General features: G+C 41.6%; 4 protein-coding genes and 1 long non-coding RNA gene across 10 annotated transcripts in view; 1 reads left to right on the forward strand and 4 right to left on the reverse strand.

Moving 5' to 3' along the window:
• The window catches only part of galnt7 (UDP-N-acetyl-alpha-D-galactosamine: polypeptide N-acetylgalactosaminyltransferase 7), a 114,214-nt gene extending 111,797 nt beyond the window's left edge, over window positions 1-2,417 (reverse strand). Inside the window, exon 1 of one of the 4 annotated variants that reach the window (XM_077570322.1) lies at window positions 1,941-2,417. In XM_077570322.1, coding sequence (XP_077426448.1) covers window positions 1,941-2,060 — 120 coding nt within the window. In that variant the 5' untranslated portion in view covers window positions 2,061-2,417. The remainder of the gene's footprint in view (window positions 1-1,940) is intronic. The other 3 variants (XM_077570323.1, XM_077570320.1, XM_077570321.1) reach the window with 3 other exon arrangements.
• Window positions 2,418-4,210: 1,793 nt separating this feature from the next.
• On the reverse strand, window positions 4,211-40,625 carry LOC144055731 (uncharacterized). The gene is made up of 3 exons (XR_013294927.1): window positions 40,570-40,625; window positions 36,469-36,560; window positions 4,211-4,383 (listed from the first exon to the last, which is right to left on the reverse strand). It is a non-coding gene; the product is annotated as an uncharacterized LOC144055731 (long non-coding RNA).
• On the forward strand, window positions 28,089-93,765 carry LOC144055725 (syntaxin-3-like). 3 transcript variants are annotated; one of them, XR_013294923.1, is made up of 12 exons: window positions 28,089-28,425; window positions 29,026-29,100; window positions 29,196-29,295; window positions 33,236-33,310; window positions 33,870-33,940; window positions 39,361-39,469; window positions 40,874-40,947; window positions 59,323-59,457; window positions 59,928-60,038; window positions 80,192-91,925; window positions 92,011-92,082; window positions 92,168-93,765. XR_013294923.1 is itself a non-coding variant. In XM_077571979.1 (10 exons), exons 1-10 carry the CDS (start codon window positions 28,396-28,398, stop codon window positions 80,255-80,257), a joined length of 846 nt encoding a protein of 281 aa, XP_077428105.1. In that variant the 5' UTR covers window positions 28,089-28,395; the 3' UTR covers window positions 80,258-91,948. The 3 variants fall into 3 exon arrangements, 2 of the variants coding, with proteins under 2 accessions (XP_077428105.1, XP_077428103.1); XM_077571979.1 differs by lacking the exons at window positions 92,011-92,082; window positions 92,168-93,765 and having other exon boundaries at window positions 80,192-91,948; XM_077571977.1 differs by lacking the exons at window positions 80,192-91,925; window positions 92,011-92,082; window positions 92,168-93,765 and adding an exon at window positions 69,291-71,475.
• Window positions 93,766-111,297: 17,532 nt separating this feature from the next.
• LOC144054850 (general transcription factor II-I repeat domain-containing protein 2-like) lies at window positions 111,298-112,856 on the reverse strand. Its single transcript, XM_077570206.1, has 2 exons — window positions 112,186-112,856; window positions 111,298-112,093 (listed from the first exon to the last, which is right to left on the reverse strand). The coding sequence occupies exons 1-2, from the start codon at window positions 112,854-112,856 to the stop codon at window positions 111,463-111,465; spliced, it is 1,302 nt and encodes a 433-aa protein (XP_077426332.1). The 3' UTR covers window positions 111,298-111,462.
• Window positions 112,857-116,765: 3,909 nt separating this feature from the next.
• Window positions 116,766-144,179, reverse strand: part of spcs3 (signal peptidase complex subunit 3) — a 55,836-nt gene continuing 28,422 nt past the window's right edge. The window contains exons 4-5 of the mRNA XM_077570777.1: window positions 143,980-144,095; window positions 116,766-117,025 (exon numbers count right to left, since the gene is read on the reverse strand). Coding sequence (XP_077426903.1) covers window positions 116,893-117,025; window positions 143,980-144,095 — 249 coding nt within the window. The 3' untranslated portion in view covers window positions 116,766-116,892. The remainder of the gene's footprint in view (window positions 117,026-143,979; window positions 144,096-144,179) is intronic.

Raw genomic sequence — 144,179 nt, forward strand, 5'->3', positions numbered from 1 at the left:
AAGGCACACCTGACTTTAAGGCGTGCTGGCTAAATTTGGGGAATACTCGAGTTTGTTACACCTATAAACTGCACCAGACTAAGCCAGACTAAGACTGCTACTTTTTTTTCATAATGAAGGTGCAAATTGTCTCGCTCTCGTTCTGTCTCTTCTACTGTATTTGGGTCATGTGGAAATGTGTTGGTATGACAAGAAAAAAAGTCCTTGGATATTTGTATCCTTGAATTTCATAATAATATTAACAGTTATTATCATTATTATTATTATTATTATCAACAAAAATATTTTTTATAAAGCACTTTTCAAACTAACTCAAAGACGCTTTACAGTTTAAAAGTCAGCAGATAGAATGAAAAGACAAACATACATAAATCAAACAATGCAAGGATATAGAGAAAGGTGTAAGCTTAGATGGGTGTGAGAGGTCACAGTGTTATGGTGCTGACCATTGAGGGTTGTTGCCTCCATTTCCATTCATGAAGATTATTACGGATTGAAAGCAGTGCGGAACAGGTGTGATTTTAATTTCATTTTGAAAACGGAAGGGGTCAATGATATTGTGGATGTTGTTTAGGAGTCAATTCCAAAAGGTGGGGCTACAGAGACTGGTCTGCTCTGAAACAACCCCCCCTCCCCCTCTGTACAGTAGAATATCGTCAAAATATCGTTATTGCGTTTTTTGAAAAAATATAAAGACATTTTATTTTGGCCCATATCGCCCGCCCCTACCCACTACCATGTTTAGCTGTAGAAAAAATATCTTAAAACTACAGTTTTCCAACTTGAAACTTTGACTTTTCCTAAATGGGCACCATCATCAGAAAAAGTAACACTGTTTTTGTTTATCTTTTCATGTGGGCAGTAACGGTACAAAGATTGTCTTATGGGACATTTCCCCACAAACTCACTCTAACACACACACACTTACATACATATCAAAGAATATGGACTGTTGTACAAATTGAAGTTGCCTTTTTCCTCCAACCTAACCCCTCCAAAGCTCCCAAAAAACATTCTCAGAATTGATAAGAACAAATTCAGTCAGTATAGAGGATAATGGCTATAACCCGTAGGACAAGAGCAGTAAACTGAATGTTAAGACTGCACAATGGTTAAGGGTGTATGAGGTATTGGTCCCAACAGCAGCTATTTACAAGCCAAGTGCTGGTTCTGTCAGGGCCACCACATTTGGCTCCCCAAAAAGGCTCAACGTAAAACTCTGTGGGAACACTATGCAGCTCTTGGTATCAGTCCAGATTTGTTCAAAACAGATAAATAAGACGTCCTTTTCACCCACTATTCCTCAGTAATCTGTCCGATATATGTGGAGCATACACCCCTGAAATAAATATTCTTATATTTTAGGGATGAATTTATATATAATAACAGAATTCTCAGTATTTCTTACAAAGACTAACAACGCAACAAAATGCACCTATTATTATCGTTGTTAACAATTGTCCTTCGGTATTGAGTGGACGGCTCTAATAAATGCCCAATAATTCAGGGATTCTAGCCGTTTTTATTTCGACTTTTCAGATTGTGTTATTATGCTGTGGGTTATTTTATTTACTATTCATCATTCATTGGAGGTGCACTTCAATTTCGTTGTTTTATTGTAAAGACGATAAAGACATTAATTCATTCATTCATTCATTGTTTGATCATTTGTGACGCGTTCTCCACAGGCTCCAGACGTCAAATAAGGATGTTAGCAAACTTCCGCAGTTACTGTGACGCATTTAAACAATTATAGCCCTTCAACTCCTCGCTTTAAAGCGACACTTTTTATTGGGAAATGCATCAAGTTCAATCTGTATAGACATAAATATATAAGGCTCTAATCAAGTTAAGATTCAAGGGTTTCGACCTGAAATTTTGTTATCACTGAGGGGTGTAGTTCCTGTTGAAGGGATTTGAGTGCCAATTCATTTACTCACCCGTGCTCCAAAGTGATTCCCGGCGCTCAATTTGTTTAATGCAGACCACAACACCGCTAATAGTAGAAACGTAACAATGATAAGTATACCCCGTAAAATAAATCCCACTTTAAATCTCATTTTGGAAGACCTTCCTATAGAGCCAAAAAGATAACACCTTATCACAACACTTTACGTTAGTAATGTCTGCAGGTAATTCCTGGCCCAGTCTCATTTCTTTACTTATTTGGTTCTACTTCCTTGATCCTCACCCTCCTGCTTACATGTTAGCCCCTCCCACTAGAAATACCGTCAAAGAAACGAAGAGAACGCCAGAGGAGACAATGGGTACATTCTCCTCGCGCCTTTGTCACATGCTGGCAACTTTCACCAGAAATTAAATCGAGGAGAGAGGAGGTTAAAATGTTTTGGGGTAATTTGACGATTGCTCCTCGATGTAGTCATTTGATGGAGTCGTCTCTTTAAGATGACGTCACACCATTGGCATATATCAGAAAAGCTGTGTATCTGTTATTGTGAGATCGTTGTGTATAATGACATGTAAATTAACTGTGCTGGTTAATGTTTGCCAATTTTTTGGCTTTTGATTTCAATTTGTTAAATAAAAGAATTAAAAATAAAATTTAAAAAAATCACCGGCTGTGTCTGAATGTCCACCCTTGTCTCCTAATTAATCCCTCATTCACCATAGCCCCGCACTATATAGTAGCCTAATATAGCGTGCCTTCTTTCTGTTTGGTGATTCGGACAGCCAGCTCACTACTTATTTTTTTATTATATTTTTTATATCCGCTTTTTAGTACAAATAAATACAAATATCAAATGAGATTCAAAAAATAAATTTAAAAATAAATGTTGAAATAAAAAAAAATATAGAAATTAATTAATGAATTAAATATCAGTCAATAAATAAAAACGCTCTGCACTCACATTTATTTATTTCATGCTCCAGACGTTCTGCCAGGACGAAATGTTATTCAAATGAAGGGGTGGTCCTAAGCGTGTCTTGGGTTGGACTCCGCTGTTGCAACCTGCCTTTCATTGGTCGAGTGAGCGGCCCCGGTGAACAAGGAAGTCTCGCTGCCTTGCATTGGAGAGCTCCAGCAATGGACGACTACACCCTTAAAAATACTGTAATAAATTTGTAACTCAACTTTTGGGTCAACGCTGTTGGGTCAACGCTGTTGGGTCATCTTTTTAGCCAGTTTGATTAAATATTGGGTTAAAATTTGACTAAATTATTAAACCATCTGCTGGCTCAGAGATATATTTGCATAATTGTCCTCAATTTAACTGTACTCTAGATTGCACTAATGTATTCTTGTCGATCACAAAATCAGATTTAACTGCAGAGCAAGAGTGCCACCAAAAAATATCCAATCTTTACCTAAAACTTCAAGCATGGTGAGTTTATATATTACGGAATATGTTTGAAGAAGTAAATTAATACTTTTAAAAAAAATGATTCCTTACATGTTTTTTTTTTCCAAATATATTTTTTATTTTTGTCTAATGCAGCAGATTTCTTAGGAATTCTGTGTTACATAATCCTGACTATACTGCAAAATTACCTCAAAACTGGAACAAATATTTGTCTGTGAAGATCAACAGATGACCAAGGAGAAAATGGGCAACCTCCTTGCCCACATGAATTTGCTCTCAGCAGGTATGCACATGATATATATCCCTGGAAGTGTTTTTAAACATATAAGCTCTGTATCAGGCCATTATCTTTGGCAATTGTGTTCAAACTTTTAAACATCTGGATGCTGATACTGGGGTGGAAAACTTTGACTTATGATGTCACTTTTAATAATAAGTGCCAATATTCAACAAACAAATCAATCACAAATATTTGTGGTGTTCCCTTGCTATAATTGTTGGTTCAACGGACTCGCTGTTACGCGGACTTTCATCTGTAACTGTAACAGATTTTAAATTGTAACCATAACTTTATGTATTGCAGGTTTACCTTATTTTGTGGGTTTTCTTACTATTCTTCTTCCTACTTAGTCGGACTACTAAAAAAAATATAAATATATATATATATATATATATATATATATATATATATATATATATATATATCGAGTTAGATAAGATAAAATTGTATAGTCAAAACTAAATTAAAAAGAGTTTTTGGTCAATTAATGTAGGTGCAAAAGTAAGTGATCCCTAAGATGCATTGCTTAAAACAAGCAGTCAAGTAGGATCAGGTAGGACAAATTGGAAACTAAACTAACCACTGAAATGGACCGATGAAATGAGAGGTTTAGCGAAGAAATTGTGCATCACTGACTGAAACAGAGACAAAACCACATCACTTTAGTCTTACCCAGGTGAACCCATACAGGTCAGTCATGCTGAGAGGAAGAGAAATCTCAGAGGACTTCAGGAAGTGGGTAGTGACAGCACATCTGTCTGGGGAAGTCTATGAAGTCATCTAAAAAAAAAAAGAGCTTTATCATTCCTCTGTGAATCAGATCATCTGCAACTAGAGAACACTGAAAATTACTACAATCCTGCCTAGAAGTGTACGACTTTCTAAAATATCAAAAAGAACCACAAGAAAATGATAATTCAGGTAAAAAGCCAACTCGAACATCACATCAAGGGATTTGTAGACCTCTTTTGCTTACTATACTTACTTACTATACTATACTTACTATAAACGAGCTGTACAGTGCTCTAGATAGTATGCCTAATGGCAGAGCACCTGGCCCGGATGGTTATCCAGCTATATTTTTTAAGCACTTTTGGTCAATGCTTGGTCCATTATTCTTAAGTGTAGTAACATAGATTAAAACTAATGGTTACATACGCCCACACATGAATATAGCAGCAATTAAACTTTTATTAAATCTAGAAAAAGACCCCACCCTTCCATCAAGTTACCGTCCGATTTCACTAATTAACACTGATATTAAAATTATCGCTAAGGCTTTCGCATCTCGACTAGAAACAGTAATCTCGACAATCATTCATAGCGACCAAACAGGCTTTATTAAAGGTCGTCACTCTAATAATAATATTAGGAGACTCTTTAACCTTATTAGCATGTCACAGCGGCATGATAAAAAGGCAAAGACAAAGTTAACTGGTCCTTCCTCTTTGCTGTTTTAAATAAATTTGGCTTTGGGAAGTCATTTATTCACTGGGTGTCAGTATTATATGATTCTCCTAAAGCTACAGTTACTACTAATGGGATTATATCTCAGAGTTTTACTCGACAGAGAGGCACAGGACAGGGATGCCCACTGTCCCCTTTATTATTTGCAATATTTATTGAGCCGCTTGCATTAGCTATACGCCAGGAAAGAAGGATTCAAGGAATTCACTCTGGGGTAACAGAACACAAAATTAATCTATATGCCGATGATATTTTACTTTATTTAAAAAAAAACTGCTATTTCATTAGGAGAAGTATTTAACTTAATAACTAAATTCTCACATTTATCAGATTATTCTATTAACTGGAAAAAATCAACACTTCTACCTATTACAGAAAATTCATGGAACCATACAAGCCAGGACCCACACTACTCATTTCCTATAGGTAATTTAAAATACTTAGGCATAAAAATCTCACCTAAATTAACTGATTTAATTCATTTAAACTTTACTCCACTTCTGGATAGCATTTATAGTGACTGGGAGCGCTGGAATAATCTTCCTATTTCTCTAATAGGAGGAATAGCCACCACTAAAATGAAAGTTTTACCCAAAATAAACTATTTTTTCTCAATGATTCCATATAAACCTACGTCTAACTGGTTCCAGTTGTTGGACTCGGCCGTTACAAAATTTTACTGAAATAAAAAAAAAGCAAAGATTAGTCTATCTACTCTTCAGAAAAGTAAATCCAGAAGAGGTCTGGAGGCACCAAATTTTATGCACTACTATATAGCTAACCAGCTACAATATATCATTCTATGGGCACAACCCAACAGAGATACTAACTGCTGGCTGGAACTAGAACAGAAGGATTGTTATAACCTCAGACTTTTAGATTTACTCTTTATTACAACATCGATTAAGCGACATAATTGTTTTAAAAACCCAATGATTTCCGCCACCCTGACTGCCTGGTGGAAGGCACTAGAAATTACAAAAGCCCAAGTGTAGCCCTGCAGGCTTTCTCCCCTATGGCATAACCCCGACTTTCAACTTAACATCCAATCATTTTATTTAGGTGTGTGAGCAGAAAGGAATTACACATCTCCACCATCTTTTCTCAGATAATATGTTTATATCATATGCATCCTTGCTCCAAAAATACAAAATAAAAAACTGATTTTTTTTTACATTATCTGCAAGTTAAAAGTATGATATAGAAAAAAATCCCAAGCTCCAACTGCCTGTTTTAGCTAAAGATATTACCAAGCTTTCTCCAACAACAACAAAAAAACTCTCAAAAATATATATGTTACTTTCGTATACTGATAAAATGTCTTTACCCATCTCGAAATGGGAGACAGACTTGTCTATAGCTCCGGAATCTGACTTTTGGATTCAAGTTTGTGAAAACGTATTTAAAATGACAAAACACACAAATGTACAACTTATCCAATATGAAATTATTCATAGAACATACATTACTCAATATATGATGAAGAAAATGAGACTCTCAGACTCCGACATTTGTCTCCAGTGTTTACAAAACACTACAGACACTTATTTTCATGCTTTATGGTTATGCACTCCGGTTATGTATTTCTGGACTAAAGTCTTAGAAAAACTTTCCGCTATCTTGGACTGTAGGATACCTTTATCTCCAAACTTGTGTTTGCTAGGTGACCTAACAACAACTGACTTACCACGTAAACAATTTCAATCTACACTTGAAGGGTGGAGGCACCGTCTTCGTCCTACAACTCCCCTCCAATTTTAATGCACCCCACAACTGGGGGGCGGGGGGGTCGTAGTGGGGTGACATCGGTTTGGGCAGACCGCAGTATTAAGCAGTCCTGCGGTCCCCCATCCGTATCCACGCCTCGCCACCACGCCCCCATCCCCCCATGCACCACATACACTCACTGTTGGTGGGAGGGTGCTGGGGGTTTGGGGACCTGGGGGCAGCTGGGGCTGGATTGTGGTGGATGGGGGCGGGGGGACGGGGGCTGTGGGCCAGTGGGGTGCCTGGCGGGCCTGCCGTGCCCCGTTTTGCTGCGTTGGGGGCGCGGGCTGTGTTGGGGTGGGGGGGCGCTCGTGGCTCCTAGGTTTGCTCTCCGGCCGGTGAACCCTGCAGGGCCCGGGGGTTGTGCCTTGGCGCTGCGGTGAGCTGGGAGGCCCTGGGGGGGTTGTGCTTGCTCCCTCCTGGCCAGGGTCGACGGCTCCCCTCAGTAGTGGAGGTTTTAATGCATGCCAGATCCACCACACCAGCATCTATCGAAATTCAAACACAATCTGCTTCTTCCTCTGGTCGTTGAATCGGTGGAAGCTGATGTCTGTGGATCTCACTCTGCTTCATCTATCCTTCCGTCCTTTCCTTGGTTTCTTGAGGTCTCCCTAATTTGTTGTAATTTAGATTTTTCTGGGGTTGGTGAAAGACTCTGGTTGGTAACCCGGTGGGTAGTAGGTGATGTCTGGTTGGTGCTGGATTTCACATTCCTTTCTTTTCTTTGATCCTTGCTCGGGCCCCCTGACAACCTCACTACTCTAGCTGGATTCTGAAGTAATCGGTTTAGGTGAACGGTATGGGATTCTTAATAGATTTTAGGTGAATTAATGAGCACACACCCACACGCACGCACGCACACATGCACAAACAGATACACACGCACATGCACACGCTCACGCACATACAAAATAAAAATAAAAGAGAGAGCAATGATGATGACATGTCAAATCGGTAAAATTACTGAATGAACAATACTGAGCTCTCTCCCAAAAAAAGAAAAAAAAGTAGACCTATATGCTGCATGGGACACATGTGCATGCTTCAACAATCAGAAGAAAAGTCAATCGACAAGGCTTTCATGGAAGGCTTGTTAGGTATAAAACTCTGCTCACAAAAAAAGATCAAAGCTGCCCATTTCATTTTTGCCAAAGAGTACCTGGACAAACCTGTAGCTTTTTGGAAGTCCCTTTTGTGGACAGATGAGTCAAAATTTTAACTTTTTGTTCACAACTAAAACAGTCATGTCAACACTGCATACCAGCAAATAACCTTCTAAACCTTCTCCCTACAGTAAAGGAGGGTGGTGAGAATGTTAAGTTCTGGGCTGACTTATCAACCTCAGGACCTATGAATGAATTCAGAGGAATATTGTGAAATCCTGGAACAGAACCTGAAGCCGTTACAGCCTGGTAGAAGATGTATCGTGCAACATGACAATAATCCAAAGCATTCCAGCAATAAAAGCAAAGAGTGTCTGAAGAACAACAAGATTCATGTTCTGGATGCGCCCAGTTAAAATCCTGACTTCAATTCTTTCAAAATTCTGTGGCGGGACCTGAAGCGGGCAGGGCAAGGAAGAGTGGAGTCTCACCTTACAAGAGGCTGACATATTTCACCACCATCTTCCTGCTATGGCTGCCCAAAAGACAACTCTTTTTTTTTTAGAGAGAGAACGCTCAGTATTGTTCATTGGGTAACCTTATCGATTCGACATGTCATCATCATTGCTCTCTCTCTCTCTTTTTTTTCTTCCTTTTTTTTGTATGTGCGTGAGTATGTGCATGTGCAGGTGCATATGTGCGTGTGTGTGAGTGTTTGCTCATTAATTCACCTAAAATGTATTAAAAATTCCATACCGTTCACCTAAATCAAATACTTCAGAATCCCGCTAGAGTTGTATAGTTGTCAGGAGACCCAAGGAAGGATCAAATAAAAGAAAGGAAAGTGAAATCCAGCACCGACCAGACTTCACCTACTACCCACCGGGTTACCAACCAGAATCCAAATTCCAACACATTAGGGAGACCTTAACTCTTTTACTGCCAAAGACGTTAAATGACGTTCTGCAAAAACCTACGGAGGAGCGCCAAAGACGTTAAAAGACGTCCTCCCATTTTTTTTTTTTTTTGAAACGGGTGCTGTGAAGGCTTGCGGAGCTCTCCTGAAAGTTTCAAGCAGGTTTCTTGAGCCTAATGACTATTTTTGGCCCCTAGAGGGCAGCGATGACTCTCTTTTGACAAGATCGGGTGGGCGTCAGTAGTGTAAAAGGCAAGGCGGGGCGAGAGCGTCGAGGAGGAGATGAGAATTGAGGAGAAACAAAAAATGGCGACCGATGGTAAGAAGCAGCTCACGCTTGATCGTTTTTTTCAAAAAGGAGAAGCATCAACCAGTGCTAAAGTGCACGTTTGTGACGATGGGGATGATGATGGTGACAACAAGGTTGACGCCGAAGCTGCAGCGTTGACGCGGCGGCAGCTTCGATCACGTCCTAAGGCCTCAGAGGCTAGCGGTGCTAGCGCCGGAAAACGTCGTGCACGACCGAGCACTTCTGCACGCGAGGACGTTATATCGGACGACGATGATGATGATGGTGACAACGAGGTTGATGCCGAAGTTGCAGCGTACACGCGGCGGCAGCTTCGACCACGTTTTAAGGCCTCAGAGGCTAGCGGTGCTAGCGCCGGAAAACGTGGTGCACGACCGAGCACTTCTCCGCACGAGGACGTTGATTCGGACGACGACGAAGAGTATCCTGAGTCCGATGGATATTCTTCGGAGGAGTGGGTACAATCTGACCACGGAGAAAGTGATACGGACAGTCTTTTATCCGCAGAAGAGATGCGAAGGTAAGCACAAACTTGCTATGAGATACTTTTCCGGCACGCTGTTAGCACCTCGTGTAACGTGAATGTGCATTCATAGATCGCGGATCGTGCTCACAACGACGTCCCTCTGCAAAGACGACAAAGAGAGGTATAAAAAAAAGTGTTTTCAATACACCGTAGCAACAAAAGAAAACGGTCTTTCGATATTATTGTAATTGTATATATTTCTTTCAGCTGCAGCTCAGAGTGAGCAAAATAAAGGTCCAAGGACCAGTGGATCCCAGAAAAAAGGTAAACACATATATAGCATCACACTGATCTAAAATGAATATTATATGATATTGAAATGTATATTTGCAGATCCCAAAAATTCTGGCTGGCATGAAGCAGGCTGGCAGCCAAACTCATTCCCCTTTACTGCGGAGCCAGGACCGAGAGGTGCCGCAGCAGAGCTGAATTCGACCCGGCCAGTTGACTTCCTGCAACTCTTCATCACGGACGAGCTTCTGCAGCACATTGCTGATCAGACAAACTTATATGCACGCCAGTCTATGCAAAAACGGGCTGAAAGTCTGCCACACTGCAGGAGTCATGCTTGGAAGCCAGTGTCTGTGTCCGAACTCAAAACTTTTTTTGCACTGCAATTTCTTACTGGTTATATAAACAAGCCCAGTATAGAAATGTATTGGACTCAGAATGAAATAGAGACGACACCATTTTTCAGTCGCGCGATGCCTCGAAACCGCTTCCAGCTCATCTGGAGTTTCCTGCATTTCAACGACAACGAGACACACAGTTCAGACGACAAACTATTTAAAATCCGTCCTGTGTTCAATCACGTTGTAAGCAAATTCACAACACAAATGTTTTGATTGTGGCATGGCAGGACAAACGTTTGTTGAGGATGGTGACAACGTTTCATGAAGATGAAATGCGGACAGTGGAGGTGTGGCGGAAGGCACAAAAAAAAAGTGCCTTTCCAAAAACCCATTTGTGTTGTGGACTACAATTCCAAGATGAATGGAGTGGACAAGATGGATCAAAACATCTCATACCACCCATTCACACGTAAAACTTTGAAGTGGCACAAAAAGTTTGTTGCATATATGTTCCAGATATGCATGTTCAATGCATACATATTGCACAAAGAAAAAAATCCTGGGAAGTGTCAACATTTTTTGGAGTTCATCCAGCAGGTGGTGAGAGGGTGGCTGTTGCCACAAGACCAGGAGGAAGTTGGGATGGAAGGACATGAAGCCAGACAAAACACCAGGTCACCACATAATGATCCTGAAAGCCGACTTGATGGCAACATGGCCAAACACACGCTGCAACACATTCCTGCTACTTCCCGGAAAAAAAAGCCAGCAAGAAAGTGTAGGGTCTGCACACGAAAGGGCATTTGCAGTGAAACAAACCTGTGGTGCAAATCCTGCTGTATCCCCTTGCACCCAGGGGAGTGTTTCACTGTATACCACACAAAAAGAAAAATTGTGTAGTTCAAACTCCACACAATTGTAAATAGTCACACATGCACACCTTTGTAAATACTTTGTCAAATTGTTACGCTGTTCTGTAAATAAACTGTTACGCTGTTCTGTAAATAAACTGTTACGCTTTTCTGTAAATAAACTGTTATTTTGCAAACTAAAAACACTTTTTCATTGTTGGTGGTGGTGTATTACAGAAGTAAAGCACTATTTAGGTGTTTGTGGCATCATTTATGGACAAAAACAAGTGTAGAATTCACTGGAGTGCATGAAATAACATCGTTTCACAAAAAGCTCTTTTTCTCCGCTTTTTGTTTCAAAACAGAGCATTTCGGTGAAACTAACCTATTTTCTATTGTTGATTGCTGAAGAACGGAATAAGGTAGAAACAAACTTTTTTTTCTGATGAAAGATGAGAGTCCAATCTTTCATTTGGTAGTATGTGTGTTTCCATAGTCCAAACACAACATTTTCTGTGGACCTTGAAAGATCAGTCAAAATGCTTAAATCGGCTGGCACTGGGGACAACCCGTTTTTGAAAACGTCTGGCAGTCAAAGAGTTAAGAGACTTAAGGAAAGACTGAGGAAAGGAAGGAAGGATAGATGAAGCAGAGTGAGATGCACAGACATCAGCCTCCACCGATTCAACGACCAGAGGAAGAAGCAGATTGTGTTTGAATTTCGGTAGATGCTGGTGTGGTGGATCTGGCATGCATGAAAACCTCCACCAAAGAGGGTAGCCGTCAATCCCGGCTTGTAAAAAGCAAGTACAACCCCCCAGGCCGCAGCAGCGCCAAGGCACAATCCCCGGGCTACGCAGGGGCCACCGGCCGGAGAGCAAACCCAGCAGCCCGGAGCGCCACCCCACCCCAACACGGCCCGCGCCCCAAACCCAACGCAGCAGAACGGGGCACGGCAGGCAACAGCCCCCGCTCCCCCCACAACACCCAGCACCCCTCCCACACCCGCCACCCACTACAACCCAGCCCCCGCTGCCCCCTGGCCCCCAAATTCCCAGACACCCCCCAGGGATGGGAGCACCGGGAGACGGGCGACACCCCCGAACCCCAGACCCGGCGGGGAAACGTCCCGGTCGTCACGACTCTACCCCTACACCGTGGATGTAACCCTACCCAGAGTATATACAAGTGTGTGTGTGTGTGTGTGGTGCATTAAATTTGGGAGCAGGTGAAATGGAGCAGAGGGAAATGATATCCCCCCGCTCTGATCCACCTGCTTCCCAGACGTGTTGGTTAGTGTATGTGGTGCATTAAAAAAAAATAGGGGGGGGGGCTGTTTGTGTGGCAGGGATACAGATGGGGGAGCGCAGCACTGCTTAATACTGCGGTCTTCCCCACCCGGTGTCTCCCCACCCCGACACACCCACCCGACACACAGTCGGTGTCTTCACCCTACCCCACCCCCCAAAGTGTGTGTCATGTGTCCTATGTGTCTATTAACAAAGTATATTGTGCAAAACTTGTGTAGTGAGTTAAGAGGAGCGACCAGCGGGGCCTCTCCCAACCCCGGTGGGCAAATGGAGACAGCACGGTGGGGCTATAGGGCTTGCCCCCTGGATACTGGGGCCCAAAGGACAACTCAGTGAACGTAGTTAGCCTTGTTCACGGTGTTGGACCCAATAGATTGACCGCCACTTACCATCCACATCTGGGGCTTGCTGTTGGTCACTGCTGAGTCCCGTGATTGGGGCTCTTGCCGCTTGTCACTCACTGTTTTGCTCTCAAAAGCTTTTTCTAGCGTCTTGAATTGATGTGACTTGATCAGCCGCTCTTGTTAGCCGCTCGATCCAGCCTATGTCTCAGCTAATTCCCACTAGCCGCTCTTGTTAGCTGATCCGGCTAGCACCGGTTTTTCGGCATCGCTTGCCGCGGTTTTCCACGGTTGCCAAGTTGCTGTCGCTCGCCGGGATGCTCTCTCACTCACGCCAAATAATAATATTGGTGATCGGCTTGCAAGGATTGGTCTCCTTGAATCACCATAGTTTGGATGCTTCAAAATGCATGTGCTTCGGCTGTATTGTATTTTTTGGCGTCATCTAATGATCAACTATTACACACTGTAATTAAGCATTGCTTCCTTTCTGGCAAAGCAAATATTAAACGCAACATTTGATGCTGTCATATAGTATTTCGAAAACTCAAGATTTTTTTCCCAGTTGTCCCAGGTCTTGAAATAGTACAGCCCAAGATTGAAGTCAACCGGATGAAACATGTAGGAGAAATGGGCAAACGTATGTGGCCTGTAAATGTGCAAAAATGGGCTAAAATTGGACATTCAAAAATTCTCAGGGTGCTACACGTGCCTGCGAATTTTTGTAGCCTTAGGTCAAATGTGACAAAATTGTTTTTTGTTTTTCTATTGTTGGGGGAGCTACAGAGCCATTTTGTTGGGATATTTTATGTGGGGTATTGTTACTACTGTGATCGCTAAGCGGCACTGTTGTATTGTGGTTGACAAAGTCGTATATAGAGAGAGTCTGACCAACTGAAAACAAGGACGCCATGTTGTTACCCTCGGCGACAGGGCAGGGCTTGCACTCAAGCGAGTAGCGCATGATTATGCCTATCTTTTTGTACGCAAAATAACTTTCTTTCTTTCTAATATTGGGGTCATTTTTTTCCATTTTAAATTATGCAAGTAATTAACTGATTAGAAAAAGAGGAGGATGAGCGTGTGTAGTGGATCAAAAAATGTTGAAGATGTCCTCATAACATTAAATGTAAAAACAAATTAACACAACCTGGTGCTCTTCAAATTTGGCGGGGAAAAAATGTTGATAAAAAAAAACTTTTTTGTTAAGCGATTAATCGTGACTAATCAAAATTCCAAAATGTGATTAATCTGATTTAAAAAAATAATCGTTTGACAACTCTATACATAACACATAATATGTTCAAATTTTCATTTCGCAATGGGGTGGTTTGGGGTTTTTTGTCTTGTCATTTCCGGTTTTATTTTGAAAGTTTAACTCTTCTCTCGTTACAGATCACTTGCCCTTCCTCATGTGGTGTCTGTGTCCGCCCCATTCCTTGATTGTGGTCACCTGTTCCCAATCACCCTCCTGTGTTAAATAGTCTGTGTCTCCCTTGTCTTGTTGCCAAAGTGTCACGTTCTGTGCATGAAAGCGGTCCCATAGCAAATATCCACAGCCATTGCCTTGTCTAGTCTTGCTCCTGTGTTTTGTTTGTGTATCAAGTTTTTACCTCCTGTTTGGAGCGCAACGGGTATCAAAGGGTTACCCTTTTTGAGTGCCTTGTTTTTTCCTCCAGTTTGGAGCGTCAATTGTTCAGTAGTTTTTCCCTCCGTCCAGAGGTGATTTGTGTTAATTAAACTGCAGCCATTGAGGCTAACCAAATCCCTGCGCCTGAGCCCTCCCTGCCTTGCCTTGTCAGTACACTTCGGCCAGCAGGCAAATGGGAAGCCATGCTGCGGAACCAAGAGGAGCGCCTGTCACTTCAAGAGGAGTTCCAGCACGCCATTGCCACCCAGCTAGGCGATATCCCCGGACACATCCAGGAGCTGGTGAGCCATCTGCGTAGCTCCGTCGCACCTCCCGTACGGCCGGAACCACTGGCTGGACTGCCCGCCCCGACCCCATCTTTTGCCAGGCTGGGCATGAAACTGGCCGCACCTGAAAGCTACTCGGGAGATTCTGGACACTGTAATCATCTCACACCTGACTGGAAGGGCCAGAGCCTGGGCCACCGCTGAATGGGCACGGGATTCCCCAACCTGCCATGCCCTATCCTGGTTCCTGGCTGCCCTCCTCCTAGTTTTTGATCCTGTCAGCACCGACCGTGAAAAAGCCAGAGAGCTAAGTAACCTCAAGCAAGGCAAGGAGTCTGTAAGCGATTATGCTATACGCTTTCGTACGTTGTCGGCTGAGAGTGGCTGGAATGCATTTTTTGAAGGGACTGGCCATGCAGATTCAAGACCTCTTGGTGCCCATAGGCTTCCTCCCCGATCTGGACTCTCTCATCACTCTTGCCATCCGCACCGACCATCGGAGGTGGGAGCTCGTCCCGGCTGGTGGGCCCCAGAGAAGACCAGTGCCGGGGATTCTCCTACGACCGCAATCTACGGGAGCGCCACAGTCTCCTCCTTCTCTGGCACTGAACTTGCATGCATTTCAAGGACGGGAGGACGAACCAATGCAGCGGGGCAGAGCCCGACTTTCTCCTGAGGAACGACAGCGCCGCCGCCAGAAAGGCCGGTGCTACTACTGCGGCGAACCCGGACATCTCGTTGTCGCATGCCCTGCTAAGCAAGCTACCCCGGTGAGTCCACGCTCTGCTTCGGGAACCGAGGCATGCAAACTCAAACCTGTTATCATCAACCACAACGCCACCACCACTGCATTGCAGGCACTCATAGACTCAGGGGCTGATAAAAGCCTTATGGACTGGGGAGTCGTGAGACATTTAAAGGCACAAACCAGACCTCTGAACACACCCATCAAAGCCAGGGCACTCAATGGCAGGGAACTGTTTGTTGTATCTTGTGGCACGGAACCACTCGAAATGTGAACAGGGGGACATAAAGAATACCTTCGATTCTACGTGTTCCAGTCCCCATCTCACACCCTGGTTTTGGGTCATCTCTGGTTGTGCATGCACAACCCACATGTAGACTGGCGCTTTGGAGAGGTTATGGACTGGGAAAGGGACTGCATTGACCATGCGGTGGGCAAGCCGGCCGACGATGAACTCTGCTGCTGTTAACCTCGTGTCCATCCAACCCTCTACAGACAATGAATACCTGGACTTGAACTTGGTTCCATTATGCTATCATCACCTCCGCGAGGTCTTCAACAAAACCAAAGCCCTGTCTCTTCCACCACATCGGGACTATGATTGTGCCATTGACTTAATCCCAGGGTCCACTATTCCCAAAGGTCGATTGTACTCTGTTTCGGAGCCTGAACGCAAAGCTTTGAATGACTATATAGACACATCCTTGAAGGCCGGACTTATTCGGCCCTCCTCGTCTCCGACTGCGGCTGGATTTTTCTTTGTTTACAAGAATAATGGATCGCTAAGACCCTTCGGTCTCACCAATGCACCTGTGGTTTTTCAGGCCATCATTAACAATGTGCTTAAAGACTTTATTGACAATTTTGTGTATGTATATTTAGATGACATCTTGATATACTCACCTGACCTAGCCACTCACCAAAATCATGTCACTCAAGTACTCCAACGGCTGCTAGACCACAAACTGTATGTCAAGGCCAAAAAGAGTCTTTTTCACGTTAAAACCATCTCCTTCCTGGGGTTCGTGGTGGCTCCAGGAAGGGTACAAATGGAGGCCAACAAGGTTAGTGCAGCAAGGATTAGCCTACCCCTGAGTCCTGTAAAAAGGTCCAGCAGTTTCTGGGCTTTGCCAATTTTTACAGGCCGTTCATTGCCGTGCCGTTGCATGCCTTGACCTCTCCCCAGGTACGGTTCCATTGGTCTCCCGAGGCTGAGATGGCGTTCAATTCGCTCAAGCAATGTTTCACAGTGGCTCCAATCCTGAGAGTCACGGACCCCAAGCGGCAGTTCTTGGTGGAGGTGGATGCCGTTTTGTCACAGCGATCCCCTGAGGATGGTAAGGTCCATCCTTGTGCATTCCTGTCCCGGCGGCTTTCCAAATAAGAACAGAACTAAAGCATCAGTGACAGGGAACTTCTGGCTGTGAAGGTGGCCTTGGAGGAGTGGAGACACTGGCTCGAGGGAGCGGAGCAACCCTTTGTGGTCTGGACTCATCATCGAAATCTGGAATACCTACGCAAAGCTAAAAGACTCAAATCACGACAGGCCAGATGGTCGCTGTTTTTCAACCGCTTTTCCTTTACTCTCACCTATAGGCTGGGGTGCCGTAACACCAAGTTGGACGCCCTATCTCGTCTCCACGACCCAGAGCCTGCAAAGAAGGAGACGGAGCCCATTCTGCCACAGAACTGTGTGGTGGGAGCGGTAAGATGGCAGATCGAGGATGATGTTAAAAAGGCCAACAAAGACTCTTCTCCAGATGAGTGCCCACCTTGTCGCCTCTATGTTCCTGAGTCTCTGCGCCCTCAGGTGATCCATTGGGCACACTCCTCATGTCTCTCCTATCACACCAGGGTTCGCAGAACCAAGTTCGCCATTGCTCGGGGGTTCTGGTGGCCTGCCATAGAGTCTGCAATACGAGAGTACGTCGAGGCCTGCACAGTCTGCGCCCGGAACAAGACCTTCACCCGACCACGAATGGGTCTCCTCCAACCTCTCCCAATTCCATCCAGACTATGGACAGAAATTTCCTTGAACTTTGTTACCGGTCTCACAATGTAAAACCACGATACTTACCGTTGTTGACTGATTCTCAAAAATGGCAAAATTCATAGCACTGTCAAAGTTACCCTCAGCCAGAAAGACCGAAATCATGATCAACCACGTTTTTCGTGTCCATGGGTTCCCCCGTAACATTGTGAAGGGCCGAGGCCCTCAGTTCATCTCCCGGTTTTGGAGGGAGTTTTGTAATATGTTAGGAGCCATGGCCAGCATGACATCAGGCTACCATCCTGAGGCCAACGGTCAAGGCTCAACCAGCAACTGGAGATGCATGGTGTCACAGAACCCCTCATCATGAAGCAAACATATGGTATGGGTCGAATTTGCACATAACTCTTTGCCCCACATTTGCAACAGGATTCCGGCGTTTATGGCTACGATCCTCCTTTTTTACGTCCCATCCGTCCATGCTATGATCCGCCGATGTCGCCGGATATGGTCAGCAGCTCGACATGTCGCAATGCGGTGGTTTTGTTTTTTTTGTCTTGTCATTTCCGGTTTTATTTTGAAGGTCTAACTCTCCTCTCGTTTCAGGTCACTTGCCTTTACTTCCGTCCACCCCATTCATTGATTGTGTCCACCTGTTCCCAATCACCCTCATGTGTTAAATAGTCTGCGTCTCCCTTGTCTTGTTGCCAAAGTGCCACGTCCTGTGCATGGAAGTGTTCCCACAGCTAATATCCACAGCCCTTGTCTAGTCTTGCTCTCGTGTTCTTTTGTATCCAGTTTTTACCTCCTGTTTGGAGCGCCCTTTGTTACCCTTTTTGAGTGCCTTGTTTTTTCCTCCAGTTTGGCGCATCTTTTGTTCAGTGGTTTTTCCCTCAGTCCAGAGGTGATTTGTGTTAATTAAACTCCAGCCGTTGAGTCTAACCAAATCCCTGCGCCTGAGTCCTCACAAATAAGAGATCTGATTACATGTTTTTGCTATCTCCTGTCTTTGGCTTAATATTTTTCATGGTACCAATGAATGTATTATAACGTGTTTCTCTGTAATTTGTTTGTCATAATGAAGAAATATATGGTCCTAAATTAAAATTTAAACATGATTTCAGTGTAACTGACGAACAAATGTCATATTTTAAAAAATTTTTTATCAATGGCTTTTCAATTGCATGTGCATGTACAATATTTTGAACTTTTATCTACAACACAAAATCCACAATAACTCATTTCCATATTATGGGCTCTGTTTAATCAAGAGTTAAAATCGATAATTTTATTTTAAGTCAATTTACTTTGTACAGATTTATAATTAAAATCAATTCTATTTTATTTTTAATTCTAAGTCTTGATAAAAGGGCGAAGGTTGCATTGTGCAGTCTCACCTACTTCAAATTTTCAAATTTTACTTAACTTTGCACAGCAATTAAGTGTTATTTGCTTTCCAGTCCTCTCATTTGACTTTCACTTCCCACAATTTCCTTCTCTGTGGGCCTCCAGTGAACACGTGCATCATAATACCGCTGCCTGGTCGTTGTGAGCAACAAGGCATGATTGGAACATGAAAGTGGAAACACCTATTGCAAAACACTATGAAATCGTAGCAGCATGGTAAGAACATGGTGTCCATATGCCAATCCTTATTTTTTCCTTTTTGGTTCTCTCATAACATTCTTTTGGTTGGTCAATTGTTTAAATTGAATGGCTTGTTTTTGACCCACCAGGAATTTGTTTTGAAGTATGATGCCATTTCTGTTTCTGATTTTAAAACCACCATTGTTAATGCAATTCCTCTTGGTATCGTGTTATGTTATTTAGAGGTTTAGTTGGCTACAACTTGAGCCTGAATTTATTACCGACAGAACCTGAAATTGGTACGATTGTTTATCTCCTAAACATAACAACTGCAATTTATGAAAATTGTTTCAGAGAGATGTTGCCTCTATATCTTATGTTTTTTTTTTTATTGGAACAATAATCAATAACCTTGACAGGAACAAAATCTGGCTTTTGCCTGCCAAATACTTAATAACAAAGTAAAAGAAGTGGCATTCAAAATATTTCATAGATTTTATCCATTCAAAGTTTTTCTACAGCAAAAAGACATTAACATAGATTGTTCTCTTTGTGAAGGATCTCTTGAGGATTTGTTTTATTTGTTTTGGGACTGACCGTTCTCTGAAAAATTTGGGAAAGACAGTTATTACAGAACCACACTTTTCCCTTTGTTTTGAAAATATACTGTTGGGCTTCAATAATTATTCATCTGGAAGTGCAAAAGGCATCTTATAATATTGGCTAAGCGGCATTTACACATATGTCAATGTATTAATCCGAGTCCTAATTTATTTATGTTTGAACATGATGTCAAACAATATATTAAAACAATTGGACACTCCATCAGTAAGAAAGCCAATAAAACTAAATTTGTGTGAGCTTTATAATATATTAGGACAAGTTTCCCCTTTGTTTGTCTCCCCCTGGCTGTTGTACTGTTATATTGTTCTCTGTTCAATAAAGCAATTTAAAAAATAAAGTGAGTCAAAGCAATACATCAACTATATACTACAGAAATAATTACTTCGCTTTAGTTTAAATATATACAACAAAGGAAATAAAATACAGTTTTGAAACACTTTTATTCACAATAAATAGTCGGTGATGTATTCGCTGATGCTCATGACAAGTATTCAAAATAAAAATAAAAACACATTTAAATTGAATCCCCCAAAAATAAATATAAATGGAAATAAAAACAAATATTTATATATATATATATATATATATATATATATATAATTATATATATATACACACACACACACACAGTGCTGCTGTGTTGTGAACTCTGCAGGCATGGTCAGATTTTTTGTATAAAATATTAAAATAATCTTATTAAATGTTTAGTCATAATCCCAATCTACAATGCTGACATTGAAAATAATGGACTTAAACAAAAAGAATGATAATAATTGTCATTCATTATTGAGCAAAAGTTGTTGATTTAAGAAGAACTCATTTCATGGGTGCAAAAGTACAGTATGTGACCCTCTCACTTAATCAGACATTGCACCTCATTTTGCAATGATAACTTCATCCAAACACTTCCGTTAGTGACTTATCAGTCTTTCACATCTACTTTGTTTGTTTTTTGGCCACTCTTCCTTGCAAAATGCAGCCAATTAAGAGAGGATGGATGGGCGTCTAGCATAAACTGCCCGCTTCGGGTCCCGCCACAGTATTTTGAAAGTATTAAGGTCAGGATTTTAACTGGGCACATCCAGAACATGAATCTTGTTGTTCTTCAGACATTCCTTTGTTGTATTGCTGGAATGCTTTGGATTATTGTCATGTTGCATGATCCATCGTCTACCAGGCTGTAACTTCACAAAGGACGGCTTCAGGTTATGTTCCAGGATTTCACAATATTCTTCTGAATTCATGATTCCCTGGACTATGTGGAGAACTTAACATTCTGACCACCCTGCTTCACTGTAGGGAGAAGTTTATTTTGCTGGTATGCAGTGTTGACTTTTCACCTAACATAACTGTTTTAGTTGTGAACAAACAGTTCAATTTTGGACTCATCTGTCCACAAAGGGGACTTCCAAAAAGTTTCAGGTTTGTCCAGGTACCCTCTGGCAAAGTTGAGATGGGCAGCTTTGATCTTTTTTTGTGAACAGCGTCTTCTACCTAGCAAGCCTTCCATGAAAGCCTTGTCGATTGACTTTTCTTCTGATTGTTGAAGCATGCACATGTGTCCCAGATACAGCAAAAGAGACGTGATGTTCCAATTTATCTTTTTACCTGAATTATCATTTTTCTTGCGGTTCCTTGCTTATACTTTAGAAGGCCGTCCACTTCTAGGCAGGATTGTAGTAATTTTCTGTGTTATCTAGTTGCAAATGATCTGCTTCACAGTGGAATGATGAAGCTTTTTTTTTTTAGATGACTTAATAGCTTTCCCCAGACAGATGTGCTGTCACTACCTGCTTCCTGAGGTCCCCTGAGATTTCTCTTCCTCTCAGCACGACTGATCTGTATGGGTTCACCTGGGTAAGACTAAAGTGACGTGGTTTTGTCTCTGTTTCAGTCAGTGATGCACAATTTCTTTGCTAAACCTCTGTTTTCATTGGTTTATTTCAGTGGTTAGTTTAGCTACCAATTTGTCCTAGTGGTTCACTTACTTTTGCACCTACATGAATTGACCAAAAACTCTTTTTGATTAGGTTTTGATTACACAATTGATTTAATAAAAAAAAACACACACAATGCATTTGAATTGATAAAATTGATAAACACCTGTTATTTCATATAAAATGTACAACAACAAAATCAGGTTGAAACAATTGGAAAGTGCAAATTGCTCTCCCTCTCTCTTTCTCTCTCTCTCTCTCTCTATATATACATACATACATACATAAATACTATTACTAGTACTACTATACTATACTACTATGTATATGTATACATATATATATATATATATTATAACGAATATTGCCCGTCACCCTCAATTATTCAATTTTATTTGCCTTTTTAAACATTTCCCCCTGGGGAATGTGTGTGCGTGTCTTAACTCTGTGTTTTCAGTTCAAAAGGACTCTTTGAGTTTCCCTCTAGCAGGGACTGGATTTTGTTTTTACAACCCCCAGGAAACGCATACCACAACTCCTACAGACCGTGAAAACCTGAAGCAAGCAAACTGCTTATCAGTCCCCAGACCATCTTTTATGGTCTGGTCTTTCCACAGGAATTAGCCATGTGTTTTTTTGGATACAATGCCCCTGGGAAGTTATATAGTACAACAGTGCCCTCTAGCGGTCACTATCGGTTATCCTCAAGAATCCTGCCGCTCGTAATTAATTAATAATTAATTAAGTCTACATAATTGGGGACATACACGGACTCTATGTACTTGACTGACATCAAGTAACTCCTGTTGTTTATCTTTGTACACAACCTGTATGTCTATCTCAAATGAATGTGTGTAATTTCTGTAGCCACCTAAATTTAGCTAATTAGTAAGCTTAGCGGATTCAATAACTTTATGATTGTGGTAATGTTTGAAATGCGTTCAGAATGATAAATGAAGCATCTGATTAAAAAATGATCAAATACTATCCCAAAAGCTTGGTCTCAGTCGACCAAGTCTGCTTCATACGCACGGAAGGGGCAGGACTACGGCCCGGCCCCCGCGACTGCGGCCCGGCCCCCTGGGGACACAGTTTTAAAAGCTAGCGCGCGAAGGAACTTTTTTCTCTTTTCCTGCAACTCTCTTACCCTCTCCTTCGCCCTATTAACTGCTCAAGGTTTCTCCCGTTCATGCAACTCTTCCACCCTCTCTCCACCTCACCTTTGGCCCCATGAACTTTTCCTGATCATCACGAGAAACGTGGACGCTGAGGGTGAGCATGCGGCTTCTTCCTTTGAGCCACAGCGCGCGCTCCAAAGCACGCATCAAGCAAGGACTTGCAAACACCCTGCGAATCCCCCAAGGCGTGCGTGTCTGTTCCAGCCGTGAGTCCGAGGCGCCCCCGCAGTGCCCACACAAGGACCTGCCGCGACCGCATCACCGACCAGCAGCCAGAGACTCCCGGGCAGCATTCCAGCTGGACGTGCGCCAGCCAAGGACCTACGCGCGGCCTCCACGCCACCAACTGGAGACCTGGTGCAGCATTCCAGCATTCAACCGAGGATCGACGCTCAAATCTCTCTCTCTCTCTTTTGTGTGACTGAACCAGTCCGTAAATTGCGCCAGCATTGCAATCTGACCATATACTACTGGTGCAACGCTTTTATTCAAACATAAAAGTATTGACAGGTCAAACGCTTCCATCTTTATCCCCATTTACCTTTTTAGTCTACCTTTTTTTTTTATCTTAGTTAGTTAGGTTGCAAGTTTTCTTTTTATCTTTGATTCACATTTTTATTCCGTTTCATTAATAGGTTAGTCTGTGACTGATATATGTGTGTTTACTAAATAATTTGTTGTCTAGAAATTTAATTTCTGCGGAATCATTTGTGTTTACTGAGTGGATCAGTAATTCTCTTATGAAAGCAAAGAACTCCATGATCAACTAAAGTAGCAACTTCAGATTATGAATACTTGATAATAGGATTTTTATCGTTTATTTTGCTCCTACAAACAAGCAAAGTCAATGTGGTGCCCCAGAGGTTGCTGAGGAAATTACAACTCCCCTCAGTACCGTCTAAATTTCTCATTAAGCCATTACAGCAACCCAAATAATCGCTACAATATATACATATATACACATTTATATATACATATATACTAGTACTACTATAGTTTACTACTATATATATATATATATATATATATATATATATATATATATATATATATATGAATGGGCAGGATGTTGTGATCTGCACATCTCTAGGTTCGTTCTACTCGCGAGTCTATATCTTTATTTATTTTGTCTTCCTTCCGTGTCTGTTTATTAAATGTTCAAGTTTGATTGAACCCAACATTAACTTGGTTCTAAGAGAACTTGGTTGCCAATAGACCTAAGGATTCCAGCGGGCGTGGTGGACTCCAGAAAGACCATGGCCATGGCACAGGCCTCCCTAGAGTGAGCCTAAGACCCTTGTTTTGAGGACTGGAACTCTGCCCGCCATATGACGGCATTCTGACAGAGGGAAGACAACAGTGGTGAGAAAAGATTGCGCGAAGGTACTGACGCAATAGTGTAAAACCTTGTGAATACTAGTCAATGGCAAGTAAAAGGGAACGGAGCCCAGTAACGTCCGTGTAAGGAGACGATGCCGGAGTCGTGTACGTACTTAAATTACATGAAACGCTGACAAAAAGGCCTTGTGTGAGTGTTTGAAGTGAATGGACATGTAGTATTGCTTGATACTTACTTCATATTAAACAAACAGGATTGTAAGTGACAACTCATTGTGGAAGCAAAGGCAAGAATTTCCCGCCCTGTTGGGTAGAAGCTTGAGAATTACCACAGTGGGATATTTATTGTCACCCTGTTTTTCAAACATATCAGTCCCTAGAACACCCTAGCCTAGGTGTTGACAAACTGGACACAATTTTCTAAAATTGGAGGGTTGAAATACCTGCCCGTGAACCAAAACCAAACTAGATAGCGAGATGAGACTGGCGCTGGCGCTAAGATTAAGACAAGGAGAAAATTGGAGCCTTAACAGCCTACTGATATCGAGGCATAAGTGTATTGTGTGTAAAAGTGTATGTAAGTACGGCTTCTCACTGTTTGTGTGTGAGCTCCTGTATGTCTGTGTGTCATATTGTCTAAAGATGACATCTAAAAGGGCTCTAATTGTGTATAGGGGTTGTTAGATAGTGTCTAACATAAGTGCATAACAAAAAGATAAAAATTTGAAATTTTGGGGGTGTCAAACCTGAGGTGCGTGGGCCAAACGTGGTCACCACCCAGCCCTCAGGTGAAAATTGTGCGATTAATTGTGTTTTGGGATGATAAAGTGAATTGTGTGAGAGTTTGAGTGAAGTAGGTGACTGGTGACAAGTTGTTGAGATTGTGGCAGGCAAATTATCCTGTTTGCTGGATTGTTTTTTTAAGCATGGTAAATAATAAAAGTAAGAGACAAACATGTGATCGTACAGTTGATTATGGTATCATTAAAGCAACTGTATAAAGAGAAGATTAATTATTGGATGAATTCAGAGTGCGATTCGAGAGAAAGTGTTTATAGCAAGTAGTGTTGTTGTTGATGATAGGCAGGTAGGAGGTGTATATCAGCAGCAGTTGAAAAATGCATTATTGAGTGGAATAAAACCTGAAGGAAATGAAGCAGAAACATTCTGGTTTGGAGAAGAAGAGGTAGTAAGTTATTCCGGAAACAGAGGAAGAGGTCAAAGTAAAGAAGAAGTTATGAAAACATAGGAAGACCTGTAATCAGTCCACAAGAAATTAAGATGTTTAATGGAAGTGTAATATTAGAGGACATTAGGCTAGAAACTGCCCTCAAAAGTACAATACAGATAGTTAAAAATGAATATAGGAGTTGAAAAAACAACAACACTGATAACCGGTAAAGGACGACTGTGTTAGTGATGGAGCCTATAGATAAAATATGAGTTTTATGGAACATTGATAATGTTAAAAACTAATGAATTGATTAAGAAATTAAAAGATAAAAGAATGAAGGTAATGAAGTTTAGCGTGGACAGACAAAAGGCTATGAGGAAGGCCAACCTCCCATCAAGGGTAGTGATTTGTGTTTTGATCAAAGGTCCAGCCTAAGGTGTGAAGGTCCTTGTAAGTGTTGATGCCGGCCCCAAAGGCTGTGAAGATCGCTGAACGACCGTCCTGATTCACCTATCGTACGGCACAACAGGTACCATTGATTAACAGCTTGTAAGGTTGCGGAGCGAAGCCCGACCGAATCAAGGTCAGAGAAGGGGAAAACAAGCAACTTGTCTAGCTGTGGAGAAAAGTTTGATCAAGTCAGTCTGTGAAGAGGATGGAAGCAGTCTGCTCCCCCAACAAGGTTTCGCAGCCGCTGTGAAGTCTAGGGCCTGTCCATTGTGTTGGAAGTGTCAGAAGGGACAAATTCCTTTCCTGAATCGAATGTAGGTAAGAACGAAGGTAAGATGCGGTCAGACTCATTTGGGGCTTTCTTTTGTTTTTATTTTAGTTTTTGAGGCCATCTTGAGAGGGAGGAGAGATAGCTGGCTGAACTACTAACGCTGATTATTTCATACAGAAAGAAGCACTGGACATTGTGCACACTGGATTACGAACAGTGGACAATATAAACTTATTAGAGCAACAACACATTGATTGAACTTGAAGGACAACACTTTGGATTATATGTTGTGCTGATGATTATTTCAACAAAATGTTTTTTATGATGAAAAGAAAAATATTAAGTTATGCTCTATGATGGTAGTATTTTGCCTATTTAACAAATATATGGTATTGGTATGTTTTAAATGATCCTACTGTCAAAAATCTAACTGAAGTGACTGATAGGTGATATGAGAATTTGAGTAAATATGTGATAAACGAGGGAAATTTTAGATTAATGCATCTCAATTATCCCATATTTAGTTGTTTATTAATTGTAAAGCATTTATTCAACCTTGTGACCTCTGTTTGAACTGTGTGAGTTGGAGACGACTGCAGTCACAAGCTTCATCACAAGACAGGAACTGTGCCCTCATCACAAGACAAGTGGCCGTAACATTTTTATGTTTGAGAAGCTTTTAGTGTTAAGGAATGTTTGAAATGTTTGCATTGTTGCCTGTGTAGTGACTAATTTCGGTAAATGATTGGCACATTGCTGCTACGTGTTTCCCCAAACCCCAGAGCAGTAATGTCCATGTGATAGGTCAACCTAATAAAAAGAGGAAGAACGACAGAATGTGTCAGGGTGCGATCTGCACATTTCTGTTCATTCTCCTCGCGAGTCTATATCTCTTGTCTTCCTTACATGTCTGTTTATTAAATGTTATAGGTTGAATGAACCCAGCAGAAACAATTGGAAAATCAAAATTGCTCAAGAGGTGGCACTTTATTGACATGAGCTTTTAAGGTCACGAAAAACTACTCAGTGTGAGCTAACAGGTTAAACTCCTTCCGCTCAGTCCGTCACAACAAACATTCCCCCACCTGGAAATTCCGATCGTCCCAACGTTCCGTGGGTGAATTATGTACTCATCACTACACAAGCCTCCCCAGAATTCACCCATAATCAAACTATGGGCGGTGGGGCGGCAAAACAGCACAACCCCTGCGAGTAAAGGAAACAGGAAGAGAGGGCGGGAGGGGCCCCCCGCCCAGTAGAAACATCAGAACAAACCCAAGCACCAACTGGTGGGAACGCAGGAACAACAGGCAGAGACTCAGCGAGGTCCACCAGGCAAGGCCCAGGGGACAAGTCCAAGGGTCTGGCCAGGTCAACATGAGCTGGTTTAAGCCTGTCAACGGAAATAGTCTCGGGCCGGCCACCAATGTCGACGACCATAGTCTTGACCTTAAATGGCCCGTCGTAAGGGTGGGGGGGCAAGGGACCACGGTGCGCATCGAGGAATCCGGAATGAACCTCTCACCCGGCCATAGACAAGCTCAGCCGACAAACACTGCAGGTACAGTCCGCAGGCCCAGCATGATCCAGGGTAGCTTGTCGACCCAGTTACTGTCAGAAAGTCCAGCGCGCAAAACAGCTTTCATCGCGCGATGGAATCGTTCACACAGCCCGTGGCAGCGCGTGTCTTGTTAGGCACAGCTGCGGTTGCCGGGGCTGGGATAGCACGCGCTGTGGCTAAGATGTTGTAAGTGTAACACTGGGTGGCCAGGAAAAAACTGTCAGCTTCCTCTGCTAGGGCACGTGAATCAGAGATAGTTGTGTTCGCAAGCGCCATTTGGACATGAAGAGGCAGTTAAATAAAACAAAAAGTTAGGCTCCTCAGTGCCAAGCAGGTTCAGCATTTTCTCCATGAGCATATATATATATATATATATATATATATATATTGTTTTGTGCGTGTATGTGTGTGTACGAAACGCACTTCAAACCACAGAATTCTAAGTGGCATAATTCCTCACTGTGAGAATCTAAAGCTTATAAGGCTGAACTTGGAAAGGGTGGGGGAGAGACATGTTTGTCATCCTGAACTACTGCCCTAATCTGTTCTTAGAGGAGAGAGGCTTAGCAAGACCTCAGGTTAGATTGACAGCAATGTCTTACTAGAGAGGGGCACCCAAACAAATCACAAACTTTTAGGGCCACATTTTATTTCTTATTTAAACACATCGTCTTTTAACAATTTCATTTTCTCTTTACATTTTCTTGTTGTCACCATTTCATCTTTCTCTTTGTTTAGATTTTCAGACAGAAATAAAACAGGATTTGGCAGTTTCTTTTTTCAAGAATATTCTTTGTCTTTTTCCTCCTTATGTTTTAATTATTTTTCTGTTGTTTTGTAGCTATACATTTGTCACGATGAAGGACAGACTGGCTCAGCTAAAGGAGGTAGGCAGAATGTTACTGGGTGGCTTACTGTGACTTACCACATTTGTGTTGTTCTACTAATATTTATTAAATACTATTGATTAATTGAATTGCCATTGTCATGATAGAATTGTCTTAAATTAACACGATTAGATTAAAGATAACTGCGCAACTCAAAATTATATTGATATGTATTCTAAACATCACAGTCATTTACACATCAACTAAACTCAAGCATTATTATGCAGTATGACCTAGAAACAAACTTCACAAATTATCATAGGTCAAAAACAGCTTGGTCAATTTCCGTATGAAAATGACCTCATTCAATTGATAAGCTGCCCTGGAGCTTGTCCTCAACACGTTCTGTTAAGTAGACGTGCTGTCCTGTTAATACATCCATCTTGTAATATGACTGAATATCAGTCAAACATACTGTATCAGTATGTACAGTGTTTTGTTGTTTAAACACATTTTGAGTACCTAAATGAAGTAGATACCCGATGCAAATATTGTATGCATACTGTAATTAATTGCCTAATGCAAAATCTTGTCTTTTTTTGTTCATCCTTTTTTGCTGTTCTGATGCAGTCTCAATGTATTTCTATGTGGTTTAAACAGGCTAGTGATGTTGGAGGGGATGACATTGAGGTTCCTGTGGACAATGAGGCTTTTATGGAAGATTTTTTTGCCCAGGTAGTACATGTCATTATATTCCTCAATCAATGTCACTTTGATCAATATATGAGTTATTTTTTTATATGGACTGCATGTGGCTTTATTTGTTTTAGATTGAGGATGTCCGTTCCAGTATTGAAAAGATTGATCAGAGTGTAACAGAGATTAAAAAACTCTACTCCACCATTTTGTCCTCCCCCACATCTGACCAGAGTAAATTACCTTCAAACACACGCACACACACGCATGCATAGTTGGGTTTACATGTCTAGTGGGGCACACACACACACACACACACACACATACACGCACGCACGCACGCACACATGTCTGTCTTTGTATCATTGTGGGGGCATCTCATTAGTCTGGTTTCCATCCAATTGTTTTGAATTTTTTAAGCAAATTTACTGAAAATGCGCAAAACGGACATGCGACTTATGCCTGTTTCCATCTGTTCTCCTTTTGCGAATATTGAGAGGGGACTCCGCCGCTGTAGGTGGCAGTATAACCTCAGTAACAGGGTTAGCTTTCACTAAGAACGCTGGAGTGACGACCGGGGCCTTTCCCCGCTGGGCCTGGGGGCGGCTGGGGCTTGGTTGGGGTGGATGGCGGGGGTGGATGGGGGGTCGTGGGGGGAGCGGGGGCTGTGTGCTAGTGGGGTGCCTGGCGGGCCTGCCGTGCCCCGTCCTGCTGCGTTGGGTTGGGGGCGTGGGCCATGTTGGGGTGGGGAGTGCTCCTGGGTTTGCTCTCCGTTGCTCTCTGTTGTCCCTTGGCGCTGCCGTGGCCTGGAGGGCCCTGAGGTGTTGCACTTGCTCTGTCCTGGCATGGGTCGACGGCTCCCCTCTTTGGTGGAGATTTTCATGCATGCTAGATCCACCACACCGGCATCTATCGAAACTCAAACACAAACCGATTCATCTTCCTCTGGTCGTTGAATCGGTGGAGGCTAGTGTCTGTGGATCTCACTCTGCTTCATCTGTCCTTCCTTCCTTTCCTCAGTCTCTCCTTTGGTCTCTTGAGGTCTCCCTAATTTGTTGGAATTTAGATGTTTCTGGGGTTGCTGTAAGACTCTGGTTGGTAACCCGGTGGGTAGTAGGTAATGTCTGGTCGGTGCTGGATTTCTGTCCTTTCTTTGATCCTTCCTCGGGTCTCCTGACAACCTCATGACTCTAGCTGGATTCTGAAGTATTCGGTTTAGGTGAACGGTATGGGATTTTTACCTCTTTGACTGCCAAGAATGTTAAATAACGTTTAGTAAAATCCTACAGAGGAGCGTCAATCGGACGACGAAGAGTGCCCCGAGTCCAATGCATATTCATCGGAGGAGTGGGTACAGTCTGATCACGGAGAAGACACTGGTTATGGACTACGATGCCACCATGAATGGAGCGGATAAGATGGATCAGAACATCTCTTACCACCCGGTATAGGAACTGAAGGACATGAGGAAGCCAGACGTAACACCACCGTAACGTCACCGTATCATGATCCTGAGAGTAGACTTGATGGCAACATGGCCAAACACACACTGCAGTATATACTTGCTATTCCCCAGAAAAAAAAGCCAGCAAAAAAGTGTAGCGTCTGCAATCGCAGTGAAACTAATCTGTTGTGCAAATCCTGCTGCGTCCTCTTGCACGCAGGGGAGTGTTACAAAAAGAAAAACTGTATTTGAAACATCCACACAATTGTAAATAGTACCACGGTTGCACACATTTGTAAATAGTTTGCCAAATTGTTTTGTCAAATTGTTACACTGTTGAATGTAAATAAACGTATTTTGCTATCAAAAAACACTTTTTCATTGTTGGTGGTAGTGTTTTACATTAGTAAAGTACTGTTTAGGTGTTTGTGGCTTCATTCATGGAAAAAAAAAGGTGTCAAATTCACTAGAGTGCATGAAATAATATCGTTTCACAAAAAGCTTGATTTCTCCGTATTTTGTTTCAAAACAGAGCATTTGGGTGAAACTAACCATTTTCTATTGTTGATTACTGAAAAACGAATAAGGTAGAAACAAACTTTTTTTCTGATGAAAGATGAGAGTCCAATCTTTCATTTGGTAGTATGTGTGTTTCCATAGTCCAAACACAAAATTTTCTGTGCACCTCGAAAGATCAGTAAAAATGCTTAAATCGGCTGGCACCCACGGCATCCCTTTTCTGAAAACGTCTGGCAGTCAAAGAGTTAATAGGTTTTAGGTGAACTAATGAGTACACACGCACACGCACACACACACGCACATACTCACCCACATACAAAATAAAAATTTATAAAAAAAAATAATAATAATTTAAAAAAAGAGAGAGCAATGATGATGACATGTCAAATCGGTATAATTACAGAATGAACAATACTGAGCTCTCCGGAAAAAAAATAAAACTGCGCCGTGCGATGACGTCATATGAGTTTGCTTTTGTAATTCTTGATGAACTGCAGCGTTTCTTTCCTATATTCTATCTGAAATTGCAATAATATTCACTTCTTTAATTAATTCCAAAAAGGTTTCCGTTTCGTCGTCCCCTCAAACATACCTTACTTTATTGTCCGAAATTGATTTGGGACTACAAACGTACATGTGGCGTAGTATCCGGTCAAAACGTGTAATGTGTATCAGGTCTCGCCAGCGGTTATTTGCAAAACATGTTTTCCTTTTTTCCATACGCTTCAAAATCCATCCCCTCTAAGCGTAAAGACTTTTTGGGCAAATTGTGGGCCCTTTTTTGAATTTCTAGTGTTTCCATTCGGTTTTGCATTTTGCATTTCTTGAAAATTTGAATAAAAATGGGTGGATAGAAAACCAACTATTGACATAACATGACTTCCCTCAACCCCAACCATAAAAAATGATTGCCTACCCCATAGGTGTCAAACTCCAGTCCTGGAGGGCCGCAGTCCTGCCGGTTTTGGATGTTTCCGTTCTCCAACACAGCTGATATATGATCAGCTCATCAGCAAGCTCTGCATAAGCCCGATAACGGTCTTGCTGATTGGAATCAGCTTGTGTTGGAAGAGGGAAACCTCCAAAACCTGCAGGACTGCAGGCCTCCAGGACCGGAGTTTGACACCTATGGCCTACCCCCATTCCTTACCTTAACCTCAACGATAATCCAATTCAAACCTAAACTCTAAAACCAAGTCTTGATCCTCAAAAAGAGGTCTGAACTTGTAGGGACTAGGGATGGGTACCAAAGATGGTACTTTTTGTGGTATGGACCGATTTGGGTACTTCCGAGCACCGATTCACGTAAATTCAAACAGTGCCATGTTTCGGTTATGAAGCACGTCTTTTAATGTTGTGACTGTGCGGGAGTGGAAGAGTTGACGATTTTCCATGGCGCACTTGAACGCAACATTATACGTGCACCAGCGTAATGACGTCACCCACTCGCACAGGATTTCACATGTGAGGTCGCGCGGTCAGAGCTCGCGGGAGCCCATCTGTCGGTAACGGCGAGGGGTGCGGGCGGACCCGGCAGCGGCTCGGCTGAGAGATCAGCGCATGGGAGGGAGGTGTCAGTCTTCCCCTACTGAATGCAATCATGCTGGAATGTTGTTCATCGCACAGAACTTACACTTTGTTTTTTGCAATATTAACTTATGTTTATTAATTATACTTCAGTAATTGTAAAATGTTTAACCTTTATTTTTACTATTCTTCTCTGGCTCATTTGAATGATATTTTATTTTTTATTTGTCAAGTTTTATATATTGAAAGGTAATTGTTAAATTGATTTTTTAAAAGATTTTACTATTAAATAAACAATGATGAACATTTACTACCACTCAAATAAATTAATAAATACAATTGAGCAAACACACCAAAAAAAAAGTACAGAAAATTGGTACCGTTGAGTACCGGTATCAATTCCCAGGTACCAAGTATTTGAACATTACCAGTTCAAATATGAAAGGTACCCATCCCTAGTAGGTGCCACCAAAATGTCCCCACAATTTCAAGTCGGTCCCCATAATAGTAGTTAAACCAGGAAAAACACGTGGATGGGCCCCACAATTTAGCAAAGACAAAGGCACACACACACACACACACACACACACACACACACACTGATTTAGTAATCAGAGAATCAACTTTGCATTGTCTCTCCTGTTAATAGTTTTCTCTTTTCCCCCACCCTATTTCTATGTTTAGAAACACAGGATGATCTTGAAGCAGTCACCAATGAGATTAAGAAGTCTGCCAACAATGCAAGAAACAAACTCAAGAGTCAGTACTTTATCTTGTATCTATATTTTAGGCTGATGTTGATGTTAAAAGCATTTCATTACAGGATGATAAAAATGAATATGATGGATTGTTTTTGTCTGTTATTACAAGAGTAATATGTGTATGCACCCTGTCCCGCCGCACGCATTTGTGCCCGCCTGTGGGGACTACATTGACTATAAAGTGCAATCGCACCGCCAGAAAATGCTCAACCCTTGTGTGTGTCCTACATTGTTTGGCAACCAGTTCAGGGTGTACCTCACCTACTACCCAAAGCCGGCTGAGATAGGCTCCAGCACCCTCGCGACCCTTGTGATGAATAAGTGGTTATGAAAATGGATGGATGGATGGACATTAATAATGGCAAATGTTTTGAGATGGTAGGGTTATCTTGGTCTCTGGCATTGTGTGCAGATCTTTTTTTTTTTATATCAACTGCATAAAAAACATCTATTCTACTAGAAACATGATGCTCTTGTTCTGTGCAAAAGCAAGAGAATGTCTTTTTGGTTGCTTTTATATGTGGACTCATGTACAGTATGCACAAATATTCAAACAGGTATCGAACACCAGCTTGAGACAAACAAAGATGAGAGGGCCTCTGCTGACCTCAGGATAAGAAAATCGCAGGTTAGAAACATCTAACATCTAGAGAAATGCAACATGATCTTAAAGAATGATGCATTAAATCATTGCTGCAGAATTGCCAGTATGTGTATCATAATATTGCTATTACAATCTTCAAATGCTGTAATGACATACTAAATGATTCCCCAATTGTTAAATGTGTTTTAATTATTTAAATCAAATTTTATATTGTATATTTCCTTGAGAACATTATATTTTATTTTTTAGAAACATTTGGGCCTGATTTACTCAAGGGTTCCACATGCAAAAATACAGAAGACATGCAGCGAATCCTTTTCGGCGATCGGATGCGGTGGTGGGGACAATCTTGTTGCTTGTGTTATTACTTTAACTAATGCTAAATGCTCTCTTGGTTGACATAGGGTCACCAAACATCCTCTTTTGCACATGTCCACTTATTTATACCCTATCCAGGCATCCACGGTGGGGGTTATACAGTAAATTCATGAAAAAGTCAGTTTTTCTAGGTTTTCCACGGGACCAATTAGCATTGTTGAATACTGTCAGACGCTTTGCGCGACAAATGAGACATAGTCTCTCCAGCATGCCCCGAGGTCTCTTCCCAGTGGACTTGGCTTGGCAATGCGGACCGAACTCTAACATTGGTGGTACAGAGACCTAACAGCCCTTATCATGGGGTTTGGAATTCTGTACTCCCGAAGCATTACCCACAGAAGTCCTGGAGGGAGACGGTTGAACACCTTCTCCTAGTCTATAACATACATGTAAATTAGTTGGGTGAACTCCCATGCACCCTCGAGGCACAGGCTGAGGGTGTAGAGCTGGTACACTGTTCCACGGCCGGGACGGAAACCACACTGCTCCTCCTGAATCAGTGATTCGACTTCCCGATGGACCTCTTCTCCAGCACCCTTAAATAGACCTTACTGGAGGCTGAGGAGTGTGATCCCTATAGAGTTGGGCACACCCTCCGGTCCCCTTTCTTAAAAAGGGGGACCACCACCCCAGTCTGCCTTTCTAGAGACAATGTCCCCGATGTCCACGCGATGTTGTAGAGGTGTGTCAACCAGTACAGCCTCACAACCTCCACAGCCTTTAGGAACTCTGGGTGTATCTTTCCACCGATGAGCTTTCTAACCACCTCAGTAACTTCAACCCCAGTAATAGGTGAGCCCACCTCAGAGTCCCCATAATCTGCTTTCTCAAATGAGTACATGTTGGTCGAATTGAGGTGTATTCTCACCGACTACCCGAGTTGAGGTCAGTAGCACTCCATCGCCACTATACGGAGTGTTAATGGTGCACTGCTTTCTTCTCTAGTGACACTGGATGGTGGACCAGAATTTCCTCTAAGCTTTTCATAAGTCTTTTCCTATGGCCTTACCAAACTTCCCACGTCCAAGTTTTTGCCTCAACGACCACCGACGCTGCGTTCCGCTTGGCCTGCCAGTACTTGTCAGCTGCCTCCGAAGTCCAACAGGCCAAAATGGCCTGATAGGATTCCTTCAGCTTGATGGCATCCCTTACCGCTGGTGTCCACCAGCAGGTTTGGGGATTGCTGCCACAACAGTCATCAACCACCTTATGGCCACAGCTCCAGTTGGCTGCCTCAACAGTGGAGGCGTGGAACATGGTCCACTCACGCTGAATTCCCCCCTCCTCCTCCTCCAGAGACGTGGGCAATGTTCTGCCGGAGGTGGGAGTTGAAACTCTTTCTGAGAGGGGATTCTGCCTGACGTTCCCAGCCAACCCTCATAATTCCTTTGGGTCTGCCAGGTCGAACCGGCATCTTCTACCACCATCGGAGCCTAATTTCATTTCCCAATAGCACAAATGATAAAATTGTAGTACAACAGTGTATGAAAATAAATGATTCAAGTGCATCTTGAGCCAATGTGTTTTTAGCATACTTTAGCTAGCAGCCCGGTTCTGTGGGGTTTGGTTTTTGTTTGATTTTGTGCATTAATGTTGTATTTTATCTATGTGATCAGTGTTTTGTCATGTGTTCCTTGTCGGTCCCCTTGTCTCGTCATGTGTACCAGTGTCCACCTGTGTGTGTCTTCCCTTCGTGTGTTGACCAATCAATTCCCTCAGCCACTTGTGTCTTGCCCAGGTATGTCTTGTTGAGTCAATCAGTGTGGGTGTATTGAGTCTACTGTTTTTGTTCAGTCTGCGTGGGTGCGTTGTTGCTAGCTGTCTGTGGTTGCGAGTTGTAAGTTTGGGTGTTGTTTGTTGTGTCTCGTTCTACTTCGTCTTGTCTAGTCAAAGCCAGCCAAGCAGAGCCATAGCCAGCTAAGTCAAGCCAATCCACAGCCAGCCAAGTCAAGCCAATCCACAGCCAGCCAAGTCAAGCCAAGCCACTTTCAGCCAAGTCAAGCCATGTCCCTTCTGGTCAAGCCTAGTCACGTCGAGTCTAGTCTAGTCCAGTCAAGTCACGTCCAGTCACCTCACGTCGTATCCAGTCACGTCAACTCACAATTGCCTGCTCAGCTCATCGTCTTCTTTAAATAAACTTGCCACATCTATACATGGCCTCTGTGCCTCCTTACCTTTGGGTCCACATTCCTCACTCCGCCACAAAACTGTGACACTCCCTCCTGGCTCAGACGCACCATGGACTCGATGGAAAACCCTGAACCGCCTGCAAACAATAACAGGATGATCCAGGGTTGCTCTGAACAAATGGGGCTACAGGACCAACCATCTGTGAATGTGGAGAAGCAAACCACGCTATGGACCACTGTCTCACCTGCCCTCTACTGCCCAACCCTTGTAGCCAGAAATACTAGCAGAGTTCAATTCACATGCAAAGAACTGTGTGAAGAAATGGGAGACTATCATATAACATCGCTTGGAAGACACGAAAAGTAGAAGCTAGCAGTGCGTCTCGGAAACCTGCCTCAAAATAACCCGGAGTTCCTTTGCCTCTAATGCCACTTCACAAATTATTTATATAAATTGATATAGCAACCAATAAAAAAAGGCGAACAACAACTACTTTTAATTTAATTTAGTTTACTGTATTCATGCACTAAAGCAGGCGTGGGCACACTCGGTCCTCGAGGGCCATAGTCCTGCAGGTTTTGAAAGTCTCCAACACAGCTGATATATGATCAGCTCATCAGAAAGCTCTTCATAAACCTGATAACGATCCTATTGATTGGAAGATCACACTGACGAGGGTGAAACACTGATGCGAGCAGTTAAGCACCTCCCACTAAAGCAGAGTGACAGCGAGTCGGGATGACTGCAAAAGTTGTGAAATGCCTTATATGTAATAATGTAGGCTAATATAATGATGTATTGTAAATAATGTAATATTTTGATCACTCCTCCATCCATCCACACAATCATGTATTACATATCATTTTAAAGAGAAATTAAGTATAGAATTAGAATATATGTGATCGGCTCTCAATCACAGGCAAGGACATCATCCAAAATTTGAAACAGATCATTTTTTATTTGCGATCCCACATCTGTATCTCCGCTGCGCCACCACGCCCCCCTATTTTTTTTTAATGCACCACATACACTCATTGACACTTCTGGGAAGCAGGTGGAGCGGAGCGGGGGTGGGGTGGTGGGGGTGGTATCATTTCCCTCTGCTCCATCTCACCTGCTCTTAATGCACCACACACACACACACTTATATATACACTGGGTGGGGTCACATTCACGGTGTAGGGGTAGAGTTCGCCAGTCGGCGAGCTGGTAAACTCAGTAACAGGGTTAGCTTTCATTGGTACGCTGGCGTGACGACCGGGGCCTTTCCCCGCTGGGCATGGGATTTGGGGGTGCCGCCCGTCTCCCAGTGCTACCATCTCCTCTTCCGCCCCCCAGTGTTCCGCCCCACCACACGGCTGGAGGTGGGGCCGGTGGGGTGCCTGGTGGGCCTGCCGTGCCTCGTTCTGCTGCGATGGGCTTGGGGCGCGGGCCGTATTGGGGTGTGGGGCGCTCCTGGGTTTGCTCTCCGGCCAGTGGCCCCTTTTATATTAGCCTACAGTACATACTTAATAGTATGTAACAGTAATACTTGATTACAATCATTCCAACTTGCTGTCACTCTGCTCGAGTGGGAACTGCTTGACTGCTCGCATGAGTTTCGTCCTCGTCAGTTTGACATGCTTTCGTGCAGGCTTCCCCAATCCTGGTTCTCGAGGGTCGGAATCCTGCAGGTTGGCACCTGATTCTAAAGACCAAGATCGTTGTCAGTCTTCTGCAGAGCTTGCTGATGAGTTGATTATAGGAAACCAGGATTTGGGAAGCCTCCTTTAGTGCATGAATACATTAATTGAAAATTAAAAAGAGAAATAGAGTTAGAGTTCCCGGAACTAAAGATTATCTTGTTTGGAATACAAACCTTCGCCGCAGTGCCAGGACCAATGACGACATTCCCTTCTGCGATAAGGTAGGATGCCGTTGTTTTGACGTGCGTCTTATGTTCACTTTCGTGCTGACGGGTCACTTTGTGGTGTATTTAGACTTTTATTGGTTACTATGTCAATTTATATAAATCATGTGTGAAGTGACATTAGAAGTGAGGAATTCTGGTTTATTTTGAGGCATTTTTCCTAGATGTGCTGCTATCTGAAGTCAGCTTAAGACACGTTGGGTAAAGATGCACTTGTTTTAATAATTACTTATTTTCATGCACGTCTATGACAATTTGAACTTCTGTGTGTTGCTGAAAATGAAAACAGAGGACTCAAGGATGCTATTTTTGGAGAAATCTCAAAATCGACAATTTTGTCCAAACGATCTATTTTTGTCCCTAACTGAAAACTAATGTCGGAGTGGGAGCCTATCGATTACATTTTTTAAATCAGATTAATCATCTTAGAATTTCGCAAAAATCATGATTATTCACTTAATTAAAAAGGCTTTTTATCCAAAAAAAAGTGCCCGCTAAAGAGCACCTGTTATGTTAATTAGTTCGACATTTAATGTTATGAGTGTGTCAACAGTTTTTGATCCACTGAACACTCTCATCCTCCTCTTTTTTGAATCAGTTAATTGCATAATTTAAAATGAAATAAAAAACAACCCCAATAGCTTGACATGAACAAATATTCTGAATGTCATACGCAAACATGTATTAAATTATTTACTTTATTGCATGTAGCTTTGTTTATTGCACAAACACAACATGTGCTACCTTTAACGTAACCATCCACTGTCATCTGCATTAATAAATTATTAATGTGATAATTTTTTGTGATTAATCTATGAGTTAACGCTATAACTTTGACAGCACTATGTACATTTGTCTTTTCATTCTGTTTGCTGACTTTTAAACTGTAAAGCATCTTTGAGTTCTTTTGAAAAACACTATAAATAACATGTATTATTATTATTAAAATAAATATATTCATATGATGATAAGGTTTTAATTTTTTCATCACTGAAACACAAGTTAACAAATTATCTAAATTCCCCAGCATGCCATCCTGGCGAAGAAATTTGTAGAGGTAATGACAAAATACAATGAGGCACAAGTTGACTTCAGAGACAAGAGTAAAGGACGGATTGCCCGACAGCTTGAGATCAGTAAGTTGGTTTGTTTGTATACTTGATATCATTGCAGTACATGTTAACGATAAAGGCCTCGTGGTACTTCTGCGTCAGGCTAAGGCGGAGACGTTACGGCGGAGCCACACGTTTGCCTTCATACTTGTGCGCAATACTGTACACATCACAATACACATCAGGTTCTGTTTTCACTCCAAGTCGAGGTGTCACTACGGCTGCTATTGGCTAGGACGCCACAGCACACCGCTGCATTTTATGACCAATTCAGGAACAAGAAACAAAGTTGGGAGTTGTCATGACCATGGCAAATATTTCGTGCCAATTAGCATTGATGCCGGCCGTAAACCCGCCAAAACACAACAGCTTCGTGCTTAGCGAACAGTTTTTTTTTCTTTTCCCCCCCCTTTCATCACACACACATATCCGCACGTACAATCGTGGTCTCCCAGGCAGGAAGTGGAATCGCGCCGCCTGCGCTTACACAGTTGGCTTCACGGAAACTAGACGGAAAAAGCTGAGTACGCCATCAAAACGGACTAATCACGAGCGATGTTACGACCCGCCATCTACCGCGCTCAAGATTTGGAGACATGTGTGCCGCACCCGGCCACGAGTGACGCAGTATTTGACTTAAATGATTGGCGTCGATCACGTGATGTACGCCAGTTATTATAGCAAGAGCAAACGCAGAAATATAAACCAGGCTTAAGGTTCTTATAACCTCAAGCGTCAATATGCTGAACACATCCCAGTGCTGTGATGATGACATTTTCTACTGTTGTGTTCACCCAAAGGTGATTAGAAAAAAAACACCGTCTGTACTGGCCTCACAGAACCTTTCTGCTATCCAGGTAGTTAAACACCTCCACACAATAAGTCACAGACGCCAGGATGGGTGCAGAACCTTTCTTTATATGGAAGGTGTGAAACTGTAGCAACAAATACAGAATAAACAAGCAAATAAAATGTACACAAGTCAATCATGTTATGCTAATCACTGCTAATCTGTGCAAACAAACATGACGGAGCATTCGACAACGTAAATAGTGCGCTTGTTAACAATTTCTAACACATCAGCATTCTATCAATTTACCATTTCCAATATGGAAAATACTTACAGGGAATGCTTTTTATGGACTTTAGCATCAGACACAACTCGACAACAACGTTCTCGTTCATTCTATGACTCCTTTTTCACGTGGGCAGGAACCGCATACTGTCTTCTCTTGCTGAGTCGCTCTCTCTCTTAAAGGGGCAGCGCCTTCTTAAAGGTATAGGAATTGGACCAAAACGATACGTCTTAACTTTCTTACAACATGCTATTAATTAACACAAAATAATAATAACAGGGCCAAAATGAAAATAATATTAACAGGGCCAAAACACCTTCCATTTAATTTTATTTGTTGTTCTTAATTATAGCAGGCAAAGCAACAACTGATGAAGAACTAGATGAAATGCTGGAGGGAGGCAACGCAGCTGTCTTCACTGCTGGGGTGAATATACTTCTTGTAAAAGTCTAGTGGTGCCTTGAGAGACATGTTTGATTCATTCCATGAACAAGCTTGTAACTCAAGACATTTTGTATGGAGGTAAAAATGGTAATAAAGTAAAGTAACTTGTACCTGTAAAAAAAAGAAAAATAGGAGTTGTAGTTAAAAAAAAATTGTACCTGTAGAAAAAAGTATAGATTTGTATTTGTAGAAGTCGTGATTTGTACCTGTAAAAAAAATTGTGCCTGTAAAGTTTTTTTTTGTATCTGTACAAAAAAATTTTGTACCTGTAGAAAAAAGTGTACATTTGTATCTGTAAAAGTCATGATTTGTACCTGTAGAATTGACAACTTGTAGTCAAAGAAGTCGCCACTAGGAGTCACAAGTGTTTTTTCCGCTGCTCTCCAGTCACGTGACTTTTGCACCAAATTTCTAGCTACAGATGGTGCAAAACTGATTCGTACTTGTAGAGCGCCGTGATTTGTACTCATAGAAGAAGCGGGCAGGCACTGGAGGATTTGAGCGGACTAAAGCTCAACCTCATTGGTTCAGCGAACAACAGTGGGTTGATCTCAAATGACGCCACGTTTTTATCATTAAAATGCACAAGTCCGAAATTCCAAACAAACAGAGTAGCCACACCAGTTTATGCGTCATTTTGAAAGAAGAGGACGTCCCAGGCGTGAAAATTTCAACATGGTTCAATATACAAACACCATGTGAAACAGCTTAAACGCTGGTTGACATGCAGAGCACTGAAAGTGGGCATAAAGAAAGAAGTATTAGTATGAAGGTAAGATTTATTGTACGATCATAGCTCGTAATCTGGTGCTAGCTAGCTCATCTCATGTTATTAATTGTCACGAAAACTGAACACATTGAAGTCACGATTTTCATTTTTAGATTTGAAGCCTACCTTTGGACTGTGACTTTCTCTCCTGAATGTATTTCCTTTTACTTGGGCCATTGTATTGTCATAGCTGAGACAGTGTAAACTCAATAGTGACAAGGCGTGGCAGATTTAGGACTCAGGCGCAGAGATAGGAGTTTGCCGCCAAGGCAGATATTTACTAAACATAAAACTCCTCGTTTAGAGGGGAAAACAAAGGCTATAAAATACAAAGTTACAAACAAAAGTTCACACAGAAGACAGGATGACAAGGCCGAGGACTACGACTGTGACTGGCTAGAGTGACTCTGACGAAAACACTTTGGCGCAAGACAGGGGAGACGCAGACCATTTGACACATGAGGGTAATGGGAAACAAGTGGACACAATCAGGAATCAGGGTTGAGGGCAAGTAACCTGAAAACAAAAGAAGAGTCAGAATTTTCAAGATAAAACAGGAAATGACAAGACAGTTAAAGCCCAGACGAGACAACCTCACCGCGGTGTGACTAATAGCTTGTCCGTGCATTTCTTTAATGTCTTCAAAAACTACCTGTATACTTGAACTGATAAATATTAAACTCGAGACCCTTTCATATAATGTGAGTTCATGATGACAAATTTGCCGTTTTTATTTCAAAATCCTATACTGTACATACAGTATCCCATGTGTTGTTAAAACAAGTTTTGCAGTGAAATTCAAATGATCATTCTTAACACTTGTAAACATACACATTTGCCTTCAACACTGAAGCCAAATAAAAATAATACAAATGGAAACGTTTATGAACAATGTCTGTGTCCATCAGTATTACCACTATTTCTGATATTAAGATGTGACAAAATCTTCGTTTTTTTTCTGGCTAACAAGATAAAGCTAAACGTTTAACCGATTACGTATAATGTCAATGGCTGTGTTTTAATAATGATCAAGCTAGCAAGTTATGATTATTTTTTATTGTATGAATATGCTGACCCAACCATTCTGTTTGCACAGATGCCAGCATGCAGTCAATCAAAGCTACTTCTTGATCCATCTCTAGACGGTGGCACATGGTGTGACATCAAACCTGTTTCAAAGCGGTTGTGAAGTCCAACAAATGAGTTCTGAGAGAATTTCACTGCAATCGCCTTTGGGAAAATGACGAAATTATGCTTACTAGACGTCTTCTAATTTTGAGTTTGAAATGTTAAAGGAGAACAATTTAATCCATATTGAGAGTTATTTGAAATAGTCAAATCAAATAACAACATGTATCATTCAATAAACAAGATTGTGCATCATTTGAAATATTTTATTTGATGTCCGGAAGAGCAGTTTCTGCATCCATTGCTGTGGTTGTGTAAACATCGATTTGAAGATCAGGGGGGCATTCCATTAACGCAGCTAAAGAAAGCGAGGCTCATGCAAAAAAAGAGGCTGGAAGTGAAAACCATCTCCGAATAAAGCGCCAAGTCGTTCCACGTAATATAAAGCAGTTTGAATTGGCCTACATATTCATTCTTCACTGTTACATCTCAACAGTAGCCAAAAGCGATCATGGCAACAAGTCGGCAAGTAGCCTATAACAATATATAGATAAAAAATAAGACTAAATAGGTGTTGAGCTGTAAATATATGATGCCTACCATTGTAGCCACCAGAAAAAAAGACTAAGCCCACTGCCACAGGTGGGGGACCTCCGCCTGCTACATTCACATCAGCAGAAGATCTGGTGCTAAGCAGCAATCTGGGGTGGGCACTGATTGAGGGAATAGAGGGGGGAACCCTGACCCATGTGGGTGGGAAGGCATTTTTTATGTGACTATATTTCCCTCGATTTATGTAGAGCACTTATAATGATGATAATAATTATAAGGCATCTTGGAGTTACATTTGATGTGTGACTTGAAGACTTCTATATGAATTATTTTAATTAAAGCGATTGATTTTGTAAACAGTGAAAGTGGTGAGAGATGATTTTCATGGACTTTTTATTTTTATTACATGAAATAAGTGATGCAAGTCTACCCTCTAGGGTAGTGTGCTAAATTACATCTTATAAAAAACGAAATGTGCCAAAATGTCATTAATCAAATACAATGTCATACAAAAGCAACTATACCATTTTAGGTGCTACACAAGCGCAGAAATCCACGTTACGAAACAGTCTTTTGATGTTTTTTTGACACACAGCTAAACTAAGCTTGACAGTTAACCTGCTCCGGAGCATTTTAGGTCTGCAGCATACATTTCCATGGTTACTGAGTTGGCATTGACATAAACCACATTGATGGAATGGAACACTGACTTAAAATGAGCCAGGTTTATTGAAATGAGCCATTCTTTTCCGCAGCATGAATTACCATGGTTACTGAGTTGGCATTCACATAAACCACCTTGATGGAACAGAACTCTGATAAAAATAAGCCGGGTTCAGCGAAACAAGACCGGCTTGATGGAATACCCCCCAGGCTGCCCGCTGATGGAGTGGGTCATCCTTTTCATTGATGCTTCAGCAGTGTCTCCAGCAGTTGTCTCCACCTTTTGACCAATATTTTGAAACTTATGAGATTATTCTAATTTAATTAAAAATGAATAAACTAACATTTGACCTAGTTAAAGTTAAAGTAGTTAGGTGACAGTGGCACTGCTCACATCTTAGTGACACAGATAGACTAGCATTTCAAAAGCAGAATAGCCAATATTTATATTCAAATAAGAGTAATGTTACATTGAAAAATTAAACTCAAGTAGAAATTAAAAGTGCAGAAAAAATACTTGCACATATATTTGAGTACTGTGACTGATGAGTAAACTAAGAGTGTCGGAGCCTTTTTTTTTTTTTACTTTTTTTTTTACTGTGTTTGCAAAGCATACATTGCAAAAATACTGACATTTATTAGAACAAATACATATTTAAAATAAAATGATTAAATACAGATGATAAAGGGTTGAGGTTAAAATACCTGTGGCGGCTTAAAGATTCACTCGCAGTAAAAACGTTTTGTTTTCATTTTATTATGATAGTAAAAGTACAGATACTTGAATATGTTACTCAAGTACAAGAAAAACTAAAGATACTCAAATTTTTTCAAAAGTTACTCAAATAAAAGTAGCTGAATACTGTCCACTTTTGGTTATAGGTTTAGGTTATCTTGTAAAACATTAGGGTTCTGTAGCTCTATGGTAATTTTCACATCTAAGCACTAAGCAGCAGTTGATGAGGTCTTTTTAGATTATTTTTTTTACAGGTACAAGTTACTTTTGTACCTCCTTACTATCTTTATACATCATGGCGAATTGTGAATGCACCAAAAAGATCCCGACCCCATTGCATTATTTTTATTTGCCAATGTGTATGTTTAAGTGTTAAGAATGATCATTTGAATTTCACTGCAAAACTTTTTTAACAACACATTGGATACTGTATGTACAGTATAGGATTTTAAAATAAAAACGGAAAATATGTTATCATGAACTCATATGATATGAAAGGGTGTTGAGTTTAATATATCTCAGTTCAAGTATACAGGTAGTTTTTGAAGACATTAAAGAAGTGCAGGAACAAGCTATTAGTCAAGCTATGACAATACAATAGCCCAGGTAAAAGGAAATACATTCAGGACAGAAAGTCACAGTCCAAAGGTAGCCTTCAAATCTTTAAATAAAAATCATGACTTCAATGTGTTCAGTTTTCGTGACAATTACAACATGAGATGAGCTAGCTAGCACCGGATTACGAGCTATGATCGTACAATAAATATTACCTTCATACTAAAACTTCTTTCATTCTGCCCACTTTGAGTGCTCTGCATGTCAACCAACATTTAAGCTGTTCCACACGGTGTTTGTATATTGAACCATGTTGAAATTTTCACACCTGGGATGTCCTCTTCTTCCAAAATGTGTGGCTACTCTGTTTGTTTGGAATTTCGGACTTGTGCATTTTAATGATAAAAACGTGGCGTCATTTGAGATCAACCCACTGTTGTTCGCTGAACCAATGAGGTTGAGCTTTAGTCCGCTCAAATCCTCCAGTGCCTGCCCGCTTCTTCTATAACATAAAAAAAACATAAAACATGCAGGACTGCGGCTCTAGCATAAAAAAAAAAAAAATACATATACAAAAACATAAATACGTCTTTGGGACACTTAAAACATTTAAAATAGAACATATTTATACGTTTTTGTGAGCAAATGAGTTAAAGGGCCCATATCATGATACTGTATATATATTTTTTCTTTAGCTTTCAGCCATATTAGAGTTAAAATTCCTCCCTAAAAACACTGCCAATGTGTTATTTTCCTCCATTCACCCATCCCTGAGCATTCCAGTTCATTCTTGCTCTCAAAGCACCAGCACCTTCCAACTCAAGAAAACGACTGGGGTCCTCACTCAATGCACGTCATACACACACATGCGTGAAGACCCAACCCTGTACTGCCTCTGGAAGCTCAACACACACACATACAGACTAAACACACGCCCACTTTTCTCCAAGAACTCCATCTCATGCCTTTGTTTGCGCAGCCATGCTCGGACAATAGTGATCAAATTTGCATTTATCAGTCAACATTTCTTCCAAGTGAATTCACATCTCACTTAAATAAATAGGGCATAATGATATACAAACTGGACTGGTTGTACACTCAACAAAATTATAAATGCAACACTTCTGTTTTTGCTCCCACTTTTAATGAGATGAACTCAAAGATCTAAAACATATTCCACATACACAATATCACCATTTCTCTCAAATATTGTACACAAACTAGTCTAAATTTATGGAGGCTCTCTCGTGCCGGGGTATGATTTTTTTTGCTAATCTGTACTCATAGTTTAGCAATCTGTACCCACAGTTTAGTCATCTGTACCCCCAGTTTACTAATCTGTTCCCACAGTTTACTAATCTGCATGCAGTTTACCAATCTGTTCCCACAGTTTACTAATCTGTAGCTACAGTTAAGTTATCTTTTCCCACAGTTTAGTAATCTGTTCCCACAGTTTACCAATCTGTACCCACAGTTTACTAATCTGCACCCACAGTTTACCAATCTGTTCCCACAGTTTACTAATCTGTTCCCACAGTTTGCTAATCTGTACTCATAATTTAGCAATCTGTACCCACAGTTTAGTAATCTGTTCCCACAATTTACTAATCTGTTTCCACAGTTTACTAATCTGTACCCACAGTTCACTAATCTTTTCCCGCAGTTTACTAATCTGTTCCCGCACTTTACTAATCTGTTCCCACAGTTTACTAATCTGCTTCCACAGTTTACTAGTCTGCTTCCACAGTTTACTAATCTGTTCCCACAGTTAACTAATCTGTACCCACAGATTAGTAATCTGTTCCCACAGTTTAGTAATCTGTACCCACAGTTAAACACGTAATAAGAAATGAAGAAGAACACTCAAATATATAGATACATGTTTGATTTATTTGAGTATTTAATGTTGAGTGTGAAACAGGCAAGAAACTCCATGCCATTTTCATTTTGTGGAAATTAGATCAGATTAAAATCAGTGTTTTTTAAAATTGTAGGCAACAAGGAAACCAACGTTTTCACCAATGCAAAACTGTGAAAACACTGCCATCTTCAGGCCAATAAATGCAATTTCGGTTTAGGTTTGATGATACAGTATAGGTTGATAAAAGAAAAGAAGATGAGAACGAAACGGTAGAGCCAACTTCAGCATCGCTGCTCATTTGAGTTATCCATTATTTGTACACCCTAAAAACAGATTGGTCATATTAACCCCCCCAAAAAAGGTTAAATTTGACCAATCTAGCTGGTAGTTATGTGTCCGACAAATCCTTTGGTTAAAACAACCACTCTAGAATGGTAGGTGTTTTCAACCAATATATATTGGTGATTGGGCCAACCGATACAAATTGGTCATTCTGACCAAGATATTGGTTAATCTATGTTAGAGGCTGACATTGACCCGCAGGATTCCTGAAAAAAGTACCACTGATTGTCATACCCACATAAGTGTGGCGAAATTAATTATGCACATTTGACCCATCCCTTGAGGGAGCGGTGAGCAGCAGCGGGGAATCATTTGGTGATCTAACGCCCCAATTCAAACCCATAATGCTGAGTGTCAAGCAGGGAGGCAAATGGGTCCCATTCTTATAGTCTTTGGTATGATCCGGCCAGGGAATGAACCCACAACCTCCCAGTCTAAGAGTAGACATTCTACCACTGGGCCAGTCACGCTATAGTGATCTATCTAGAGACACATTTCCACTTTTAAACACTATATTTATATTATAATTAGTGTTGTTCCGATACCGATACTGGTATCGGCAGAGGCCCTGATACTGCATTAAAACAGTGGTATCGGTATCAGTAAGCACTAACGAGTAACATACCGATACCATTAATTCTGACGCTAATATAGGACTTTGGATGCAGCATCTTGTGTCTTGCTCATGCATGACATTCACTGATGTGTGACATGTTCAATGCATGCCAAGCTAAGATATCCTATTGGTCCTTGAATGCTCTGAACCAATGGAAGGACAGCTTTTTTATGTTGAGGAAAAAAAACCTTAGGTATCGGTATGGTATCGGCATTGGCCGATAGTGCAAAGCTGGGTATTGGAATCGGGGGCCAAAAAACGACACTAATTAATATATATAATAAATATAGGCGGCACGGTGGCTGACTGGTTAGCACATCCGCCTCCCAGTGCAGAGGACGAGAGGACGAGAGATCGAGTCCGGGCTTTGGCCTTCCTGGGTGGAGTTTGCATGTTCTCCCCTTGCTTGCGTGGGTTTTCTCCGGGTACTCCGGTTTCCTCCCACATTCCAAAGACATGCATGGCAGGTTAATTGAACACTCCAAATTGTCCATAGATGTGATTGTGAGTATGGTTGTTTGTCTCTGTGTGCCCTGTGATTGGCTGGCAACCAGTTCAGGGTGTACCCCGCCTACTGCCCGAAGCCAGCTGGGATAGGCTCCAGCACCCCCGCGACCCTAGTGAGGAATAAGCGGTTAAGAAAATGGATGGATGGATGGATAATAAATATATTTCGAATACAATAAATTTATGTAATAAATATATTTCTAAGTGACTTTCTACTGTTCTACTAATTTCATTGGTTTTTTAGCTAACCAATAAAATTGGTATGCCCGTAACCACCCGGATTGGTCAATGTCTGACCAATCTATAGGTCAATCAAGCCAATATGAGTTTAACCAACTAGACCAACTCTGCCCCTTATAACAGTAGAAAAAGAGAAGTCTGTATACTCATAAATAAAAATGTATTATTTACTCTAAATAATACAGTAACAGACCCAGAGGGCCGATACATTATTATTCAGGTGATTATATTTAATAAAATATATACATTTGGTAATTTATATGCCCCTAATAACGATGATCTGGCCTTTTTCCACAAATTTTTCTCTCAGCTGTTTGATTTAGTAGCGAACTCTACTATTATCATTGGAGGAGACTTTAACACTCTTAAATCCATTAATAGATTGTTCTAATAATACAACATGTATAAGGCAATTACAATCTACTAAAGTAAATGGGGAATATATGGATGATTTTGGCCTCGTCGACAACTGGAGACTTACAAATAATTCTATTGCTGATAAAATTGTTACAAAAATACATCCTATTATTATTAGCGACCATGCACCAGTCTCCCTCACCCTACAAGTTGATTATACCTTTAAACCACCCCCGACATGGTGTTTTAACATCGCACTGCTAAATGACGCGGAGCTTGACAAAATTATAAGAAGAGAGTGGGCAGACTTTTTGGAAAGAAATGACTCTCCAGACTTATCTCCATCTCTTCTCTGGGAACTGGGGAAGTGGTAATTAGAGGTAAAATTATATCATATTCATCTTATAAAAAGAAACAGGATCAAAAATTTGAAAAAGCCCTGAAGGCTAAAATTAAACAACTGACAGATGAGTACGCAATAAACCCAAATAACCAATTATGGACTGACTTACACAATGCAAAAATACAGTTAGACGATATGTTATCTAAAAAGACAGAGTTTATAATACAACAATTGAGATACAACAATTTTGAATATAATCACAAATCAGGAAAATTTCTTGCAAACCAACTTCAACGCAATGGGAAAAAAATTCTTAGAACGGATATCAAAGAGACAACTGGTGAATGCACACAATCACCAGAAAAAAATAATATTTTTTTTTATAACTATTATCGCAACCTATATACTCAGAAACTAACAAGCCTATGCCTTAGCATATTGAGGCATTCCTCAGTAGCTTAAATATAGCTCAGTTATCTACTGAATATAAAGATATGTTAGATGTGCCACTCACTATAAACGAGCTGTACAGTGCTCTAGATAGTATGCCTCATGGCAGAGCACCTGGCACAGATGGTTATCCGACTACATTTTTTAAGCATTTTTGGTTAATGCTTGCTCCATTATTCTTAAGAGTAGTAACAGAAATTAAAACTAATGGTTACATACGTCTACACATGAATACAGCAGCAATAAAATTGTATTAAAGCCAGAAAAAGACCTTCGCATCTAGACTAGAAACAGTAATCTCGACAATAAGATAAGATAAGATCCACTGATTGTCACACCCATCTAAGTGGGGAGAAATTTGTTCTCTGCATTTTGACCCATCTCCTGAGGGAGCGGTAAGCAGCAGCAGCGCCACGCTCGGGAATCATGTGGTGATCTAACCTCCCAATTCCAACCCTTAATGCTGAGTGTCAAGCAGAGTGGCAATTGGTCCCATTTTTATAGTCTTTGGTATGACCCGGCCGGGAATTGAACCCACGACCTCCCAGTCTCAGGGCGGACAGTCTACCACTCGGCCACTGAGCTGGACAATCATTCATAGCGATCAAACAGGCTTTATTAAAAGTCGTCACTCTACTAATAATATTAGGAGGCTCTTTAACCTGATTAGCATGTCACAGCGGCATGATAAAAAGGCAGTTAACAAAGTTAACTGGTCCTTCCTCTTTGCTGTTTTAAATAAATTTGGATTTTGGAAGTCATTTATTCACTGGGTGTCAGTATTACATGATTCTCCTAAAGCTACAGTTACTACTAATGGGACTACATCTCAGAGTTTTACTCTACAGAGAGGCACAAGAGAGAGGCCCACTGTCCCCTTTATTATTTGCAATATTTATTGAGCCGCTTGCATTAGCTATACGCGAGGAAAGAAGGATTCAGGGAATTCACTCTGGGGTAACAGAACACAAAATTAATGTACATGCCGATGATATTTTCTTTTATTTAGAAAAACCTGCTATCTCGTTAGGGGAAGTATTTAACTTAATAACTAAATTCTCGCATTTATCAGATTATTCTATTAACTGGACAAAACTACCTATTTACACAAAATTCATGGAACCCTGCAAACCAGGACCCACACTACTCATTTCCTAGATAATTTTAAATACTTAGGCATAAAAACCTCACCTATATTAACTGATTTAATTCATTTAAACTTCACTCCACTTCCGGAGCTAACCAGTTACAAGAAATAATTTTATGGGCACAACCCAACATAAATACTAACTGTTGGCCGAAACTAGAACAGAAGGATTGTAACAGCCTCAGACTTGTCTAGTTATCATGGGAATGCTGAAAAGCATTTCCACACGTTATTTGGATTCTTTACTGTGGGAATGCTAAAAAGCATTTCTCCACATGTTAATTGGATTCTTTATTGTGGGAATGCTAAACAGCATAACCTGCTGCCAGCGCTAATTCATTCTGAATGGAGAGCTCAGTTTGATATTCATTTGGCCGCCTCTCTGAGCTCGTCTTCCTCACACTGCAGCATCCGAAGCCCTCTAGCAGTCACCCAGCGAGTGGTGCACACACTTGCAAAATGTTTTACCATTAATTATCCAAATCATCATGGATTAGCCCCTAGGTGTGAATGTGAGTGTGGTTGTTCGTCTCTGTGTGCCCTGCGATTGGCTGGCAACCAGTTCAGGGTGTACCCCGCCTACTGCCCGAAGCCAGCTGGGATAGGCTCCAGCACCCCCGCGACCCTAGTGAGGAAAAGCGGCCAAGAAAATGGATGGATGGATGGATCATGGATTAGCTTTGTTGTAAAACACTTTTATGTTTATTGTATACACTGTATTTGTATGACTTTGGCGAAGGCCGGTGGGCGGCGCTGTCTCACTAATCTAAAATCAGGAAATGGGCATGTACAGCTGAGTTAGCTGCATTACTGTCAGCCCGTCATGTCACGCCCCCATTTGGCAGCCTTTGCTTTAGAACCACTTCCAAAATGGGTCTGATAAGCGGTTCCATCTTAATCGCTCAGCCCCTTTCAATGTCTAATGGAAAAGCGACCACTCTGGGTCAAGCAAGGCCGTCTCTAATGGAAAAGCGCCTAAAATGTGACATGCAGGAAACGTGAGAGCCTAATTTTCTTCCATTGTTGCTGTTTGTTTGCTGAGCTTGCATCTGACTGATGCATTCAATGGAGCACAGTTTTTTCTGTTTCCCCAAATGCCAAAAATCAAGTGAGTCAGTCTGACTTGATACTGCACTCTAAAAACAGTTGGGTAAAAAATAACCCAGCTATGGGTAAAAAATGGACCGATCCTCTACTTGGGTCAATTTGACCCAACTTTGAGTCAAGAAATGTGTCTTTTAGTGTAAAACAAATTATTATTGGTCAGACCCTTTACTTGGGTCAAAAAATTGGGTTATTTTGTATAAAACAACCCATAAAATTGGGTCAAATTGACCCATGAAGTGGATCGGTCCATTTTTGATCCATAATTGAGTTACTTTTGACCCAATTGTTTTTAGCGTGAGTGCAGTGGAAAATTATAACTTGATGAGAGTTGGTGTGGTTCAAGAATGTTTCACTTCTGCTACCATGGTATTTTAAGGCCTTCCACAATTATATTTTACCTTTGGCACAATGGCAATGCAATTTTTTATGAATATGAGTTAGTTTGGTGGCTACTTTTCTAACCCGGAAATAAAATAACTGGGCCTCATGTACGAAGACTTGCGTGGCTTTCATACTAAAACACTGCATACGTCAAAATCCAGATGCACGAATCTGTGCGTACGTACAAATCCAAGCACATGTACAATCCAAGCGCATCTCAATCAATGCGGAAATGTTTGAGTACCAGACTCCTCCCTCTCGACGGCCCTACATAAAGATGCAAATTAGTATAAACAGGGGTTGCGGGTGGGAGTGATTATGATGCATGATAAGATCACATTATAAAGCCATGAGGCACAAATGTTGAGCTTGTAAACAAAGTAGGGGCCCAAAAAACTATGATTTTTTTTGGTAGTGAAGGTATTATTTGATTACTATATTAAGTGTAATCTTTGCGTGTTCAAAATAATTGCATTGAGATCTCTGAAGAAGTTTTCTTTGCAAAAATTTATTTAAGAGCTCTTAAAGACACAGGAGAAATGCTTACATTCAAAGGTGATGTTAGGCCTCAAGTGTCTCGAATATGAAAACACCCACTCTTTTTATCCATGAAGAAGCTTCCTCTCCCACTCACAGGCTGGACAAAGGGTTAGTAATTATAATAAGCAGATATGTGATATACCGACATGTTTACTCCAGCTCTTCTACCAGCCCGGAAATATGATGTAGGCAGGTAATGATCTTGGACCTTCAGTTTTTACGACATAATGAGTAATGGCATGAGAACTTGCCTCCCTTTAAGGCACACACATTTTTATCTCCATGAGAACTTCTACATTCTTTCTTATCTTCTTGAGAACTGGAAGGGAGTAAAAGTTCCAATATATTTCACAACAACATTATCATAGTTGATCATCTTTTCACTACACAGTTTATATGGCATCTATATACTTATAAGTAAATTCATAAACAGTAAAAATATAAATTGAAAATGTTAAATGTCTTCAGTAGGCTGTCCTCGGAAGTTACTCACAACCTCCATCACCATCGCCGATAGTGGCTGAATGCTGAAGGGGCATCACATTGCTATCACAGAGGCTTAAACTTAAATTTAATAAAATAATATAAGAAAATCCTCCGCCGCCCCCCATACCGGATGAATGCCGTGTTTAAGGAGCATCGAACTGTTTGTGATCGTGGAGGTTTAAACTTGGAGGACGCACGCAAATAACCCCTCCCCCTCCAACACTCCCACAGTGCCAAAATTTTGTGGCATGTCCGCGGCCGGTACACAGAGGGCATGATTGTTTACGGGGCATCAGTTTGACATTGATTAATTTGTGATTGGAAACCCTGCGCACACACATATCAACGTGGAGCAGTCCCAGAGATTGATAATGTGAAGAACTCCCTTGAGTGAATCACAATTATCAATCTATTCTGGTTACACTGCCTCATTTGTTTAAAAAAACAAAACAAAGAAACAATCCACATAAACACACACAAAAACTGAGAAGTTGATTCCTTGTTGGGCATCTTATTGGGTGTCAGTCACATAAATAAATGTCATTGATGACTGCATTGTATCATGTTATTTGTTAATGATTTTAAAACATTAACTAGATTTCGTTATTAAATACAAACGTTTTTTTTTGACAGAGAGCTCAGTATTGTTCATTTGGTAATCTTACCGATTCGACATGTCATCATCATTGCTCTCTCTTTTTTTCTTCTTTTTTTTGTATGTGCGTGAGTATGCGCATGTGCAAGTGTATGTGTGCATATGTGCGTGCGTGTGAGTGTGTACTCATTAATTCACCTAAAACCTATTAAAAATACCATACCGTTCACCTAAACCGAATACTTCAGAATCCCACTAGTCGTGAAGTTGTCAGGAGACCCGAGGAAGGATCAAAGAAAAGAAAGAAAAGTGAAATCTAGCACCGATCAGACATCACCTACTACCCACAGGGTTACCAACCAGAATATTTCACCAACCCCAGAAACATCTAAATTCCAACAAATTAGGGAGACCTCAAGAGACCAAAGGAAAGAATGAGGAAAGAAAGGAAGGATAGATGAAGCAGAGTGAGATCCACCGACATCTGCCTCCAGCAATTCAATGACCAGAGGAAGAAGCAGATTGTATTTGAATTTCGGTAGATGCTGGTGTGGTGCATCTGGCATGCATGAGAACCTCCACCAAAGAGGGGAGCCGTCGACCCTGGCCAGGACAGAGCAAACACAACCCCCCAGGGCCTCACAGGGGCCACCGGCCGGAGAGCAAACCCAGGAGCCCGGAGCAATGCAGCAGAACGGGGGCACGGCAAGCCCACCAGGCACCCCACCGGCCCACAGCACCCCCCCCCCCCCCAAGCCCACCAGGCACCCCACCGGCACCCCACCGGCCCACAGCCGGGCGAAGACGGTGTCCCCACCCTACCCCAGCCCCACAAAGTGTGTGTTATGTGCCCTATGTGTCTATTAACAAAGTGTATTGTGCAAAAATAGTGCAGTGAGTTAAGAGGAGCGACCAGGGGGGCCTCTCCCAACCCGGCGGGGGCAGGAGGCGCACCCGCCCCCAGTAACGCCCCACCCAACCACCCAATTGGACCCCGGCGGGCAGATGGAGACAGCACGGCGGGGCGATAGGGTCAGGAGGCTCACTGGAGCGGGGCAGGCCCCCTGAGTCCTGGGCCAGGGATTTTTTACTTTTTTAGCAATAGTAAGGGCTACGAGTGTAGATTGAAATTGTTTACGTGGTAAGTCAGTTGTTGTTAGGTCACCTAGCAAACACAAGTTTGGATATAAAGGTATCCGACAGTCCAATATAGCGGAAAGTTTCTCCAAGACTTTAGTCCAGAAATACATAACCGGAGTGCATAACCATAGAGCATGAAGATAAGTGTCGGCAGTGTTTTGTAAACACTGGAGACAAATGTCGGAGTCTGAGAGTCCCATTTTCTTCATCATATATTGAGCAATATATGTTCTATGAATAATTTTATTTTAGATAATAAATTTGTGTGTTTTGTCATTTTAAATACGTTTTCACAAACTTGAATCCAAAAATCAGGCTCCGGAGCTATAGACAAGTCTGTCTCCCATTTCAAGATGGGTAAATACATTTTATCTGTATACAAAAGTAACATATATTTTTGAGAGTTTTTTTTGTTGTTGTCGTAGAAAGCTTTGTAATATTTTTTTAGCTAAAACAGGAGGTTGGAGCATACCCCGAAGTGTTGGAATTTGTTGCTTTATCATATTTTTAACTTGCAGATCATTCAATCATTAGGTTTTTAAAACAATTGTGTCGCTTAATCGATGTTGTAATAAAGAGTACATCTAAAAGTCTGAGGTTGTTACAATCCTTCTGTTCTAGTTTCGGCCAACAGTTAGTATTTATGTTGGGTTGTGCCCATAAAATTATTTATTGTACAGTAGCTAGTTAGCTCCGGAAGTGGAGTGAAGTTTAAATGAATTAAATCAGTTAATTTAGGTGAGGTTTTTATGCCTAAGTATTTTAAATTATCTAGGAAATGAGTAGTGTGGATCCTGGTTTGCAGGGTTCCATGAATTTTGTGTAAATAGGTAGTGAAGACATTTAATATTTTCAATTTGTGGTTTTACTGTTTTTGAATTTACTTATAGACATATAGATGTGATATAATCATGAGTGTATAATAGAATACAGTGGAATAATGATTTTGTGAACTTTATTTTATCCTCTCACCCTCAAAGCTATTGAAGATAGGAATGTGCATGATGTTATCAGAGCCTTTTGTCATTGGAGTCTAAAAGTCTGGGGTTAGATCCTAATTGCATTTGTTCCCCCAGTCAAGAAGGGGAACTGTATGTAAATTACTGTTTACTAATAAGATTACACCTTTGTCCAACCTGGAATCAACATGTCTGTATGTAAACGTCTGCTTACTAATAACATCACACATTTGTTCACTAGGAGTCGACATGTCTGTCCTTTAATCAACTTAGGAGGGGAAGAGGAACCTTTTATCTTTTGAGTATAAATGAGTCGATGTTCTTAAATTGTCACACACTTGGGGGGTTCACATCGCATTCAGAAGTGGGTGTCCTGACTGTGTCTTTAGAAGCTTCTAAATAAATCCTTGCAAGGAACCTTCTTCATCAGATCTCGAATACAATTATTTTGGACACGCAAAGATTACACTTAATATAGTAATCAAAATATTCCTTCAGTAGTAGTGTTGATTTTGTCCAGTTAATAGAATAATCTGATAAATGCGAGAATTTAGTTATTAAGTTAAATACTTCCCCTAACGAGATAGCAGGTTTTTCTAAATAAAAGAAAATATCATCGGCATGTACATTAATTTTGTGTTCTGTTACCCCAGAGTGAATTCCTTGAATCCTTCTTTCCTCCCGTATAGCTAATGCAAGCGGCTCAATAAATATTGCAAATAATAAAGGGGACAGTGGGCCTCTCTCTTGTGCCTCTCTGTAGAGTAAAACTCTGAGATGTAGTCCCATTAGTAGTAACTGTAGCTTTAGGAGAATCATGTAATACTGACACCCAGTGAATAAATGACTTCCAAAAGCCAAATTTATTTAAAACAGCAAAGAGGAAGGACCAGTTAACTTTGTTAACTGCCTTTTTATCATGCCGCTGTGACATGCTAATCAGGTTAAAGAGCCTCCAAATATTATTCGTAGAGTGACGACTTTTAATAAAGCCTGTTTGATCGCTATGAATGATTGTCGAGATTACTGTTTCTAGTCTAGATGCAAAGGTCTTTTTCTGGCTTTAATACAATTTTATTGCTGCTGTATTCATGTGTAGACGTATGTAACCATTAGTTTTAATTTCTGTTACTACTCTTAAGAATAATGGAGCAAGCATTAACCAAAAATGCTTAAAAAATGTAGTCAGATAACCATCTGTGCCAGGTGCTCTGCCATGAGGCATACTATCTAGAGCACTGTACAGCTCGTTTATAGTGAGTGGCGCATCTAACATATCTTTATATTCAGTAGATAACTGAGCTATATTTAAGCTACTGAGGAATGCCTCAATATGCTCAGGCATAGGCTTGTTAGTTTCTGAGTATAGGTTGCGATAATAGTTATAAAAAAAATTATTATTTTTTTCTGGTGATTGTGTGCATTCACCAGTTGTCTCTTTGATAGCCGTTATAAGAATTTTTTTCCGATAATGTTGGAGAAAAGTGGGCGTGTGTTTAGTCTGCATGTGTGTGTGTTGAGCTTCCAAGGGCAGTACAGGGTTGGGTCTTCACGCATGTGTGTGTATGACGTGCATTGAGTGAGGTCCCCAGTCGTTTTCTTGAGTTGGAAGGGGCTGGTGCTTTGAGAGCAAGAATGAGCTGGAATGCTCAGGGATGGGTGAATGGAGGAAAATATCACATTGACAGTGTTTTTAGTGAGGAATTTTAATTCTAATATGGCTTAAAGCTAAAGAAAAAATATATATATCATGATATGGGCCTTTTAACTCATTTGCTCACAAAAACGTATAAATATGTTCTATTTTAAATGTTTTAAGTGTCCCAAAGACGTTTTTTTATATATGTATTTTTATTATTTTTATGCTAGAGCAGAGACAGGCAAGTTCGGTCCTAGAGAGCCGCAGTCCTGCATGTTTTCGTTGTCTCCTGCCTCCAAACCCAGGTGTTTCAAATCATCATCTCAAGAGCTCATTTCGCCGCTAACTGTGGCGCTCCAGACGTGCTGGAGCTGGTGCCTGCACAGAGGCTTCGTTGCGGCTAGCCCAAACAGGTGCTCTGTGCCCGGCATGCTCTTAAGAAGTGCCGGCCCAAGCCTCCATGGGGCCCTAAGCAAAATTTGATTTTGGGGCCCGGGATCACCGCCAAGAATAGTGATTATTGGTCATTCCTTCTGCTATAAAGTTATTTCATATTTTGCTCTTCCATTATGAATACCTATGTAAGCTATATGTGAGACTTATTGTTGTTAGATTGCAACCCACAATGATTATGGACATCAAAGTGAGAACACTGAGTCCGTTAACCCTGAAATGCGGGAAACTCTGCGTTTTCCGTTTCAGAAAGGGAGGCAACTAAAACCAGAGAAAAAGAGGTAACTCTAGACTGTTTCATAAAAAAAGGTAATTTAAACTCTTGGTCAGTTACCGTAGTAACAGAGTCTTTGAACCTAACCTGGTCTTTTTTTTTATGCTAGAGCAGGGATAGGCAAGTTTGGTCCTAGAGAGCCGCAGTCTGCATGTTTTCAGTGTCTCCTGACTCCAAACCCAGGTGTTTCAAATCATCAGGTCATCATTACGCTCTGCAGGCGCCTCTCAGCTGTGTTTGAGGAGAGAGACATCAAAAACATGCAGTACTGCGGCTCTCTAGGACCGAACTTGCCTATCCCTGTGCTAGAGCATGCAGAAAGCTTTGAAAGAACAGTTGAAGAAATAATAGTTGTTACAAAAAGAGCCAGCAGGTGGTAGCAGAGCTAAAGAGATCAACCAGGGGCCATGTTGAAAATAAGATGTCTGCACTTGCTTGAGGCACGTTGCATGATTATGCTAGCAAGCAGAATGTATTCTTTTTTTCACTTATGATAACAATGTGATCTTTTTCACAGATTATGGATTCAAATTTAAACCAGCAGGCCTTGAATGAGATTGAGGCTCGTCACAAAGACATCATTAGGTTGGAGAGCAGCATCAAAGAGCTCCATGACATGTTCGTTGATATTGCTATGCTGGTTGAGAACCAGGTATGTGGCATATGATTGCAAGCTCAAACAAAATGAGTTATTCTGGAAAAAAGCTCTCTTTAAGCGAAAACACTGCTTAGAATTTTGTATTTTGTGTATTTAAAAAAACATATATTCAGAATTCCCTCAGGGATGAATGAAGCCTAAACTAAACAAATAATTTCTATGCCAATTTGATCAACAACAGAGACGCAATACAGTGAGGACTGAGGAGAGTGGTGAGTAAAAGTTGTGAGGAAAATCATGACATGCCTTGAAGTAAACACACTTTTTATTTGAATTCCTTAATGTTATTCTCCCTCTTTGAGGTTAATCATTCATACTGTGACATAATCTAAATTTAGCAAATGAATGCCTTGCAAGGGGGTGTGGATGGGGCGGGGGGAAATCACAATGTATACATAATTATCTGTCATCTCGATAATATGTGCCAGTATTTGCCTTACATTTTGTGGTCTTCCATTTCTCAGGGTGGGATGATTGACAGAATTGAAAGTAACATGGACCAATCAGTGGGCTTTGTAGAAAGAGCAGTGGCTGACACCAAGAAAGCAGCGAAGTTCCAACAGGAAGCACGCAGGGTAAGTGTGGCTTGATTTTCTCAAGTTCATTATTTTAAATATTTAACTTGTCATATCTTATTGACATCTGAGTTCTACGAGAGAGCAAATCATCATAAAATGTCACAATGACAACTGTGGTGGTGGGCACTATTTTTGTATCTACTCACTCTATTAGTAATATTTTTTAAAACAAGCTAAATTGTTTATTCCAGGAATAACGAGAAATACTATTTAAAATATTGTACTGAATAGTATACTAAAATATTTGACTTAACAGTGACACCTTGCGTAGCCGGTATTAAAAAAATATAACTAATTTTCCCCCTCCCCATGTAGAAAAAAAATCCGTCCACACTGCCTTGTTTGTTTTAAAAAAAAAAAACTGGCAAAAAACACACACAAAAACAGAGAAGTGCATTTTTAAGATCATTTTCATGCATGCCAAGCCTTTAGGTGAGGATGAATACAAAAAAAAACCAATGCAATACAAAATAAAAAACCTTCACTTGTCTTTTAACAACTTTATTCATTCAATTTACAATAACAAAACATATTGTGGAACCTGGGGTAGATCGCTGGGGTCTACTGTCCTGACACGTTCTCTTTCCACTGCTGATCAAATCACTCGCGCACATTGTAAAAACGTTTAAAACGTGTCTGGAGCTCACAGAAACGATGGCTATAAGAAGCTCAAATCACAGCAGGGGATAACGGACACAAGAGCCCTTTCTGACTCATTTCCCCACTAAGTGTGGCGCTCCAGACGTGCTGGAGCTGGTGCCTGCACCGAGGCTTCGCTGCGGCTAGCCCAAAGAGGTGCCTGTGCCCGGCATGCTCTTAAGAAGTACCGGCCCAAGCCTCCATGGGGCAAAATTTGATTTTGGGGCCCAGAATCACCGCCAAGAATAGTGATTATTGGTCATTCCTTCTTCTATAAAGCTATTTCATGTTTCGCTCTTTCATTATGAATACCTATGTAAGTTATATGTGAGACTTGTTGTTAGATTGCAACCCACAATGATTGAATGAAAGGACATCAAAGTAGATAACTGGGGTCCATTTCGCAAAGCAGGTTTAGTGAGAACACTGAGTCTGTCAACCCTGAAATGCGGGAAACTTTGCGTTCTCCGTTTCAGAAAGTGAGGTAACTGAAACCAGAGAAAAAGGGGTAACTCTAGCCTGTTTCATAAAAAAGGTAACTTAAACTCTTGGTCAGTTACCGTAATAACAGAGTTTATGAACCTAACCTGGTCGGTAGCAGGTTTATCACAATGAAACTCGAGGTTCTTTCTGTCTCCACCTCCTTTCAGCCACACACAACATTTAATTTCCTCATTCATTCAGTCAGATGGCGAGTTTTGGCGGAACATAGTTCTGCCGTCTGTTATTTAAAAAACAGTCAATAGGCCTATAGTAAAAGTCGACTTTTTTCACAAACATGACCTTGTCCTTATGACAAATGATCCCGCTGATGAAAGTGCACTCTTTAAAAAAAGAATTGTTGAATTAAATTAAGATTACAAATTTAAGTGTTGACCAATTTGATAAAATTACTTCAATTGGTAACACACGATTGAATTAAATTAATCCAAAGTGAATATATTATGTTTAATTAATTATGAGTTCATTAATCTTAATATATTACTTTTGATTAATTTTGGATGAATTTAGGTCAGGTCATTAAACTTAATATATTCACTTTGAATTAATTTTTGATTAATTTAATTCAGTTCATTAAACTTAATATATTAATTTAAGATTAATTTAAGATTAACTTAATTCAAATAAATATACTGAGTTTAATGAATTCATAATTAATAAACTTAATATATTCACTTTAGATAAACTTAATTCAATTGTGTGTTACCAATTGAAGCAATTTTATAATGTTGGTCAACAATTCAATTTGTAATATTAAATTGGTTCAACAATGCCCTTTTAAGAGTGTGCAGTATTACGGCACAGGGAATTAAATATTTGTCGTGAGATGGTTATCAGTTCCGTGCATAGATATTCTGGCATTTCTTGACAGTTCTCTTTTTTAACTGTACTGTTTCACGTCACAGTCCATTATCTACATATACAACTTAATCCTTCCTTATATTTACAACATTATCAGCCGTAGTCATGCACTCACATCCCAGCATATATTGTGTGTTGCGCTCCGTCTTAAGTTTTTATATTTCATTTTAAATCAATTGTGCTTCTCCCCCGCGGGATTGCACCTAAGTGAAATAAATTAATGAGCTACCATTTATGCAGGTTTCTTCTGTAATATTGTTGTGATTGCAAAGGACTACATTTAAATTTACGCGTTGACCCGAGCAGCAACATTTTTCCACGCTGCCTCCCTCTCTTTTGCAGCAGCGCCATCCTCTGCTTCTCCATTGCTATTGTGACTCGTTGAATCTGGGCTCCATTGATGCGGTAGTGCACAAGCTAAACTCCAGGTGAAACTACTCGTTTGCGTTGATCAAACTAACTCAAATCAGCTGTCCTGGAACCGAAAACGCTGAGTTTCCTATTTTAGGGTATGTCAACTCACAGTTCAATGTTAGTCTCAGAGTTTGTTGAACCTGCTTTATGAAATGGACCCCTGGTTTGCAAACTTGCAGGCAAATCTTTAAAGTACCTGCAATATTTGGCAAATCCAGCAAATCCCCCTACTGGCCAAACAGAGCCCCAAAGAGAAGCCTGACATGTTTTAAAGTAGGCTTAAAGTACTCCGGCACAGTGCAGAATTTCCGGCGTAAGAGCTACTAGCCAATCACAAGCAGAATAGGGCTGGTCTTGTGTTGAAACAACGCAATGACAAATCTAGCGAAGTAAACAGTTTACATTATGGGGAATATTTGACACGTCTGGCAAAACACCGCCAATGCGGAAAGAAGGCCAACTTCAAAATAAACCTTCTCATACCAAGTAACATCAAGAGCGCAATACCAAGGAACGCTTTTATTTTAAAGTTTTTCCTTGGAGCGTTTTGCCTGTCGCGGCGCAACGGATGACTCGTTTTGTGGAATGTGTGTCTGCCGTTCATATTGCCGGCATGAACTTTTGCAACCAAAGTCAACAAAACAACTTCGTCCTGAAATCACGTTCGATCGCCAATTAAGGGCACTAAAAAAATACTTAAATAAGCTGACATTGTATTGCACGGTGCCTGTTGCCTGTGTTTAGGGCGTCTACACTGTTAGCGTGCTAACGGTGCTAGGCGGCTGCAGCGAGAGCCACCGGACTACTTTTCAAAGGCAGTCTAATCGACGTGATGATTTGCACACTTTGATGCTGACAGTCGGACACAGTTGCCATTCCTAGAGATCAGTTTAATAAACCGAGCTCACTCAATTGTGCAGTTGACGGTGTCCAAAATCACAACTGTTGTTCTGACGTCACTTTGTCTCACAGACCAAACAAAACCGGAATTTCATTTCATACCAAGTGCTGTACATGGAGTAAAAATCTGTCATGGAATAAATACATGTAAAACAAAATAACACATTAATAAATATTGTAAGTGGGTAAATGAATGAGTAAATAAAATAACAAGTGTGATGAGTAAGTAAATAGATAAATAAATAATTAATTAATTAATAACAAAATACAGCAGGCACCATAAAACATTGAAACAATGATCAGTCTCATGCCAAGTCAAACGCCAAAGAACAAAGATATGTTTTGAGGGGTAGAGAGGGAGGTTGCCTAATATTTAACGGAAGGTCATTCCAAAATCCATAGAGAGAGATTTAATCTCCCTAACTTTCTAGAGAGGAAAATAATGTGCTGTTAAGCACAAATTCAAATTTAAGTTAAAAAAAAAAGAAGAAGAAAAGTTGACTATCTAGAAATTAAGTGGAAATATTTTTTTTTTATATCTTCTTTATTCATAATTGATTTTTCAATAGAATATAATTTTTTCCATAGGGTATTTGAATACCAAAATATTCGATAGCTGCAGCACTAGAGGGTACTGCAACCTGCAGTGCTATACTGTACTATACATAATATAAATGGATAATGAAAGAGATGACCATCAGGAATTTCATGAGTTTCCCAAATGCCCAGTCCTTCCACGGCAACCAATCGAATAGTAATGACTTGATGTTGGTTGAACAACGAAACGGCACATTGGACACTGTACCATTGCTCCCCGGAAAAAGTTCAGGCTCAGGATTTTTTTTTACTTTAAGCCCTGCTGAACAGTACCGTTTCACATCACAGTGAGGATACGGTATTAAGTGGGACACTAAATGTCATCTAAGCCGACCGTAAATACCAACATAATAAAATAAACCAATAATTTATTGTAAACACAGTTTGATTTATTATCCATCCATCAGATCCATTTTCCTAAACGCTTGCCCTCACAAGGGTCACGGGGGGTGCTGGAGCCTATCCCAGCTGGCTTCGGGCAGTAGGCGGGGTACACCCTGAACTGGTTGCCAACCAATCGTGGGGCACATAGAGATGAACAACCATCCACACTCACAATCACACCTACGGACAACTTGGAGAGTTCAATTAAAATGATATGCATGTCTTTGGAATGTGGGAGGAGACCGGAGTACCCGGAGAAAACCCACGCAAGCACGGGGAAAACATGCAAACTCCACCCAGGAAGGCCGAAGCCCGGACTCGATCTCACGTCCTCTGCACTGGGAGGCAGACGTGCTAACCAGTCAGCCACCGTCATAATGTTATATAAATAAAATAGTTGAATTGAAAAAAAGAATAATTCCGTCAGAAATTGTGTAAAAAAAATATATATTAAAATGGGCAGACAAATCTAAACAGTCCAAAGCAATCCAAACATTTGACTCTATATTGGGATTTTTTTTCTGTGGGAGTGGTTTGGGGCATCCCTCAACGAATCCATTCCCGTGTCACCCTTTATGCAGCGCATACGGCATATTTAGAGCCAGCCTGGATACAGGTTAAGAACAGAAGGAGCGAGAGCGTGGAAATAAGAATCTACACTGTCCCAAAAAAATTCCTCTCTCTCTCTCTCTCTCTCTCTCTCTCTCAGGGCCCCTTTATGGTTACGGGGCCCTAAGCAGTCCGCTTATGCCCTGCTCTTAACTCATTTGCTCCCCAAAAAATAAATATGTTCTATTTCAAATGTTTTACATGCCTCAAAGACGTATTCATATGTTTTTTTGAAAATATTTTATGCTAGAGCATACAGAAGGCTTTGATGCAGCCTCTGAACTGCAGAGAACAGGTGAAGCAATGGTAGTTATTACAAAAATGGCCAGCAGGTGGCAGCAGAGTAAAAGTGATCAACCAGGGCCATGTTGCAAAAGCTGATTTCCTCACAGCTCTAAGCAGAGTTGTGATTAATGGTGAAACTTAGCTATATTCTAATGCTAACTGCTGCAAACGGAAACAGAAATATAACTTTTTTTTTCCTGATGAAAGAAGAGACTCTAATCTTTCTTTTGGTAGGTTCCATGTTTTTATACCAATAGAACACAATATTTCTGTGGGCCTTGCAAAATGAGTCAAAATCCAGTAAAACAGCTGGGAGCGAAGGGGTTTGGGAGTGAATGAATTAAGCATTCCCCCGCTAAGTCTGGAGCTCCCTGTGTGCTACTGGGGGCTTCGCTATGGACCCTGCCACTACCACAATGCCTTCTGGCACAAACAACTTGAACAACTCACCTACTTTGATCTCTCCAACGTAGAGCCGTGTTGATTTCACCTCTGTCAGAGAGAATGTGAGCAGTGCATCCGCTGTAAACAATGGCGAGAGTTGTTTGAGGTACACGTGTGTGAGTGACGTGTGTAGAGCGATGACGTAAAACCAAGAGAAATACACAAATCTTAACTTTGGCCGGAGTTTTTGGAAAAGTTCGTTTGTAATGAAAAACATCCCCAGGAACGTGTGGTCGACAGGGCAAAACGCATAAATATCTCTCCCGTTTGCAAAAGCCATGGTTACGTGTAGACAGGGCCTTAGAATAACTGGAACTATTGAGGGTGGAATAGGTGGGACCCATACCTCTTCAGACTAGAGAAGGTCAGGTGACCCAAATCTCAGGCGCTTTTAATATGACAACAAACTACTTAACCCGTTAAAGCGGGAGAGCTCCAGCGCTCTTCTCCCTTCAAAGCCGAACGGATACGTCATTTTGTTTTGTTATGCATAATTCTTGGTCTTTTAGCCGATGAAATGCATCAGAATATACACAAGAGGGTGACGTGGGCCTTGTAGCATGTCCTGGAATGTTATTCGAGCATTTATGGCTGATGCAGATTTGCAGGAGTTATGAAATAAATGATTGACACGTGGGAGAAATTAGAATCAGTGTAACAAGTTTTGACAGCTTTGTAACGGAATGGACGATGAATAATTACTACTCGATCCCCCGAAGTTATTACAACTGCGCTCCAGTGTTGAAGGTAAATATACCCGCAGATGTGACACAGTTGTTGGTAGATTTTTTTTTTTTTTAAGATATTGACGAATAAGAATAAGAATAAGAATAATAAACGTAGGTCTGTGTGAACGCGACAGGTGTAATCTCTGAAATGTTTTTGAAATTATGTTTATATCTGCTTCAGGAGCTCTGATATAAATTATTTAGTGGGCATTGCAATATTGTTGACTTTCCTGGGAAACTGTTTTTTTGGCAGGCGCTTTAGGCCTTAATGGGTTTATGGTGCAACATGAGTATCCAATACGGATCATTTATTTCCCCTAGATATGAATATAACACGGATAGACTTCCTTAATATCCGTGCTGAAGGAAAGCCGACCACTCTCTCTCTGCGGCGCCGCCGCTTTCTGGCACGCTGGCAGTAATTAATTATCTCTAATTGGTCCTTAATTTTCTACAGTGCACTCGTATTTAGTTTTGTATGTCAAAGTAAGGGGGGTGAACTTGTTTTTGAACGCTGTGCAGCCGTAGCACTCTTGACAAGGCAGAGTTTGGTTCGTGTTGTGTCAGTCTCTCACAATGGCTGCCTAAGTTAGTTTTTATTTAGCTGGTAAAAACACTTTCACACAGCCACAGCTGAACACACTCCGAATCAATATTTATTAGATTCCCCTCACCCCCCACTGCAGTCCATATAAATATTGCAAATTAAGCTTTACACACACAGCTTAACACCCTTTAATAATATTAGGTAGTAAAAATTAAATATAACATTGACAACAAAATAATAAAAACGATAGAAAAAGAAATCAGTGTTGCTATGACAACTCTTGTTCATTCACATAATAGTTAATTATTTCCTCCAGTATGTGCTATATTCAGCAGTATTTTCCCAAGTTTGTGAAACAATATTCTGTAAATAGTGATCAAAAACTGTGACTATTCATTTTCAGACTGTTCTGTAAATATTTATTCATCTACTTAAAAAGATTCCTGTTCTGAGTCATTTAAAAAAAAATCTAAATAGGGTTGTCAAAAGTATCAATACTAACACGTCGTATCCGGATATGGTATCACTTTGTCATGGTATTGATAGTATTGATACATGATAGTGTTCCCGTAGCGTCCGCGGGGTATGGCGCCACAACACTGACAATAAAAAAAAATCATTGTGGAAAAAGCTGCATTGACATTGAAACAAGTATTGGCATTGTAAAACAAGTATTGGCATTGTTAAAGGTTGTATTGAAAAATACAATACAGACATTACAAACCAGCCAGTCTTGGTGGACAAGAAAAAGCAACATGCCTTGTTGTTTTGTTATTAGCCATTAGCCGCGAGGAATCATGCTTGTCTATATTGCGAAAAATTTTCCAACAGTAAAGAAATTTCAGACCAGTGATACGACAAGCTAGACATGCACAGTGCACTTTTTAAACACTGCCTTAATAGATATTTGCAATGTTAAATTTTAGCCTTTTAAAAATGTGTAGCTCAGTGCAATTGCAGTGATTAATTTTATTTCATTTTTTTCTGATTATTAATAATTTTATTTAATTGATAATTTTTTGCGGTTATGTTCATAAAAATATTTTTCTTTACATTTTAAAAGTATTTGTCTTTTTTTAACTCACGAGATGAGGCGCTCGAAAAGGCTCCTCCCGCATCACTCTGTAGATATGAGATGACTTAAGAAGTCCGTGTCCCTGACGCACTGGATTATACGCATTCACTTCCATGCGGGTCACTTTGGGGACACATTGCGTTCACACGGCAGACAGACTGAGGACTAATAGGTAACGTGACTGCTTGTTAAAAAAAATTGGATTTCACCCAAAATTTGGAATTGAGCATTAAAACCTAGTCTTAGATGGTTGAACAGATACAGATAGTGCTGTATTCGCTCATCCCTAGTGATTACTAAACAGAACAGAATGAGGTAGAACCATCCTTTTTTTTCTAATGAAGGAGCAGAACCCAATCTTTCAAACGGTACCCACCATGTTTATTTAGTCATAACTAGAGGTGTCAGTCGATTAACATTTTTAATCGTAATTAATCTCATGACTTCAATAATTAACTCGCGATTAATTGCAAATTATTTGCACATTTTATATCTCAATTTATATCTAAATTTACAATTAAATGTACAATATTTTTTTCTTTTTTTCATACTCTTGTTAACATAAAAGTGGGAAAAAATGTTAACCTAATGGAAATATAGTTACAATAAAATGTACAATGAAATATTTTTTTCTAATTTTTCATATCCTTGTTAACATAAGAACATAAGAAATGCTAACCCAATAGAAACATTTTCCCGTGGTTTTTCTTTCAAAAAAAAAAGAAGCTTGTGTCAGCTGATGTTCCTGGACGTAGCCGGCGTGGCGGAGCTGTCATGTGACGCTCAACGCCGACTATGCCTCCGTCGCTCGATGATCTCCAGAGAAGTGGATCCCATGTGTGGGTGTTGAAAGGTTGAAAGTTGAAAAGTTCCTTCTGTAGCGATAATTGATGTTGTTACTTCCCTTTGACATTTTGGCTTGCAGTATTGACGTTTTTATTGAAATTTCATATTTTCTACCACTATTATCATAATGCCACCCTGAAAGTATATTAAATAGCAATTTAGAACGCGGGAGAGGGAACCACGAGGCACCCCGGAGGCCCAGAGGCTGTAGCAGATTAATGGCGGTTCTATTCATTTCACTGTGGAAAGTTGATTTGAGTTACAAGCATGACCACGATATAAAAAAAATTAACTCCTAAATCAAGGTATCACTTAGTTAAATCTTTGTAGTAGTAATGAACACCTGTTATGCACATTTCTTTGTTTTAAACTGACCGAACTTTTTTTGTGTTTATGTCCTTCTCTTGCATGTTCTGAAGAAACAAATGATGATCTTCTGCTGCTGTGTGTTACTGACTGTCGTCCTAGGTTCATTTGTCTACAGTTTTATAAAATAAACACTGGCTATACATTCTTTTGACTCGCTAATCCTTCACCAAGGGGTCACCAAGGTATCCAATGAGTAGCCCATGAGCATGTTCTAAAAATAGCTCACCAATGATGGGACATTATGATTCTATAGGAATGCCTTGGAAGTGATTATTTGAAAATGTGAACACTGGAAGACATGAACATGATCAGTGTCTTCACAAATATGAATGTAATTAAATTTAAATTTAATCAAATATTAATAATAACACATTTAGTGCTGTCAAGCGAATAAATCTTTCAAACGAAATGACAGTGTTCCCTCCCTTTTCGCGGTTATTACGTTACACGCCCACCCGGGATAGGTGAATTTCCGCTAAGTAGAGGTTGTTTATTATTATTATTGTTTTTTTCAATAACTGCTAAACTGTCTGTCACCTAATTGAGCTCTTCTTGCTGAATGAGCCTCGTTGAAGTTGATTGCCTTCAATTAACTTGTTTTTCTATGAGACACACACGTAGGTACCAGCCTGTACTAGTAACAACTGTGGTCTGTTCTAAAATGATCTCAACAGTGATGGGACACTCGTCAGGTTTCCATCCAAATGTTTAGAAATTTTGTGAAAATGTGCATAACGGACATGCGACTTATGCCCGTTTCCATCCTCTCTTCTTTTGCGAATATGCGTCGCGAGATGACGTTGTAGTGACGGAACTTTGGGACAATGGGGAGTTCCAGGTGGGAATGTTGGTTTTGATGGACTGAATGGAAGTAGTTTGTCTTGTTGGCTTCCCTGCCACATGTAAGTGAAGTGTGTCGTTACATTGAGAGCTGATGTTAAAAAGCCATCTAAAATTGCATTAATGTTTTTTTTCTTTAATTATAAAAATAATTGTGTTTCTTTGTCCCCCCAAACATACCTTACTTTATCATCCGCCATTTATTGTGACTACAAACGTGCAAATATTTTTTTTTTTTCTCCAATGACCCGTCAAGCAACTTTTTAAAGTAAAACTATCTAAAAGTCCTTCTTTACACCAGTGACTCTCCTCTAAATTTGGCTACTACATGAGCAGAGGTCAGTTAGTTAACACTTTGCCTTTGACTGCCCTTCACATAACATTATTAAAGGTATTTTGAGAAAATTTGTTATTTCAGAAGTGTATATCAAAACGGTAGCCCTTCACATCAATACCCAAGAAGTAGCTCTCAGTTTCAAAAAGCTTGGTGACCCCTGGTCTAAATAAATGAAGAGCTATACAATAGATGGCACAGAAAACTCTTTGTCTTGTAATTTCCTTAAACTGTAATCTGTCCTTTTCATATTCAAGACCGTGTAAAGGGAATTTAGAGATTTATTTTTAAATACATTCTACAATATTATGTTTGAAGAGAATTGAGGAAAATGTGCAAAAACTGACAACAATCTACCATTGCATTGAATTGTATAGCTCGAGCAAAGTCTTTTTGACCATGTTATTGGAATTTTAGGTTGTCGCCCTCTTCAACTTTATAAAAACCAGAGAACCTTGCATCAGGGGTAGGGATGTAACGATTCACTCAAGCCCAATTCGTTTGGAATTTAGATTTTCAGTTCCCTATTTTTGATTAGATTTTCAATTATTATTATTATTTTTTTTGCATAACCAAAAGTTGTTTTTATTTTAATATCTACATTTTGTCCTTGTTACAAACATTAACTTTTTGTAACTTTTCACACAAAAAAATGTAAATGAACTAATAATTTTGACTGTTTAACTACATTTTTGTCGTTATCACTGCTTTGTGGTTAAGGTTAATATTCTGCCCTCACAACACGTTCTTAGCTTTGTGCAGAAAGACGGATAGTATGAAGAATGGAGCTCTAAAAGCTTTGTTGAGGATTTGACTATTCTCCTTAACAAGGTGTGTGCTTAAACTTCTTTTAGTCTTCTAAAATGTATTGAAATACTTGTGTATGTATGTAATTATGGATTCTGACTTTAAATTATGAAAAGGGGGCCAACTTGATAAGTTTTGCTTCTTTCTGCCCCTTTTCAAACTTGCATCTTATTATATTGTGCTTTTTCTCTTTCCTTTGTTATGTTTTTATTGCTGTGCTTGTTTGAGACAAATAAAATAAAATTGAAATCAAATGACAAAGAGTAAACAGATGTCTGTTCAACAAGTGTAACAATGAGGCCCTCTACTGGACTAATAAAGGAATTTGTGTTTTAAATCACCTATTAATTTTTTTGTTCCAAGCGTGTTAGTTTTCGTAAAGGGACTATAACAACAACAACCATTTAGAAGCCAACCACTTTATTCCTGACAGATGAGTCTATACATACAGAGCTCTGGGTCAACAAACAGCTACCTCGATCTTAGCCTTAGCAGAGATAAAGTAGACTGAACAACGACAAAACTATATTTTCTAGACCCAGTTTTATACAATCTTTAAAAATGAAAGTGTGAAGTTGTCTTCATCTAGTTAGTCCATTGACGTGTCGTTGCTATGCATAAGATGAGTGAGTTGATGTCTTCTCCTGCTTCCCAAGTGCCTCCACCCACGTTGAAGCCACTGATCGCACGGCAGGAGCGGGTCAAGCTACCCCACCAGTCACGTTCCTAGGTGAAATCCGCCATGTGGTAGATTTCCTGCTCAGAGAGAGGTTTAATCGCTGTAGGGGTTATCATAGAAATCAATGCCTGTCCACCCAATAGGCAGGAAGTCCCACAACAGACCGTCCCTACACATCCAGTACAAATCATACCTTGCCTTTCTCAATCTAGCTGCTTTATTATAGTCAATTAAAAGTGTAAAATTACAGAACCGTGGATCCATGTCTCCAATCGATCGAGGTAGTTTGTTGTTGTAAGTTACCTTACTCTTATTTTGGGAGATACAAGGTACGGGACCATTTCAACATCATTGAGGGGCCAGCCTTTTACCTTAGTTAGAGGATATATGTGGTCCCAGCGCTGCCACTCACACTCTGGATCGTCTTTAGTCATCAGCTGGTAGGCACAGTTCGACTCGAACTAAGTAGCAAAAGTAACATTTTCCTGAATCCCAGGGTTAACAATCTAATTGAGGTTATTCATAGTAGCAAAGAGAAGACAATGTTTTTGATAGATTTGAACTGCATCCTTACCTTTGACAATAATTCCTTTTTACCAAAAATTTCCTGTATTAATCCCTGCCACACGCCCTTTAGCCACCTGTAGCGTATGTCGGTATACCACCTCCTGAACTAAGTCATTATTTAGGTTATATCCCGTCACATCGGAGGTTCTAAAAACCACAGGATCCGTATTTTCTGCTACTTCTAGATCCTTAAATTTTTTCATTATCGGATTAGATGATTATTTTACCGGTTGTAGCCAATTAATACTAATCTGTCCTAGGGGGTCAACCTCTGAGGCATCTATCCCCAATGATAAGACCGTAAAAGTCGGTGACTGGCTTGTTCCATTCTCTCAGCGGGGGCTTATTTATGTTATACAAGCTTAATAAAATAGGGTGTCGTTCCCAATGGGCCACCGGGTACATACTACCTCTTTCCAGTTTAATCTTGCCCTTCCACTGCCAATTCCTGTCCTTCGTCGGTTCCCAGTCCCCCGGTTTCAAGTGGATGATCCGCGCAGTACTTATGGTTCCCTGTCGGGTCACTCCAGCTCTCGCAATCTATCACCTTACACAAGTCAAATTGGTATGCCGTACTTTCCCCCAGCGTGTAGTTCAACTCTAGGGCTCCTGTTGGCTTCACAGCTTTTTCCTACTCATTCATCTTAGTTTAAGGATGTTTCTAAATATATTCCTGTAACTATAATCAGAGAGATCACGAGTGTCATGAATATGGCCTTCTTCGGCCAAACATGCAAGATGTACACATTTCCCCCTTAGGTCAAATAATCAATTTGACACCACAATGTAACATTCATACACAAAAATAAAAATAAATAACTATCAAACTAGGGGGGCTAGATAAAAACAACACTAGCAAATAACAGCACACAAAAATACTATATATATATATATATTTATATTATGCACGCTAGAGCTCTTAATTGTGTGGCCTTATAATAGTCTAGCAGGCACAGGAGAGATCTACCACCTTGTTTTTTATTCAGCTGAAGTGTTTTAAATCGAACCCTTGGCATTTTTGCCTGCATTCTGCAGTGTGTGTTTGGCCATGTTGCCATCAAGTCTGCTCTCAGGATCATGATACGGTGACCTGGTGTTACGTCTGGCTTCCTCATGCCCTTCAGTTCCTATACCTGCAACAACTTCCTCCTCCTTCTTGTCTTGTGGTAACAGACACCCTCTCACCACCTAGCTGGATAAACTCCAAAAAGTGTTGGCACTTCCCAGGATTTTTTTGTTTTGTGCAGGATATATGCATTGAACATGCATATTTGAAATAGATAGGCAACACATTTTTTGTGCCATTTCAATGTTTTCCGCGTGAATGGGTGGTAAGAGATGTCCTGATCCATCTTATCCACTCCATTTTTGGTGGCATTGTTGTCCAGAACCAGTGTCTTCTCCGTGATCAGACTGTACCTACTCCTCCGATGAATATGCATTGGATTGACACAGCTATCGTAAGTGGTGCAATATATATATATAGGAGTGTGAGTGTATATGGGTGTGTACAGTCCTCATGTATGTACTTCTCTACACATGTATACTTCTGTGAAGACTTCTACTTATTGCTGCACTTCTTATTTATTTTAATTATCTCTCTCTATTCTGTTGTTTTTCTTACTGCAAACTACTGCTGCACTTCTTATTGAATTTTGATTTTATCTCTTTCTATTCTGTTGTTTTTCCTTACTGTAAACTGCAGCTGGACAGAGTCCAGGAAAAAGTTCCCCACGGGGAAAATAAAAGTATATCGTATCGTATCGACTCAGGGTACTCTTCATCGTCCGATTGAACGTCCGCCTGTGCAGAAGTGCTCGGTTGTGTTTTATATTTGCACACAGTTTTTCGTAAATGTTTAGGTCCCCAAAAATGAGATTGTTTATAAAGAAGAAGAAGAAGAACGAAAAACAATAGCTCAGGCCCTAATAATACAAACGAAAAACAATGGGGACCTCGCAGCGGTAGCTGCTCGGACCCTAATAATAAGTATAATAATAATAAATAAATAAATAAAACACACACACACAGACACACTTTGGGTGTTTGATAAATAAAACTGGGCAATAAGTCCTCCATACCTGCCAATACGTTGTATGGGCATCAAGCATTCAAACACACTGCTAAGGTGAAAATCAACATCAACAAAAATAATAATAAAATATTATTTTTTTTAAACAATTTTTTTCATCTTCTATTCTCTCTTTCTCCAACAAGTCATTTCACTACCAGTCTGTTCTCCATTTTAAGTGATCCAATGTGTTGATCTGACCCACACTGTGGCTTTAAAGTCCTTCCAGTCCTTTAAGGTCGGTGGAACCGTTGAAACTTTTTCCTTGATCCGTTCGCTCCGGGTCTGCTTGGATGCTCCTGCCGCTCGTTGCAGGTGTGTTTCCGCATAGGGCCCCGATCAGCTGATGTCTCCACATCTGTCGGGAAGCCTCTCTTATTCTCGTCCGCTGCTACATCCTTCGCGGAGGTGTAGGTGATAACTCCTGAATCAAAGAACACCCGGAGCTTGGCGTGCGGCGGCGTTTGGAATTTAATTCCTTTATCCCGGAGCGTCCTTCTTATGACCGGTGGAAGGGGCCAAAGGGGTCGGGTGCGCAGTGAGTTAGGTGGCAGCCAAAGGCAGGGGCCTTGGCGGTCCGACCCCCGGCTACTGAAGCTAGCTCTGGGGACATGGAATGTCACCTGTCTGACAGGGAAGGAGCTCGAGCTGGTGTGCGAGGCTGAGAAGTTCCGACTAGATATAGTCGGACTCGCCTCCACACAGGGCTTGGGTTCTGGTACCAATCCTCTCGAGAGGGGCTGGACCCTATTCCACTCTGGAGTTGCCCACGGTGAGAGGCGCAGGGCAGGTGTGGGCATACTCATTGCCCCCCGGCTAGCCGCCTGTACGTTGGGGTAAACGTACAGTAAACCCCGGTGAATGAGAGGGTAGCCTCCCTCCGCCTTCGGGTGGGGGGACGGGTCATGACTGTTGTTTGTGCTTATGCACCAAACAGCAGCTCAGAGTACCCACCCTTCCTGGAGAGCGCACCCCCTGGGGACTCCCTCGTTCTGCTGGAGGACTTCAACGCTCACGTGGGTAATGACAGTGAGACCTGGAGGGGCGTGATTGGGAGGAATGGCCCCCCCGATCGAAACCCGAGCGGCGTTTTGTTATTGGACTTCTGTGCTCGCCACGGACTGACCATAACGAACACCATGTTCAAGCACAAGAGTGTCCATATGTGCACTTGGCACCAGGACACCCTAGGCCGCAGTTCGATGATCGACTTTGTAGTCGTGTCATCGGATTTGCGGCCGTATGTGCTGGACACTCGGGTTAAGAGAGGGGCGGAGCTGTCAACTGATCACCACCTGGTGGTGTGTTGGCTCCGATGGCGGGGTAAGATGCCGGTCCGACCAGGCAGACCCAAACGTATTGTGAGGGTCTGCTGGGAACGTCTGGCCGAATCCCGTCAGAAAGAGTTTCAACGCCCATCTCCGGAAGGGCTTCTCCATTGTCCTGGGGGAGGCGGGGGACATTGAGTCCGAGTGGACCATGTTCCGCGCTTCCATTGTTGAGGCGGCCGATCGGAGCTGTGGCCGTAAGGTGGTTGGTGCCTGTCGTGGCGGCAATCCTCGAACCCGCTGGTGGACACCAGCGGTAAGGGTTGCTTGAAGAAGGAGTCCTATTGGGCCTTTTTGGCCTGTGGGACTCCGGAGGCTGCTGACAGGTACCGGCTGGCCAAGCGGAATGCGGCTTCAGCGGTCGCTGAGGCAAAAACTAGGACATGGGAGGAGTTCGGTGAGGCCATGGAAAACGACTTCCAGATGGCTTCGAGGAAATTCTGGTCCACCATCCGGCGTCTCAGGAGAGGAAAGCAGTGCGCCGTTAACACTGTGTATAGTGGAGATGGGGTGCTGTTGACCTCGACTCGGGACGTCGTGAATCGGTGGGGAGAGTACTTCGAAGACCTCCTCAATTCCACCGACACGCCTTCCTTTGAGGAAGCAGGGTCTGGGGACTCTGAGGTTGGCTCCCCTATCTCTGGGGTCAAAGTCGCCGAGGTGGTTGGAAAGCTTCTCGGTGGCAGGGCCTCGGGGGTGGATGAGATCCGCCCGGAGTTCCTAAAGGCTCTGGATGTTGTGGGGCTGTCGTGGTTGACACGTCTCTGCAGCATCGCGTGGACATCGGGGACAGTGCCTCTGGATTGGCAGACCGGGGTGGTGGTTCCCCTTTTTAACTCTTTCACTGCCACTGACGTTTAAAGACGTCAAGTAAAAACCTACGCTTCACTGCCAATGACGTCAAAAGACGTCATCCAATGATTTTTTATTTTTTTTTGAAACGGGTAGAGGAAACCCTTCCGCATGTCTGGTGAAAGGTTCCAGTCTGTCTGTTGTGCCTAATGACTATTTTTGGCCCCTAGAGGGCAGCGATGACTCTCTTTTGACAAGATCGGGTGGGCGTCAGTAGAGGCGGAGCTAGAGCGTCGAGCAGGAGATGAGAAAGGAAAGGGGAAAGGAAGGACAAAGGAAAAATGGCGGCCGGTCGCGAGGAGCTCACGCCCGAGACATTTTTTTCAAAGACCAAAAGCATCGCTGAAAAAGCACATTGTTGACGACGATAATCATCATCGATGATGAAGATGAGGGTGGTGACTCCGTGGTTGAGAAGCATTGATGCGGCAGTAGAAGACGTTAGATGGAGCTAGATGGAGGAGGGAACGGGCAATGGCGAGCGTTTGCAAGCAGCTCTACACTTACAAGACGAAAGGCATCGACCAACGCTAAAATAGTACATTGATGACGACGGTGATCATCCTCGATGATGATGAAGGTGAATCCGAGCTTGACGGCGAAATTGGAACCGCTGATGCGGCGGCTATGACGGTGTCGTAACGCGGAACGCAACCGAGCACGCACAGGCGGACGTTCGATCGGACGACGGAGAGTGTCCCGAGTCCAATGCATATTCATCGGAGGAAGTGTGTACAGTCTGCTACTTGCTTTTTATTCCCCGGAAAAAAAGCCCGTCAAGAAAGTGTAACGTTTGCACGCAAAACGGACCAATGTGAAAGTGAAAGTAAACTGTTGTGCGAGTCCTGGCGTCTCCTTGCACGCAGGAGAGCGTTACAAAAGGAAAAACTGTATTTGAAACATCCACATAATTGTAAGTAGTACCACAGTTGCACACATTTGTAAATAGTTTGCGAAATTGTTTTGTCAAATTGTTACACTGTTGAATAGAAATAAATGTATTTTGCAATCAAAAAACACTTTTTCATTGTTGGTGAAAGCGTTTTACAGAAGTAAAGCACTATTTAGGTGTTTGTGGCATCATTCATGGACAAAAAGAAGTGTACAATTCACTAGAGTGCATGAAATAACATCGTTTCACAAAAAGCTCTTTTTCTCCGTTTTTTGTTTCAAAAGAGAGAATTTCGGTGAAAGTAACCATTTTCTATTGTTGATTACTGAAGAACGGAATAAGGTAGAAACAAACTTTTTTTTTCTGATGAAAGCTGAGAGTCCAATCTTTCATTTGGTAGTATGTGTGTTTCCATAGTCCAAACACAACATTTTCTGTGGACCTTTAAAGATCACTCAAAATGCTTAAATCGGCTGGCAGTGGGGACAACCCGTTTCTGAAAACGTCTGGCAGTGAAAGAGTTAAGAAGGGGGACCGGAGGGTGTGTTCCAACTTTAGAGGGATCACACTCCTCAGCCTCCCAGGTAAGGTCTATTCAGGGGTGCTGGAGAGGAGGGTCCGTCGGGAGGTCGAAACTCGGATTCAGGAGGAGCAGTGTGGTTTTCGTCCTGGCCGTGGAACAGTGGACCAGCTCTACACCCTCAGCAGGGTCCTCGAGGGTTCGTGGGAGTTCGCCCAACCAGTCCACATGTGCTTTGTGGACTTGGAGAAGGCGTTTGACCGTGTCCCTCGGGGAGTCCTGTGGGGGGTGCTTCGGGAGTATGGGGTACCGAGCCCCCTGATACGGGCTATTCGGTCCCTGTACGACCGATGTCAGAGTTTGGTCCGCATTGCCGGCAGTAAGTTGCATTCATTCCCAGTGAGGGTTGGACTCCGCCAAGGTTGCCCTTTGTCACCGATTCTGTTCATAACTTTTATGGACAGAATTTCTAGGCGCAGCCGAGGCGTTGAGGGGGTCCGGTTTGGTGGCCTCAGCATTGCATCTCTGCTTTTTGCAGATGATGTGGTGCTGTTGGCTTCTTCAAGCCGTGATCTCCAGCTCTCACTGGAGCGGTTCGCAGCCGAGTGTGAAGCGGTTGGGATGAGGATCAGCACCTCCAAATCCGAGACCATGGTCCTGAAGGAATATTTTGATTACTATATTAAGTGTAATCTTTGCGTGTCCAAATAAATGTATTCAGGATCTGATGAAGAAGGTTCCTTGCAAGGATTTATTTAGAAGCTTCTAAAGACACAGTCTGAATGCAATGTCGAGTCCCCAAGTGTGTAACAATCTACAGAACATCGACTCATTTATACTCAAAAGATAAAAGGTTCCTCTTCCCGCCTCTTGATTGAACAAAGGACAGACATGTCGACTCTTAGTTGAACAAATGTGTGATGTTGTTAGTAAGCAGACATTTACATACAGACATGTCGACTCCAGGTTGGACAAAGGTGTAATGTTTTTAGTAAAGACATTTACATACAGTTCCCCTTCTTGACTGGGGGAACAAATGCAATCAGGATCTGACCCCAGACTTTTAGTCTCTAATGACAAAAGACTCTGATAACATCATGCACATTCTATCTTCAATAGCTTTGGGGGTACGAAGATCAATAAGAGTTCACAAAATCACCATCCCACTGTATTCTTTTAAATACTCATGATTATATCACATCTATATGCCTATAAGTAAATTCAAAAACAGTAAAACCACAAATTGAAAATATTAAATGTCTTCAGTCCTCAGTCGGAAAAGGGTGGAGTGCCCTCTCCGGGTCGGGGATGAGATCCTGCCCCAAGTGGAGGAGTTCAAGTATCTTGGGGTCTTGTTCACGAGTGAGGGTAGGTTAGAGCGGGAGATCGACAGGCGGATTGGTGCAGCGTCTGCAGTGATGCGGACGCTGTATCGGTCCGTTGTAGTGAAGAAGGAGCTGAGCCGAAAGGCAAAGCTCTCGATTTACCGGTCGATCTACATTCCTGCCCTCACCTCTGGTCACGAGCTGTGGGTCGTGACCGAAAGAACAAGATACAAGCAGCCGAAATGAGTTTCCTCCGCAGGGTAGCCGGGCTCTCCCTTAGAGATAGGGTGAGAAGCTCGGTCATCCGGGAGGGACTCAGCGTCGAGCCGCTACTCCTCCACGTTGAGAGGAACCAGTTGAGGTGGCTCGGACATCTGTTTCGGATGCCCCCTGGACGCCTCCCTGGGGAGGTGTTCCGGGGCATGTCCTACCGGCGGGAGGCCCCGGGGACGACCCAGGACACGCTGGAGAGACTACGTCTCTTGGCTGGCCTGGGAACGCCTTGGGATCCTGTTGGAGGAGCTGGCTGAAGTGGCTGGGGAGAGGGAAGTCTGGGCTTCCCTGCTAAATGTGCTGCCCCCACGACCCGACCCCGGATAAGCGGAAGAAGACGGACGGACGGACGGACGTCCTTCTTATGGGCGCATATTCCTTCCTCTTAGCGACTCTCTCTGCTGGATAATCATGGTCAAAGTAAATCCTGCTCTTGCCAAGGAATATCTCCTTTTTCTTCCAGGTGGAGTGCAGCACCAGTTCTTTGGTTTTAAACTCCTGGAAGTTTATGACCACCGACCTCGGTTGAGCGTCCTGTGGAGGTTTGGGGCCGAGTGCCCTATAGCACCGCTGTATTCCCAGGTCGGATTGTGCCAGTGCTTCCAGCTCTTTCTTAATCAGGTTGTCCATAAAGTGTTGGATGTTGTTGTCCTCCGCTCCCTCCGGGATCCCGTGAACACGGAGGTTGTTACGCCTTGAGCGCGCTTCCAGGTCCGTCAGCTTATTTTGTAAGCCGTCCTTTACTTTTAATAACTGGCTAAGCGCCTCCTGGAAGTTCACCGTCCACTCCTCCATTTGCGTTATTCGCCCCTCTGGCTTGTTCACTCTCTCGGCTCTGAGATCGTTAGCCACCTGGCTCAGCTGTTGCTGGATTTCGTTTCTCAAGTCAGCCAGCTCCGTTCTCAGGTCCTCTCTAAGTTTGCTCCGAAAGTCACAAAGTTGAGACCTTACGTCCTGTGCGAGTGTTTTAATGTCCTCTTGGATGCCGAAACAGCTTTCTCTCTCGTTCTCCGTGATTAGCTCTGTGCTATGACACTCGCCGTTGTAACGAATACTGCCAGTCACCCCCAATTTTTTTCACAAACATTTCACTCTTGGAAATATGCGCGAGGTCAACCTGGGGGTTGGGGTGAGGGATAGCAACTCTCCCCCCTCTTTTTTCACCCTCGCCAGACTAGGCCAAAAGGGCCTTCCACCCTTTTGAAGTCAACCGTCGCCCATGTCACCAGGATGTTAATGTTTACTTTTCACCCGCCAGAACCATGAGTTTATGGTACTAAAGTGTCTTATCGGGGGCTCCATCCTCTCCCCTGTTGAGTTGGGGAATTAACACAACAGATAAGCCCCACACCAGATGTTCAGTTGAATCCAGGTGGTCACATTCCAGCGTTCTTGAAAGTTTCATGTGACCACAGCGCCTTCAAGTGGGGACGACCGAAACTGCCCTCACTTGGAACGCCTATGACCCACAAAGCAATCTTACCCATTTTATCTAAAACATAATTTATCACATACAAGTGAATGTACGCACAACTGAATGTTTTACACCATGTATGTTTTGTTTGTGTTTGGAAAAGAATGTCATATGTATTTCAACCTCAAGAGAGTTCCACAAAGAACGAAATTACCTCGTGCCGCAGTATTAGTCGATATGTGTAACGATAACATGTTTTTCTTGGAAGAACTTGGCTTGCCAGCCTGACCAAATTTTAATTATTAGTTATTAATTCTTTAAATAATTTGGAATTTAAGAAGTCTTGGAGTTGAGTCGAGTCAAAGAGGGAGGGGCGGTTCTCCTTTCCTGAACACGCCCTACAACTTTAAAAAAGCGGGCGCAGACTATTGCTCTCCCTTTTGTCTTCTGCCGCTGTTCCTGTTATCTTCCACCTTTTTTTTTGTTCCCGTCCGTCTGACCCAGAACAGACAAAAAGGACTTCCCACACGTGGCACTTTTTGTCCCAAGAAACGACCAAGTGTCTCGGACTTAGTGATCGTTGGAGATGCAGTGCACCGAGGCTGGCACGCGTCCGCACTGTCAGACTGACACATCCTTTCTGTTTGTTGTGTTCATTTTTCATATTTTCTTTTTTTGGTGTGCCGCCCCACCTCGGCAACACCAACTTTCCAAGTCCAGTGCATGCCGCCGCCGCACCTGCTCTCCCATTGTGGCGAAAGCGGGTTCAATGGCTGATCTTCCTCGGGACACAGACACGCAGCGAATCTCGGCTTCAGATGATTGGCCAGCTGAGACGCGGATCTCCCGCGCGCCGAGAGGACAACTCCGGCTGAAGTGCTGAACGCACCTGAGCCGAGCTGTGTCGCGCGCGTCCGACTGCTAAACAGTTTTTCATAATTTTTACTTTTGCCCTGTTTTTTTGGAGCAGTTTTCCTGTCTTCTTTCTTAAACCGATCTTCAGTCTGCCGCTCGATCCAACTCACGATCTTCGATTGGTCTCATGACCAATTTGACATATCACTGGTGCAACTTCCATTTCAAACATCTCACAGATTTGGCAAGTCAAACCTTTCCTTTCTACCTCGTTAAATTGTTCCTTTCTTATTTTTATTAGTTTACTTTTATTTTCTCCACCGTATGATAGTAGACAGTAGACAGTATTGTGATTCTGTATGTGTGACCGTAGTGAATAAATGCATTTTTTTTTTTTATCTAGTTCAGTCTCAATCGTGCTTGTGTCTGAGTGGATTAGTAATTATTTTATTACTACAAAGAACCACAAACTTTGAATGTGGCGACTTCAGATTATGAATAAATAAACGAGAATTTGGATTTTATATGTTGTGTTTCTCCAAACCGAAAGTAAACAGAACGTGGTGCCCCTATAAGCGATTGGGGAAATTACGACTTTCTCAAGCGCTGATCAAATCACTAATTCATCCAAAAGACAACATCAATTATCACTACACCGTGCTCCATGGCGGTCCTCTCTTCGTTCCCACCCGAATCACTTTTCTCCGCTCTTGTGGACTGTCTCAGTCTCGTTCTTTTAGTACAGTCACCCCCCCCTTAATCATTAATATATGCCGAATTTGAGTAGTTGTGTAATGCTTTTTTTTTGGGGGGGGGGGATACCACCGACCGACAAAGAGATTTTTTTATGCGGCCATCCGCGTCGTCGTCAACCCGAATTCCCAAGAGTTCTTGGTATTGAAGGCTTATTATGATTACTTTATTAAGTGTAATCTTTTGCGTGTTCAAATAAATCAGAATTGAGATCTCATGAAGAAGTTTCCTTGCAAGGTTTTATTTTAAGAGCTCTTAAAAGACACGAAATCAGCTCACATTCACAAAAGTGTTGCAAAGCTCCAAGTGTGTGTTTGAATAGTGAATCTTCAGCATCTTTATAGAAAAGGTTTTACATTGTGACCTGTCCCCGCCCTCCTTTGAATCCTTAGCAGAGTTGTGATATAAAGCAGATACAAGTTTCTGACAGAGTTACTTCCAGACTTTGGAGAATTAATGTTGACAGGCTTTGCCTTTGGAGAATTAGACTTTACGACCTGATGACCTGATGACCAGAAAGTCTGACAGTATTTTAAACATACCCTTCCGATAAATCAACAGAAACCTTTTAACACATTCCTTTCTCACGGAAAGAGAGAGGACAGAGTTCAAACAAAGTTCAAAGAAATCATTATCACATCCTTATTCATCTAATGATTGAGTTAACATAGTAATATCTATATCTACACATATATACGTACACGTATAACTAAATTCAAAACAGTTAAAATATAAATTGAAACAGTTAAATGTCAACATTATATTAACCCACCTTGTTGACTGGGGATCATAGGTTAATTACCGGGAGTATATCTCGTCGGACTCTTAATTCTGGTTTTAGTCTCGGACCTTGTCTTAACTCGGCCCTGGGATAAGGGCTGGTAAGCCTTCGCCATCTGTTTTCGGGCTTCACCAGAAGTCATTTGCTTAGCTTGTTGACGTCGTCGATCGGTTGCTGTAAAGTTTGTGTCGGCCAGAGGGGGCAGCGGGGGTAGTTCCCTGTCCGTCTCTTCTTGACCTCCCTCTCGATCATCGTCAAATTCAGAGTCTGAGTCGTCACAATGTTGCGGTTCCCTCATGTGGGAACCTCTTTTACTAATACTAGAAGTCAACTCTTCCTGCAATGTGGTTGGCCAAACCTGTCTGTCGGGCGTTGGGGTGGAGACCACCAAAGTGCCGGTATTGCCTGTCCCGCAGTCTCCTCTAGGGGAAGGTTCCTGCTGTTTTAAAATTTGACAATTAGAGCTGTTACATTCTACTGTACCTTGTTGATTAGCAGCCACTATCTCTGCCATTGTGGTTCGTTGTTGTTGGGTCAAGTCGGGTAGTCCTGATGTACCAACCAGGTTGACTTCGCCCAATATTTGATGTACGGGTGCCTGTAATGGGTACGTGGGTTGGAAGCCGGATAAAGGGAAGTTACTAGGGAGCCGTTTTTGGGAAGGTCCGTAATTTGATTCAGGGGGTTGGTTTGTCGTGCCTTTTTGCGCTGAACAGCTGCCATGGCAGTGGGTACCACACAAATGTCATGAATATTTCTCTTTAAGTTTTCATTCTCTTCTATTTTGCTATTTAAATTTATTTTCTCCATCCAGCCTGTGGTATTTAATTTCTCCTTCATTTCCTTTCCTCTCAGAATAACCTCTCTTTCTTCCTTCTAAAAATCATCCGCTACATGAAACAACGTACATTTCTGCCTTTCTATCTTTTCCTTTTTTCACTCTCCCTGCACACTTCTAAATTCTGTTTTGTTTTTCTGCTTCTTCTTTTCAATACCAGCCAACAACTGACTGTATCGAAACGTAACAGTATAAAACCGTATCCAGTTTCAAGTCAGTCTACGACGGAACTTTTAGGCCCTTTGTTACCCTAACCAGTCAGGTCCTTTGTTACCCTAACTTCCAATTAACACAACAATATCCACGCAATTTCTCACTAACTATTGACAATGACAAATAGTTGTACCGCAAATCTTACAATTTCCAATGTGCAGAATTCGTGATATAATCAAACAGGTTTCTGCTCACCTCTTTTTTGTCAGTGCACTGGGGAGACCCGCAGTCCAACTGAATCCTTGTCCACTCCTCTGTCCTGTTATCTGATATCCCTCCAGGATCACGTCAGGGTCACCATTTAAAGGAACCTGTGTTTTAAATCACCTATTAACTTTTGAGGCTCCAAGCGTATTTGTTTTCGTAAAGGGATTATAATAATAACCAGTTAGGAGCCAACCAATTTATTCCTGACAGAGGAGTCTATGCATGCAGAGCTCTGGGTCAACAAACAGCTACGTCGATTTCAGCCTTAGCAGAGACTAAGTAGACTGAACAACAACAAAACTATATTTTCTATAACCAGTTTTATATAATCTTTTAACGTGAAAGTGTGAAGTTGTTTTCATCTGGTTGGTCCAGGGTCCATTGACGTGTTGTTGCTATGCAGAAGATGAGTGGGTTGACGGTGTCAGACGCTTGTGGTTTTTGGTGTGCAAGCATCGTTGAGCGGCAACGGTTGTTTCCAACAGATGTTTCCTGTGACCTGCAAATGAACTCGAACTTGGACTTTCCAAATAGCACATTTTGCACTTCATTTTCACACTTAATCTTTATTATAATAAAGCATTTCTCATAAGCATAAGCCTAGCCATTTGCATGATTACACAATTTTTAGCTAATAAAGGAATATAAGAGTTTGTGTGAATGGGGGTGAAATACAGGATGTGTGATGCAAGTGGGGGTTGCAGGAATGGAATGTTTCAGAACAAAGGATGCTAATTGCAAGGGGAGATGCAGAGCCGCGATAAGCTCAAAGTATGTTGTAAATCACATTTGTTTTACACCGGGGGGGAAAAGTACAAAACAGGAGAAGCCATCCAGTGACGCTGCGGATGAAGATTGGCCAATGAAAAGCAAGCTAAAGTTAAACTGCAGAAAACACGTAGCCAATAGAATAATGTCAGGATGCCTTTGTTTCTGTGTCATTTAAATACTGTGTAGTATAACTATTCACTGGGGCAACTCGGATGAGACTACGTCGGCTGCTTGAGACAGAGACGTATAGAATTGTATTGATAGGGACCCGGGACCCCAGCTGTTTTGTATTAGATTTGAGTGTTAGGAATAAATCCACTCGTGTGTGAAAATGCCGGCTTCCTGATACCTTTCTATTGCAGAACGAGCACGCTATTGTTGGATGGGTGATAGTTTGGTAAGGTCACAAATTGGAGTCAGATTATTAACTTGAGTTTATATTAATATAGAAATAAATTCCAACACTATCTACGATTAAACAACATATCCATATCCCATTACTAATATGACATCACATCAGCGACATGTATTTCACCACGAGTGTAATCCAGCTGATACAGCGGCCATAGGTGACTAACACACAGACGATGAATTGCCTCATTAAGAACGAGGAGACACTTACAAAACTTAAAACATTAAATTGATTACTTACAAAGGTCCATGTCCAAGAACCAAGTTTTTACTGTTGTAGCAATGATTGGCTCCCCGTAATGGCGGATGAATAAAATAGACGGTACTGAAGGAAGTTGTTTTTCCTGCAGCTACCTCTAGGGGTACCACATTGACTTTGCTTGGTTGTAAAAAAAACTTTTATCCCAATCTCAAGTTTAGCCGTGCATATGTTGTGTATGATGTTCAAATAGTGAATTGGTGGGAAGAAGATTTGTTTGGAAGGTGTAACTCACATTATGGTTATAGGGTAGCAAGCTAGCTAGCAAGAACTAACCGGAGTTCAGAAATGGAAGCGTTTGACATGTCAAAACTTAGATTGTAAACACAAAATGTTGCACCACTGCACCAGTGATTTTTGGTCGGATTGGCAATAGATGGGTAACTTCCAGGTTGATTCAGACGCACGGCAAGGCGGACTGGCGATGAACACGAACTGTAATCCAGTTGGAGGTGAAGGTAGCTGGTGGGCGCGCGGCAGAATGCCGCAGCAGGTCCTCGGATGGTGGAGCCCGGTTCCGTCGCTGGAGGAGCTGGATCGCTCGACCGGGTTTGGAGTCGGTGTGAAGTCTGCTCAGTGCGTAACAGGCGCGTGAGCCGGGTGGGCTGGAACCCGCGTGTACCAGCTCTCGGCAGGAGCAGAAAAAGGGACCAAAATGGCCAAAAGAAAGGGGGTCAGCAAGAGTGGTGTTGGCCTCCTTGCTTTGCGCGCGTTTTGGGCGCACGGTGGTGGTCCAGGAAACTATGGCCGCTTTCAACATGTCCGTGGCAACCGTTGCGTTTCGTGATGGGTGAGCAGTCCGTTTATATCAAGAATTGTAGGATTGAGGTTAATTAGGAATGTGCTGTAACTGATGCAATGTCCATGAAGGTAATTCCGATTGTGACAGCTGGGGGACACTCTTGTCACGTGTAACTTTCAAGGAATGTGTCTGAAGCCAAGATGTAGATTCAGCAAATCTAATTAGGGGAAATAACGCCTATAAGTATAGGCTGAGACTTCAGATCACTTGGGAGGTGGTGATAAAATCCTAGCCATATGTCGAAGTGTTAGGAAAAAATGGGGTTAGGTGTTCTTTTTTTTTGGCATTTCAAAGAACCTTTGTGGAACTCCAGGAGGTTGACTCCACAACAGCAAAAGGAAAGGAATAAACATTCCAACAGGAGGGAAAGAAGAAAAAAATTGGCTGGGACGAGGGTAATAATCATTACATTGGCATCTACAAAGACTCGCCAAACAATACCAGATATTCGCAAAACATGTCTGTCCCCAAAAAGGGTCAGGCTAAAAACTGCGCAAGGCAACAGTTAACATAACGTTGTGAATCGATGCTTTTATTTTTTACATCGATGCATATTTTAAGCAGTTCATATTGATATTAAATGGATTTTTGATGCGTCGTTACCTCCCTAATTACTTGTTTTCCTGTGCAATCGCAAGTTACATATTTTTAATGCAAGGGCCATTTTTCCTACAACAGTTTGAAGTTAGCTAACCAGATATACCCTAAGCCCGAATAATGTATCTCCCCTGAATGCCACAATGTAAAAAACTGCTTGGTGTCGACGTGTTGTTATTTGAATTCCCTAGTGTTATGTATCTTGTTTTATTCGGGCTACCGTAATGCTGTCTGTTGTCTGAGCCATCGACTAAATAACTTGTGCCAGCATGGTTAATAAACTGTAAACTTTCCCAAAGTGTCTCTTTTCAGTGGATTCACACGAAACACACCACAGAACAAGGCTATGATGTATTGGATGTCTGCCACAGAATAAGCAATGAGAACAGAAGCGTCAATAGGCGCCTTTGAGTGTGTCCGGCAAACCTCTGCAATTTCGGTGGCATCCATTTTGTATTGTTGAGAGAATATTTGCTTCCAGGTTCAAGTTATTGCGATATTGCAGCGTCATCAATTGCCCAAGTTGCTCTACGACGATTGATGAACCAACAGGAAAATGCATCAAAATGCATCAGTTTCCTAATCTGGGAAAAGAGAGAGATCGGTAAGTTTGTGGTTCAGTTTTAGCTAGCGTTCAGCTGTGATTTTATTAGTTATTTCCATTTGTTTATTTATTTTGTAATTTGAAAACGTGAATGCATTTAGGCCTTTTGTTATGGAATCTGATGATTACCATCAATATTGATTAAAAGTTTTCAGCTGTTGGAATGGTTTCAGTTGGACGAAACATGCACTAAAACGTCAAAAATATAGGGGCGGGGGGTGATTTAGTGTTGATCACCCCTTTAAAGGCACTGTCCAACGTTTTGACTCGACTTGAATTAAACAATTCTTAAATACAGGATGTTTAAACAGAAAAACTCCTTCTCAATCTACATCTCTGAGCTTCTGTTAATGTGTGGTGGTGATTTGGTTCTCAAACCCCACGAATGTCGTTTTGAACTTATCCCTGTCGGTGATCGCGGATCAGTAATGTGGCCATTTGCTAGATACCTCGTCACTCACTCTCACAGCTTGCTTGGCTGAGTGTGTTTAGAGGCCGGGGGCGTGAACGTTGAGCTCGTATGGGTAGAACCATGGGAGGGGTCCGTTTTGAATTTTTTGTTTACAAACAGAAACGGTTTGATTACAAACAGAAATGGTCAAAACTCCGGACAGTGCCTTTAACATTCATTGTATTCAATGTCATTTAGCATGATTATGTTTTTCGTCAATATTATTCCATATTTTCTAAGACATTTAACATTTTTCTATATTTTTCAATTCACGGTTCAGGTTCTGTCTTATTTAAAATAATTCAATATTTTTGGCCCACAAGTGGCAGTAACAATTCAAATTTCAATTCTCTGCTTTCACACCTCTTTAAACGCCTCCTTAAACCTGGTACTGAAAGAGGCTAATTATTTGTCCTCTTTTGCGTGTTCCAAAAACTTGAAGACAGATTTCTTGTAAGAAAAACTCCTTGCAAGGATGATTTATTTCAGAGAATTCTCCGGTCACGGCAACACTCAACATCACGTAACAGGTGGAATTAAAGGGTGCGCGTGTGCCCCCTCTTTTGCGGAATACAGCTTTTAAAGAATCCAAATCAGTAAGAGACCACCTATTCTCCTCCCATCATGAATAAGTAAAACAGATTGGTTCTCACACAATATGTTACATAATATTATTTTCGTACACAGTCCGCAGCTGTGTACATCTTTTTAGACAAAATATACTCTCAGGGTACTTTTCGTACTTCTTTCCCAAAACAATATCTCACAAACAAATTGAACTGGATTTAGAGTGGCCATGAGTGATGGTGCTCTCAGGGTATGTGTGTGGCAAAATCTGTTCTCACGAAGAGAATGTGTGTGCGCAAACCACTGAGGAGGAATTTTTAGACAAAAACAAGGTTAAGGTCAAATTATACTGAGTTCAACACTATTTCACCTACTCTACACATCTATAAAACATTTCAACATGGTTAATATATGAAATAAAGAATTAAAAATGTTAATAATGTCTAACAGTACACATGTAAGGATTTTGCAACTTAAAATATTTAAAAAAAATCTTTGTCAGACCCCACACATAGGGTTGCTCGATTATAGAAAAAAATAATAATCACGATTATTATTTTGGTGATAATTGAAATCACGATTATTCAAAATGGTTATTTTTTGGGGTTCAAAACAAAATGTTTAAAAATTTGAAAATATTAAGAAAAATAAAATTATCTGAAACACTATAATTATGTAAGTTCCTTTTGGAACAAACAGAATTTATAATAATATATATTATTTATGTTAGCAAAAAATTTAAGTTGGCGTGCAGTGTGTGCAATATGGCTTGTGGGGTGCAAGCTAGTTTTGACAGGGGTGTGTGGTGAAAGAACTCGTGTAGGCGTGTCTCAAAACAACTTAAAATTTATATTATTAGGGATGCAGAAATAAAAAATATACCTATAGGCCTATATACTTTCTTGGTTAAAGAACAATTATGAATACAGAAGACAAAAAACACATTTGCATGTAATAATTAACAAAAAATAACTAATCTTTTATTCTTATTTTTTTACTTAAACTGTGCTTGTCAGCAAACTCATTTCCTCTGAAACAGTGAGGTTTTAGAAAAATGTCTCCCCATAGATTTTGGTCAATGGAACTAAAGTGACGTCAGACCTACAAATAGCGATTTTGTTGAACGGCAAATTAGTCAGGCTATCAGCATCAAAGTGTACACAGTACATCAATCCATTTTCTGAGCCGCTAATCCTCACGAGGGTCGCGAGCACGCGCAGTTTTGGAGCCTACTGAAGAAGGTATATTAAAAATCCATACTTTTGCGTGTCCAATAAATCAAATTATGGGATAAGAAATGAACAGAGTTCCTGCGCAGGATGATTTATTCCGGAGATTTCCGTTACATCATTGAATCAAACTCCAACAGTTTCAGATCAATAATGCCACTCCTCTTTCGAAGAGCCCACACTTTATTACAATCAAATCGCAAGAACAGTGTCTCCAACACCGCCCCTCATGAATAAGTAAATGTCTTATATAATGGAAAAATACATGTTGGAAAACAGAGTTCTCAGCACACAGATACAGCTGTGTTCGTCTCTAGTCAAAATATACTTTCAAGGCACTTCTCAGTACTTTCTCCCATAACAAAATCTCACAAACAAGTTGAACTCAACAGCTCCTAATGTAACATAGTTATATGAGTGTGCGCTCTCTCTCACGAACAGAAATGGGTTTTCGCACAGAGAAGGAACTTCTAGACCAAAAAATGGGTCCCACCTTAACTCTTTCACTGCCACTGACGTTTAAAGACGTCAAGTAAAAACCTACGCTTCACTGCCAATGACGTCAAAAGACGTCATCCAATGATTTTTTTTTTTTTTTTTGAAACGGGTAGAGGAAACCCTCCCGCATGTCTGGTCAAAGTTTCAAGTCTGTCTGTTGTGCCTAAGGACTATTTTTGGCCCCTAGAGGGCAGCGATGACTCTCTTTTGACAAGATCGGGTGGGGCGTCAGTAGTATAAAAGGCCAGGCGGGGCTAGAGCGTCGAGGAGTAGGCGAGAGTTGAGAAGAGACGAAAAATGGCGACCGACGGTAAGAAGCAGACCACGCTTGATCGATTTTTTGGAAAAGGAGACGCATCAACCAGTGCTAAAGTGCACCATTATGATGACCGCGATGATGATGGTGATAAGGAGGTTGACGCCGAAGCTGCAGCGTTGACGCGGCGGCAGCTTCGTTCACGTCCTCAGGCCTCAGAGGCTAGCGGTGCTAGCGCCGGAAAACGTCGTGCACGACCGAGCACTTCTGCACGCGAGGACGTTCAATCCGACGAAGGTGATGATGATGGCGACAATGAGGTTGATGCCGAAGTTGCAGCGTTGACGCGGCGGCAGCTTCGACCGCGTGTTAAGGCCTCGGAGGCTAGCGGTGCTAGCGCCGGAAAACGTGGTGCACGACCGAGCACTTCTCCGCACGAGGACGTTCAATCGGACGACGACGAAGAGTATCCTGAGTCCGATGGATATTCTTCGGAGGAGTGGGTACAGTCTGACCACGGAGAAAGTGATTCGGACAGTATTTCATCCGCAGAAGACGTCGAAGGTAAGCACAAACTTGCTATGAGATACTTTTCTAGCACGCTGCTAGCACCTCGTGTAACGTGAATGTGCATTCATAGATCGTGGATCGTGCTCACAGCGACGTCCCACTGCAAAGACGACAAAGAGAGGTATAAAAAAAGTGTTTTCAATACACCGCAACAACAAAAGAAAACGCTCTTTCGATATTATTGTAATTGTATATATTTCTTTCAGCTGCAGCTCAGAGTGACGCTCCTCGGAGTGAGCAGAATAAAGGTCCATCAACCAGTGGATCCAAGAAAAAACGTAAATATATATATTTATATATATATATATTGCATCACACTGATCTAAAATGAATATTATATGATATTGAAATGTATATTTGCAGATCCCCAAAAATCTGGCTGGCATGAAGCAGGCTGGCAGCCAAACTCCTTCCCCTTCACTGTGGAGCCAGGACCAAGAGGTGCCGCAGCAGAGCTGAATTCAACCCGGCCAGTTGACTTCCTGCAGCTCTTCATCACAGACGAACTTCTGCAGCACATTGCTGATCAGACAAACTTATTTGCACGTCAGTCAATGCAAAAACGGGCTGAAAGTCTGCCACACTGCAGGAGTCGTGCTTGGAAGCCAGTGTCTGTGTCTGAGCTCAAAACATTTTTTGCACTCCAATTCCTTACTGGGTATATAAACAAGCCCAGTATCGAAATGTATTGGACTCAGGACGAAATAGAGACGACACCATTCTTCAGTCGCGCAATGCCTCGAAACCGCTTCCAGCTCATCTGGAGTTTCCTGCACTTCAACGACAACGAGACGGCACACAGTTCAGACGACAAACTATTTAAAATTCGTCCTGTGTTCAATCACGTTGTAAACAAGTTCAAGGAACTGTTTCAACCGGGCAAGAATATTTGTATTGATGAGGGAATGATGAGTTTCCAGGGACGTCTTTCGTTCAAAGTGTACAACCCCCAAAAGCCGGTCAAATATGGGATCAAATCATATATTTTGTGTGACTCCCAAACCGGCTATTGTTTCAATATGCAACCTTATGTTGGCATTAGTTGTTCTCTCCCCGATACAGTGTTCAACTTACTGGATCGTCTGCCAGGAAATGGGTACACACTATTCATGGACAATTTTTATAACTCTATTGCTTTGTGTGAACGTCTCCTGGCAGCGCGCACCAATGTTTGTGGAACGCTGAGGAAGAACAGGGGTGAACCCAGTGAGATAACGTGCCTAACCAACACTGGCCTTGGGGTGGGGGGGAAACTGGTAAGGCACAACACAAATGTTTTAATTGTGGCATGGCAGGACAAACGTTTGTTGAGGATGGTGACAACGTTTCACAAAGATGAAATGCGGACAGTGGAGGTGTGGCGGAAGGCACAAAAAAAAAAAGTGCCTTTCGAAAAACCAATTTGTGTTGTGGACTACAATTCCAAGATGAATGGAGTGGACAAGATGGATCAAAACATCTCGTACCACCCATTCACACGGAAAACATTGAAGTGGCACAAAAAGTTTGTTTCGTATCTGTTCCAAATATGCATGTTCAATGCTTACATATTGTACAAAAAAAAAAATGGGACGAGTCAACCTTTTTTAGAGTTCATCCAGCAGGTGGTGAGAGGGTGGCTGTTGCCACAAGACCAGGAGGAAGTTGGGATGGAAGAGCATGAGGAAGCCAGACAAAGTACCAGGTCACCGTATTTTGATCCTGAAAGCCGACTTGATGGTAACATGGCCAAACACACGCTGGAACACATGCCTGCTACTTCCCGGAAAAAAAAGCCAGCAAGAAGGTGTCGGGTCTGCATGCGAAGGGGCATTCGCAGTGAGACAAAGCTGTGGTGCAAATCTTGCAGTGTCCCCTTGCACGCAGGCGAGTGTTACACTGTTTACCACACAAAAGTGAAATTTATGTAGTTCAAACATCCACACAATTGTAAATAATCACACATGCACTGTTGTACACCTTTGTAAATAGTTTGTCAAATTGTTAGTTTTCTATGTAAATAAACTGTTTTTTTTTGTTATAAAAAAAGACTTTTTCATTGTTGGTGGTACTGTTTTATAGAAGTAAAGCACTATTTAGGTGTTTGTGGCATCATTCATGGACAAAAAGAAGTGTACAATTCACTGAAGTGCATGAAATAACATCTTTTCACAAAAAGCCGTTTTTCTCCACTTTTTGTTTCAAAACAGAGAATTTCGGTGAAAGTTACCATTTTCTATTGTTGATTACTGAAGAACGGAATAAGCTAGAAACAAACTTTTTTTTTCTGATGAAAGATGAGAGTCCAATCTTTCATTTGGTAGTATGTGTGTTTCCATAGTCCAAACACAACATTTTCTGTGGACCTTGAAAGATCACTCAAAATGCTTAAATCGGCTGGCAGTGGGGACAACCCGTTTCGGAAAACGTCTGGCAGTGAAAGAGTTAAGGTCAAATTATACTGAGTTCAAAACTACTTTACCTACTTCACATCTATAAAACATTTCAACATGGTTGATATAAAGAATTAAAATGTTAATAATGTATAACAATGGTTAATATATGAAATAAAGTATTACAAATGTTAATAATGTATAACAGTCCGCCCTTTGGGCTTTCTTAAACAAAGCCCAATAACTAAACATTTTTACACAAAGATTCCAGCAGGATCTGCATCGGATGTTGCAGCAGGCAGGACTGAGGAAGCAACAGACTCCATCATCATATAAGAAGACTTATTTCGTACGTCCTGTTTTTCAATCGCGGCCGAAATAATCCTTTCGCAAAGTGAACGTATACAGGGTATACAACAACATCCGCATATTGTTAACAGAGCCATCAATACAGCAACAGATATCAAAATTGTGGAAATTAAGGTTTTGTAGCGGCCAAATACAGTCATCCAATTATCCCATATTGAAGTATCTATACCAGAGTGTTCATTCATCTTTCTATTGAGTGTCCAGAGTCCTTCAATTGCAATAGTTAAACTTCCATCCGGTGCAGTATTATTAGGAATGAAGGTACAACATTGATCTGCAAACATTGAGCAAACTCCTCCCTTTTCTGCCAATAACATATCTAGTGCAATTCGGTTTTGAAAAGCCATCAAAGATGTGGCAGCCAATTGGCCATGTACAGCCTCGAAACCAGATTGAGTCCAATTTCCTAGTCTTTGTACATTGTAATGCACATAATTAATTCTGTCTATGTTTTTGTTAATGGTGCACCACCAACAAATTAGGGATTCAAATCCCGAAGTTATTTGATTAGTCAATTTGTACTCATTTGGCACACCTCTTGGTACTCCAATTGCATCAATGTAGGTGGGGACATTTTGCTGTTGCCAAGAAGATCGTTTGATTCTCTGAAAAGGAGGAGAAGTTTGTGGTTCCCAAGTGTCAATCATTTGAAAAAGGTTATCAACCGAGGTGGGGAAAAGTTGTACTGGCAGAAGGAGGGTAATGAGAGCGCAATATCCTTTCACATTCCAAGGCAACTTGTCAAATATTTGATTATTTCCACACCACCACCACCAAATGTCAGCTCTTGATTGAGGCTTTTGACCCACATTTATTATTGTAGTGCAGTGTGAAATGTGATTTAGTTCTCCCAATTGTTCTCCGGTACCTGTCATTTTAATACATGAAAAATTACCATCTGCAATTTCATTTGAAAATATTGGTTTGGTTGTCTGCCAATTCACGAGTGGAAACACCTTGTCCCATTGAGAGCATTTGGTATTTGGGACAGTTTTATTCATAATTTCCATTATACATTGTTTCTCGATTTTAGCCGGGATAACTCGCAATAAAGGTCGTGGTCCCACACATACCACACAATCCTTATCAGAGGCGTGTCCTGCCTCGTTCGCCAGCAGTAGCGAGTTGTTGCTGCCTTTGGACACTCCTGTTGTAACACGAAACCATTCAATTACACCATCAATCGGTACACTTGCAGCTTTTACCCCATTCTCCCTCGAGTATTAGTCATTTTTGGTTGGTCTAGCTTACTCATAGTCTTATTTACACAGATTAGAATGGGAAAACGTGGGACAGCTCCACAGGACCACGCCCATAACAGTAATCCAAAACAGGAGGTGTTATATAGAGTTACATTCGCCGGTCGTATATTCCCGTCGGGAATGGAAAAGGTCAATTCAAGTTGACCTCCCATTTTAAGTAGTGTTATCCTTTTAGAAAAGAAGACAGCCTCCTTGCTCTTTCCCGGTGGCCAATATTGTCCACTCTGGGTGGTTATAAAAGTGCCCCAATCTAGTTGCGCAACATTCCCTGTCAAATACCACCAATATTTCACCCATATTCCTTCAATGATGTAATGGGAATTTTGACAGAAGTGTTCGTGTTTGGGGAACTGTCACAGTAACTGAGTCATTATACGTTTTGGATATGACCCAGGGAATGTGTGGAAAGTTAATGTCTCGCTTAACACGAATTCTTGTGGTTACATTCACAGTTGTGGATAGGGGATCCCAAAAACACAAAATTGGCATAACAGTCAGTATAAGAAAAAGTGTCATGGTGCAGACGCAATTGAAGACGCATTGTCTCTTCGAAGCAGCCATCTCGTGATGAAGGTCTTTGTTGAATGGTCTGTGCAGGTTTTTATTTTTTATATATATATTTTTTTATTTTTTAAACAGTTGTCACTTTCTTTATTTTCTTGTGTAAATGGTGCATTCAGGTATCATGAGCAGCATTCAGCAGGCCCCTCTAGCAGGTCGAACAGAGCCTTTTTTTTTTTTTTTGTGAAGAGGGTCTTTCAGCCTCTCTCCAACTGCCAGAGATGCAAGATTGATCACCGGGATTTATCTTCCCAAGTTGTGACTCATTCTTTGTGGAACGCCCCGGAAAAGGGACACATTCCTCCTATCTCCATTGGGTAATCCTCAGCTCATCTGGTGGAAACTGGAAGCAGTTGAATGGCCTCTCGGCTGGCACGTCTGGCCACTGGAGCAGCTGGCTGGTCTCTCTGTTGATTCCCGGTGGTGGCTGGCTCCTGAAGGTGGGGGTTGAGTAGAAGGCGGACCTCCGGCTGGTCTAATAGGCAAGATGTGGAGCCAGGTGACCCGTGGACTGGACTAGATTGACCTTTTCATCACCTCATCTGGGTGCAAAATGTTTTCATTAGTCACTAATAAACATTTATTCACATCCCTTCTTTTTGAAAGAGCATTTTGGTAGTGTTATATAGTTAGGAGTTAGTAAATGTTAGTAAAGTTCTGTAGGCCTCTCCTGTGGGAAAAAATTCTGTTTGTTGTGACATTCAATTAGGATCCAGCCTTTGGCTGACTTTAATGACCTGAGCACATTCTTAAATGCAAAAAATGAAAATCTTTAGCCAGTTCAAATCTGACGAGGCCAATTTTGTTTACAAAATGTAATAATTATTGGAATGTTTCATTAAAATATTTATTGTTATAGATATAGCATGGATGTGCTTCCGGCCATTAAATAAATGCAACTTTCGTCAACAAATAAAATCAAAAAATAACATCTAACCACAGGGCCCCAGGGGAAAAATAGAAATAGAAATGGAACATATTCACCTTATTTTCGCCGTCTCTGCCAAAACTTACTCCTTCTCCATGGTCAAGGAAATCCCCAATTGTCCTCCTGTAAAATTCATTCTCACGGACTATCTATAATTATCGCATTAAGACTAACTTTTAATTTTAAATTTATTTATTTAACATGGACTGTTTGTGTCCTTCGCGACGATATACCCAGACCAACCAATAATTCCCCCATCTGAAAAAGATCGCTTTAGAGAATTTTTCAGACTAATATATAAAGTTTTGCAGTAAATAAATTTTGCTTGCTTTTTGTTTAGAAAGAGGGGAAAATTTTACATTTAACCAGCAAATTCGACAATGCGTCCCAAGCAACTATTTAAATTTCAAAAGAGAATTCGGGAAAACACTAGAAGACCAAACTTAAAAAAGTAAAATATAATAATTAAGATTGAAATAAATTGTATCTTATCTGTATTCATATTAGCTGTTTCAATTTCTGAAACCAGACGAAATTTACCTGTATTATCTTTTGTACTATAAAAATATTGTAGCTTATGCCAATGAATTTTACAAAGAATCTCAGTTTTCAGCCAATTCATCAATTATTATTAATACATAAAGTTGCCCTTAGTTTTAATGTTATCATTAAGCTTGCTAGTCCCCCTTGTTGATGTTTGTCCAAAAAGCTGACTGTTTTAAAATGGACAGAGATAAACAAATCAGATCAAATCAAAATAGACATCAAACGTTTTTAAAATGTAATAAATCTGTGTGTATATAGTGTTGTCAATCAGTTCATTATATTTACGAAATGTTTTACTGTAAATGTTATCACCTTATATCTGTCAAAAATAGAGTGCAGTGTAAACAGTCAGCATCACATCATATGGTCTGGTATCACTAACTCAAGGAAAGCATTGTTTGTGGGGTTGAGTCACCATCGTAGTGGACAGTTCTGGACGCAGGAATGCTTTAAGGACGCTTGTGCAGAGCATATGGAGCAGTTTTTCATAGGACAGTTTGTGCGGAGCATTGTGTGCATTGGGCAGTGGAGCAGTTTTCCTTTTATCACATTTGTATATGATGGCACTGTCATTGTGGCAACAGGTGGCGCCAGGAACCTCCCCTCTCCATCAGGTATTGGCAGGATGTTTTGTGATGATGGCTGCATCACGCCCCTCTGATGGTGGTGGCAGTTGCAGTTTCTTTGTGGGTGGGGGGGGTTTTAAAGAGGTCTGTGTCCCGCCAGTTGACTTTGTTCTGAAATAATGACCCCTGACCAATAATCCTCACTCGACTGAAAACATTAAAATCTGCCCCAACAGTATTTAGGTTATAACATGTCAGTAAATATTAAAACCAAAAACTTCCTTTATTAAAAAAAAAATTAAAAAAAATTGAGAAAGGGGAAGAAAAAAAAAATTTTTTTTAAATAAAAAATAAAATAAAAATAAAAAAATAATAATAATTAAAACAATGAAAGTTTACAATTTTAAATAATTGCTAATTATATGTCAATATTTGTTATGGTTTACAATATTTAATTTAATATGTTTTGCATACCTTCATAAATAATAATTAGGATGAGGTAGGACAGATATACTCTAACAATTTACAAATATAGTTAATTAATAAGTGTGTAGTTTTCAATTAATGTTTTCTCAATGGTGGCCGCAGCCCGTAAAGTCAGCCTTTGGTCAAACGTCAAAGCAGGAATGATTTTTAATTACATAGCACCTCAAATTATGTCAAAAATGTGATTCTTCTAGATAGCTTCCCCAGTCTGTTTGTAATGAGACTTCAAATGTCGAATTCAAAGGTTAAATATATTCAGGAGAGATTAAAATTATTTTCTATTTATAAACATGGGAGAGAAAAAAAATAAAAAAACTCCTTTTAAATTATAATTAACACATTACTTCATCCCCAGGACCGGAATATGGCACTTTGGTGGGACCCCAATTGTCCTTAATGGGTGTGTCTCCTGATTCTGAAAAGATATTTAAAATTTATTAAACAATGTTCTCGCGCACAAACAAAATTATAAGGGAAAAAACAATCAGCTATATAAAGAATTATTCCACATTAATTGCCATCCAAGTTATTTGTTTTTAGTTATTATTATTATTATTATAAGAGTAGAGACTAAACTACTTAATCCAAAAACAATCCCAGAAAAACCAAACATACATCCTCTCATTAAACTTTAAAAGCAGATTAACAATCACACAATTAACATTACCTTTTATAAAAACATTTTATTTGATCTCATTACAAAGATTGATGGCTGTTGGCATTTTTCAACCCGAGAAAGGGGACATCTGGTGGTCAAAATGAGTCATAGCAACTACAATCAGTCAAAGCCACCCATGCTCTACATTGTAGATCATGGGTGGCTTGTAGAGTCTACAAGCATAAGACATGCATCTAAATTTTATAATATCTTAAAACTATACCTCTCTATGTTATTTGTGTATTAATATTCGTTCGTTTTATATCAAACATAATTTTAAATATGACGTATTCGCACTCGTGAAGCCAGTTTAAGTATTCAACATTAGTGCTTAAGAAATTTATGTAAGGGGCTTATAAAATCAGTTAGGGCAACAATTTATATAATGTCGTTCAATTATTTAACGCAGACAATTGCGGGTTTTAGCGTTAGAAGTTTTATTAGTAATTTTACCGTCTAATTAATTTATCCCGTTTAGCGCTTATTAAACGGCTTCATTTGTTTTATTACGTAAATTCAAAATCATACGAGCTGTTTGTATGAAACAATCGAAAGTCAATATTACAGCATTAATCATCATTTAATACACTTTTCTTAAAGTTACGTCCGGGATATTCCTCTATATTAAAATACATATAACTCTAATACTTTTCTAATCCGCGGTCGGCGTTTACGGAAATACAAAGTTAAACTACCACCCCCAAAACCATCGAACAAATGCCATATCTTATTAGAATAAACTAACCTTTTCCACAATATAATCAAGTCCCGTCGTTCAATATTAATTACATTTTAAATCATTATTTAAATGGTATGTTTAATCCGGAAACTTTAATTCCGACTAGCGGAGGTGATATCAGGTTAAATCATTTAGACTTATATCATTATTTAAAGTTATATAAATGGTTATAACTTCACAAAAATACCTAAAGCTAGTATTCTAGCATTATTCATCATCATCTTATCCAAAAATACAGGATTATGTGTCGTTTTTATTCCACTCGTAAAAGTGTTCTATATCTCGTTTTTTACGTCGAACGCCCGCGGCGCAAGCCTCAACGTCCCCCATCAATAAAATTAACTTACTGTAGCTTATAACGGCGCCATAAGATTTATTCCACCGCAATCGTGCACCCAGTCGTGCAATTATTTTATTTATCGCCTTATATTTCATAACGATTCTCCGCTGACACCAGCGCATGCGCACACAACTCCCTGTCGCCTCGTGACGCGGCATCCGGTTGCAACCATTTTTGTAGTTCTCAAACAGTGTTTTCTTTCTATTAATTATTGCCCGTATTTTATAGCTTATTATATTATATTATATTATATTATATTATATTATATTATATTATATTATATTGTAGCTAAGTCGTATTAATATTTCTAAATACAGTGACGTCTCACTTATAACAAAATTAGTCACCAAAATATTTCATCGCGGTCCCTTTAAGATTTTACCGTGCTTCACTGACAGACGGCATACAAACAAACATAAACGGACAGACAAGATATGTCGCTTTTGTGCGACATACCAAAACATATAAAATCCGGATAACTGTGCTTTCCTCAGCTAAACAGTCTTGTCTAAGAATTTTAATAACCGAATATTCCAAGACCTAGCGACCGATCTTAAGGCGTTCCAAATATTCTTATGTCGGTCTGACTTCCACAAGTTGAGCAAATATATCTTGTCTAAGAATATCAATAACCAATTATTCAAAAGACCTAGTGATTGATCTTAAAGCGGCATATTAAGTCCGTTTTATGTCAATCTGACTTCCATAAATTGAGCAAATATCTTGTCACGATTACATAACAGCAGCCGTACTCTCTGCTGCGTCTATCCGCTGACTTTATTTTATTCAAGGATCATTTCTAATTACCCAAGAATCTATCGCTTGTAAAAACAAAATGCTTTTCTTGTAAAGACAAAAATGCTTTTCAAGCTGACTTCCCCTCAACTTCAATACATATACTGTATATGGACTCCAAACCAATTATTCAAATATCTAACGCTTATAAAAACAAAAATGCTTTTTAAGCTGACTTCCTCTCAACTTCAACACATATATGTGGACTTCAAACCACTTATCCAAACAACTTCAACACATATATATGGATTTCAAACCAATTATCCAAATATCTAACGCTTATAAAAACAAAATGCTTTTTAAGCTGACTTCCCCATGCAATTGCACTCAATTCAACGTGACAGCATCTTCATAAATATTGCTCGTCACCACATGTGTATTTTTCAAATACCGTAGGAAAATCCACAATCATGGACTCCATACAACCAACCAATTTAAACTTATACCTCTGTTCACACAAATCCCACCTTCGATTTAGTTATTTACAAAACGTATGGCGGCCGGAGCGGTCCCAAACAGAAAGAATTCCTTAAACGTGGATAATTACTCCACTTACCTCAGTTAATATGGCGCCAGGAATTCAAACCGTCCGCGAACGCCACAACCGTCAAACGTCTTTGTCGTCAGGTCGTCACCATCTGAAGAAGGTATATTAAAAATCCATACTTTTGCGTGTCCAATAAATCAAATTATGGGATAAGAAATGAACAGAGTTCCTGCGCAGGATGATTTATTCCGGAGATTTCCGTTACATCATTGAATCAAACTCCAACAGTTTCAGATCAATAATGCCACTCCTCTTTCGAAGAGCCCACACTTTATTACAATCAAATCGCAAGAACAGTGTCTCCAACACCGCCCCTCATGAATAAGTAAATGTCTTATATAATGGAAAAATACATGTTGGAAAACAGAGTTCTCAGCACACAGATACAGCTGTGTTCGTCTCTAGTCAAAATATACTTTCAAGGCACTTCTCAGTACTTTCTCCCATAACAAAATCTCACAAACAAGTTGAACTCAACAGCTCCTAATGTAACATAGTTATATGAGTGTGCGCTCTCTCTCACGAACAGAAATGGGTTTTCGCACAGAGAAGGAACTTCTAGACCAAACAATGGGTCCCACCTTAAGGTCAAATTATACTGAGTTCAAAACTACTTTACCTACTTCACATCTATAAAACATTTCAACATGGTTGATATAAAGAATTAAAATGTTAATAATGTATAACAATGGTTAATATATGAAATAAAGTATTAAAAATGTTAATAATGTATAACACTACCCAAACTGTCTACGGGCTGTAATATTTATGCCTTTGAAAAGTAATCAGACGGCTGGAGCACTTTACCGCTGTTAGCTAGCGCGGCTAGCTTGCTGCTTGGTTAGAGTGTTTGCTAAACTTGGTTGAGATCGCATCGCATGACCGTGACATGTAGACAGCATTAGTAGACAATCCCTAGGAAATATGTGAGTATTAAATATTGTCTTTCATTGCTCCTTCAGCAAGGTAAAAAAAAAGTTAACCAACTGGAAGAAAGAAACAATAAAGTGAATAAAATAAAAAAGAAATGTTGATATAACTATCTATAATTATAAGAATAATGTAATGTTGCTCTACTAGCGAGATGTCTACTGCGCTAAATCTACTAATTCTGTCCGAGAATGATATCCCTGGTGCCAAATTCACTGGTATAGACGTCGCAGAACATACTAATGTTCAATGGGGTACCGCACGAATGCTATTTTTAGACCGCAAGGCCATGCTCTGTATCACAAACTATGTAAATGTTTGCCCATTTGGCATCCATTGCAGCCTGATCATCCTGGAAGGGGGTTTACCACATTTTCCTTGCCCTCTTGTGGTTCGATTAGGGGATGTTGTTGATATTTGTCAATTATGGGCATGTGAAGCCCTTTGAGACTCTTGTGTGATTAAGGGCTATATAAATGAACTTGACATGACGTGACTTCAGCAGCTTGAACCGGAAGGAGGTCAACATAAAAGCCGGTTTGCAGACGAGCAATATAGTATTGCTTGTTGTGTTTTCGTTTATCTCCGGAAAAACACCATGCCGAGTAAACACAGTTGTTATGGAACTTGCAGAAACGACTCCAGACACTACGACCGTCCATATATGAAGGATGTATTCAGAGGGATAAATGTGAATGGGGATCAACTTGTGCGGACGTCCAAAAGAGCAGTTTAACGCCAGCAAAGTGAGCCTTTCATCTCCATATGTAGAAAACATTTTGTTGGGGGCCATGTAACCTGGCAATAGCCAGATTCATAATTGTAATTCATTCAATGGAGTTCTCCACAATATCAATCTGGGACTGATCCACAGAGAATTGCTCAGGAAAGGCGGAACATTCTGTACAATACTTCCAGCTAATTGGACGATGCAGTCTTGTGCACGGTATACCTAACTTTTGTTTTGACCAATTACGGCCGCTGATGAAAATGTCGTCTTCCTACTGGGGCGAAAAAAAGCACGAACATCGTTACCAGGTAAAAATGCACCAAGCGCCTCTCGCAGTTCATCATTCAACAAGGAAAGGGTGAGTAATTCTGCAAAGATAAATTTAATTGCTCCGTCCATGTTAGGTTAGTTTATTTCCTACGGTGTCGGCGCTTCCTGGTTTCTTCACAGCTGCATATCGCGCCCACAAACACAATGTTGCTCTGTGATTAGGATCTGTGAAAATCAGTGGGCTCAGTACAAGATGTATTCTCAGGAGTTTGTGAACGCACAAATATCGCGAGAATTCAGCTTGCAGAGCATGCATGCTCCTACAAATGGCAATCCTGATCCCTTTCCCAGCTTGCCGGCCACCGCCGTCCCGAAGAGGTAAGAGATTTTCTTTATTTTTATCTTTTTTGTTTGGCCCTACCCCGACTGCCGGAAGACAATAATGAATGACGAGGAAAAATGCTAAAATGGCTTTGTCACTGTTGTTCGGACCTGTGTTGCTTACTGCCTGATTTTTTTTATTTGAATTAAGGAAACAGGTTTGCAAGCGGGAAGGATAAAATCTTCTTTGTTTCTTTTCGGCTTTTCCCTTCAGGGGTTGCCACAGCGAATCAGTTGCCTCCATCTAACCCTGTCCTCTGCATCCTCTGCTCTCACACCACCTACCTTCATGTCCTCTTAGGCTACATCCATAAACCTCCTCTTTCGTCTTCTTCTATACCTCCTGCCTGGCATTTGGAAACTCAGAATCCTTCTGCCAATATACTCACTATCTCTCCTCTGGACATGTCCAAACCATCTCAATCTGGCCTCTCTGACTTTATCTCCAAAGCCTCTAACATGTGCTGCCCTTCTGATGTACTCACTCATTATTCTATCCATCCTGGTCACTGGCAAAGAGAACCTCAGCATCTTCATCTCTGCCACCCCCTGCTCTGCCTCCTGTCTTTTCCTCAGTGGCAGTGTCTCCAGACCAAACAACATCGCTGGTCTCACCACAGTTTTATAAACCTTTCCTTTCATTTTAGCTGAAACTCTTCTATCACACACCACACCTGACACTTGTCTCCATCCGTTCCAGCCTGCCTGTACACACGTCACTTATTTTCCACACTCTCCATTGCTCTGGACTGTTGACCCTAAATACTTAAACTCTTCCACCTTCTTAGTCTTTTCTCCCTGTAACCTCACTCTTCCACCTGGGTCCCTCCCATTCACACATAGATGCCCAGTCTTGCTACGGCTAACCTTCTTTCCCCTCCTTTCCAGGGCAAACCTCCACGCCTCTAGCTTCTCCTCCACTTGTTCCCTGCTCTCACTACAGATCACAATGTCATCTGCAAACATTATAGTCCATGGAGATTCCTGTCTAACCTCATCTGTCATCCTGTCCATTACCATAGCAAACAAGAAGGAGCTCAGAGCTGTTCCCTGATGTAGTCCCACCTCCACTTTGAACTCCCCTGTCACAGCTACAGTACACTTCACCACTGTCTTACAGTCCTCATACATGTCCTGCACCACTTGAACATACTTTTCTGCTACTCCAGACTTCCTTTACAAAACCACAGTTTCTCTCCGGGCACCCTGTCGTAAGCTTTCTCCAGATCTACAAAGACACAATCCAGCTCCTTCTGACCTTCTCTGTACTTCTCTATCAACATCCTCGAAGCAAATACTGCATCTGTGGTACTCTTTTTTGGCATGAAACCATACTGCTGCTCACAAATGTTCACCTCTGCCCTCAGCCTAGCTTCAACTACTCTCCCATAGCTTCATTGTGTGGCTCATTAATTTTATTCCTCTGTAGTTGTCACAACTCTGCACGTCTCCCTTGTTCTTAAAAATGGGTACCAACACACTTCTCCTCCATTCCTCAGGCATCTTCTCACTATCTAAGATCCTGTCGAACAACCCAGTCAGAAATTCTATTGCTACCTCTCCTAGACACTTCCATACCGCCACAAGTATGTCATCAGGACCAAGTGCCTTTCTACACTTCATCCTCTTCAATGCCCTTCTCACTTTATCCTTACTAATCTTTGCTACTTTCTGTCCACAACAGTCACCTCTTCTATTCTTTACTCTGTCTCATTTTCCTCATTCATCAACTCTTCAAAGTACTCTTTCCATCTTCCCATCACACTACTGGCATCTGTCAACACACTTCCATCCCTATCCTTTATTACCCTAATCTGTTGCACATCATTCCCATCTCTGTCTCTTTACCTTGCCAACCTGTATAGATTGGTCTCTCCCTCCTTACTATCCAACCTAGCATACAAGTCAATGTAAGCCCCTTGTTTGGCCTTTGCCACGTCTACTTTCACCCTACTCTGCATTTCCCTGTACTCCTGTCTATTTTCTTCAGTCCTCTCAGTGCCCCACTTCTTCTTAGCTAACATTTTTTTCTGGATCCACTTCTGCACCTCCTCATTCCACCACAAGTGGACACAACAAGGACTGTCCTACTTGTCTCCCTGATCACATTTGCTGTAGTAACTCCTTCCTGAAAGTCATACAACACTCTTCCTTTTTCAGCTTCCACCATTTCGTCCTCTACTCTTTCATCCTACACACTAACATCCTATGCTGTCTGGCTACACTCTCACCTCCCACTACTTTGCAGTCAGGCTTGGGGAGTAACGGAATACATGTATCGCCGTTACGTAATCAGATTGCAAAAAATATGTATTCCATTACAGTTACAGGAAAAAATGTAATCAGATTACAGGTACATTTATTAAAAATGGGGATTACTTTGAGGATTACAATTTCTACGATGACAGAGAGCGCGAAAGAGGGCAAGAGAGAGAGAGACAGAGTGAGAGAGAGAGAGAGAGATAGATAGATAGAGAGAGAGAGAGAAGGACAGAATGAGAGAGAGAGAGAGAGAGAAGGACAGAACGAGAGACAAAGCGTGCACGCCTGCGCTAGTGGGACCGTTGCTACATGTCGGGGAGGTGGGAAAGAACGAACTGACTAGTCGTGTCCTCCACACGCAGGCAGTTTGAAAAAGCTTCAGGGATGGGAGGAAGAAATAGCGACCGGTATTCACTGGAATTTACTCGGAGCGGAAGTTTGAGCTGAGAGTCCAGCGGCATGCTACGCGCTGTAGCTTCTTGCTACCTAGCCCACTAGCCTACAACCATAATGTGAGTTACACCTTCCAAACAAATCTTCCTCCCACCAATTCACTATTTAAACATCATACACAACATATACACGGCTAAATTTATGACTGGGATAAAAGTTCATTTTGCAGTTGATGTCACACATCGTCATCCTCATTGGATGTCTGTCTGTCTGTCAATCAATAGCCTACATGCTTTTTAATTACACAAGGATTTTTATTTGTAGGCTGCCCGGGTCCCTATCACCTGCAAATAGCAGGGACACATTGTATAGAATATATATTGTGGTGATATTTATCTTTATTTTGTCTTCATGAGCATACTCAATATTGGAGTAATCCAAAAGTAATCCAGTTACATTACTTTAATATTATGGTACTTGGATTACATTACTGACTACATTTTTATCAGGTAACTTGTAACTGTAATGGATTACATTTTAAAAGTAACCCTCCCAACCCTGTTTGCAGTCACTGATCTCCTTCAGATTACACCATCTACACAAGGTATAGTCTACCTATGTACTCCTACCTCCACTCTTGTAGGTCACCCTAGGTTCCTGGCTCTTCTGGAGGAAAGTATTCACGACAGCCATTTCCATTCTTTTTGCAAAGTCAACCAGCATCTGTCCTTCTGCGTTCCTCTCTTGGATATCAAACGTGCCCATCACCTCCTCATCACCTCTGTTTCCTGTACCGTGTCCATTGAATGTCTGCACCAATGACAACTCTCTCACATCTAGGGATGCTCTGCATCATTTCATCAAGGTCCAACCAAAACTTTTCCTTCTCCTTCAGCTCACATCCTACCTGTGGCGCATACCCACTAACAACAATGATCATCACACCTTCGATTCCTAGCTTAAGGCTCATCACTCTATCTGACACTCTTTTTACCTCCAGGGCGTTCCTACCAAACTCCTCCTTCACGATAACTCCTACTCCATTTCTGTTCCTATCTACACCATGATAGAATAACTTGAACCCTGCTTCTAAACTTCTAGCTTTGCTCCCTTTCCACCTGGTCTCCTGAACACACAATATGTCCACCTTCCTCCTCTGGAGCATGTCAACCAGCTACCTTTTCCTGTCATAGTTCCAACATTCAAAGTCCCTACTCAGTCTTAGACTCTTGGTGTTCCTCTTCTCTTTCCTCCTACGACTACATTTCTCCTTCTTCGACCAACAGTAGTCCAGTTTCAGGCTAGGCTGCCTGTCTGCTATCGCGAGATGCTGTGACTATCGCGAGACCTACAGCGAGACCGGGAATACCCAACATGGCAGCGCCCTGCTGCTAAGATAGAACTAGCTCTATTATGCTAAACCAAATCTGAATTTAACCACCATATAACTTGGCTTTTCTCTTCTCTCTTTCTTCCGGCAGATTTGGAACACCACCCAGCGTGGAGGACCTTGAACGATTCATCGACGGATATTTTTACAGCTGCGCGATGGAGGATCTTTCCTTTGAGAAAAACCTTCCAAGAAGAGAAAAAATGACTCAGCGACAGACACGTACGATCTAACCACTACGGACGTTTCGGTCAGTATACTGGACTCCATAATTAAAAAAACTAGATGTCCTCTGCCTCGAGGACGTTAAAGAATTAAAGGTAAGTTTGGAATTCGTCGGCCAACAGGTAAGTGACCTCCAACGAGATAATGCTGAGTTACGCTCTTCACTCGCGACTGTTTCAGCCAAGTTGGAAACGATTAAAAAGGAGAATAAAACGCTAAAAGAAACGGTTTTGAATGTCTAATCCCGTAGCATGCGGGAGAATTTAATATTCTCAGGCATATCCGAGAATACCTCTGACAATTCAGAGGTCGAGATAAAAAAAATTAGACGGTAAATAATATCTCTTTTCACGGGTACATCGGCTTGGAGCCCATAGGGGCAACAAACCCCGAAACCTGAGCGGCGAAAGGTACTGTTTCCTATAATGAGACAAAATAGGCAGGAGGGTAAATGGACTACGATAGTCGTTGATAAGCTATACATCGATGGCCAACTATTTCGTAACCCCAACTCCACTCCCTGGCTGTTCTAATTGGCATTGGTGGAACTAAACTTTGTTTGATTATTAGATGTATACATATATTGTATATGTGGTTATAAAGCCTAAAATATGAATACTCATTATGTTTAGGCTATATTACAAATATAATATTAATACATAACTAGAAAAATTTCCGCGGAAATTTTAAATGGGACTGCTGAGTCTTGCAAGGTGGAAAGACGCATGTAGTACTTTTAGCAATAATAGTAGTAGTAGGACTTTTAGGAGTAGCAAGTACTTGTAGTAGTAGTAGAAAGTAGTATTAGTAGTACTTGTAGTTGTAGTAATTTTAGTAATAGTCAGATGGCCAAGATGGCTGCCGACCCGGATGGGCGAGGGGGAGAGAGTCTTTGGCGTACCTAATCAATTGGCCAAGATGGCCGCCACCCTGGGCGAGCGGAGTGGCGAGAATCGTTGGCGTACCTAATCAGTGGTGTTCCGTCCCTCCGCGTGGTGGGGTGGGCGCGGGTGCCCTCTCCGCTCCGCTGCCCGGCCCCCTCTTCGGCGCGGATGCCTGGGTGCGGTGTGTCCCCGGGGTCTGGGGTCGGGGGCTGGGGGGCTGTCGGTTGGTGGGGGTGGGGGCAGGGGGCGGCTTGGTTGGTGGGGGGGTGGTGGTGGGGGTGCCGGGGTGGGGGGTGTCTGGGGATTTGGGGACCTGGGGGCGGTTGGGGCTGGGTCGCGGGGGGAGCGGGGGTTGTGGGCCGGTGGGGTGCCTGGTGGGCCTGCAGTGCCCCGTCCTGCTGCGTTGGGTTGGGGGCGCGGGCCGCGTTGGGGTGGGGGGCGGTCCTGCTCCGGGGTTTGCTCTCCGGCCGGTGGCCCCTGCGGGGCCCGGGGGTCGTCCTTTGGCGCGGCCGCGGCCTGGGGGGCCCTGAGGTGTTGCGCTTGCTCTGTCCTGGCGGGGGTCGACGGCTCCCCTCTTTGGTGGAGATTTTCATGCATGCTAGATCCACCACACCAGCATCTATCGAGACTCAGACACAATTTGTTTCTCCCTCAGGTCATTGATTCGGTGGAGGCTGGTGTCTGTGGATCTCACTCTGCTTCGTCTGTCCTTTCTACCTTTCCTCAGTTTCTCCTTTGGGCCCTTGAGGTTTCCCTGATTTGTTGGAGTTTGGATGTCTCTGGGGTTGGTGAAGGTTAGTGGCCCGGTGGGTGGTGTCTGGTCGGTGCTGGGCTTCGCTTTTCTTTCTTTTCTTTGGTCCCCCTTCGGGTCTCCTGGCGGCCCCACGACTCTGGCTGGATTTTGAAGTGTTTGGTTTAGGTGAACGGTATGGGAATTCTTATTTATTTATTTTATTTTTTTCTCACGCACGCACGCACGCACACACACACGCACGCACACACGCACAAACGCACATACAAAAAAAAAAAAAAAAAAAAAGGGAGAACAATGATGATGACATTTCAAATTATTAATACTGAGATCTCCCAAGAAAAAAAGAAAAAAAGAAAAAAAAAAAAAAAAAAAAGGAATGTGGGGCGCGTGATGGCTCCAAGTCAAAAATGGGTGTGCGTTCTTAAAGCGACAGTGAGATATTTTTAGTTTCTGTTGATTATGGTCTGGATAACTTCCACATTTCTTGACCGATTTTTGTCGTTTAAATTTTAAACTGTTCAGCTCATTTACATTTTTTTAAATACATTTTCAGGGACGGTGAAATACTTTTAGTTGATGTTGATTATGGTTAACTTCCACATTTCTTGAGCGATTCCAGTCGTTTAAATTTTAAACTGTTCAGCTCATTTACAAATTCAAATGTGTGTGTGTGAAAGTGCATTTTTCTTAAAGGGACAGTGAGATATTTTTAGTTGATGTTGATTATGGTTAACTTCCACATTTCTTGAGCGATTCCAGTGGTTTAAATTTTAAACTGTTCAGCTCATTTACAAGAGTCAGCAGTCCCATTCAAAATTTCCGCGGGATTTTTTCTAGTTGATGTTCATGATGCTGAACGTCTGCTCACACACGTAGGTTGAGCCAAACAACACCAGCATCTTCTGTGCCGTCCTCCGGAGGTTTGGAAACGCGGCTTCGTTCAGTGAGGCATAAAAGTCATTCAGTTTAAGAGACTTGAACTTCTCCTTTGAAGCAGAGTCAGACTGAAGATCGATCAGTTCCAACTGCAGCTCCGGCGGTGCTGTTTCAGGCTCTTGTGACAGGGGACAGGACACCAGCTGAAGTGATGAGGCAATTTGTTTAAAATCAGACAAGCGATGGCAGAATTCTCTGTGCAGGTTGTCCAGTGATTTGCAGTATTTATTCGTGTTTTGGATGGTCCCTTTCTGCACGGCTAGTGTGGGGAAATGAGCGAAAGATTTGTTTGACATTTGTCTGGAGAATAAAATCAGCTTGGATTTGAAGGCGCTCACATTTGTGTACATGTTGTGCAGTTGTCCAGTGATTTGCAGTATTTATTCGTGTTTTGGATGGTCCCTTTCTGCACGGCTAGTGTGGGGAAATGAGCGAAAGATTTGTTTGACATTTGTCTGGAGAATAAAATCAGCTTGGATTTGAAGGCGCTCACATTTGTGTACATGTTGTGCACAAACTGATCTTTCCCCTGTAGCTTCACGTTCAGCTCATTCAGGTGTGAAAATATGTCCACAGCAAACGCAAAGTCACAAAGCCAGTTCACGTCACTCAACTCTGAATATTCTTCGGATTTTCCCATTAACTCCAAAAATGAGCTTATCTCCTCTTTGAGCTCCCACACTCGTTGTAACACTCTTCCCAAACTTAACCAGCGGACACGAGAGTGGTAAAGTAGGTCCTGGTGACCCGCATCGGTTTCCTCCAACAGTGTAACAAACTGACGATGATTAAGTCCCCTCACTCGTATGAAGTTAACAAGTTTTACAACTGGATCGACAACGTGATTAAGCTGCAACACAGACTTACACAGAGACTCCTGGTGAATGATGCAGTGAAGGAAAATAACGTCCTGCTCAGGGTTTTGCTCCTTCACTTTATCCTGGATCCTTTTCCGACGTTTTTTCCTGTTAAATTTAGCAATCCATCCGTGGTGACATTGGAAAGTTTACTCCAAGGAAGCTTCATCCTCTCAATGACAGCAGACACATGTGCATACAAGTCCTCTCCTCGCGTTTTCCCCTTCAGCGACTCCATGCTCAAAAGCTCCTCAGTTATCTCAAAACTGTCGTTTATCCCTCGGATGAAAATTAGGAGCTGAGCAGTGTCTTTTATGTCGTTACTTTCATCAAGTGCCAGTGAATATAACGTAAAGGTCCCCGCCTTTTTATTTAACGTGCTCACTATATCTTCATCAATCAGTTCCACACGGCGAGTCACTGTCCTGCGTGATAAACTGATTTTTTCAAACTTGCCTTTGGTCTCCGGACACAAGAGACTTACTGTCTCTACCATACATTCTTTCAAAAACTCGCTTTCGGAGAAAGGCTTAATAGCCTTCGCCAATTCGAACGCCAGCAAAAAACCTGCCCTGGTACTTGACTCCTGAATTGAAGTTTGTCGGTGAAAAAAATTCTGCTGAGCCTGTAAATTAGCCGCCAACCTCTGTGCAGTAGCCTCCCGTTCTTGTGTTGACTGCTTGCTAGCATAATTTGCATGTTTCGTGGCAAAGTGACGGCTGATATTGTACTCTTTAAAAACCGCAATGGCTTCTTGGCATATCAGAGATACAGCCGTTGATCGGACTTCAGTGAAAAAATATCGTGTTGTCCACTCTTTATTAAACACTCGGCCCTCACCGTCCACTTTCCTTTTCTTTGGTCCGCTCATTTCTACAGACGGGGTCAGATGGCAACGGGGAAAAGAAAGTAAAGCAAAGAGTAATATTCTACACTCCACTGATGCAGCAGTCCTTCACTTTACGTGAGACCGCGCCAGCGATTTTATTTTCTGCGCCCTCGTAATTAAAGAAGCGAAATAACGCCATAATATGTGTGTTAAGAGCGACAACTTAATCGCTGTCCTGGGTACCCGCGGTAAAGCACTATTAGGAACATGAAGGGAATTTTTTTTTTTTGCATATTTTCTCTGGCCCATCCATTTTTCCTCAGGCCCACCCACAATAAAAATCCTGGTGCCGCGGCTGGTGCCACCTATTGGTGAAACGCGGGCATTGCAGGGACAAAATTAAATTAATGATTTTGAATTTTTTTCTAGCCTTATTGGATAAGTTCGGCGGGCCGGATTGAAAAGCATAACGGGCCGTATTTGGCCCGCGGGCCGGGGTTTGCCCATATCTGGATTAGGCCATCGTCCACATAAAAGTTCCTGGTAACGAAGTGCACTGCATCTTGGCCGTATTCCTCTTCTCCAATTTGTGATTCTCTGTGAAGCCCGTATATTGCAACAGAGGGAGATTGTCAATTTCCAAACACATGAACTGTCATGCGGTACTCTATGTTGCGATGGTCCGCTCTAACTGTGAAACAGTAGAACATCTGCTCCACATCTGCGGTAATGGCAACGAGCTCTTGACGGGATATTATGAGTACCCCTAGCAAGGCATTATTGAGATCTGGGCCACATAAGAGGACGTCATTGTGTGTGATGCCCTCATGTTTGGCGCTTGAGTCAAAAATCACTCGAATCTGACTCGGTTTTTGTGGATGGTACACCCCGAACATTGGGAGGTATCAACACTCTTCTTCATGCTTTAAGGGAGGTGCAACTTGTGCTTGTTGATTGTCGAGGATTTTTTGCATGAACTGCACAAAATGCTCTCTCATTATAGTTTTTTTTGACTAGGCTTCGTTTTAGTGTATTGAGTCTTTTTAAAGCCTGCTCACGATTGTTTGGTAAGCGCTGTCTGGGAGTAATAAAGGGAAGAGGCGCAACCCAGCTGTTTGTCTCATCCTGATACATTTCGTTTTGCATTATAGTGAGAAACTGTTCATCTTGCTGTGAGGGGGTGAGTTTTTCATCATTCCTACTCTTGATGAAGACTGTGTCGCCAAGGTTGTCAGTTTTTATTGCTTGGTAACTATCTGCGCAGTCTTGGATGTCCTTTAGAAGCTTAACGGAATTTTATTTTATCTGCAGGACGTTGGTGCATGGGCTGAGATATGATGAACGACCATTGATCAATGTGTTAGTTTTGTATGTCTTAACTAAAGCTGATTTGTGTGCTCCATTTAAACACACGTTACCCACGATGACCCAGCCAAGGTCGAGTCGCTGGCCAAAGGGTGCGTTGTGAGGCCCATTGCACTGATCTCTCACTTTGTGCAGTCTAAGGATGTCCCTACCTAATAGCAGCATCATTTGTGCATTTGGGTCTATTGGATGTAATTTGTGAGACAGTCCCTTTCAATGTGGGTGGTACCGTGCAATCTCAGGTGAGGGAATCTCGGAACGATCTTTAGGTATCATATCACATGCTAGCATTGGAGGGAGTGGCAATGTTGTGTTACCATTAATTGACTCAATAATAAAGTATTTAACTTTTCTTCCTTTCACTTCTAAAACACAGATTTAGCCTGAGCTGCTGACAAAAAGGAGAAGCTAGGATCATTTCTTATGCGTGCTTGCTCTACAAAAGATAAAAAATGGTGGAAATATGACATTGAACTGCTCTTTATATGCGGATGCACGGCAATTCATTAGCATTCTAGACAGTAAGGGAGCTTCTCCACTATGGGATTTGCCTTACGTGGGCCAACGCCTCCACCGAGTAAGTGCTCTTCAGGAGTCTCATTGCAAACTGACGTCAACACAAGTGAATAAGACGTAATACACCTTTTCCCACAAGAGGGTGTAAAAAGCCAACACAAATCAGTACCACTACAAGATAACAAATTATAACATAAACTATAAATTTTTTTAACTAATTTCTTTAATGGATTACACAAATATGTGTACTACCTTTCCAGTAATTAACAAGTAAAAAACAAAAAGGCTTTTGAACAAATACGTAAAATAAAAAACTTAAAAAAAGATAAACATTTGCAATTTTAGCATGTTTCAGTCGACTATTAATTTCACCAAAAGCACACGTTATTAGGCTTAAATGTATTTTTCTTTGATTAATACCTGTGCATTTATGACACATACCAAGTGCGTGTTAATTATTGCGCATCATGACTGCATTGCACATCACAAATAATTGGAACTTAGTTTTAAAATGAGTTACAAATCACTTGCTCCTTATGATTTGCAGCAGAAGAGATGTATTTACAAATTACTTGGGTTCTAATAACATGTGTTTACAAATTATTAACTAACAAAATGAAAAGATTTATTCCTAGTCTTTCAAAATTTTCTAATTATTAATTCAACATGAGTTTTCATGACTTCATCTTTCACTAATGCATTAAAAAATGATTAACTAACAATCGCTATAATAAAGTCTTACCCTGAATTTTACCCCTTGAAAAGTCTTCTGGCTGTGGTAAGGCAGTCCTCATGCGGTTCTGTCTCTGCGACTTCAAGCTGCTTGCTGTCCCTGTGGCTGATGTACAGTCACAGTGCACAGTATAAACCCTCCGTGATGGCACTTTTTCAGTTAACTATATGTGCTAAGACTTGCCTCAGCAGCCATACATTTGTGTAAGAGCTTTTAAATGGCACCTACGTTAACCCACAGGAGTTGGGTATCCCGGGGTCCACAAAGAACGCGCGGGTGGGAGGGTTTGTGTTTGTGAAGCACTTTGTGTTGCTATTAAGTATGAAAGGTGCTATACAAATAAAAGATTAACACATTTAAAAAGTGTGATCAGTGTTGTATGTGTTAAAATTCTACCAAACCATAGCACTGCCTTACGACGGCATCTTAGGGCCACGTATAAATATACTGTATATTTAGGTATAAATATATATTTTTTTTAGAAAGCGGGGGCAATATTCCAAGAAAAAAAACTTGCAATTTGCCACTTTATAAAGTGGCAAATTTGCGACTTTAAAAAGTGGCAGATTTGTGAGAAAAAAACTCAGAAACTTACAAGAAATACACGTATCGTAACTATAGTCTAAAGTGAGGATTCGTTGGTGGTTAATGGGACTATAAAATAAAAAGGATGGGGAGGGAATCGTTCTTAATTTAAACTTTACTTGTCATACACGGCAGCTAAAGCTACAACACTTCCTGATCCCCTATCAGCTGAATAAACACTAACCAATCAGAAGCTAGTATATTTTAGGTAAATGCAAGTGCATGACGGAGAGCAGCAGATTCAACACACCAACTTTAGGTACTTGTACAAAAAAATACCAAAATGTTTGAATGTGTAAATAATAATCTGGAAACATAAATGTACAAGTAAATATTTATTTTAACAAATTAACCTAAATGCGTGATCCTCGGGGTGTGGACCTTTGCAAAGCGAGGCGTCGCTAGCCGTACCTAATGGTTCAAAGAGCGAATGCTTAATGATATGGTTAATCTCTGCTAAAGCAATTACTATCTCGTTATTTGAAAACCCGACCGAAAAGTATTGGCATAAACATCCGAGAAGCACACCGTGTATTTCTCGTAAATTTCAGAGTTTTTTTCTCAGAATATTGCCCCGCCTTCTGAAAAATATATATTTATACGTGGTCCTGATACGCTGTCATACACCCTCTCCCCTGATGGTATAAAGTAAAATGTATCACAATACCATTACAGTATAAAAAAAAATTCAATTTGTCAAACAACATAGCTTGTATAGCCTGTCTGAGATGTTAAAAAAAGGATCAAAACGGTTCCAGTTCCCGATTTTATTCCTCACCAAAAGTTACATGAATTAACACAGTATGGCTATAAATCTATTTTAATAAGCCTGTTAGTAGAGAATGCACTGTAAAATATAAACGGAAATTCTCTTTCATTTTAATAGCTTTTGGGAGTCTCATATTTATCAGGAAAGGGAAGACTGATGTATCCACTCCCAACTACAAGCGGCAGGATTCCAGCGTTGGGAACGACATTCCATGATAGGGTCAACGTGATGTTCTTGTTGGCCCTGTACGAAAAATATCAGTCATATCAGTTATTGGCCTTGGCACAAAACACACAACATATCATGACAAGTGTCAGTTTATACATGTACAAACAGACACTGGAATGGCTGTCCCCTCAACATACATTTAATGTTTAAGTCGCTGGCAACAAAAAATGCTTGTTGCCAGACAACACCATCTGCAATGCAAACCTACCATCATAGATAAATGTCTTGCCAATGCAACACTCAAAATTTTATTTATTTTGTTGCTAGTTTAATAATTGATTAATCAACTGTCAGAAATGTACATAAGTTGTCCCATATTTACTCTTTTAGTAATTGCAAAGCATTTATACAGCAGTGTGACCTATGTTTGAACCATGTGGGTTGGTCGTCTGGAGAGAAGAAGCTGCAGTTGTAACACAGGAACTTATTACAAGATAGCGGCTGGAACATTTTGTGGTTGAACTGGGAAATTTGAGTGAAACTTTCCGCGCTGAAGAAAAACGCTTGCATTATTGTCTGTGCAATGACTCATATCTGGGATTATTGTGACGTTGCTGCTATGTGCTTCCCAAAATTCTTTAGAGCAGCAACGTCTGTGTAGGGAACGCCCTGTAAAAAAATAGCTTTATAGTCCGGAAAACACATAAATAAAATATACAAGTCTGCTGATGTTATGTGTAAATTGCGAAGTATAGTAAATGAGCATTGTCTTAACTTTTAAAATTCCAACGTGGACCGCTACGACGGCGTATTAGGGCCACGTATGAATATATATATTGGGTGGGGGCAATATTCCAAGGAAAACCTTGCAAATTTGCGAATGTGAATAAGTGTGAATAAGTGGCAAACTTGACATCTACAAGCGGTTATGAATAACACAAATGTGCACATTCGACCTAGCACGGTCACAACGTGCAAGCCATCTCGTCGAGACCACTTAGCGTCCGGTTAGCAGCACGGGGAGGAAAAGAAAGGAGCAGCCAGCTTCTTGAATTTCAGTGGGCGTGACAAACCTTTTAGCAGAGGTGGTGCCACTAACCCGAGGGGGCTGGTTGAGTGCACTTCCTTGTCTTTTTGACGTCACTAAGTCACGGAAGTTTAATCTGCCCGTTTGAAGCACACATTTTAGAAAGAAGGACATGTCAAATCGGTAAAATTTCTAGAGACCCCGTTGCCAGGCTCCTGTTTGTGGACTTTTCTTCTGCCTTTAACCATGCAGCCACACATCCTTGCAGAGAAGTTGGTAACTCGCTTCAATCTGGATCACCAGCTCACCATGTGGATTATTAACTTTTTAACCAACCGATCGCAGAGGGTGCTTGTTAATGGCTCCTTCTCTCACATTCTCCACATCTCCACAAGCTGCCCTCAGGGATGTGCTTTCTCACCTCTGCTCTACATTCTTTACACCGACGACTGGCCCACTCAGCCCAACTGTCATCTGATAAAATTTGCTGATGACACTGCCCTGCTCTCGTTGCTGTCTGCCCCCAATCTACACCACAGCTCGGTTCTGCAGGATTTCATCACCTGGTGTGAGGATGCTTTGCTCCTGCTGAACTCTTCTAAGACCAAAGAACTGGTCATATATTTTCCAACAAGCAGAGACAACTGGCAGTGGCTGTCACTACCACTATCCGGGGTGATCCTGTGGAGGAATACACATACTTGGATACAATATTTGATTGCCTCTTGAGGTTTTCCTCCAACATCGAAATGATCATTAAGAAGTGCCATCAAATGCAATATCTGCTCAGGAAACAGTTATTTTGGGCTCAAAAAGGACATTCTCCTGACCTTTTATCATACATTCATTGAGAGTATTTTAACCTTCTCATTTCCCTCTTGGTTCCACTCCATCACCCTGCGAGACCGGACAAGCCTACTTAATATTACCAAGGTCTGTTCAAAAATCATTGGACACCCTGTTAGAGCCTTGTCTTCCTTTTGTGACCAACAAACCTTACGCTTTGCCTAATGAATTCTGCTTGACCTCTCCCACTGGCTTCACCCAATGTTTGAATGGCTCCCATCAGGCCGCAGGCAGGCTGAGATGCCCAAGCAGTAGAACACAGCGGAGGAGGGCTACATTTGTCCCCAGAGCAGTAAATCTCTTGAACAGTGACCCCTGCCTGCCCAAACTGCGACAAACTGACTGAACGCATGTAGCACTTTAGTGTGAAGCACAGAGCACTTCCATTTTTCTATTTTTTTATTGTAGCATTTTGTGTATGTTTTATGTTCGCTCCTGTAATGCCTGTCTTTTAACTCTTTGACTGACAAAAACGTTTAATAACGTTAAGTAAAATCCAAATGAGGGCTGCCAAAAACGTTAAAAGACGTTAACTATGTTTTTTGTTTTGTTTTTGTTCTTGGAAACGGGTGGAGGAAAGCCTTGTCCAGCTCTGCTGAAAGTATCAAGCAGATCGAGTTAGCATAATGGCTATTTTTGGGCACTAGATGGCAGCGATGACTTTCTTTGGACAAGATCGGGTAGGCGTCAGTAGAAGACGTGAGGCGGAGCTAGAGTGTTGAGGGGAGAATGGCTGAGGAAGCGAAAATGGCGACCGGTTGCAAGCAGCTCACGCTTGAGCATTTTTTTCAAAGACGAAAAGCATCGACCAATGCTAAAGAGCACATTGATGACGACGATGATGATGATGGTGACTCTGAGGTTGACGCCGAAGTTGGAAGCGTTGACGCGGCGGCTATGATCACGTCGTAAAGCCTCACCGGCTAGCGATGCTAACGCCGGAAAACGCGGTGCACAACCGAGCACTTCTGCACAGGCGGACGTTCAATCGGACGATGAAGAGTACAATGCATATTCATCGGAGGAGTGGGTACAGTCTGATCACGGAGAAGACACTGGTTCTGGACTACAATCCCACCATGAATGGAGTGGATAAGATGGATCAGAACATCTACCACCCGGTATAGGAACTGAAGGACATGAGGAAGCCAGACGTAACACCAGGTCACCGTATCATGATCCTGAGAGTAGACTTGATGGCAAGATGGCCAAACACACACTCTGGTACATACCTGCTACTCCCCGGAAAAAAAGGCCGGCAAAAAAGTGTAGGGTCTGCACGCAAAGGGGCAATCGCAGTGAAACTAATCTGTTGTGTAAATCCTGCTGCGTCCCCTTGCACGCAGGGGAGTGTTACAAAAAAAGAAAAACTGTAGTTGAAACATCCACACAATTGTAAATAGTACCACAGTTGCACACATTTGTAAATAGTTAGCCAAATTGTTTTGTCAAATTGTTACACTGTTGAATGTAAAGAAACGTATTTTGCTATCAAAAAACACTTTTTCATTGTTGGTGGTAGTGTTTTACAGAAGTAAATCACTGTTTAGGTGTTTGTGGCATCATTCATGGAAAAAAAAGGTGGCAAATTCACTAGAGTGCATAAAATAAAATCGTTTCACAAAAAGCTTGATTTCTCCGTATTTTGGTCCAAAACAGAGCATTTGGGTGAAACTAACCATTTTCTACTGTTGATTACTGAAAAACGGAATAAGGTAGAAACAAACTTTTCTTTTTCTGATGAAAGATGAGAGTTCAATCTTTCGTTTGGTAGTATGTGTGTTTCCATAGTCCAAACACAAAATTTTCTGTGGACCTTGAAAGATCAGTCAAAATGATTAAATCAGCTGGCACCCACAGCATCACTTTTCTGAAAATGGTTGGCAGTCAAAGAGTTAATACTGCTCATATGCCAGTGAATTGCCCCTCGGGACAAATAAAGTCTTATTGAATTGAATTACTTCAGATTAAAAAGTGATGATGTGAATGGGTGAATGTGAATCATTGTAAAATGCTTTGGGCACCATATGGTGTAGTTAAAAGCGCTATTCATTTACCAGTTCATTTACCATTTACCAGATCTGTTATAATAGAATAATAAAAGACATTTAATTGACAGATTAACTCTTTGACTGCCAAAAACGTGAAATAACGTTTAGTAAAATCCTATGGAGGAGTGCCAAAGACGTTAAAAGACGTTTGTTTCAAAACAGAGGTGAAACTAACCATTTTCTATTGTTGCTTACTGAAAAACGGAATAAGGTAGAAACAAACTTTTTTTTTCTGATGAAAGATGAGAGTCCAATCTTTCATTTGGTAGTATGTGTGTTTCCATAGTCCAAACACATAATTTTCTGTGGACCTTGAAAGATCAGTCAAAATGCTTAAATCGGCTGGCACCCACGGCATCCCTTTTCTGAAAACGTCTGGCAGTCAAAGAGTTAAGATTAAGAAGATTAAGAAAAATCTATGAAAATACCCTACATAGAACTTTGAAATAATAATAAAGCTTTCATTGTTAAATGTTGCCAAAGAATATCGTTGTAAAATGTTTTGCAGAAGATGTATTAAGCAAATTAATATATAAACAAGAGCTGATGTTAAAAAATGCTGACTATAATTATTCTGTGAAGCGAGTGCAGATTTGCAAGATTTCTTTTATAGAATATCGTCAAAATATCGTCGAGTTTTTTGAAAAAATATTGAGATTTTTTTTTTTACCATATCGCCCACCCCTATTTCACTTTCACAAATTCTTTATCCTGCAAAAGAGATTCTGCAAGATCGCTACTTACAGTAAATTTGCTGCTCATTCTGCACTCCTTTTCAAACAACTAAATTTCCTAACAATCTTTAATTTATTACTGGTAACAGACAGTATTAGCGGTTATTGAAACCTTGATTTTAAAAAACCATGGTAAATTGTCAAACCAGTTACCGGCCAATGCCTATACAAGACATGCAAATTAGTTACATCTCCAATTGTGCCGTCCGGGTCTCTGTCAGTTTTCAATAAAATATTAAGGGGGGTCAGATATGGAACAAATATATCAAAATATTAGCTCAGTCAATGTCACTAAACAACTTCAAAACCAAACTCAAAATATGTTTAATAAGCAAAAGTCTCTATACCCTATAGGTCCTAATCACAGAGTTGAGGTAACATATACACTTCTTATTTTATTTTCTATTTAATAAAATTATGTATTTTCTTGAATGCTCTTAATGTACTAAGTTTACTTTATTGAGTGTATTCATTTTTGTATTGAATATGTACACTGAATATTAGGGGTGTCAAAATTATCACGTTAATATCGCGTTAATTTAAAGTGCCTTAAACGGCACTACATTTTTTAACGCTCGATTAACGACCGTTCACTCCTTTGGAAAGCTTAGTCTACTAAGGGAATTCCAGTCGTGATGCAGCAGAAACGTCCACGTCAAAATTACCAGATAGAAATGTACTGTACTGCACTGGAGCTAAAATACACAATGTTTAAGGGGCAGAATGTGTGGAGTGCAATGAATTAGCCGTCTCAAATTCCCAGAAAAGTTCTACACGTGCTGCGCCAGTACAAACTTTGCACCAATGGCCGTATATGAGCGCATGGTGTAGTGGTTAGGGCACTCACTCTGAAAGCAACAGGTCCCGGGTTTGTTTGCGTCCCACACAGGTTGTTTTTTTTCTAACTGCACTACATGTCTTGCAAACGAGCCGTTTTTTTTCTTTCTTCAAATGATGATTGAAGAATTGAACATCAATCCAATTTCCACATTTAAAGAAAACGCGGTTGTACTGCAGAGGGTGGCCGGTCTCGCCGTGACCTTACACAGAGGAGTGCGCCGATGCGGCACTTGCCGGGAGGCCAGACGCAGGGTACCCCTTCTAGACTCCGCACCATGATGGAGGTCTGCGAGACGTCTCAACGGTGCTGGTGCGCTCGCTCGCGGCCTCCTCGGTGCTGGAGGGAGACCTGTGGGCCCGAAAAGCCATCCACTGCTATGTCGGTCAGTTTCCGGAGAGCTCCAGAGTTTTGTGCCCCCCAACTCTGTGACTATAAATAGTATGATTTGTTTATAAAATTATTCTAAGTGCATGTCTGCAGAGGAGCTAATACTCATTGTGCACCCTCTGACAACGAGAGCGCCACTGCCACATACTCTAGTGAATGTGCAAGTAGCGAATGTGCAATGTAATTTAATTTTAACTTTCTAGTAGGGAGAGCGGGGTAAGTAAGTAAGTAATTTTTACTTAAAGTGTCTTTTACGCAAGGGGATTACAGGAATTCCTCCAACTAAAATATGTTCATATAGTTTAGGATGTTCTGCATCCCTGGGAGCAATCACTTTGAATCTTCAATAAACTGTTTGAGAAATATAGCTTTTGAAATAAAGTGGTTTTGTGGCACAACTTGCTTGGTAGGTTGTGCCATTAGCAGAGGTGGGCGGTCAGTCGGAAGTGACGTACTGTCCGTCGGTCCATCGCCGACGGACCCACGTTTTTCTGGCGAATGATGCGGGGGAGAAAAAAATGGCAGAGAAAGCAAAGACGGAAGTAGGTTTTCATACGTCAGTGTAATCGTCATAGGTAGACAGTCCGTTGGGTACGATGGTTGCTAGCTAGCAGCGTAGTTGCTAGCTAGCAGCGCGGTTGCTTGCTTGTTTGCTTTCATTGCATTGAATTGCATCAACTACAGTGACTGTATAAAGTTGAATGTATATGGAACCGCTTTATGGTCCCTGTACAGTAGGTGGCGGTCTATGCATCAAAGAGTTGTAAATCAACCACTAAACTAGAAGAAGAAAACAATAACGAAGAAGAAGAAGCCACCGCCGATAAAGAAGAAGAAGAACAGAAGACTAAAGAAGACTAAGGAGCTTGGTCCATATAGAGAGCAAAACTGACGCCAGTATGACATTTGATGATAATGCCGGTAACTTTGTGCTGGAAGAGTCTCAGGTCTCGGGGACGGAGGAGACTGTTGGTAACCCGCAAGTCACAGAGGCCATCAGGAACCTTAAGGGCTACCTGAGGAACTGCAAAATGAAAGTTAATCTTCTTGAATAATCATTTCTAGGTCTGCGTAATGCGACAATTGACTCGTTTCCGCCATTACTTTTGACGGCATTTTGTGTGATTTTGATACATGTTTGTCTGAGCTTCTCTGAGAAAATGCCTCTGTCTGTTTAAAAAATGTTATCTGCATTTGAATTTCCCCCTCTCGCTTCATTTTCGATTTGATTTTCATGCAGTTTTTTTTCTGTTTGTTGGCAGTCACTATAAAAAACTCCTCTTTGTGTTGAAAGGTAGATAGCTTGCTTTATATCGCACCTAATTTTGAAGTATTTAATAAGAGGTGTAGGCTAAGTTAGTAAAGTTGGTCTGTAGACGCAGGGGAGATTGCCGGCCTAGGTTTTTGATAGTCGCAGGTCATTGTATTATTTTGAGTTGGAAACTTCTTCTTTTCCTTTCAGCTTTCCCCTCCAGGGGTCGCCACAGTGTATCAGTTGTCTCCATCAAATCCTGTCCTCTGCATAATCTGCTCTCACACCAACTACAATGTCCTCTTTAACTACATCCATAAACCTCCTCTTTGGTCTTCCTCTCTAGACCACCTGCCTGGCATTTGGAAACTCAGCATCCTTCTGCCAATCTACTCAAGAGAGAGTATTAGGAGGGAGCAAACATCAACATTTGATTGATGACATTCCTAATTAGATTAGGGGCCCATTCCTAATTAGATTAAGGAGGTATTTCCTAATTAGATTAAGGGGGAATTTCTTAATTAGATTAAGGGGGAAATTCCTAATTAGATTAAGGGGGAACTTCCTTATTATATTAATTAGGTATTTCCTAATTAGATTAAGGAGGGGGTTTTCCTAATCAAGATTTATGACCCTACACAAATACCTTATTGTCATGATGATTGATGCATGTGGTGTTTATACCTGTTTTTTTTCCAGATATCATGGCTGACATGGATTCAAAAGTAAACAATGTCTGGTCGACTTCCGGATCCGGTGCAAATCCCCTAGATTGAGTGAATAATAATGAGATTGAATCAGGTGATCGGAGGGAAAGGCTTGGAATGGGGCAAAAATACAGAGAAAAAAGTTCTAGTCAGTACCATCTTGTTGAGGGCACTTGGGAACACGATACAAAGATTGTGTTTTTAGAAGCCGTACAAGACAAGGTAAGACTAAGATGCGATAAGATGGTTTGTATTATAGAATTTAAAAAACTAATAAGAAAAAATAAGTCATACATTACACATGAAAATGTTTTAAGTGTTAGTTTTTTTTTTACAGTTATTTCCACACTAAAATGAAAATGTCCACACAATTACAGATGTTTACACTCAAGGAGCAAGCACGTGTCAAGAGTTGCACAGCAATAGGCACAGACTGAGCTTCACACTTCACACAAAAATCTACACACATTTTCATACCTTAAACACAGATAAGGCGGTTACTTCCTTGTCATTACAAAGCCCTGGCTTGCCAACAACTACACCAATACACACATTGGATAAGCACATCCGTGGACGCATACGTGCTTAATTGAAAATACCTCATGCAGTTGTTTTTATTTGTCTACAGTATTTTGTCTACACTTAGCAGTAGTAAGAATTTTTTGGGGGAACTGTATTTATTTATAATTTTGTAATCAATCATTGCAATAAACAGAACAGAACAGACCCCCTCCGTGAGTCATCACCTTATCGTGGTGGAGGGGTTTGCGTGTCCCAATGAGCCTGGGAGCTATGTTGTCCGGGGCTTCATGCCCCTGGTAGGGCCACCCATGGCAAACAGGTCCTAGGTGAGGGACCAGACAAAGCATGGCTCAAATGACCCCAATGATGAACACAAACTTTGGATCTTCGTTTCCCTTGCCCGGACGCGGGTCACCGGGGCCCCCCCTCTGGAGCTACGCCTGGAGGAGGGGCTCGAAGGTGAGCGTCTGGTGGCCGGGCCTATACCCATGGGGCCCGGCCGGGCAGAGCCCGAAAAGGCAACGTGGGTCCCCCTTCCCATGGGCTCACCACCGGTGGAAGGGGCCAAAGGGGTCGGGTGAGTTGGGTGCCAGCCAAAGGCGGGGGCCTTGGCGGTCCGACCCCCGGCTACTGAAGCTAGCTCTGGGGACATGGAATGTCACCTCTCTGACAGGGAAGGAGCTCGAGCTGGTGTGCGAGGCTGAGAAGTTCCGACTAGATATAGTCGGACTCGCCTCCACACACGGCTTGGGTTCTGGTACCAATCCTCTCGAGAGGGGCTGGACCCTCTTCCACTCTGGAGTTGCCCACGGTGCGAGGCGCAGAGCAGGTGTGGGCAGACTCATTGCCCCCCGGCTAGGCGCCTGTACGTTGGGGTTTACCCCGGTGAATGAGAGGGTAGCCTCCCTCTGCCTACGGGTGGGGGGACGGGTCCTGACTGTTGTTTGTGCTTATGCACCGAACAGCAGCTCAGAGTACCCACCCTTTCTGGAGTCCTTGGAGGGAGTGCTGGAGAGCGCTCCCCCTGGGGACTCCCTCGTTCTGCTGGGGGACTTCGACGCTCACGTGGGTAATGACAGTGAGACCTGCAGGGGCGTGATTGGGAGGAATGGCCCCCCCGATCGAAACCCGAGCGGTGTCTTGTTATTGGACTTCTGTGCTCGCCACGGACTGACCATAATGAACACCATGTTCAAGCACAAGGGTGTCCATATGTGCACTTGGAACCAGGACACCCTAGGCCGCAGCTCGATGATCGACTTTGTAGTCGTGTCATCGGATTTGCGGCCGTATGTGTTGGACACTCAGGTTAAGAGAGGGGCGGAGCTGTCAACTGATCGCCACCTGGTGGTGTGTTGGCTCCGATGGCGGGGTAAGATGCCGGTTCGACCAAGCAGGCCCAAACGTATTGTGAGGCTCTGCTGGGAACTTCTGGCAGAATCCCCTGTCAGAAAGAGTTTCAACGCCCATCTCCGGCAGAGCTTTTCCATTGTCCCAGGGGAGGCGGGGGACATTGAGTCCGAGTGGACCACGTTCCGCGCTTCCATTGTTGAGGCGGCCGATCGGAGCTGTGGCTGTAAGGTGGTTGGTGCCTGTCGTGGCGGCAATCCTCGAACCTGCTGGTGGACACCAGCGGTAAGGGATGCCGTCAAGCTGAAGAAGGAGTCCTATTGGGCCTTTTTGGCCTGTGGGACTCCGGAGGCTGCTGACGGGTACCGGCTGGCCAAGCGGAATGCGGCTTCGGCGGTCGCTGAGGCAAAAACTCTGACATGGGAGGAGTTCGTGAGGCCATGGAAAACTTCCGGACGGCTTCGAGGAAATTCTGGTCCACTATCCGGCGTCTCAGGAGAGGAAAGCAGTGCGCCATTAACACTGTGTATAGTGGAGATGGGGTGCTGTTGACCTCGACTCGGGACGTCGTGAATCGGTGGGGAGAATACTAAGAAGACCTCCTCAATTCCACCGACACGCCTTCCTTTGAGGAAGCAGGGTCTGGGGACTCTGAGGTGGGCTCCCCTATCTCTGGGGCCGAACTCACTGAAATGGTTGGAAAGCTTCTCGGTGGCAGGGCCTCGGGGGTGGATGAGATCCGCCCTGAGTTCCTAAAGGCTCTGGATGTTGTGGGGCGGTCGTGGTTGACACGTCTCTGCAGCATCGCGTGGACATCGGGGACAGTGCATCTGGATTGGCAGACCGGGGTGGTGGTCCCCCTTTTTAAGAAGGGGGACCGGAGGGTGTGTTCCAACTTTAGAGGGATCACACTCCTCAGCCTCCCGGGTAAGGTCTATTCAGGGGTGCTGGAGAGGAGGGTCCGAATGAATCTCGGATTCAGGAGGAGCAGTGTGGTTTTCGTCCCGGCCGTGGAACAGTGGACCAGCTCTACACCCTCGGCAGGGTCCCCGAGGGTCCGTGGGAGTCCGCCCAACCAGTCCACATGTGCTTTGTGGACTTGGAGAAGGCGTTTGATCGTGTCCCTCGGGGAGTCCTGTGGGGGTGCTTCGGGAGTATGGGGTACCGGGCCCCCTGATTCGGGCTATTCGGTCCCTGTACAACCGATGTCAGAGTTTGGTCCGCATTGCTGGCAGTAAGTCAAATTTGTTTCCTGTGAGGGTAGGACTCCGCCAAGGTTGCCCTTTGTCACCGATTCTGTTCATAACTTTTATGGACAGAATTTCTAGGCGTAGCCGAAGCGTTGAGGGGGTCCGGTTTGGTAGCCTCAACATTGCATGTCTGCTTTTTGCAGATGATGTGGTGCTGTTGGCTTCTTCAAGCCGTGAACTCCAGCTCTCGCTAGAGCAGTTCACAGCAGAGTGTGAAGCGGTTGGGATGAGGATCAGCACCTCCAAATCCGAGACCATGGTCCTAAGTCGGAAAAGGGTGGAGTGCCCTCTCCGGGTCGGGGATGAGATCCTGCCCCAAGTGGAGGAGTTCAAGTATCTTGGGGTCTTGTTCACGAGTGAGGGTAGGTTAGAGCAGGAGATCGACAGGCAGATCGGTGCAGCGTCTGCAGTGATGCGGACGCTGTATCGGTCCGTTGTGGTGAAGAAGGAGCTGAGCCAAAAGGCAAAGCTCTCGATTTACCGGTTGATCTACGTTCCTGCCCTCACCTATGGTCACGAGCTGTGGGTCGTGACCGAAAGAACAAGATCCCGGATACAAGCGGCCGAAATGAGTTTCCTCCGCAGAGTAGCCGGGCTCTCCCTTAGAGATAGGGTGAGAAGCTCAGTCATTCGGGAGGGACTCAGCGTCGAGCCGCTACTCCTCCACGTTGAGAGGAACCAGTTGAGGTGGCTCGGGCATCGGGTTCGGATGCCTCCTTGACGCCTCCCTGGGGAGGTGTTCCGGGCATGTCCTAGCGGCGGGAGGCCCCGGGGACGACCCAGGACACGCTGGAGAGACTACGTCTCTCGGCTGGCCTGGGAACGCCTTGGGATCCCGTCGGAGGAGCTGGGTGAAGTGGCTGGGGAGAGGGAAGTCTGGGCTTCCCTGCTAAAGCTGCTGCACCTGCGACCCGACCCCGGATAAGCGGAATTGAAGACGGAGAACAGAACATTCTTTGACATCACATCACAATATAACTATACATGCATACAAAACCACAACACCTTGGGGCCAATAGTTAAATTTTTTTTAAATAAATGACATTGATGAGTGAAAACGAAATAGATTCATAAGTGAAAACGGGAGGCGGGGGGGGGGGGGGTTCAGTGAGAGAGGTATATCTATAGTCAGTGAGAGATGTATCTCTCTTTAGGCAACCATCTTTTTTTAAACACCTCAGATTTCAATTGTAATTGTGCTGTTAAAGACTCCATTACATACACCTCCTTAAATTTCTGCCTCCACTGGGTCACTGTAGATGGTTGTGGTGTCCACCATTTAATTGTCACCATTTTTCTAGCAGTCATCAAGAGGATGTGTAGAAGGTATTCTTGATCTCTAGTGTACATATCCTCAGGTGAAAGATAAAAAAGGAACTGTTGAGGCGTAGATAACAAATCTAAACCCAAAGCACTATCTATCTCGCTCTTAACCCCTTTCCAATAAGAGAGTTATTGATTTCCAGTTTCTGCTGTAACCCGTTATTCAAAAACACTAGAACTGATAGAGATATACCTGGCAGAGAATTCTGCTCTGTGTTTACCCAGCCTGACTCCTGGTCATTGGTAATCCAAGCTACAATTGCTGCCAGCTGTGATGCCCAAAAATAGTACCTCATATTGGGGAGTCCAAGTCCACCACTATTTTTTCCAAGAGTTAGGGTCTTAAGACTTACCCTTGGTTTTTATTCTGCCATATGAATCTAGATATAAGTTTGTCCAACATATGGAAAGTCGATACTGGAATTCCAACTGGAAGGGATTGAAAGAGGAACAACATTTTGGGAAGCAGGGTAGTGGAAGCACATCCCATCTTGCCAAATCACTTCTAAACGGCTCAAATAATTTATTATAGTTTGCCTTGTAAAATTTTGGGTGAGAGTAACTCCCAGGTATTTTGAACCCTTGTTGGTGGTCCGAAAAGGCACAATGTGAGACCATCATCGCCTCTGATTTATTAAAATTTACTTTATAACCCGACACTGGACCATAGTCGTTGAGATTTTGTACAAAAGCTTGAATCGAGAGGGCTGGGTTTTCAATAAATAGCAATATATCATCCGCATACAGGGCTATTTTATGTTGGTGACTACCCTCATCACTTACTCCTTGTATAAGTGGGTTGCTTCTAATCATTTGTGCGAGAAGCTCAATGCTAAGAGCGAACAAAATTGGTGAAAGTGCATCACCCTGCCTCATCCCCAGACCCACTTCAAAGAAATCTGAACAGTGCCCATTAACCCTAACTCTCGACTGTGGGTTCGTATAAAACACTTTAATCCAACTCATAAATGTATTATTAAAGCCCATATGAGCCAATGTTTGTTCTAAAAATACCCAGTCTAGTCTATCAAACGCTTTTTCAGCGTCAAGGCTGAGAAACATTGCTGGAGTCCTTCTGGTCGTGGCCAGAGTCAATAGATTCAGTGCACATCTAACATTGCTGGTTCCATGCCGGCTAGCGATGAAACCCGTTTGGTCACTTTTAACCAAATTAATTAATTAATTAACTTTATAGGTGCTGTCCCCCCTGGCTGAGCGTGGCCGGCTCTGCACCTCTGTTGGCTGCTGGATGGCGGCTGCGTCTTGACAGTTTCTCTGGGTCTCTTGGGGAGTGCTGCATTGCAGTGCTCTCCCTGGTGTCCAGGGCGCCGCCACATCGGCGTGGTCCGTCGCTCCGTGCCCGGTGACGCGGTTCGGGGCGGGTGAGCCTCCGAGGTGCCCCGTGGTTCCCTCTCTCGTCCCCCTTGCCGCCACTCCCTCCTCGCCTCTCCCCTCCCGTCCTCCGCCTCCCGGTCCCTTCTCTCTTGTCACCCTTCCTCCTCCTCCCCCCTCTCTGTGCTGCCGCCGGGTGGTCGCTCCTCTTAACTCACTGCACTAGTTTTGCAAAATACACTTTGTTACTAGACTCATAGGGCACATAACACACACTTTGGGGGGATGGGGTAGGGTGTAGACACGGTCTTCGCCCTACAACTCCCGTACAATTTTAATGCATCCCACAACTAGTGGGGGCGGGTGTGTCGGGGTGGGGAGCCATGGGTTGGGGCAGACCGCAGTATTAAGCAGTGTTGCGGTCTTCCATCTGTATCCCCGCCGCGCCACCACGCACGCCCTTTTTTTTATGCACCACATACATTCACCAACACGTCTGGGAAGCAGGTGGATCGGAGCGGGGGGATATCATTTCCCTCTGCTCTATCTCACCTGCTCCCAATTTTAATGCACCACACACACAAACTTGTATATACACTGGGTGGGATCACATCCCCCGCTGGGCCTGGGGTTCGGTGGTGCCACTATCTCAATAATAAAGAATACAATCAAATATTTTCATCAACTTATAATAGTAAGAAAAGAGGCGTATCAATATTAGCAACAATATTTTACTCAACTGCAATTCATCTGTCATTGATCCATTAAGTAGATTTATTATTATGTATGTATATACTGTATGTGTAACTCTCAATCATATCACCTTCACCCTAGCTAATGTGTATTGACCTAACAAGGACGATCCTACGTATTCTGCTCTCAGTGTTTAAAATTTTGCAACACACGTGTATCATTATGTGAAAAGTGTTTAGGAAAAGTGTGAAATGTGACGCACAAAAAAGTCAGTGGAAGCCATATCCTAAAACGTACAGGAGGCGAGCTATGAATTTTTGAATGTCCAATTTTGGCCCATTTTTGCACATTCAGTGTGGTCATTCTTTTTGCCCATTTGCAAACAGTTTTCATCCGATTTACTTTTAACTTGTCATGTATCATTTCAAGACCTGGGACAACAACTGGGGAAAAAATCTTGACTTTTTGAAATACTATATGTCGGGGTCTCAAATTTTGACTTAAATATTTCCTTCATCAAAAAAGAGGAAATGCTTAATAAGTCCGCTGTACAAGCTCCCAAAAATCCCAAACTTGTCATGCATCTTAAAAGCCACGGCCTGAAAACAGCTATATGATAATATTTGGTTATACATGTAGCGGTACATTATACACCTAGTGGTGACAAGAAATGTAATACTTTACATTTTTATCTATTGTGCCGAGCTCGTTTGAGGGATCCAGTAGACATTTTGTCAGAAAAGCCTTAAGATGTTAAACATGCCCAACACCGAATATTGTAACTTATAAAGGGCGTGACCGTTACGGTGCTGCAAAGTCTGATGATTCACCATGACAATAAAGCCTGCGTTAACTTGAACCAGATGATACTATTTTCTCTAAATTTCTCAAATTTGATGAGAGTCCAGGTCAGAATACATCTACAATTTATATTTATTCGCACTGATAGCGTCACCAACTGGCAAATGTTTTTTGTTGCATTTTTTTCTTCAAATTTTTTCTCCAACCACGTTAACTGGATCTACGTCATATTTGCTCACAAGAGTGTTTAGGCCTTCATGATGTCATAACACAAAGTTTGTGAGCTTTCGCGAATCACTGTGGGCGTGGCAAGGTACTGTTCGCCAAGAAAACAACGCCAAATTTGAGGGCCTAAACATGCACAGAAACTCATGAAACTTGGCACACACATCTGGCCTGGAACAATTTGCAATATTTTATCATGTATTGTGCGATTTTTACAAAAATGACTCACTAGCACACCCTAGAAATTTTTAATGAAGTAGCCTCAGTTGTACGTTAAAACAAGATCTACGAAAAAAAAATTGTATTTGAGCTAGCCCAAGACCTACAAAAAAGTAACTTGGACCCATAAGCTTAAATGAACAGGAAGTGAGCTACGAATTTTTGAATTTTCGATTTTTGCCAATTTTTTAACCATTTACAGGGGGCATACTCATTTCTCCTATACGTTTGATCCAAGTGACTTCAATCTTGGCCTAGACCATGTCAAAACCTGGGCGATCAACAGGGGAAAAAAATCTTGAGCTTTCTAAATACTATATGACGAGGTCATTCTGATTTCTGTAGCAACTATAATAAATAGTGGTGATAAAATATCCCCAAAATGCTTGTAGAATTCAGCAGGAAATCTATCAGGCCCCGGTGATCTGTAACTTATTAGGCAATTTATTAAGAGCTTGTTTAAGTTCTTGGATAGTCATAGTTTTGTCTAAAGTGTTTGCTTGGTCTTGAGTAAGTGAAGGCAAAGTCACATTGTTTAAAAAGTTATCTATCTCTAATTGGTGAGGTTCATATTCTGATGAATAGAGGTGCTTAGAAATTATAAAATACATTATTTATTTTCAGTGGGTTTTGTGTATCGTTGCCTGCGGGGTCCAGTATTGATGGAAAAAGTGCTTTTTCTTTGTTATGCTGTAATAAGTTTCCCAAAAAATAGCTCGATTTAATACTATATTGGGATTGTTCGTACTTAAATTGTGGGATTTAACATTCTGTTTACTTTGTACGATAGTTTCAAGTTGTAATTTAACAAGTCTTAATTTATTTTGAGTTTGTTTACAATGGGTTATTAGAGTATTGTTTTTTTAAGTATTTAGTGTGTTGCTCTAGATTAATTTCTGCTGCTGTTTTTTCTCATATGATGTATATGATATGGTTTTACCTCTGACAACTGCTTTTCCAGTTTCCCATAATAATGGGGTGAGGGGTGCATATTGAAGACCATGCTAAATGCTAGAGGTTGGTATGAAAAGGTTGTACACTCTTTTCAGATCATGAGGGTAAAATCTGGGTCATCTAAGAGAGATGAATTGAAGCGCCATCTTGTTGGATGTTTAAGAGAAAGAGTGATGGACGGGGGGAAAATATGAATATTCTTTCAGTGATGGATTTTTTTTTCCAACTATCAAAAAGACCATAATCAGTTTTACTGTTTAATTATGTCACTAGAGTGTCAATTCCTTACAGTATCCAAAGCATTATAACAATCTATTGCAGAGTTTAGAACAGTGTTGAAGTCGCCGGCCAATATAATGTTTGTTGTGTCACATAGTAAGGGTAAAAAATTATGAAGAAAAACAGTAGGGTCATCCTTGTTAGGTTCCTAAACATTAGCTAGGTAGGGTAAAGGTGATATGATTGAGAGTTACATTAATAATAATAAATCTACCTTCTGGATCAAAGACAGATGAATTGCAGCTCAGGAGAATATTTTTGCTAATAATGAGACACCTCTTTTCTTACTATTATAAGTTGATGAGAATATTTGATTATATTATTTACTATTGACATAGTGTTGTTCTGATTTATGTGAGTTTCTTGTATGAAACATATGTCAGCCTTTAACTTAATTTTTCTCAGTTGCTAAAATACTAAACACCATTCTTGAACCAAATTCACAGTTTCCGAGACAAATTTCTCGAATGAAACACTTTTTCAGCCAAACCTTACACTCAATTCTCAAAACTCAGCCACTCCTTTTTGATAAACCTTAAACACATTTCACTTTTTTTTTTTTTAAACACTTTTCACATAGTGATACACGTGTGTTGCAAAATTTTAGACACTGGCAGCAGAATATGAACACAACTCCAACACAGTCGTCATCTTTCAAACACAACAACCCATAATTGAACACGTTTCCAATGATGGCAGGTCCACGACCAAGAGCCTTAAACCAGAGCAAATTTATTCGAGGCAATGGAACAGGCCTGTGATAATCTACAGTACCTGTGGAGTCATTTCAAGACTGGGTTCTGCACACGAGAGCATTTTTTCCCTCGGTGCATGGCAAGGGGGAATATTGCCTGTGACGTGGATGAAGGCCTCTGGCCAGACACTGCACGAAGACATGATGCAGAATGAGTATCAGTGACTTGTGCAGTAGGCCTACTGTAATGGGTCTTTCCTTTACGTACTGTAGTTTTTTGTTATGGACGTGCTGATAGGCGTATTATTTTAACTTTTTTTTTATTGAAAGTGCCAATTTTGACTTGATCATGTTTGTTCTATGCATGTAAAATAAACCTTTCTGTTGACTACATGCGTGTCTAACAAATGCTCTTGTGGTGAATATATTTTTACTTGCTGTGTGTATGATCTGAACACATTGTTTGGATTTTACACCGGATAATAGGTTTTGAAGTGAAAAGTCAGGGGTTTTGTGAAAATTGTTAGAATTTTTGGATTTGTGTTTAAGGTTTTGAGAAAGTGGGTGCAGGTTTCATGATTTTTTTTGACAATTGAGAAAAACTGTAATAAGATGGTTAAAAAAAAAAGGTTGTTTTTTTCCTGATTACGAATACCTCGAACATTCCATATTACTTTTTTTTTTTTATGTCCTGCATAGTGAGTATGAGTGGTATATAGATATTATTTCATATTGAGAATAAGAAATAAGAAGAGCTGGTAACAAAGGAGGCGAGGGCTGCGTATGGAAGACCACATCAAATTCTAGAGGTTGGTATGAGAAGGTTGTCCAGTGGGGTTGCAATTGAAGTGAATTTAGGTAGAGGAAGAAAAAAGGGGCAGAGAAGAAAGGCCAGCTCCATTGCCCTCAGAAGGCTCTCTCTGGTGTCTGATTGTCTGTCATAAACCTTCTATCTCCAGGAAGGAGAAGAACTCCTCTATAGGGTTTAGGAAAGGCGAGTAGGGTGGCAGAAAGATGTTTAGAAACTGGTTACTGCTGGTGGCGATCCACTCTCTGATTTGGTTTGTTCTGTGGAAGTCATCACTTCAGCCCTTTGTCATGCCATGTACACTGACATGGTCAATGACTGTTGCTCACATCTCGTCCATAATGATGGTGCGAGATTGTATTGCTCTCCTGCCTGGATCTGCTCTTCCTCCATGGCCTGCTCCTCTCCCTCCTTTGACTCAAATTCCTCTTCCTATGGCTCTCTGCATCCATCCATTGTGTTTGTTTCAAATCTCCAGCAAACTGTGCACTCCATACTTCAGTTTATAGGTGCGGTCACATCATTAACAAGTTTCTTCAATTTTGAGTTGTGTGTAATGAATGATGATAGTTGTGTAGATTGTGTTCAAATATTGCTGACTGTGGCAAGCATTTAGCATCACGAGCTTTCATTTGAGAATGTGAGCAGAGTTCTTTTGCAACTTGTGTTTTAGCAAGACAAAACGTGTTTACATTCATGACAACGGAGCATTGTGTTTTGCGAATTGTGTCTTCATTTGAAAGGTGTTTATGGTATTGCCAAATGAGGGCTACATTTATTAAATGTGTTTAGACAACTGGTCATTTGGTTCAGAGGATTGGCATTTGTGTTTTAGCATTTGAGAAGAACCGTGATATCCCAAGGAAAGCACGCTGTCAGACGTCTAGACAGCCGCTAATGTCCACCAGCCGCTAATGTCCACCAGCCCCCAACAATGATGGTCATTAAAACACACACTCATAAACTCGAGACAGAGTCCTAGTGTCTCCAGCAAGCCTCAGAAAAGTCTCACGTGTGTACACCCATCTGCCCTTGCTGCTGCACATCTTGTCTGTGCAGACAATGTATGTGACAGACTCAAAACCACGCACCGTTACGCTTATAGGTAAGCTTAATTCGTTTTCACTTGTCACCCCTTTTTAAATCCAAAATGTCAGACAGGATTTTTGAATAAGATCGACTTCCACTTAAAAATGACTTTAGGACGAGTCTTCTTTCAAACCGACATAGTTACGGTTTAATCTTACACTGTTAAGCCCTCATGCAAAAGCACACACATGTGTGCACAGCACCTTGTCTTACACACAGGACTACAATTGAGCCATGCAAATCTTTGTGAATTAACTCTCCTAAGGACACCATGTGCTCCCCCCCCACAGTCATAGTACCCCCACCAACTCCCTACATGCTAGAGGTAAGCTTACACTCTGTATCAGTAAGGGGAGTTACATAGTTTTATACATTATTTTCAGATTTAATTTCTGTAGTTATTACAGTTTCCCCTCTCAACCGTTTACCCGTTTTGAAAACAGGTCTATTTTATTTATTTTTTTAAATATTGCCACAATTATCCAACTACACTCAATTTGGATAACATTGTTTGCAAAATGACACACTTCAGTCACACGTCCACACTTATATTAAAAACATACACATATTTATAAAAAGCCGTTGTCATCTCACTAACTTCAGATGATCGTACACTATTGCAATGACTATAACCAATACAAAATACATTTGTAAAAAGACATATAATATCTAGGAAATAGCATGTGCCAGACTTTTTGCCCCACATTTTTATGTAAGGGGTTATTTAGATGACAAAAATATATTGACAAACCCACAAACTGGGTTTTTTCATCATAAATAAATTGCTTGCAAGGTGAAAAAGTGACTTGACTCTAGGAACTTGCCCCATCATTGTGAACTGTGTGATAGAGTGGGATATTCTCCTTTGGCTACCGGTAGGTTGGCTCACTGGCACACCTTTATCTACAAGGCCATTATGCTTTCCTCTTACGTTTGCAACTTCATCACACAAAAAGTGTTAATTCTTACAGTTTGCGTTCAAATGACATTTTGTTGCTAACCGTTCCATTTGCCTGCACTGAGTTTTGGGGAAAAAAAGACAAAAAAAAGCTTGTCTTCTCTACCCCTTCTACATAGAACCTATTGCAAAAGGACTACAAATTAACAGACTTTATCTCCTTGAATAACTTTAAATCAAAATTGAGAGCATTTCAGATGAACTCCTTAACTTGTACTTGTTTGTTTTATAATTTTTACGTCATTTTTTTGAGGTTAAATGAAAAAACATTCTTCATGATTAATTTTGAGGTATACAATGTACACAAATTCTACAAACTCACTGCACAACACTGTTTTGATGCAGCAATGTTTATTCTTACCATGTTTAGCTACAGTAGCATATCACTCAAGAATAAAAGTTAGAACAAATAATTCTTACTACTGTTAAGTGTAGACAAAATATTGTAGACAAATAAAAACAACTGCATGAAGTATTTTCAATTAAGCACGTATGCTTCCACGGATGTGCTTATCCAATGTGTGTATTCATTGGCAAGCCAGGGCTTTGTAATGACAAGGAAGTAACCGCCTTATCTTTGTCTAAGGTATGAAGATGTGTGTTGAGTTTTGTGTTTAATGCTTTGCAAAAAGTGTGAAGTTCAGCCTGTGCCTATTGCTGTGCAAATCTTGACAGGTGCTTGCTCCTTGAGTGTAAACATCTGTAATTGTCAATAATCAAGATTTATGACCCTACATGAATACCTTCATGTAGGGTCATAAATCTTGATTAGGAAACCACCTCCTGAATCTAATTAGGAAATTAAATACCTTCTTAATCTAATTAGGAAATCCCCCTAAATCTAATTAGGAAATTCCCCCTTAATTTTAATTAGGAAGGGGCCCCTAATCTAATTAGGATTGAGCCCCTAATCTAATTAGGAATGTCAAAAGTCAAATTTTGACGTTAGCTCCCTCCTAATTCTCTTACTCACTATCTCTCCTCTGGACATGTGTCCAAACTATCTCAGTCTGGCATCTCTGACTTTATCTCCAAAGCCTCTAACATGTGCTGTCCCTCTGATGTACTCATTCTGTGTGTGTGTGTGTGTGTGTGTGTGTGTGTGTGTGTGTGTGTGTGTGTATGTATGTATATATATATATATATATATATATATATATATATATATATATATATATGTAAGAGGATTATTTTTTTTAACAGCCTGTTTATGTTCCAGACAAAATGTGGACATTTCATTTTGAAGAGAGGAAAATGTATTTTCATATTGTTGCATGTATTTGTGGAGGATCTATTTTGGTTTTGATTTGGGGGGACGGAACTATATTATTGTAAATAAGCGCAAATGGCGGAAAGATACTTAAGAGGAATGAGGGGGAAACGTTTGTGGCGGTGTTAGTGTTGACTGGAGAACGAGAGGAGGAAATAAAGTTGTACTGGAGCTATTCCCTCTCCGAATGCAGTTTTGTTTTTAAATTCAGCATAACCACACCTCATGAAAGAAGGCGCTGCGGCTTTCGAATAATATGGCCACTCCTGGTCGTAGAGTGCCCTAAAGGGTCACATTGGGTATGCAAACATGGCCTATGAGAGACACGGCCGGTTGGTCTTCTCTGTGATGGCACAGAACGCCTAGCGGGCCCTGACATTTGAGTCAACCCACTATCACCAAAACCATACGGAAGAGAACCAGACAATGCTGTGTAACTCCTGGTAGGAAAAGACTGGTAATGTTACCTCAGTGCCCCGGAATGGTTTCAAACAATCATAGTGAATGTTTTTTTGTGCAGCCTGAGGATATTTAACATAATCATTAACAGAAATTACCTTTAAAGGTCCGGTCCAGTTTGGACATAGCTTCTGTCATTGTGTGGTAGGATTATCGATCCACACCGAATCCCCACAACCATATGGCTTGAAATGAACCTGTTTGTCAGAGTAGTATTCACGTTTTAGTTCTTGTTCCTCTCAATACCTGTGAACTGTCTCAAATGCCAAACCCATACGTGAAACCAGTTCTGACCCATAGTTTTGTGGGCTGACAGATTCTCTGGGCGGAGCCACTTGGACCTCTGCAGGTAGCCTTGGCTCTGTGCCATGAGCATGAAAATAGGGTGAATTCCCCGTACTTGAGTGTGGGGTGGCATTAATAGAGGTAAATAATAGTCCCATTCACCCCCATGATCCTGAATCAGTTTAGCCAATTGTTCGTTCAACGTCCGATTGAATCTTTCCACCATGCCATTCCCTCGTGGGTGATATGGCGATGTCCTTTTCTTTTTAATGTTTAGTCATTGACATATAGTGAATATAATAATAATACAATATAGTGAAAACAGTTCTTCGGGAATACCATGGTCAGGGAGGGATGCATTGCTCACAAAGTAACTGGACCACTATCACCGCTTTTTGGTTTGGCATGGCATAAGCATTAACATACTTGGTAAAATGATCTTGTATTACCAGTATATATCAATTGCCTATCGTAGTAACCGGAAGTTCAGTTACAGTACAGTAACTGTGTGTTTGTACACACAAACTGAAACGGTCTGTCTGACTGAATAGAATGTAAAGGCGCTTTTCGTTTTGGCACCGGTTTCCTGAAGGCTTCACATGACTCGCACAGGTTACAAAATTTTCATGGTCGGATCTCATTCCTGGCCAATAGCACATAGTCAATGCTTGTTTAATAGTGCACTCATCACTATAGTGACCAGAACACGGATTGCCATGAAGAAAATGCATAGTCTCTGTAACAAGTAACGCTGGTATCACCACCTGATAACACTCAAGCTTCCCTGGGACACTGCAACCTTTACGACAAAGTATATCATCACATAGCACTAACTTAGGAAACTGCCACCAAAGTTTTCTCTGAACCCGACCTTTAACCAGATAAGGATAAGGTCGACCTGCTCCTAAAATATAACACCCTGCTTCCTAGCTCTGCTGCCGTGTAGAGGATGTTCTCAATAGCCGGGGACGCCCTGGCCAGCGGCAACTTCGAGAAGCTAGTGTTCCTCAATGGAAACATAGCTTTTTTGGGGTACCCCAGCTACAAAGGGAAACTTAAGGAGGAAAAGCAGGGGGGGTATAAATAAAAGGGGTTAAAGGATTAAAATTCCTCTGTGTGTGTGTGTGGGTGCACAAAATTTTCCCCAATATATTGTATTTTCCACAATATTTCTTATATTTTCTTGTGTGTAAAGTGTTTTCCACAATATTTCAAATATATACTGTGTGTAAAGTATTTTCCACAATATTTAATATATTTGTTTGTTTGTTTGTGTGTAAAGTGTTCAGTATAGAAATACATCCATTTGTGTGCTGTGCGTCTATGTTAATCTGTGTGAAGTGAAGACCAGCTATCTTAAGAGTAACATTCTGATTCACTTTATTAATAGAACAAGAACGGCCTGACTTGTGGTCAAATGACCAAATATGGTATTTAACAAAATATTTTATGCTATATATAATTTATATTAAGTGTAAACTTATATAAGGCTATTATATTTATATATTATCTACCATCTAATTTACTTGGCAGCAGTTGAAGAAGGGGAGTATCAGTGCTTATTTTTGTTTACTTACAGTGACTGACACAGTAATGACGTAATGCCCACCTTTGGAGGTCGTTCCTAAAATAGTTGTGACGACGGAAGGTGGGTGAAATAAAACGGCGGACCGACGATGATAGGTTGGTTCGCCTTGAATAAAATGACGGACTGATGATGACCGAAGGGGGCGCTAGACGCTGACGAATGACGGACCATTAAAAATATGTAAAATGCCCACCTCTATTAGTCAGAATTCAGTGGGGTAAATTGTGCCATTGATAACTTAAGTCAAAAAGATCATTATAATCTCACAAACGATAATGCAATATAAGAGGAAGACAAATTCCATACAAAACTTTGATTTGCATGCCTTTTTTTCTTTCATTCTTTTTCTGTTCCTGTTCAGCCTTCTTATCTTATCTTTTTTGTGAGCCTTCACCAACTCCCATCTTCTCTGGTGTGTCAGTCACAATTCTTGTTTTCTTCTTATTTTTTTTTACAATTCTGTTCTTTCTTTCTGTGGATTTTGGCAAGGGAAAATGACTTCTGAAGACACATAACCCAAGTGAGCAGAACCACCAGATTTGTCATTTGGTAAGTGCTCAGGAGGGTAACGCCCAATTCACACTGACTGCGGAACGGACGCGGTGCCTTTTCCGTACGGCCGCCGCAAGGAATAGAAAGCATTCAAATCTGTGTGTCAATTCACACCAGCTGCGGATGCGGTGCTGCGTAAAGTTTCCGCAAGTGTTCTATTTTTTCCGGACATCGCATGCGGATTTTTATGAAGCTGAAGAAATTACACGAGCCGGACAGGAAATCAAGGTAGATCCGGTGGTATATTTAAAAATGAACCCGTTTGCGAACTAATTCTTTTGGGGGGAGGGAAGCTAACTACATAGCATGACATGAGTCAGACACAAAATTCTACTGGAATAAAAAAAAAAAAAAAAAGCAATGATAAGTCCATCTACTCTTCAGAAAAGCAAATCCAAAGGGAGGTCTTAGAGGCACCAAATTTTATGCACTACTATATAGCTAACCAGCAACAATAACTCATTCTATGGGCACAACTCAACAGAGATACCAACTGTTGGCTGGAATTAAACCAGAAGGGTTGCAACAACCTCAGACTTTCAGATTTACTCTTTATTACGATTATGCGACAATTGTTTTAAAAACCCAATGATTTACGGGTGGCTGGAAAGGGGGTCCTAGGGGTGTCTGGAGGTTTGGGGTCCAGGGGCCGGCGGGGGCTAGGTTGTGGTGGGTGGCGGGGGGATTGTGGGCTGGTGGGGTGCCTGGTGGGCCTGCCTTGTCCCGCGCTCTGGGCTCCAGGGTTTGCTCTCCGGCTAGTGGCCGCCACGAGGTCGGGGGTTGTGCCCTGGCGCTGCCACAGCCTGGGGGGCCCTGGGGAGTTGGGCTTGCCCTGTCTGGCCAGGGTCGACGGCTCACTTATTTGTTGAGGGTTTTCATGCCAGATTCACCACACCAGCATCTACCGAAATTCAAACACAATCTGCTTCTTCCTCTAGGCGTTGAGGCTAATGTCTGTGGATCTCACTCTGCTTCATCTATCTTTCCTTCCTTTCTTTCGTCTTTCCTTTGGTCTCTTGAGGTCTCCCTAATTTGTTGGAATTCAGATGTTTCTGGGGTTGATGAAAGATTCTGGTTTGTAACTCTGTGGGTAGTAGGTGGTGTCTGGTCGGTGCTGGATTTCACTTTTCTTTCTTTTCTTTGATCCTTCCTCGGGTCTCCTGACAACTTCACGTCTCTAGCGCGATTTTGAAGTCTTCGGTTTGGGTGAGGGGTATGGGATTTTTAATAGGTTTGAGGTGAATAAATGAGCACAAACTCACACACACGCACGTATGGACACACACACACACACATGGACACACACACACAACAACAACAACACAAGAGAGAGCAATGATGATGACATGTTGAATAGCTAAGAGCTCTCTCTTTCTCAAAAAAAAAACAAAAACATGACACGAGTTGGACATTTAAGACAAATACAGAGCTCAGAAAAAATTAAAAATGACAAAATAACACTATTTAAACACAAAACATACTTACCCATGGTAGAAGTCCCAGAAATAATGTCCAAAAGCATATCGATGTGACAATCGGCAATGTGGCTATTGTTTACCAATAGGACTCTATATACACGGTTGTTATCGCGTGAACTCAACTCTCCAGCGTGAACCCCCCGTGATCTTGTGGTCTGACGGGTGTAGATTTCCGGACACACACAGCTCACGCAACGCACAGTGTGTGAATTGCAGTCCGTGGGGATGCCATACAGAAAACGCACCGCGTCCGTGTGATTTGGGCATAAACCTGAGCCTATTTTTTTTCTTATCCCTATATTTTTTTACGGCCATCCTGATGATTTTTATCTCCTTTCCAACCTGACGTATGGTCTTCCCCTTTTTCACTGCTCTTTCCAACTCTTCAAGAGGAGTTGAAACCCTGTCTGTCCTTTTGTATCTGGTGACAGGTTGAATTTTGGTCAAAACTTAAGAATGGCAATTACTTTTAATGATCAGATGCAATAATACGCTTTACAACAACAATAAAATACAACAAAGTAATATAGAGTAAATAATCATAATTTAGGGTATTGGCACAGCTTAATCCAGGTCCTTTGGCACAAATTACCCCAAGCCCACAATTTTGAAAAAAATGCATCCCCAAGCAGTTTTAAGCCAACACCATGCAAACCATATATATGTAGCTTACTAAAGCACTAAAACATGTGTGAACTGTTTTCAAAGTTGTCTGTAATTGTTCAAACACAGCCATCAAAAACTTTAATCAGAGAAATTTTATTTTGGAGGGCAAAAACATGTTTTTTGAACGTATATGTGCTTACCTCTGAAGCCATGTGTCTCCCTTTTTTTACCGGATGAGCGAAGTGGATGTCTCTTCAAAAATATGTGGTCACAGGACCAACTTCTTCTATGGTTTTCTAAATAATAGGAGGTGGAACTACTTGCCCCTTGGCACAAAATACCCCACTCTCCCCTACAGCACGCCTGAGGTCACAACCCCCCGGCTACTATTTGAGATAAACTTGTCTGAATCTACTTTCAGCACAAATCCAGCCACATGTATGTCTTACCTGAGACCGTTTCCATCATCAAAGAAGAAGTATTTGGATTTTGTCTCTCTGAGGTTCAGTTTGTTGTTTTCACCTCGGAGGACAATCTTATCCCAGAGCACCACCTGGTTCAAAGACTGGCACACGCACACACACACACACACACACACACACATTTTGAGATGAGTATATGTCGACCGGCTTCTGTTTTACGCAGACCA

Source organism: Vanacampus margaritifer, chromosome 7 (genome assembly GCF_051991255.1).
Source record: "Vanacampus margaritifer isolate UIUO_Vmar chromosome 7, RoL_Vmar_1.0, whole genome shotgun sequence".
Lineage (NCBI taxonomy): Eukaryota > Metazoa > Chordata > Actinopteri > Syngnathiformes > Syngnathidae > Vanacampus > Vanacampus margaritifer.

Bases quoted from the DNA above. Each gene is read 5' to 3' on its own strand.
- LOC144055725 (XM_077571977.1), top strand. From the start codon at position 28,396: ATGAAGGACAGACTGGCTCAGCTAAAGGAG. The intron at 28,426-29,025 runs GTAGGCAGAATG...TGGTTTAAACAG, and splicing joins GACTGGCTCAGCTAAAGGAG to GCTAGTGATGTTGGAGGGGA. The intron at 59,458-59,927 runs GTATGTGGCATA...TCCATTTCTCAG, and splicing joins CTATGCTGGTTGAGAACCAG to GGTGGGATGATTGACAGAAT.
- LOC144054850 (XM_077570206.1), bottom strand. From the start codon at position 112,856: ATGAGCGGACCAAAGAAAAGGAAAGTGGACGGTGAGGGCCGAGTGTTT. The intron at 112,094-112,185 runs GTATGCACATGT...TAAATTTAACAG, and splicing joins AAAACGCGAGGAGAGGACTT to GAAAAAACGTCGGAAAAGGA.